The sequence below is a fragment of the Homo sapiens genome, chromosome 17 (genome assembly GCF_000001405.40).
Source record: "Homo sapiens chromosome 17, GRCh38.p14 Primary Assembly".
In the NCBI taxonomy this organism is placed as follows: domain Eukaryota; kingdom Metazoa; phylum Chordata; class Mammalia; order Primates; family Hominidae; genus Homo; species Homo sapiens.
The window spans coordinates 37,765,011-37,908,803 of record NC_000017.11 but is presented as its reverse complement, the minus strand read 5'-3'; the positions used below and the strand labels follow the sequence as shown (position 1 = coordinate 37,908,803).

The following is a 143,793-nucleotide window of genomic DNA, read 5'->3' as shown; positions in this document are numbered from 1 at the left end:
AGGCTGAGACATGAGAATTGCTTGAACCCAGGAGGTGGAGGTTGCAGTGAGCCGAGATTGCACCACTGCACTCCACCCTGGGTGACAGAATGAGATTCTGGTCTAAAAACAAAACAAAACAAAACAACATGTAATTTTCTGGGATTGAGTTTTTTACACTAAGTTTAATTCCTTGGAGATTCCTCCGGGTTGTTGCTTAGTGTTTGTTACGGTTATACTGCACTTTGTTTACTTATTTGCTGAAAGATAATCTCAGTTATTTCCACTTGTAGGTTATTATGAATAAAACTGTTAGAAACATCACACAGGTTTTCATGTGAACGTAAGTCTTCATTTAGTAATGTTGATAGGTGGGTAGTGATATCTCATTGTGTGTATTATTATTATTATTATTATTATTATTTTTGAGACAGGGTCTTGCTCTGTTACCTAGGCTTTGAAGGGCAGTGTCATGATCATGTCTCATTGCCACCTTAACCCTCTGAGTAGCTGGGACTATGGGTGTGTGCTACACTACACCCAGCCAATGTTTTTAGAAATATGTTTTTGAAGAGATAAGGTCTTGCTATGTTGCTCAGGCTGGTTTTGAACTTCTGAGCTCAAGTCATGCTCCAGACTGGTCTCCTAAAGTGCTGGGATTACAGACCACTACACACACCTCATTGTGTTTTTAATACGTATTTACTTAGTGGCTAATGATGTTGACCATCTTTTCGGGTGCTTATTTGGTATCTTTTTTTAAAAATATGGAACACTTTAAGAATTTGCATGTCATCACTGTGCAGGGAGCATGCTAATCTTCTCTGTATTGATTCAATTTTGGTATATGTGCTGCTGAGACAAGCAGTAGTACCTTTATATATCCCCTGTTCATCACTTTTGGCTATTTTCTTTTTTTGAGACGGAGTCTCCCTATCTCTACTCAAAAACAATACAAAAATTAGCCAGGCATGGTGGCACATGCCTGTAGTCCCAGCTACTTGGGAGGCTGAGGCAGGAGAATTGCTTGAACCCAGGAAGCGGAGGTTGCAGCGAGCTGAGATTGCACCACTGTACTCCAGCCTGAGCGACAGAGTGAGACTCTGTCAAAAAAAAAAAAAAAGTATTCCACTCTTGCTGGGTGGAATGTCCTGTAAATGTCCATGGATCCAGTTAGTTCATGGGGTTGAAGTAAATACTCTTGCTGTGATCATATGTATAGTTTTAACAGTTGTTACAGAGAAATACTGAAGTCTCTATAGTGGATTTGTGTATTTCTTCATTCTGTTCCATCAGGTTTTCTTTCACAGATTTCGTAGTCTGGTTTTTTGCTGCATACACATTTAGGAATGTTATGTCCTCTTGGTGGATTGACCCCTCTCTCAATAAATAATTTCCTTCTTAGTCTCTAGTACTTTTTCTTTGCTCTGAAGTATACTGTTTCTGATATTAATATAGTCATCCACTTTTCCTTAGTGAATGGTTGCATCATATACCTTTTGAATTTTTTTTTTTTTTTTGCTTTCAATGTGCTTAGATTGTTATATTCGAAGTAAATGTCTTGTACACAAAACAGTGTTAGGTTATGTTTTCTTTCTTTCTTTCTTTTTTTTTTTTTTCTTGAGATGGAATCTTGCACTGTCACCTGGGCTGGAGTGCAATGGCGTCATCTTGGTTCACTGCAACCACCACCTCCCGGGTTGAACCAATTCTCCTGCCTCAGCCTCCCGAGTAGCTGGGATTACAGGTGCCCGCCACCATGCCTGGTTAATTTTTTATATTTTTAGTAGAAACCGGGTTTCACTATGTTGACCAAGCTGGTCTCGAACACTTGACCTCTTGATCTGCCTTCCTTGGCCTCCCAAAGTGCTGGGATTACAGGTGTGAGTCACTGTGCCTGGCCTTTTTTTTTTTTTTTTTTTTGAGACACGGTCTTGCTCTGTCACCCAGGCTGGACTGCAGTGGCACAATCATGGTTTACTGCAGCCTGGACCTCCTGGGCTCAAACAATTCCCCCACCTCAGCCTCCCAAGTAACTGGGACCACACATGTGCACCATCACACCCGGCTAATTTTTTTATTATTTGTAGGGACGAGGTCTTGTTATGTTGCCCAGCCTGGTCTCGAACTCATGGGCTCAAGAGACCCTTCTGTCATGGCCTCCCAAAGTGCTGGCATTACAGGCGTGAGCCACCATGCTTGGCTGTAGGTTATGTTTTTTAAATCTAGTTTGTCAATCTTTGTCTTTTTCTTTTTTTTTTTTTTTTTGAGACGGAGTTCATCACTCTGTCACCCAGGGTGGAGTGCAGTGGTATGATCTCGGCTCACTGCAACCTCTGCCTAGTGGGTTCAAACAATTCTCCTGCCTCAGCCTCCAGAGTAGCTATTACAGGTGCCCACCACCATGACTGCCTAAATTTTTTTTTTTGTATTTTTAGTAGAGACAGGGTTTCACCATGTTGGCCAGGATGGTCTCGAACACCGAACCTCAAGTGATCTGCTCTCCTCAGCCTCCCAAAGTGCTTGGATTATGGTTGTGAGCCATTGCACCTGGCCAGTTTTTGTCTTTTATTTGCTGTTTTTAGGTATTTGGGCCATTTACATACTTACAGATGTTGTCAGAATCCTTTTTTTTTTTTTTTTTTTTTTTTTTTGAGACAAAGTTTTACTCTTGCCCAGGCTGGAGTGCAGTGGCTCAATCTTGGCCTACTGCAACCTCTGCCTCCCGGGTTCAAGCAGTTCTTGTGCCTCAGTCTCCCAAGTAGCTGGGATTACAGGCATGTGCTACCACGCCCAGCTAATTTTTATATTTTTAGTGGAGTTGGGGTTTCACCATGTTGGCCAGGCTGGTCTTGAACTCCCGGCCTTAGGTGATTCACCCACCTTGGCCTCCCAAAGTGCTAGAATAACAGGTCTGAGCCACCACGCCTCGTTTTAGTTTTAGTTTTTTGATTGTTCTTTTTCCTGCTTTCTTTTGAGTTACTTGAACATTTTTGGAATCCCATTTTTCTTGTCGTATTTTTTTTCTACCCCAATTCACTACGCCAAAACCATTTTTCTTTATTGTATTTTATATCTGCTTATTTTAGTTCATTGATATGGTTTGGATATTTGTTCCGCTGAATTTTTTTTTCTTCTTTTTTGAGACAAACTTTCGTTCTTGTTGCCCAGGCTGAAGTGCAATGGCGTGATCTCAGCTCACTGCAACCTCCGCCTCCCAGGTTCAAGTGATTCTCCTGCCTCAGCCTCCTAAGTAGCTGGGATTACAGGCATGTGCCACCATGCCCGGCTAAGTTTGTATTTTTAGTAGAGACGGAGTTTGTCCATGTTGGTCAGGCTGTTGTTCTCCAACTCCAGACCTGAGGTGATCCACCCACCTCGGCCTCCCAAAGTGATGAGATTACAGGCGTGAGCCACCATGCCCGGCCTAAAAATTGTTTTTGGGAGGCCAAGGTGGGTTAGTCACCTGGGGTCCGGGGTTCAAAACCAGCCTGGCCAACGTGGCGAAAACCCGTCTCTACTAAAAATACAAAAATTAGCCAGGAGCGATGGCGGCACCTGTAATCCCAGCTGCTCAGGAGGCTGAGGCAGGAGAATCACTTGAACTTGGGAGGCAGAGCTTGCCGTGAGCTGAGATCATGCCAGTGCACTCCAGCTTGGGCAACAGAGCGAGACTCCGTCTCAAGAAACAAACAAACAAAAAGCAACAACAAACAAACAAAAAATTTTTTCAGTTAATTCTGATGTATCTGTGAGATATTAGAATTAAGATATCTTGATGTTTGCATTTGTTTATTGCCTTTTTCCATTCAATTTGAAATCTTCTGGATTCTTCATATCTTTTTGGTATCACAAATAACTTTTGATTGAAACCTGGGCATTTTTGTGTTGTCATGAGACTATGCATCTTACTTAAACAACTGTTTTAGTTTTTTTGTTTGTTTTTTTTTTTTTGGAGACCATCTTTATCACCCAGTCTGGAGTGCAGTGGCGCCATCTCTGCTCACTGCAACCTCCGCCTCCCAAGTTCAAGCGATTTTCGTGCCTCAGCTTCCGGAGTAGCTGGGACTATAGGCACCGGCCAACACGCCCAGCTAATTTTTATTTTTAGTAGAGGCGGGGTTTTGCCATGTTGGCCAGGCTGGTCTCCAACTCCTGACTTCTGGTGATCCACCCGCCTCGGCCTTCCAAAGTGCTGCGATTATAGGCGTGAGCCATCGCGCCGGGCCCTGTTGGGGATTCTTTTTTTTTGGTCTGTGTTCATCGGTGTCCTGATGTACTCACTTCTTCCATTCCAGGAGTAGGATACATTAGGCAAAAAGAAGAATACCCAGGGAATTTACTGCTATATTGTGCCTTGTGTCCTGTGATCCTGAGCTAATTTGCCTTCTCTCCACCTTTCAGAGAATATTCGTTTTATTTACAATGTTCACATTTTAAATTTGTACTTAGTGGGAGGAATAGGGAAAAGTATGTCCATTCCATCGTCCCAGAAGTGTAAGTCTAACCTTTGATTTCACTGAGTGTGCCCTATTTTTCTGTTTTCTATTTCATTGACTTCTGCTCGATCTTTCTTTTGCTCTTCTAGTTTCTTAAGGAACAAGGTGAAGTCACTGATTTGTTTCTTTTCTAATATAGTCATGTAATTGTATAAATTTCTCTTTCAATCACTGCTTTAACTGTCTTAAAATACTTGATATATTTGTCCTTTTTTTACCCCTTGGTGTTATGGGTTATGTTATGTTATGTTATGTTATTTATTTTATATTTTGAGACAGATTCTCGCTCTGTCGCCCAGGCTGGAGTGCAGCAGCGTGATCTTGGCTTGCTGCAACTTCCGCCTCCCGGGTTCAAGCAATTCTCTGCCTCAGCCTCCTGAGTAGCTGCGGTTACAGGCGCCGGCTACCATGCCCGGGTAATTTTTGTATTTTTAGAAGAGACGGGGTTTCACCATCTTGGCCAGACCGGTCTTGAACTCCTGACCTTGTGATCCACCTGCCTCGACCTCCCAAAGTGCTGGAATTAGAGGCGTGAGCCACAGCTCCTGGCCCCCATTGGTTATTTTAAAAGTATGTTTTGATTTCAAATATGGGGATTGCCTATTGATTTTTTTTTCTGTCACTGATTTCTAAATATCATAGTGGTAAGAAAAAAATCATGATAAGACTTCAAACCTTTTAAATGTACCAAGAGTTGTTTTTTTTGGCCCGAATATGGTATATCTTGGTGAATGTTCCAAATGCACTTGAACAGAATGTGTATTCTGGTAGGTTGTGTAGAGTGTTCTAAAGTTAGTTAGGTCAGTTTGGTGTTATTCAAGCTTCTGTATCCTTACTGATTTTCTGTCTGCTGGTCTGGAATCTCTCTCTGTCGCCCAGGCTGGAGTGCAGTGGCATGATCTCGGCTCACTGCAACCTCCATCTCCTGGGTTGAAGCGATTCTCCTATCTAAGCTTCCCGAGTAGCTAGGATTACTGTTGTGTGCCACCACGCCCGGCTAATTTTTGAATTTTTAGTAGAGACAGGGTTTCACCATGTTGGCTGGGCTGGACTTGAATTGCTGACCTTAGGTGATCCGCCTGCCTCTGGCTCCCAAAGTGCTGGGATTACAGGTGTGAGCCACCACGCCTGGCCCACCCAGTTAATTTTTAAAACTCTTTTTGTAGAGACAGGGTCTCCCTGTGTTGCTCAGGTTGGTCTTGAACTCCTGTGATCAAGCAATCCTGTCTCGGCCTTCCAAAGTTCAGGGATAACAAGTGTCATTCACCATGCCTGGCCTGGTTCTATTACACAGAGAGGTTTGCTGAAATTTTAAAATATAATTGTGGATTCTTTCATTTCTTCTTACAGTTCTCTCATTTTTGCTTTATTTATTTTGAAGCCCTGTTATTAATAGGTAAATAAATGTTTAGGATTTTTGTGTGTTCTTGATGAATTAAACCCTTAATGTATATAAAATGATGCTCTTTTTTCCTGATAAAATTTTTATTTTTGTCCACTTTACATGATAGTATTATAACGATTTCAACTTTCTTTTGATTTTGTAGTGTGTAATAAGATCTTTTTCTTGGCTGCACTGGAATTTTAATTTCTGATTGTAGTCATTTTGGTCATGGTTTACCCTGTTTTTTGGAGATGGGCTTTTACTCTGTCACCTGGGCTGGAGTGCAGTGGCATAGTCATGGCTCACTATGGCCTTGACCTCCTTCTGCCTTAGCCTTCCTGAGTAGCTGGAAGGACCACAGGTGTGTGCCACTACCCGTGGCTAATTCTTTTTTTTTTTTTTTGAGACGGAGTTTTGCTCTTGTTGCCCAGGCTGGAGTCAATGGCACGATCTTGGCTCACCCCAATCTCCACCTCCCGGGTTCAAGCAATTCTCCTGCCTCAGTCTCCCGAGTAGCTGTGATTACAGGCATGAGTCACCATGCCCAGCTAATTTTGTATTGTTGGTAGAGATGGGGTTTTTCCATGTTGGTCAGGCTGGTCTCGAACTCCCGACCTCAGGTGACCTGCCCACCTCGGCCTCCCAAAGTGCTGGGATTACAGGCGTGAGCCACCATGCCAGGCCATTTTTCATGTGTGTGGTGTGTGTGTGTGTGTGGGGGGGGGGGGGTATGTATGTTTTTAGAGATGGGTTCTGCAGCGTTGCCCACACTGGTCTCGAACTCCTGGCCTGAAGCGATTTTCCCACTTTGGCTGCCCAAAGTGCTGGGATTACAGGCATGAGCCACTGCGCTCAGCCACTTTTCTTCATGTTTCTAGCGAATGATAATTCATTAAAAGAGTGCCTTGTTATATATGCTTATAATTTCCCTCAAATATGTGAAAAGTTGTTGGCCATGATTTCTAAAAATTTTTTTTCAATATTATCTCCTGTTTTGTGGCTCTAGTTACAAATATGTTTGGCCTCTTGAAGTTATTTCAATTATCACGTATTACATTTTTTAGTGTTTTTTTCTGTGTTTCATTTAGGTTAGTAATTTTGATTTCATGTGTTGCAAATTTCAAGGTGTATTTTTCATCTTAGACTTTGTAATTTTCATCTTTAGAAGTTCAAATTTTAAAAATAATTCATATTTTTACTTAATATGTTGTTTCTTCTAGCCTTCTCATCATATGAAATATCATCATAATTGTTTTAAAGGACTTGTCTACCAATTCTATTTTCTGTTTCATTTCAAAATTGGTTTGTTTTTTGTTTCATTATGGGGTATAATTTCCTGCTTCTATGTAAGTCTTATAAATTTGGATTGACTTTTGAGCCAGTGTGAATTTTACCTTGTTTTCTAGTTTCTCTAGTTTTGTTTGCCTTTTAAAAATATTTGTGGACTTTGTTCTGTGGCATTATTAAGTTGCTTGAAAACAGTTTCTTTCTGTTGGGTCTTTTATGTTTTCCTTGATTGGACCAGGGTTGTGTTTAGGGTTAAATTTTTCCTCCTTCTGAAGCCTTTTCTTTCTTAGTATTCCAATGTCACATCTCCAATGTGATATAAATTATATCACGTCATTTCCTTTTGGACTTTTGGGTGTGGGTACTATACACCTCCTTAAGTCAGTCCTGGATGCTATTACGTCTAATTGTTTTGGTGATTTCTCACCTTGCCCTTGGACAGCTCCTTTACATTGCAAGTGCTGATTTGTCATTCAACCAAAAGTTCTAGGGTGAGCCCTTGTAGATCTCTTCATTTCTCTCTCTCTCTCCAGCTCTCTACTCAGTGCTGGTCTCCCTTGTGAGCTCTAGGCACCTTGGCCTCCTTGGACTTCCAGCTCCATTTCCTCAACTTGGGGAGACGACAGGCTCTGCCTGGGTTCCTCCTCCCTGTTCCACGACCTGGAAAACTCTCTCAAGGCAGTAAGCTGGGCACACGTGTGGCCCGTTTGTTTTTTGTCTTCCAGGGATCACTGTCTTTTGTTACTTGTCCAATATCTTCAGTGCTGTTGTTTCATTCATTTTATTAGGTTTTTATTATTTCACGCAAGGAGGCTAAATCTGGTCCCCTTTATTCACTCCATCTTGACCAGAAGTGGTATCACTGTGGTTTGAATTTACATTTTCATGATAACTGGTGATATTGAGCACGTTTTAGCTTGTGTGTTGGCCATTTGTGTGTTCTCTTTTGTGATGAGTTTGTTCATTTTGCCTTTACTGTTCTTTGTTTTCGTTTTTCATCTATTTGAGTTGCAGAAGGTGTTTATATGTCCTAAATACTCATCCTTTGTTAGACAAATGTTTTGTAAATACTTTCCCCAAGTCTATGTGGTTTACCCATTTATTTATTTATTTATTTATTTATTTATTTATTTTTGAGGCGGAGTCTCGCTCTGTCACCCAGGCTGGAGTGCAGTGGCGCGATCTCGGCTCACTGCAAGCTCCACCTCCCGGGTTCACGCCATTCTCCTGCCTCAGCCTCCCGAGTAGCTGGGACTACAGGCGCCCGCCACTACGCCCGGCTAACTTTTTGTGTTTTTAGTAGAGACGGGGTTTCACCGTGGTCTCGACCTCCTGACCTCGTGATCCGTCCGCCTCGGCCTCCCAAAGTGCTGGGATTATAGGCGTGAGCCACCGCGCCCGGCCTATTTATTTTAACTGTACCTTTTGATGAGCAGAAATATTTATATCTGCTAGGTTTAATTTATCAGTGTTTTCTTTTGTAGTTATTGCTTACTGTGAGCTAAGACACTTTTGCCTAACCTCAAAGTCTTGAAGGTAATTTCCTTTGTTTCCTGTAAAAGGGCTTGCTTTTGCTAATTTATATTTAGGTCTGTGATGCGTCTGAAGTTATTTTTGTAGGTCTGAGTTTTTTGCATGTGGCTATCCAGTTGTTTGTCACCATTTGTTGAAAAGAGTCTCCTTTTCTCACCGGGTTGCTTTGGGAACATCGCGTGGCTGCCTAAGTGGGATCTCTTTCAGAAATCTTTATTCTGCTTCAAAAATCTGTTTGTCTAGCCCTGTTAGAGTATTCGGATTATTTGGTAACTTTATATTGTCTTGAAGTCAGAATTGCAAGTCCTAAAACCTTTTTCTTCTTTTTCGAAGTTCTGCATACTCTACGTCCTTCACATTTCCGTATAAATTTTAATCATCTCTTTTCTGTCTTCTCCAAAAAAGGCTGATGGGATCATGATTGTAATTGTCTTGAATCTGTTGATCAGTTTGAGGAGAACTGACATCTTAACAACCACTGAGTCTTAGTCATTAGTATAGTATATCTCTCCATTTATTTAGGTCTTTTTTGTTTTGTCTGAGCAGTCGTTTGTTGCTTTTAGCCTTTGGTCTCGCATGTCTTCTGTTTTTAAAATTACTTATTTTTTTTCCTTTTTGTTGAGACAGAGTCTCACTCTGTCGCCTAGCTGGAGTGCAGTGGCCCAGTCTTGGCTCACTCCATCTCCTGGGTTCAAACAATTCTCCTGCCTCAGCCTCCCAAGCAGCTGGGATTACTGGCATGTACCCTAAGCCCAACTAATTTTTATATTTTTAGTAGAGATGGGGTTTCACCCCGTTGGCCAGGCTGGTCAACTCCTGATCTCAAATGATCTGCCTGCTTCGGCCTCCCAAACTGCTGGGATTACAGGCATGAGCCACCACGCCTGGCCTAAAATTATTTTTATTTTTAAGTATTTTGTCTTTTTTTGATGCTATTTGTATTTTAAAATATTAAATACTTTTTCAGCAATTATGAAGTATTATAAAAATTTCTAATTTTTTGTTGGAAATAGAATTTTTGTATATTGACCCGTTTCTTACAACCTTAAGTCATATTAATTCTACGAGTTTTTTTAGGTACATTTCTTAGATTTTTCTAATAGATGATTGTCATAAAACACAGTTTTATCTCTTTTTTTCCCTAGTTGTAATGCCTTTTATTCTCTTCCCTCACAGAATTGACTTAATCTTGTTTTCATTCTTTGAATACAGCATTCAGTGTTACACCACTAATTATAAGTCAGCTGTAGGGGTTTTATTGATGAACTTTATCAGATTGTTTTCAAATATAGGTTTTATTACTGTTTAGATATGACAAGGACAACAGAACCCAACATAACTGCCATTGAAAAGATAGTTATAGTCACAGACCCTAAGAGGAATAATCATGCCATGCCATGGAGAATACACAGTTGAGTAAGGTCTAGCCCTAGCTTCCTGAGGGTTTATGTCCTGAATGGATATTGAGTTTTCTCAGAAGCTTTTTCTGTATCTATTGAGATAATGCTATATATTTAAATATATTAATGTAAATTTCATTGTTTTATTTTCAAATGTTATACTAAATGCCATTTGGTGTCATGGTGTATTATTATTATTATTATTTTTTTGGAGATGGGTACAGTGGCACAATCTCTGCTCACTATAACCTCCGCCTCCTGGGTTCAAGTGATTCTCCTGCCTCAGCCTCCGGAGTAGCTGGGATTACAGGCATGTGCCACCATGAGCAGCTAATTTTTTTCGTGGAGACAAGGTTTCACCATGTTGGCCAGGCAGGTCTCCTGACCTCAAGTGATCCTCCCGCCTTGGCCTCCAAAAGTGCCAGGATTACTTTCGTAATCTGTGTGAGCCATCGCAACTGGCCTATTCCTCTTAATATATTGTTGGATTTAAATTGCTAATAGTAAATATTTGCGCATCTTTGTATGTGAGGGATTTTGGTGTAACCTTGCTGCTTTTTGTCAGGTGCTGGTATTTTTGGCATATGCATTGGTATTCTTCATGCTCAACTTAGAAAATGATTTGGGAAGCATTGTCTTCTCTGTTTTCTGGAAATGTTTGTGTGAGATTGATGCTATTTTTTCTTTAGTGTTTGAAGGAACTTATCAGTGAAAAAATCTGAGTCTAGAGTTTTCTTTTTGGAAAGGATTTTGATAATTCAACTTAAAATGCTTCTCAGATATTCTGTTTTATCAGTTTTGATAAGTTTTGTTTTCAAAGAATTTCTTCTTTTCATCTCAGCTGTTGAATTAGTTAGCATGAAGTCATTAATAATAATCTTTGGCCCTCAATACCTTTGGGATCGTAGAGCTAATTCCCCTTTTATTCTTGGTAATTTGTATTCTTCCTATTTAAAAATAAATTAATTTCGCTTGCAGACTGTCAACTTTGTAGGTCTTTCCAACGTGTTACCAGAAGGGGTCCCAATCCAGACCCCAAGGAGAGGTTCTTGGATGTCATGCAAGAAAGAATTTGGGGCGGATTCATCAAGTGAAAGCAAGTTTATTAAGAAAGTAAAAGAATAAAAGAATGGCTAGTCCATAGGCAGAGCAGTGCCATGGGCCACTGGTTTCCCATTTTTATGAGTATTTCTTGATTGTATGCTAAACAAGGGGTGGATTCTTCATGAATTTTCTGGGAAAGGGGTGGGCTATTCCCAGAACTAGTGGTTCCTCCCCTTTTTAGACTATATAGGGTAACTTGCTGGCATTGCTATGGCATTTGTAAACTCATGGCGCTTGTGGGAGTGTCTCTTAGCATGTTAATGTATTATAATTAGTGTATAATGAGCAGTGAGGATGACCAGAGGTCAGTTTTATCACCATCTTGGCTTTGGTGGGTTTTGGCTCCCTTCTTTATTACAACCTGTTTTATCAGCAAGGTTTTTCTGTCTTGTATCTTGTGCCAGCCTCCTACCTCATTCTGTGACTTAGAATGCATGACTTACTGGGAATGCAGCCCAGCAGGACTCAGCCTTATTTGACCCAGCACCTGTTCAAGATAGAAGCACTCTGGTTCAGAGGTCTCTGACAAAAGGACCAGCTTTGACTTCAAATTTTCTGTTACTTTTCTGTTTCATTTCTTCTGCTCTTATTTTTACTATTTCTTTTTTTTTTCTACTTACTTTGGGTTTACTTTACCCTTTTATATATAGGTTCTTTAGGTAGAACCCTACATATTTTATTTTATTTTATTTTATTATTTTATTTTATTTTATTTTATTTTATTTCATTTCATTTCATTTCATTTCATTTCATTTCATTATTTCATTTCATTTCATTTCATTTCATTTCATTTTATTTTATGACAGAGTTTTGCGCTGCCACCCAGGCTAAAGTGCAGTAATGCAATCTTGGCTTACTGCAACCTCCGCATCCCAGGTTCAAGCGATTCTCCTGCCTCAGCTCAGCCTCCTGAGTAGCTCGGATTGCAGCCATCCGCTACCACGCCCAGCTAATTTTTGTATTTTTAATAGAGAAGGGGTTTCACCATGTTAGCCAGGCTGGTCTTGAGCTCGCGACCTCAGGTGATCCGCCTGCCTTGGCCTTCCAAAATGCTGGGATTACAGCCGTGAGCCACCGCACCCGGCTGCTAGGTCATTCATTTCATATCTTTTTTTCTAATGTGGTTAGGGAACATAATCTGTATGATTCCCATTATTTTCATTCTATTGTGTCCAGCTTTGTGGCTCAGTATGTGGTCTTTCATGGGGAATGCACCAAGTTTACCTGAAAAGAATGTTTATAGTGGTTTTAACATTGCTAGATGATGATGATGACTATTATTATTTGGTCTGGTTTTGTCAATCACAAAGAGGGATGCTAAAATATCTTACCATGTTTGGGGCACTGAGTATTCTGACTGTTTATGCCTTATGCCAAATTTTCCTTCATGTATTTTGAAGCCTTGTTTTTAGGTGCATACATTTATAATTATTATGACTTCTTCATTGTCTGACTTACTGTGAAATGTCCCTCCCTCTCTTTACTATGTAGCCACTCACCATCTTTTTGTTGTTGTTGTTTGTTTGTTTGTTTGTTTTGAGATGGAGTTTTAATCTATCACCCAGGCTGGAGTGCAGTGGTGTGATCTCGGCTCACTGCAGCATTTGCCTCCCAGGTTCAAGCAGTTCGCCTGTTTCAGCCATCCTAGTAGCTGGGATTATAGGTGTGTGGCACCATGCCTGGCTAATTTTTGCATTTTTAGTAGAGACAGGGCTTTGCCATGTTGGCCAGGCTGATCTCAAACCCCTGGCCTCAAGTGATCAAGTGCCCGCCTCGGCCTCCCAAAGTGCTAGGATTACAGGCATGAGCCACCGCGCACCCAGCCTATCCATTTACTTTGGACCTGTTTGTGTCTTCCCTTAAAGTGTGTTTCTTACAGACACCTTGTGATTGAGTTTTACTTTTCTATGTGTGCTAATACACTATTTTTTTTTGAGAGTCTCTACGTCACTACAATCAATTTTAGAACACTTGGATCCCCTCAAAAAGAAGCCCTTTGGCCCATTAACAGTCACTCTCCATTACCCTACTTGCCCAGCTCCTGGCAATCACTAATCTTCATTCTGTCTCCATCCCTATTTGTCACATTTCATATAAATGGAATCATTTGGTGTATTGTGAGTGGCTTCTTTCTCCTAGCATCATGTACAAGCATTTGTTTTGTAGCATTTATTAGAACTTCATTCCTTTTTGTTGTCAAATAATATTCTATTGCATGGCTATACTACATTTTCTTTACTCATTCATTAATTGATAAACATTTAGGTTGTATATACTTTTGCAATATTATGAATAATGTTATTATTATGAACATTTGTCTGCAAATCCAGACATTTGTTTTCAATTCTCTTGGGCCTAGGATTTTTGTTTCATGCTGCAACTCTGTTTAACCTTTTGAAAAACTGACAAAGAGGCTGTAACATTTTAAATTACCAGCAACAATATATGAAGGTTTTAATTTCTCCATCTCTTTGCCAACATTTTTTATTGTTTGGCTTTTGATTTTAGCTATCCTACAGGGCATGAGGTAGTATCTCATTGTGGTGTTGATTTTTACTTATCTTTTTTCATTATATTCTTTTGTAGACAGAGTCTCACTCTGTTGTTCAGGCTGGAGTGCAGTGGTGTGATATCTTGGCTCACTGCAACCTCTGCCTCCCGGGTTCAAGCGCTTCTCCTGCCTCAGCCTCCTGAGTACCTGGGATTACAGGTGCCCGCCACCACGCCTGGCCAATTTTTGTATTTTTAGCAGAGACGGAGTTTCACCATGATGGCCAGGCTAGTCTCAAACTCCTGACCTCAGGTGATCCCCCTGCCTAGGCCTCCCAAAGTGCTGGGATTACAGGTGTGAGCCACCGTGCCCGGCCCCTTTGTTCAATTTTTAACTGGGCTGTATAGCTTTTTATTTCTGAGTGGAAGAGCTCTGTATTCTGGATACAAACTACTTATCAGACATATGACTTGTAAATATTTCTTCCATCCTTTTACTTTCCTGATGATTTTGTTTGTAGCAAAAAAGTCTGTAGGTTTGGTAAATTCTAGTTATTTTTTCTTTTGTTGCCTCTACTTTTATCTAGTGTTATGTCTAAAAACTGTTGTTCAACCAAGTCCTAAAGACTTACCTCCTATGTTTTTTTCTAAAGTTTTATTGTTTTAGCTCTTACATTTAGGTCTGCGATTCACTTTTGAATTAATTTTTTAATATCAGGAAGGGTTTCAACTTAATTCTTTGGCACATTTCTCTAGCAATTTAAATATATTTCTTTACTCTTTTCAGTCTGTTTTTATAGTATTACCACTTCTGACTAATATTGTACAAGTTGTAAAGTATACAAAGCTTGTAAGTTGTTCTTTTATATCACCTCTGTTTGTTGTCAGTTATGCTATTGTCATGTGTGTTGGAACTATGTACATTATAAGCCCCAGAAAACAACAATGTAATTTTGGCTTTCAATAATCATGTAATGTTAAGAACTTAAGAGCTAAAAGTCATCTAAGTTTACCTAGATATTTACCATTTGTGGTAGTCTTCTTTGTCTTCTGAAGATTTGCATTTTCTAGCATCATTTCTCTTAATCCTGAAGAATTTCTTTAGCCTTTCTTGCAGGGCGTATCTTTTGGTGATAAATTGTGCTTGCTTTCTTTTACCTGAAAGTATCTATTTCACCTCTATTTTTGAAGGGCATTGTGGTTGGATATAGAATTCTGTGTTGACAGTGCCTTATCTTTTAGCAAGGGGTATTTTAGTTTATTTTCTTTTGGCTTCCATATTTTATGATGAGAAATCTGCCGTTTATCCAGTCATGGTTCCCTCTGTGTAATGTGACATTTTCTTTTGGTGCTTCAAGAGTTTTCCCTCTGTGTTTGCTTTTTAGCAAGGCATTTGACTATTCGAGGTTTGCTGAGATTCCTGAATCTGTGGATTTGTCTTTTTTCAAATTGAAGAAAATTTCAGCCATCATTTCTTCAAAAGTTCCTTTCCTGCCTCATATTCTTTCTGTCTTCTTTTTTAGGCCTTTGGTTATGTATGTAAGACCTTTTGGTACTGTGCTGTAGGTCCCTGAAGCCCTGTTTTTTGTTTGTTTGTTTAACCTCTATTTTCTCTTTCAGATTAGATTCTTTTTTTTTTTTTTTTTTTTTTTGAGACAGAGTTTCACTCTTCTTGCCCAGGCTGAAGTGCAATGGTGGGATCTCAGCTCACCCCAACCTCTACCTCCTGGTTCAAGCGATTCTCCTGCCTCAGCCTGCTGAGTAGCTGGGACTACAGGTGTGTGCCACCACACCTGGCTAATTTTGTATTTTTTAGTAGAGATGGGATTTCTCCATGTTGGTCAGGCTGGTCTCAAACTCCTGACCTCAGGTGATCCACCCATCTCGGCCTCCCAAAGTGCTGGGATTACAGGTGTGAGCCACCGCGCCTGGCCTCACATTAGATTCTATCTATCGATGTAGCTTCAAGTTCACTGACTCTTCTGTCATCTCAGATTTGTTGTTGTGAAGCTTGCCGAGTGAAATTTTCACTTCACATGTTGTATTTTTAGTATTTAAAAAATTCTATCTTTTTTTTTTTTTAATTTGAGACCGAGTCTTGCTCTTTTGCCCAGGCTGGAGTGCAGTGGTGCGATTATATTACTGCAGCCTCAAACTCCCAGGCACAAGTGATTCTCCTGCCTCACCCTTCTGAGTATTTGGGACTGCAGATTGGTGCTACCATGCTTGGCTTATGGTTTCTTTTTTTTTTTTTTTTTTTTTTTGTTGTTGTTGTTGCTGAGACACCCTGTTTTATTATAGGTTTATCTTTGGTGGGCAGACTTGATTAGCATTTAGCGACATTTTTCTATAAAATTTCACATTATAGACCAGGCGCGGTGTCTCACGCCTGTAATCCCAGCACTTTGGGAGGCTGAGGCGGGCAGATCACGAGGTCAGGAGTTCGAGACTAGCCTGACTAACACAGTGAAACCCCATCTCTACTAAAACTGCAAAAATCAGTCGGGCGCGGTGGTGTGCACCTGTAACCCCAGCTACTCAGGAGGCTGAGGCAGGAGAGTCGCTTGAACCCGGGAAGTGTATGTTGCAGTGAGCCGAGATTGAGCCACTGCACTCCAGCCTAGGTGACAGAGTGAGACTCCATCTCAAAACAAAACAAAACAAAAAAACACTTCACATTATAAAGGAAATGGTATAGTTTGCAATAGAGGAAAGAAATCACTCATAATCTTACCATCCTTACCACAGTCCTATTAATATATTTTGTGGTTTTTTTTTTTTTTTTTTTTGAGACGGAGTCTTGCAGTGTGGCCTGGGCTGGAATGCAATGGCGCCATCTTGGCTCACTGAAACCTCCGCCTCCTGGCTTCACGCGATTATCCTGCCTCAGCCTCCCCAGTAGCTGGGATTACAGGCGCACACCAAGCCTGGCTTATTTTTTTTTGTATTTTTAGTAGAGATGGGGTTTCACTATGTTGGTGAGGCTGGTCTCGAATTCCCGACCTCATGATCTGCCTGCCTTGGCTTCCCAAAGTGCTAGAATTACAAGCGTGAGCCACTGTGCCCAGCGTATTTTGTGTATTTTCTTTTAATGTTCAGTGAATTTTTATTTTATTATTATTTTTTTTTTGAGACGGAGTCTCCCGCTGTCACCCAGGCTGGAGTGCAGTGGTGCGATCTCGGCTCACTGCAACCTCCGCCTCCCGGGTTCACGCCATCCTCCTGCCTCAGCCTCCCGAGTAGCTGGGACTACAGGCTTGTGCCACCACATCCGGCTACTTTTTTGTATTTTTAGTAGAGATGGGGTTTCACCATGTTGGTCAGGATGGTCTCGATCTCCTGACCTTGTGATCTGCCTGCCTTGGCCTCCCAAAGTGCTGGGATTACAGGCGTGAGCCACTACTCCCGGCCAGATCTTTTTTTTTTTTTTTTTTTTTTGAGATGAGATCTTACTCTGTCACCCAGGCTGGAGTTCTGTGGTGTGACCTCAGCTCACTGTAGCCTCGACCCCCTGGGCTGAAGTGATCCTCCGACCTCAGCCTCCCTAATAGCTGGACTATAGTCTCACGCCACCATGTCCAGCTAATTTTTTGTATTTTTAAGTAGAGATGGGTTTCACCATGTTGCCTAGGCTGGTCTTGAACACCTAACCTCAAGTGATCCACCTGCCTCGGCCTCCCAAAGTGCTGGGATTACAAGTGAGAGCCACTGCAGCCGGCCAGACTTTTATAAAAGTTGTATGGTTATAAATGGTTATATAAAATATCTTTGTGCATACATTTTCATGTCTTGAAGATAAAGTATATAAATGATATAAAAGACAGAAAGGTAATTTATACATGCTATATCTTATATTATTTGCTTTGGCTCTCTAAAAGTGAAGCAATTAAATCAGATTTTTTTTCTTGATTCTTATTGCTTAACTGCTGTCCAAAAGAATAGGATTATGGTGTCATCGAAATTATATAAAAATGAATTTTGAGTTTTTTTTTTTTTTGACAGAGTCTCTCTCTGTCGCCCAGACTGGAGTGCAGTGGCGTGATCTCGGCTCACTGCAACCTCCGCCTCCCGGATTCAAGTGATTCTCGTGGCTCAGCCTCCTGAGTAGCTAGGATTACAGGTGCCTGCCACCACTCCTGGCTAAATTTTTTTTTTTTGAGACGGAGTCTTGCTCTGTCGTCAGGCTAGAGTGCAGTGTTGGGATCTCAGCTCACTGCAACCTCCACCTCCCAAGTTCAAGTGATTCTTCTGCCTCAGCCTCCCGAGTAGCTGGGACTACAGCCATGTGCCACCACACCCAGCTAATTTTTGTATTTTTTTTTAGAGATGGGGTTTCACCATGTTGGCCAGGATGGTCTCGATCTCTTGACCTTGTGATCCATCTGCCTTGGCTTCCCAAAGTGCTGGGATTACAGGTATGAGCCACAGTGCCAGGCCTAATTTTTGTATTTTTAGTAGTGACAGGGTTTCGCCACGTTCGCCAGGCTGGTTTTGAACTTCTGACCTCATGTCATCCGCCTGACTTGGCCTCCCAGAGTGCTGGAATTACAGGCATGAGCCATCACGCCTGGCCTATTTTTTAAAATTAAGACCTTTTTTTTTTTTTTTTTTTTTGAGACGGAGTCTCGCTCTGTCGCCCAGGCCGGACTGCGGACTGCAGTGGCGCAATCTCGGCTCACTGAAAGCTCCGCTTCCCGGGTTCACGCCATTCTCCTGCCTCAGCCTCCCGAGTAGCTGGGACTACAGGCGCCCGCCACTGCGCCCGGCTAATTTTTTGTATTTTTAGTAGAGACGGGGTTTCACCTTGTTAGCCAGGATGGTCTCGATCTCCTGACTTCATGATCCACCCGCCTCGGCCTCCCAAAGTGCTGGGATTACAGGCGTGAGCCACCGCGCCCGGCCAAAATTAAGACCTTTTTAAAATTTCTTTCTTTCTTTCTTTTTTTTTTGGTTATAACAGCAATGGGATGTTTGTGATTTTGTTCCTTTTATTCCTTCATCATGTAGTTTTTGAGTTATTGTGCCTAGATAATGTGCCTGATGTTAGGGGTAGCTACAGCCATGAAATGGAGCTTCTAATCTAGCAGAGGAGTTAACTTAATTACATAAATAGCTAATTGCAATTGTAATATATCCCAAGAAGGAAAGCATAGGTAAATCATCATATGGCACCTAACCTCATCTGGAGATTCAGAGACATTGTCTTTGATGAAGTGGCTTTAAGCAAGGACCTGCCGGATACATAGAAATTACCCAGCTGAAAAAGAGGGTACAGTGAATGACAATATTCCATTTAGAGTCAAACTAACCCGTTAAAAGCCTTTGAAGTGAGAATGAGCTCTGGCAAATTTATAGAATTGAAAGAAGAAAAAGCCAGTGTTGCCCATGAAGTGAAATGTTGGAAGGAGAGAAGGTGGTGGAGATAAGAAAAGGCTATATGATATAGGGAAACTATTGAAGTGTTTTTGTTTTGTTTTGTTTTGTTTTTTTGTTTTTGAGACGGAGTCTCGCTCTGTTGCCACGCTGGAGTGCAGTGGTGCGATCTCGACTCGCTGCAACTTCCACCCCCTGGGTTCAAGCGATTCTCCTGCCTCAGTCTCCCGAGTAGCTGGGACTATGGGTGCGCACCACCACACCCAGATGATTTTTGCATTTTTAGTAGAGATGTGGTTTCACCATGTTGGCCAGGATGGTCTTGATCTCTTGACCTCATGATCCGTCCCCCCTCAGCCTCCCAAAGTGCTGGGACTACAGGCTTGAGCCACTGCACCCGGCCTATTGAAGTGTTTTCAAGTGGGCAGTGGTATATTTGGATTGCATTTCTGAAGTTCGTTGTGTTGTGAAAAGTTCATTCTGCAGATTGGTGATAGTTGGTTGAGAGTGAATATTTGGAGACTACAGCCATTTTCCATTATCTGCGGTTTTTCTTCCCTTGGTTTTAGTTACCCATGGTCAACCCCTCTGAAAATAGGTGAGTACAGTGAGGTAGAATCATGTGTTGTGTAATGCAGGAGGGAGGTATGTTCTTAGAAATACCTCATTAGGTGATTTCGTCATTGCACAATCATCTTAGAATGTTCTTAAACAAAGCTATATTGTATAGCCTACTACATACCTAGGCTACATGGTATAGCCTATTGCTCCTAGGCTGCAAACTTGTACATTTCATTACTGAATCCTGTAAGCAACTTAACATAATGGTAAGTATTTGTATTTTTAAACATAGAAAAGGTACACCTAAAATAATGATATGAAAGATAAAAAAAAATTGCACTTGTATAGGGCTTTACCATGAATGAAGCTTGCAGGACTAGAAGTTGTTCTGGGTGAGTCAGTTAGTAAGTGGTGAGTGAATGTGAAAGCCTGGGACATTATTGTACATTACTGATAGCGTTTGGCTGTGTATCCCCACCCAAATCTCATCTCGAATTATAATCCCTATGTGTTGAAGGAGGGAGGTGACTGGATAATGGGGGCAGTTTCCCCCATCCTGTTCTTGTGATAGTGAGTGAATTCTCTGGAGATCTGATGGTTTTGAAAGTGGTGGTTTTTTTCCTATGTACACATTCTCTTTCTCTTGCTTGCTGCCATGTAAGACGTACTTGCTTCCCTTCTCACTGTGACTGACAGTTTCTTGAGGCCTTCTCAGCCATGTGGAACATGAGTCAATTAAACCTCTTTTCTTTATAAATTGCCCAGTCTCAGGTAGTTTTATAGCAGTGAGAGAATGGACTGCTACAACTACCATAGACTTTATAAACATTGTGCACTTAATGTACACTAAATTTATTTTAAAATTTGCTCTGTCATGTTACTATGGCTATTACATCATTATGTCACTAGGCAATAGGAATTTTTCAGTTCCATTTAATCTCATGGGGCCACCATCGTATATGTGGTTGTTTTTATGCAGACTGTATTTTGAGAGAGACCACATTCACATAACTTTTTTATAGTAGATTGTTATAATTTTTTTTAAATTTTTGAAATTGTTTTTGAGTTGGAGCCTCTCTCTGTCACCCAGGCTGGAGGGCAGTGGCACGATCTTGGCTCACTGCAACCTCCCGGGTTGAGTTGCTTTTTGTGCCTTAGCCTCCTGCTTAGCTGGGACTGCGGGTGTGCGCCACCACATTCGCTAATTTTTTTGTATTTTTAGTAGAGATGGGGTTTCACCATGTTGGCCAGGCTAGTCTCAAACTCCTGACCTCAGGTGATCTGCCCAACTCAGCCTCCTAAAGTCCTGGGATTATAGGCTTGAGCCACTACATCTGGCCTGTTGTATTTTATTATTATTGTTAATCTGTTACTGTGCCTAATTTATAAATTCAACTTTTTTATAGGTATGTATGTATAGCAAAAAACAGAATCAAGTGCTCAGTACCATTTGTCATTTCAGACGTCCACTGGGGTTCTTAGAATGTTTCTCCCATGGATAACTGGGGTCTACTGCATTTAAGAGGTGACTGAAGTGGTCCCGATGAAAGGCGATGCTGGCTTTAAGTAGGGTGATAGTGGAGATGGAGAGAGATAGGCAGCTCTCACTAGTATTTCAGAAGAGGAAGGGCACAATACAGTTATGGATTAAAAGTGAGGTTAGGGAGTAAGGTATGAAGTGGTCAAAGATTATATATACTTGGTGTCTCGCATGAGCAATGTGTCATTGAAAATATCATTACCAATATATGGAAAGAGCAGGAAGAGCAGGTTTTGTCATAAATTGTGGAGCGTTTCAAGTGTCTATGTAGGCTGGGTGGTGCGGTGGCTCACGCCTGTAATCCTAGCACTTTAGGAGGCTGAGGTGGGTAGATCACTTGAGGCCAGGAGTTTGAGACCAACCTGGGCAACATGACGTAACCCCATCTCTACTGAAAATAGAAAAAGTTAGATGGAAGTGGTGGCACACACCTGTAATCCCAGCTCCTTGGGAGGCTGAGGCAGGAGAATTGCTTGAACCCTGGTGTTGGAGGTTGCAGTGAGCTGAGATCAAGCCACTGCACTCCAGCCTGGGCAACAGACTCCATCTCAAAATAAAATAAAATAAAGTGTTTATGTAGCATATAGAGTTTATACCTGACCCTGAGGACAGACACAAATAGATAAAATTTGGGAGTCACTGTTATATTTTTATAATTTAGTTGGTAATGGAAATTTGGACAGTGAATAAGATTACCTAGTGTTTCACGTGAAATAAGATGACATCTTGGTCGGGCGCGGTGACTCATGCCTGTAATCCCAGCACTTTGGGAGCCCGAGGCGGGCGGATCACAAGGTCAGGAAATCGAGACCATCCTGGCTAACACAGTGAAACCCCGTCTCTACTAAAAACACAACAAATTAGCTGGGCATGGTGGTGGGTGCCTGTAGGCCCAGCTACTCAGAGGCTGAGGCAGGAGAATGTCCTGAACCCAGGAGGTGGAGCTTGCAGTGAGCCGAGATCACGCCACTGCACTCAAACCTGGGCGACAGAATAAGACTCTGTCTCAAAAAAAAAAAAAAAGAGAGATGACATCTTAGGCCAGAACCCTGAGGAACTTCACCATTTAAAGGTTTGATAGGGTGATCAGAAAGGTGCCACCAAAGAGGGAAAATCAGGAGAGTGAAATACTGAAAGGCAAGAAATACAGCAGTATTAGTCTGTTTTGTGTTGCTATAAAGGAATACCTGAAACTGGGTAGATTATTAATATAAAGAAAAGAGGTTTATTTGGTTCACAGTTCTGTAGGCAGTACAAGCATACTACCACCATCTTTGGGCTGAGGAAGCTTTTACTTATGGGGGAGTGGGCATAGGGACCAGGAGTGTCACATGGTGAGGGGAGGGAGCTAGATGGCAGGCTCTTTTTACCAATCAGATCTCACGTGAACTAACAACAGCAAGAAACTCACTCATTACCACAAGGAAAACACCAAGACATTCATGAGGGTTCTGCCCCCATTACCCAAACACCTTTTGCTGGGCTCCACCTTCAACATCGGGATTATATTTTTACATGAGATTTGGAGGCACAAATATCCAAACTTTATCAATAGCCTCTGTAATTTTTTTTTTTTTTTTTTGAGACACAGTTTCGCTCTTGTTGCCCAGGCTGGAGTGCAGTGGCGTGATCTCGACTCACTGCAACCTCTGCCTTCCGGTTTCAAGTGATTCTCCTGCCTCAGCCTCCCAAGTAGCTGGGACTACAGGCACGTGCCACCATGCCCAGCTAATTTTTTGTATTTTTAATAGAGATGGGGTTTCACCATGTTGGCCAGGGTGGTCTCGATCTCTTGACCTCGTGATCCGCCCACCTCGGCTTCCCAAAGTGCTGGGATTACAGGCGTGAGCCACCGCACCTGGCAAATAGGCTCTATTTTTTTTTTAAATTATTTTTGTAGAGATGAGGTCTCACTTTGTTGCTTAGGCTGGTCTCGAACTCCTCACCTCAAGTGGTCCTTCCATTTTGGCCTCCCAAAGTGCTGCGATTATATGTGTGAGGCACTGCACCCAGCCTCAGTAGGCTTTTATGGCTTATGCCTTCTGTACTTTTAAAACTATTTCAACTTAATTTTCTACTCTAATTTTTGTTGTAATTTATATATGTATGTAAGTGTATATATATTTATATGTAGGGTGTGTATATATGGTGTGTGTATATATAGTGTGTGTATATATAAAATGTGTGTGTGTATATATACATATATAATCAACACACACACACACATATATGTATACACACACATTTTTTTGTTTGTTTGTTTTTGTTTTTTCGAGGTAGGGTCCACTCTGTCACCCAGGCTGGAATGCAGTGGTGCAATCATGGCTCACTGCAGCCTTGACCTTCTGGGCTCAATTGATCAGCCCGCCTCAGCCTGCCGAGTAGCTGGGACTACAGGTGCACCACCACCACACCCAACTATTTTTTTTTTTTTTTTTTTTTTTGTAGAGGTGGAATTTTGCCATGTTGCCCGGGCTGCCCTGGAACCCCTGGGCTCAAGCGATCTGCCTACCTCAGCCTCCCAAAGTGCTGGGATTACAGGTGTGATCCACTGTGCCCGGCCTATATTACGATACTGTATGCTGGAAAACTTCTTTTGGAAACAAAGTGGGATATAAATAATACTCAAGTGCGACTTTCAGGAACATATTCTTCATAGTAAGACAATGCCATTGAAACTTACTGTGTTTCATAAGAAGTAGTAGTACTGGCTCTACATTTATTTCTGCTTTTAAATTCTGAGGATGGGAGGGAGAGGAATCCACAATAAATTTTGAGTACCACTGTGTTTGAATAATAATAGCTGATTAGCCTAATTCCTTTCAGAAGGGAAATCAGCATGCATGAGATCATTTCTTGCCACTTAAATTCAAATTCTAAATTCTTGAGTTTGGCTCTTTAAGAGAAACCAGACCCACTTGACTGCGGTCATCCTAGCTGACCATAAAACAGGAAGTAAACAGGTAACAGGCAGATGTTAAAAACCTTGCCCCATTCCTGTGTTGAGAGGACTTTTTTGTTTTTTTCTCCCGCTCCCCAGGTAAATAATCCCAGCATCTTTGTGTTTTTATTAATGTAAGATTTAAAAACTTGTGGCAGGATTTGTTTTGTTTTGTTTCTTTTAGATGGAGTTTCACTCTTGTTGTCCAGACTGGAGTGCAACGGCGCGATCTTGGCTCACCGCAACCTCTGCCTCCCGGGTTCAATCAATTCTCCTGCCTCAGCCTCCCCAGTAGCTGGGATTACAGGCATGCGCCGCCACGCCTGGCTAATTTTTTATTTTTAGTAGAGACGGGGTTTCTCCATGTTAGTCAGGCTGGTCTCGAACTCCCGACCTCAGGTAATCTGCCCGCCTCGGCCTCCCAAAGTCCTGGGATTACAGGCATGAGCCACCGTGCCTGGCCCGTGGCAGGAGTTTAAAAGTTAAAATGTACTTTAAAAAAATTACTTGTTCGCTGAAGAAGATCACATGTCGTCAAGAACAACTGTTTGTGAAGAATGTTCCTAAATATTCTTGGGGGGCAACTAGTACAAATGCTGCTCTCACATTTTCAGTAGTTTTGAAGTTGCAGGGAAGATATTACATTTTTGATAATCTGAAATATTTCTTCATTACGTGTTTCTTTTCTTGTTTATAGAGATGTGAACTTTGTCCCCATAAGGATGGAGCTTTAAAAAGAACAGATAATGGGGGTAAGTGCAGAGATTTCTTGAAAAAATTTTTATTGAAAACTGGGGCGGTGGAGTATTTTCAAATATCTGGTAGTTTATTTTATTTCATCAAATTAAACAGTGTTTTCTACTCATTTTTAACAGTAGTGGCTATAATTTATGAATCATTATTATGTATTGACCCACAATTTTTCTACTTTGTGGACAAACTTAAGCATTGGCTACTTTATGCAGAATGATTTATTAAATACATACTTCTAATTAAAATTCTTATTTTTTTGGCTGGGCGAGGTAGCTCACACCTGTAATCCCAGCACTTTGGGAGGCCGAGGGTGGTGGATCACCTGAGGTCAGGAGTTCGAGAGCAGCCTGGCCAACATAGTGAAACCTGGTTTCTACTAAAAATAGAAAAATTAGCTGGGCGTGGTGATGCATGCCTGTAGTCCCAGCTACTTGGGAGGCCGAGGCAGGAGAAAAACTTGAACTTGGGGGGCAGAGGTTCCAGTGAGCTGAGATTGCACCATTGACCATTAGCCTCCATGACAGAAGGAGACTGTCTCAAAAAAAAGAAAGTGTATTTTGTTAAATGGATATAGTTTCTTGTGTTAGGAATTTTTTTTGAAAAATGAGCCACATTTTGTTGTTGTTGTTGTTAGACCTAAAATCTGTTGTTTTAGATTCTTTTTTTCTGTTTTGTATATCTCTAGACAGATGATGTTTCTAGTGAATGTTAATTTCATTTAACTCTGAGGATCTTTGTGGCTGGAATATAAAGAAATGTTGACTTTTAGGCTGGGTGCCTGACACCTGTAATCCCAGCTCTTTGAGAGGCCAAGGTAGGAGGCTCACTGGAGCGTAGGAGCCTGAGACCAGCCTGGGCAACATAGGGAGACCTTGGTCTCTGCAAAAGTAAATATAAAAAATAAAAATAAAAAGACTTAGTTCCACATGGTGGCACGTGCCTGTAGTTCCAGCTACTTGGGAAGCTGAGCAGGAGGATGGCTTGAGCGTGGGAGGTGGAGGCTGCATTGAGCCATGGTCACACCACTGTACTTCAGTCCCTGAGATGGGTGAGAGTGAGACCCTGTCTCAAAAAAAAAAAAAAGAAAAGAAAAAAAGAAATGCTGACTTCTGTATCACATTTTGGTATGCTTTCCTATGGACCCTTGTGCATTACTCATTTTCTTCTCTACTTTTAGTTATCTTTGTTAGAGAACTCGTATTTTTGTACATGTAGCTCAGTACTGTTCTGAAATGTGTAGACGTGAGTTTATTAAGCCATGGCATACATGATGCGGCAGCTAAAAAAAGTAGATACTATACTCTTCTCCATTTTGGGTAGCCACCTCTAAAGTAGTTTTGGCATAGACTAGAGTAATGGTGTGAATAAATGGGAAAAATACAATCATTTTGGCTAGCTATATATATTATACAGTTTAATCTTCAGACTATGTTATACAGTCAGATTGTACAAAATTTAAAAATATATTGAAAACCCTTCCTGTTACTCCTCTTCCCCATCTGCCCAGTTTATCAATAGCTTTCCTGCTACCTTATAATTATTTACTTTCTTGCATATCTTTCTAGGTTTCTTTTGCATATTCAGATGTGAATGGACAAATACTTCTTTACTCCCTCCATCTTTATACAAATGGGTTAATATTATATACTCTTCTGCGTCTTAATTTATTTCACTGAACAATTTATCTTTTTTCTTTTTTTTGAGACTTTTCTTTTCTTTTTTCTTCAATTTTCTTTTTTTTTGAAGCTTCGCTCATTCACCCAGGCTGGAGTGCAGTGGTGCAGTCTCCGCTCACTGTAACCTCCACCTTCCCGGCTCAAGCCATTCTCCTGCTGCAGCCTCCCAAGTTGCTGGGATTACAGGTATGCGCCACCACGCCCAGCTAATTTTTATATTTTTAGTAGAGATGGGGTTTCACAATATTGGTCAGGCTGGTGTTGAACTCTTGACCCCAAATGATCCTACTGCCTCGGCCTTCCAATGTGCTGAGATTACAGGCGTGAGCCACCGCACCCGGCATGAACAATTTATCCTGTTATCAGTATAGAGCCTTTTTTTTCCTTTTTAACCATGTTATCTAATCAATCAGTTGTTGATGCACTTTCTGATCTACTTTGATGACTAACTCTTTTATATATGTCATTTTGCTGGTATACAAGTATATCTATAGGATTATTAATTTCCGTAGGTGGAAACATTGGGTCAAAGGAGTTTTGCAATTAATTTTGATGGATAGTCCCAAGTTATTCTCCCTGTAGTTTTACCAATATATGTTCCCAGTTTTACCAATATATGAATAAAAAAGCTGTTCCTTATACCTTTGCTTACCTAACAGGTGAAAGTTTGTATATCCAAGCAGTCGTTTTGCATTTCTCTTAATATTAGTGAAGTTGACATCTTTTAACAGTTTGAAGAGCAATTTGTTTTTTTCTCTTCTGTGGTCTGCTTTTTGACTTGGTTGTTGATCTTTTTTTTTTTTTTTTTTTTTTTGAGATGGTCTCTGTCTGTCATGTAGGCTGGAGTACAGTGGCTTGATCTTGGCTCACTGCAGCTTCTGCCTCCCCCGTTCAAAGGACTCTCCTGCCTCACTCACCTGAATAGCTGGGATTATAGGCACACGCCACCAGGCCCAGCTGACTTTTTAATTTTTAGTAGAGATGGGATCCACTCACCTCAGCCTCCCAAAGTGGTGGGACTACAGGCGTGAGCCACCATGCCCAGCCACAGTTGTTGATCTTTTTAGTTTGATTTATTGGAGCATCCATAAGGAGCCCCTTATATGTTATTATGCTGTTTTGATATGAGTTGGACTAATTTTTGCCCATCTGGTTAGTCTTTATTTATATTGTGCTTTTTAAAAAATTTGTTTACCATGCATGGGTTTTTGATTTTAATTTTGTACAATTTATTAGTCTTTCATGATGTCAGTATTTTGAGTTATTAGTTAGAAAGGCCTTCACTATTCCAAAGTTTTGTTTTTTTTTTTAAGTGACAGGTTTTCATTCTGTTGTTCAGGCTGGAGTGCAAGTAGCAGGATCCTAGCTCACTGCAGCTTTGTAGTCCCGGGCTCAAGTGATCTTCCTGCCTCAGCTTTGAGAGTGTTGGGATTACAGGAATGAGCCACTGCACCTGGTGTAAGCCTCCCATCTTATTAAATGTTTTGTATTTGTCTTTCCTATTCTGGTTTGTTCCACTCGTTCCATTCTACCCTCTCTATTAGCTTTTTAAAAAGTTAATGTTACTATGTGCTTCTTTCCTCTTTCTGAATCCTCTGAAACTCTTAGGATACTGTAAATTCACTTGTCCATCTCCTGACGTATGTTTTATTTTTGTCATGTACTTTCATTCTCTGTTTCCTTAAGAATTATAATGGTTTTGGGCCGGGCGCGGTGGCTCACGCCTGTAATCCCAGCACTTTGGGAGGCTGAGGCGGGCAGATCACAAGGTCAGGAGATCGAGACCATCCTGGCTAACACGGTGAAACCCCGTCTCTACTAAAAAATACAAAAAATTAGCCAGGTGTGGTGGCAGGCGCCTGTAGTCCCAGCTATTTGGGAGGCTGAGGCAGGAGAATGGCGTGAATCCGGGAGGCGGAGCTTGCAGTGAGCCGAGATCCAGCTACTGCACCAGCCTGGGCGACAGAGCGAGACTCCGTCTCAAAAAAAAAAAAAAAAGAATTATAGTGGTTTTGTCAGGTGTTTGTTGAGGATTATGCTAGTCACTTAAAATGAAACAGTTTGTGTAAATTTCGTGTTATTTTTCTTTGAATTCTATATAGAACTTCGTGAGCAACTGAAACTCTTCTGGGAAAATTTTTGATAAATTCGTTTTTTGGCAAAATTATAGGGACATTCCTTTTTCCCTCCTTTCTCTTTTTCTTTTCTTCTCTTTTCTGTCCTCCCTCCCTGTCTCCCTCCCTCTCTCTCTCTCTTTCTTCCTTTTTTTTTTTTTTTTAACAGTGTATCACTTTGTTGCCCAGGCTAGAGTGCAGTGATGTAGTCATAGCTCACTGCAGCTTCAAACTCCTGAGTTCAAATGATCCTCCTCCCCCAGCCTCCTGAATAGATGGGACCACAGGCACACCATGCCTGGCTAATATTTTTTTCTTTTTGTATTTTTTGTAGAGACAAGCGGTTTCGCTTTGTTGCCGAGGCTGGTCTCGAACATCTGGGCTCAAACTATGCCCCTGCCTCATCCTCCCAAAATGTTGGGATTACAGGCATGAGCCCTTGGGCCCGGCCTATTTGTATAAACTTGTCAATTTTGGTGCGCTCTATTTTTTCAAGAAATTTGACTACTTTGTATAAGTTGCTGAAATTGTTGGACTAACATTGCCAATAGTATTTATTTATTTATTTATTGAGATGGAGTCTTGCTCTGTCACCCAAGCTGGAGTGCAGTGGCATGAGCTCAGCTCACTGCGGACTCCACCTCCCAGGTTCAAGTGATTCTCTGCTTCAGCCTCCCGAGTAGCTGGGATTACAGGCGGGCACCACCACACCCAGCTAATATTTTTTATTTTTAGTAGAGAGAGAATCTTGCCATGTTGGCCAGTCTGGCCTTGAACTCCTGACCTCAGGTGATCCACCCGCCTTGGCCTCCCAGAGTGCTGGGATTACAGGCACAAGCCACCGCACCCGGCTGTCAATAGTATTTTAGTATTATTTTGTTAATTTTGCTAGCATTGGTGGTTATTACCCCATTGTTATTCCTGATGTTGGTAATTTTTTTGTTTTTTTTTTTTGATACTGAGCCTTGCTCTTGTTACCCAGGCTGGGTAACTGTGCAGTGGGTACACCACTGGGTACAGTGCAGTGGTGGGATCTCGGCTCACTGCAACCTCCGCCTCCCTGGTTCAAGCAATTCTCCTGCCTCAGCCTCCTGAGTAACTGGGATTACAGGCGCCCGCCATCACGCCTAGCTAATTTTCTGTATTTTTTTTTGTGAGACGGAGTCCCGCTCTTTAGCCCAGGCCGGATTGCAGTGGCACAATCTCGGCTCACTGCAAGCTCCGCCTCCCAGGTTCACGCCATTCTCCTGCCTCAGCCTCCCGAGTAGCTGGGACTACAGGCGCCCGCCACCGCGCCCGGCTAAGTTTTTGTATTTTTAGTTGAGACCGGGTTTCACCGTGTTAGCCAAGATGGTCTCGATCTCCTGACCTCGTGATCCACCCGCCTCGGCCTCCCAAAGTGCTGGGATTACAGGCGTGAGCCACCGCGCCCAGCCAATTTTCTGTATTTTTAGTAGAGATGGGGTTTCACCATGTTGGCCCGGCTGGTCGTGAACTCTTGACCTCAGGTGATCCACCCACCTCGGCCTCCCAAAGTGCTGGGATTACAGGCGTGAGCCACCACACCCGGCCAGATGTTGGTGATTTGTATTCTGGTTTTTCTTTGTTTTTATTTTTATTTTTTTGACCAGTCCAAATAGAATCATTCAGTTGTGTTGACCTTTTTAAAGAAGTTTTGGGCTTCGTTAATTTTTTATGCCATCTCCCTGTTTTCTATTGTGTTAAACTTCTGCTCTTTATTATTTCCTTCCTACTACTTACTATGTGTTATATTTTCCTCTTCTTTTCTAACTTATAAAGGTGGAACCTTAGGTCTTTTGTTTTAGATATTCTTTTCTAATGAAAATATATATGCTGCAAGTTCCTCTCTATTGCTTTTATTGAATCCCACAAGTTGTGTTTTTTTGTTTTTGTTTTTGCCATTGTTGTTGTTGTTTTGAGACAGGGTCTCAATTTGTCACCCAGGCTGGAGGGCAGGGGTGTGATCTCGGCTCACTGAAGCCTCGACCTCCTGGGTCCAAGCGATCCTCCTACCTCAGCCCCTCAAGCAGCTGGGACTACGGGTGCACGCCACTTTATCTGGCTAATGTTTTTGTATTTGTTGTAGAGACAGGGTTTCACCATGTTGCCCAGGCTGGTCTCAAACTCCTGAGGTCAAGCAATTAACAGGCGTGAGCCACTGTCCCCAGCCTGCGTCTCAAATTGTGATAAATTACATGTTTGTTGCCATTCCGTTCAAGACATTTTCCAGTTTCCCTTGTGACTTTCTCTTGACTGCCTTAGTCTACCTTGGACAGAAGTAGAAGTCTTCTGCTGTTTGCTCTTAACATTGATTTTTCCCACTTATTTCTTATTTCTCTTCTGTTCTTTTTGTGATTATTTTTTAGTGCTGTATTTTAATCAGTTTAACAATGCAACTAGATAGTATTGCATTTAAACTTAATTAATTATATTAAATTGCCTTAAATTGCCTTTTTGGCCATATCTCTTCCTATTTATATAAGTATTTATATTTATCTATATAGTGGTTGCTGTAGGGATTATAATTTTCTTATCAGTAAATTCAGTCTACTGAGTGTACCACTTTTTTTTTTCTTTTTGAGACGGTGTCTTGCTGTGTCGCCCAGGCTGGACTGCAGTGGCACTATCTTGGCTCACTGCAACCTCCACCTCCTGGGTTCAAGCAGTCCTCCTGCCTCAGCCTCCTGAGTGGCTGGGACTACAGGCACACACCACTACACTCAGCTAATTTTTGTATTTTTAGTAGAGACATGGTTTCGCTATATTGGCCAGGCTGGTCTGAAACTCATGACCTCAAGTGATCTGCCCGCCTTGGGTATCCAAAGTATTGGGATTACAGGCGTGAGCCACCGCACCTGGCCTGTGTGTACCACTTAACACGAAATGTAGAATGAAACCATATAGACTTCTTTTACCTGTTCCTTTTCCAGTCTTTGCTGTAGTTTTATAGGAAAGCTACATACATCCACAGACCGTACCAGTGTTTTAATATTTAGTGTAAGTGGTCATTTGTATTGTAAATGAGTGTGAAGGCATTATTGTTTTATATGTGCATTATATATTAAATGTACCTACATGTTTATCGTTCTTTATATTTTTCTTCAGTTCTGAGCTTCCTTCTGGAATCATTTTCCTATTGCCCAAGGAAAATTGTTTGGTGTTCCCTTTCATGGAAATCTTTTACATAATGTTTTCTGGCTTTATTTAGTTATCTAGTTTTTCGTTTGATAACTTGCCTTTTGTTTTTAAGATTTTCATTTCTTTCCCTTAGTTTTCTGTAGTTTTATTAATGTTCCTTCGTGTATTTATTTACTCTGATTTATAGTGGTTCTTCAGTCAGTGGCTTTGGGTCTTCTGTTCTGGAAAATTTTTAGGCATTATCAATTCAGATACTGCTTTCATGCCATTTTCTCTCTCATATTTCTCCGAGACTCTGATTACATGTGTGTTAGACCTGCCTGCCTATTACATTTTTCATGTGTCTTATTCCATTTTTTGTATTTCTTACTTTTGTGTTTTGTGCTAACATTCTGGATTTCTTCTTCTGACCTGTTGTGTTCCTACTAATTCTCTTTTCATCCATGTCTAAACTGCTGTTAATCCCACCCACTGATTTTTTTTTTCTTGAGATAGGGTCTCTATCACCCAGGCTGGATTGCAGTGGCACAATAATCATTCACAACAACCTCCAACTCCTGGGCTCAAGCAATCCTCCCACCTCAACCTCCTGAATAGCTGGGACTATAGGTGCATGCCGCTGCACCTGGCTCATTACTTTTTTTTTTGTAGAGATGGGGTCTCACTTTGTTACCTAGGGTGGTCTTGAACTCCTGGTCTCAAGCGATCTGCCTCAGCCTTCCAAAGTACTGGGCTTACAGGCATGAGCCACTGTGCCTGACTGATTTCTAAATTTCCGCTTTACTTCTGGAATTTTAATTTATTATTATAGTTTTCGGTTCTTTGCATCAATTTAGAATTTTGTCTTGTGTGTACTTGATCATAGTAAGCATACTTATTTTAAAATCTTTATCTGATAACTCCAAAATACTGATCTGTTTTGATGTTCGTGTTCTCCTTATTCTCATTCATATTGTCTTGTCTGTCATGTGTTTGGTACTTATTATTGTGCTGGAAATTATATGTAATTAAGAAATTTTAGGCTGGGTGTGGTGGCTCATGTCTGTATTCCCGCCACTTTGGGAGGCTGAGACTGGTGGATCACTTGAGGTCAGGAGTTCGAGACCAGCCTGGTCAACACAGTGAAACCTCATATCTACTAAAAATACAAAAATTAGCCAGGTGTGGTGGTGGGCACCTGTAATCCCAGCTACTTGGGAGGCTGAGGCAGGAGAATTGCTTGAACTGGAAGGAGGAAGTTGCAGTGAGCCGAGATCACGCCAGTGCAGTTCAGCCTGGGCCATAGACCAAGGCTTTGTCTCAAAAAAAAAAAAAAAAAAAAAGGTAGAAATTATTTGTAGCCAAAATGATACTATTTTCTTTTAGAGAGGATGTATGTTTACATCTGCTTCGTGCCTTGGGAGTTGTAATTTCGGATTACCTTCATCAAATTTCAGAGTTTGAGATGGTCAGAGCCCTGGTGTCGTCTCTTTGAGGGTCTATGTACTTTTAGTGTATTCTCATCCCCAGTTTGCCGTTCAGTGTTGCATCTGAAAGGAGGAGAGGGGTTTACTTGTACTCTTTTTCTCTTGGTTGTTTGTGAATGTACATCCCTGTACTGTTGGGCCTCTGAGTTTGTCAAAAGTACCCTTCAGGCCGGGCGTGGTGGCTCACGCCTGTAATCCCAGCACTTTGCGAGGCTGAGGTGGGCGAATCACCTGAGGTCAGGAGTTCGAGACCAGCCTGACCAACATGGAGAAACCCCACCCCTACTAAAAATACAAAATTAGCCGGGTGTGGTGGTGCATGCCTGTAATCCCAGCTACTGGGGAGGCTGAGGCAGGAGAATTGCTTGAACCCAGAAGGTGGAGTTTGCAGTGAGCCAAGATCGCGCCATTGCACTCCAGCCTGGGCAACAAGAGCGAGACTCTGTCTAAAAAAAAAAAAAAAAAAAAAAGAATTGTACCCTTCATCCTCACCACCGCTTTCTCTGAAATAGGCAAATGTTCCCTGGGCAAAAGTGGCCAAAAACTGTGCCTAGGACTTACATTCTTTTCCAGTTTTAGCCCAGAAATTCCTCACTATCACATCAGCTCCTTAATACCTTCAGTCAGGAGACTGAGGCAGGAGAATTGCTTGAACCCAGGAGGCGGAGGTTGCGGTGAGCCGAGATTGCGCCATTGCACTCCAGCCTGGGCAACAAGAGGGAAACTCCATCTCATAAAATATATATATTTAATACCAAATTTAAAACTTTTCCAATTAAAATAGTGAAATGATTGTTATTACTAATATTAAAAATATTGACACCGAGATAAAAATAATTTCATGTTAACATTTAAAATGATTAAGATTATTAAATTTTATCATAAGTATTAAACTTTTAAAAACTCCTTTTATAGTGGTTCTCATTAGTAGTGTTGATCTGAATATTTAGTCTGCCTGTATAAGAAGTGTTAGTGCCAACATCTGAATTTATAAATGTTTCCCTTTGTTTATGTTCCTGTACATCATAACTGGGGAAATGATTAAGAATGCTTTTTTTAGTAGTGGTTTGAGTATCCTCAAGCAATGGAAGTAAGACAGCAATGAGAATTTGTTAATGTCCTTGTTATGCATTTGTTTCAATAGACATTGTAGGGATCTGTTAAGGAAATTAATGATGTTAATTTGCTTTTGATAAAACTGAAAAGATGACATTTATTTATTTATTTTTAGGTTGGGCCCATGAGGTGTGTGCTCTGTATATTCCGGAGGTACAATTTGCCAATGATTCCACAATGGAACCAATTGTTTTACAGTCTGTTCCACATGATCATTGTAATAAGGTACAGTGGATATTATTTTATTACTGTTTGAATATCACTGCTGGGAAATAGAAAGGAAGTCTTTGTGTTTTTAAAATGATAGTTCTCCCCAACCTGGCTAATACGGTGAAACCCCGTCTCTACTAAAAATACAAAAATTAGCTGGGCGTGGTGGCGGGCGCCTGTAGTCCCAGCTATTCGGGAGGCTGAGGCAGGAGAATGGCGTGAACCTAGGAGGCAGAGCTTGCAGTGAGCCGAGAGCACACCACTGCACTCCAGCCTGGGCAACAGAGCGAGACTCTGTCTCAAAAAAAAAAAAAAAAATTGTAGGTCTCCATCAAGTTCAGGGAGATGTGGGAAAAAAATTACTACACCAAACTACAGTTATTAAAATGTTATTAATATGTTACTAAGGTCACAGGAGTACAAAGCAAGCAAAACTGTGTTACCTTTCATAGTAACCTAGGTATGTAGTATTCTACGATTTACAGGATATTTTAATCCTTACAGATTGGCCCTTTATGAATTACTGACCTCTTTTGCTCTTTCAGGTATCAAGAGTCTGTTAAATTTGAATTAATTATTATTTTGCATAATATTCATTACAATGTATCATATTCTTTTTTGAAAAACAGTCCTACATTAGAATGTTACTTGTCCCCCCCCTCAAGTTATTTGTACCCCAAGATACTGTTTTTATTGTTGGCCTTAAAAAAAAAACTTAATGTTTGCTTTTTTCCTGTATATTTTTCTTCATTTAGTATGTTATTGTTTTATTCTCCTCTGCATTTTAGGTTTCACCATTACCCAATGTGCCTTTAAATACAGTTTTACCACTTAATTGAAGGTTCACATTCCAACCGTGGAAGAAATTGCAGCCAGCTTTAAGATTTTAAATGTTTTTGTGCAAAAAAACTTTTTATTCTGTAATTAATATTTATTTTATTTTATTTTATTTTATTTTACTTTTTATTTATTTATTTTTTTTTGAGACAGAGTCTCACTCTGTCACCCAGGCTGGAATGCAGTGGCACGATCTCGGCTCACAGCAACCTCTGCCTCCCGGGTTCAAGCAATTCTCCTGCCTTAGCCTCCTGAGTAGCTGGGATTACAGGTGCCCACTATCACGCCCGACTAATTTTTCTATTTTTTAGTAGAGACGGGGTTTTTTCTGTGTATTTTTGCTTATAATATATACTTATGAAAAAGTTGAATTGTTTTGCTTATATTTTTTGTTTACTTTTGAAAATTACACAGCATCTTTTGTATGTCAATAAATTGTGTTTCTGCTGTATTTTAATAGATATTTAGTCTGTAATACAGAATATCATGAGATTCAACAAACTGTAAATTTAATTAAGCAACCCTTTGTGGTTGAAGGGCCTAGTTTGGTGTCTGGCATTTAGTATACACTGCTAGCATCTCTGTAAAAGTGTGTGAACATTTTGGAAGCTTCAAGAAATACACTGTGTGAAATTGTCCTCTAGAACTTACACTGTATTAGCTGTATGTGAGATTGCTCATAACCCTCTATTATGTTAGGTACACTGTGTTACTCTTAAAAAAACTTTGCTATTCTTTCTAGTAAAAAAAATATTAAAATGTTTGAATGAGTTTCTTTGAGTACTGGTAAGGTTGGTTATTTTAAAGTTTTTTTTTGAAGATTATTCATGTATGTTAATTGACCTTCCATATCTGTTTATTTTAATATTATAATTTTTTTACAAAGTGTTTTATATTAGAGATCATATTCTTTTGTCTTGTATATTTGCTGTGTGTGTTTTTTCCCATAGTTTAACGTTTGGTGTTTAATTTTATTATGTCTTCATAGTTTTTGTTATTGGGATTCTAGCAGGTTAACTTTTTCTAATGCAGAAGTTTACATTTTTGAGGTAATTTACGCAAATGCTCTTTATTGTTTCTGCCTTTGCTGTGCAAAGAAAATCTTCATATTAATGCACTTTTTTTTAGTGCTTTGGAAGTTCATTTTTAAAAACCTTGTTTTTCTTTTTAATTTTAAAAGCATTAAAACTTACAAACAGGTTGCAGGAATAGTACAAAAGAACTCTTCCTTCCCTAAACCATTTGAGAGTAACTTACCAATATAATATGCTGTCACCCCTGAATACTTCAGAATTTCCCATAAAGAAGGATATTCTCCTGGGCATATACAATATACCATCAAAATAAGGAAATTAACAGCGATGCATTATTCCTGTCTGATCTTTGGAACCCATTCGTGTTTTTGTAGACATATTCTTTATAGCAAAAGGATCACAAACTGCATTTTGACTCTTTGGTCTTTTTATTTCTTTTTCTTTTTATTTTTGTACAGAGTCTCTCTCTGTCACCCAGGCTGGAGTGCATTGGCGCAATCTTGGCTCACTGCAGCCTCCACCTCCTGGGTTCTAGTGATTCTCGTGCCTCAGCCTCCCGAGTAACTGGGATTACAGGTGTGCACCACCACGTCCAGCTGATTTTTTTCTGCTTTTAGTAAAGACAGGCTCTTGCCATGTTGGCCCAGCTGGTCTCGAACTCCTGGCCTCAAGTGATCTGCCTGCCTCAGCCTCCCAAACTGTTGGCATTACAGGTCTGAGCCACCACGCCCAGTCCTCTTTGGTCTTTTTAAATCTCAAATAGTAACTCAGTCTTTCCCTGAGTTTCATAACTTTGATACTTCTGAATATTACAGGTCAGTTATTTTGTAGAATGACCTCCTATTTGTATTTGCCTGATGTTTCATCATGATTAAATGCAGTTATGTTTTTAGCAGGAGTATCACATATGTGATTCTGTGTTTTTTGTTTGCATCCTATCAGGTGGTACATGATTTCAGTTTTTCCTTGACCACTTGGTTAAGGTGTGTCTATCAGGTTTCTCCACTGTGAGGTTAATCTTTTTTCTCTTTATAGTCAGTATGGATTTTGTGGGGGAAGTACTTCTCATATAAACATCTTGTTCCTTGCACCTTTTCCTCACTAATTTTAGTATTCATTGATGTTTCTTGACCTAATTTATGACTAGGATTGATGGCAAGTAGTGATTTTCTAATTTCACCTTTTCTTTCACATTCATCAGTTGATGTTCCACTGTAAGGTGAAGCTTTCTTTACTCCCTGATTATTTGTATTAGTATGGACTTACGCTATTTTATTTTAATGGGTCATATTCCACTAATATCATTTATTTTGATGTACATACTGTCTCAGGTTTGCCTGGTGGGACCTCTTTAAGCCGGCTTCTGTGTATTTTGACCTATCATTTCAGAGAAGCATTTCTCTACTTCTGACACAACAGTATAATCTAGGCTCATCTTGTATTATTCCTGCTGTAGTTCTGAAATCACCATTTCTCTGAAGAGCCTTGATTCCGTTTAGGTGAGAATAATATTTAGAAGCCAAAGCGGGTGCTAGGTGTGGGTTATTGCTACTCTCAGTCAGCATGGCTAGGAAATTTGTGTGTGTGTGTGTGTGTGTGTGTGTGTGTGTGTGTGTGTGTGTGTATTCCTACAGAGATACATATTTCTATAAATTCACATCGTATATTGTTTTTATATCTATGTAGAAAACTGTGGGCCAGGCGCGATGGCTCACACCTGTAATCCTAGCACTTTGGGAGGCCGAGGCCAGTGGGATGACTTGAGGTCCGGAGTTCGAAACCAGCCTGGCTAATGAAACCCCGTCTCTACTAAAAATACAAAAATTAGCCTGGCATGGTGGGGCACGCCTATAATCCCAGCTGCTTGGGAGGCTGAGGCATGACGAGAATCACTTGAGCCCTGGAGGCAGAGAGAGTGCAGTGAGCCAATATCACACCACTTCACTCCAGCCTGAATGACGGAGTGAGATTCTGTCTCAAAAAGAAAAAAAATGGGCTGGGCCCAGTGGCTCACGCCTCTAGTCCCAGAACGTTGGGAGGCTGAGGCAGGTGGATCATGAGGTCAGGAGTTCAAGACCAGCCTGGCCAAGATGGCGAAACCCCGTCTTTACTAAAAAATACAAAAATTAGTCAGGTGTGGTAGCAGGCACCTGTAATCCCAGCTATTCAGGAGGCTGAGGCAGGAGAATTGCTTGAACCCGGGAGGCGGAGGTTGCTGTGAGCCAAGATTGTGCCACTGCACCTCAGCCTGGGCGACAGAGCAAGACTCCATCTCAAAAAAAAAAAAAAATTAGCTAGGCATGGTGGTGGACGCCTGTAATCCCAGCTACTCAGGAAGCTGAGACAGGAGAATTGCTTGAACCTGGGAGTCGGAGGTTGCAGTGAACCGAGATTGTGCCACTGCACTCCAGCCTGGGTGACAGAATGAGACGCTGTCTCAAAAAAAAAGAGAACAAACTGTGAGGTCACAATACTTTTGATTCATTATGTGAATATACATACACACTCACATCTCTATTACTGTATCCATCTCTATATATTGAACTCCATATGCTCATATTAACTTTGCCAAATCCAACCCAACAAAACAGGGTTTCATTTTAATTTTTTCCCACGTATTTATGATGCTCAGACAGAAACCTGACTCTCACTATTTTTAATAGTTTACTTATTTGATCAATTTCTCCTGTTTTGACATACCTTCTGTTGCTGCTCCACCTAAGGCAGATGCTGTTCTAACCCAGTTCAGGGTTGCTGCTACTTTCCTGCATGCCAGTCCTTTTCACCCCTCTTGGGATTTGATATTCAGCCTCAGTTCACTGCTTCCACTTTTGTTGATCTTTTCACCTTGCTCTGAGATTGTCCTCACCCCTATCCCCAACCCCTTAGGGAAGCCAGCCTTACTCAGGCTCTTATACTAGTATTGGACTGCCCCCTCCAATATCCATGACCCCCTCATGGATAATTACTATGCTTGAACTCACCTCATGGCTTTTGGGTCTCATTTTGTCACCCAGGCTGGAGTGCAGTGGTGCAGTTTTGGCTCACTACAGCTTCGACCTCTGGCTCAAGCAGTCCTTCCACTTTAGCCCTCTAAGTAGATGGGACTACAAGGCGCACCCATCCCACCCAGCTAAGTTTTCCGTATTATCTGTAGAGTTGAGATTTCATCATGTTGCCCAGGCTGGTCTTGAACTCCTGAGCTCAAGTGAACTGCCTGCTCTGGCCTCCCAAAATGCTAGGATTACAGGCATGAGCCACCACGCCTATGCTAGGATTACAGGCATGAGCCACCACGCCTATGCTAGGATTACGGGCGTGAGCCACCATGCCTAGCCCCATCTCATGGCTTTAAGACTAAAGTGTTGAAGCAGAAAAGGAGCGAGGGTAGACCAAAGAAGGAATTATTTAGATATAAATATTTTATTAGCCTAGAATTAATTTTAGAATATGGTAAGATACGTGCCCAACTTTCCCCTCCCACCTGGTTAGTCAACTTTTTCAACACTATTGCTGAATAATCTGTTTTCCATTGTGATTTGAAATATTGTTTGAATCATTACTAAATTCTTGAATACTTGAGTATGTTTCTGGACTTTTTATGTGTTCCATTGGTGTGTCTGTTTTTATCCTGGTGCCACACTATTTTAAATTATTATAGCTTTATATACATTTTAGTATATGGTAAGACAAATATTGTCATCTATTTTTCTAGATGAACATTAGGACTAATAAGAGCACAATTTAGACTACATTAGAGTTACAGTGAAGTACTGTTTTAGGGATGAATATATTTTTACAGTATTGAATCCTTCCTTCCAGAAGCATGGTGTATCTGTTTATCAAGTTTATTTTTTTCTTCTTTCTATTTCTTTCCTTTTTATAGCTTTTCTTATATGCGATTGCTTTATGTTTGTTGGATTTTTGTTGTTGATGATTTGTTTTGTTCTACTTAGTGTTAGAATAGGCTCAGTGGCTCATGCCTATAGTCCTAGCACTTTGGGACGCCCAGGCAGGAGTATCGCTTGAGCCCAGAAGTTTGAGTCCAGCCTGGACAACAAGCGAGACCCTGTCTCTACAAAAAAGAATAAATTTAGCCAGGTGTGGGGAGGCACACGTGTCTGTAGTCCCAACTACTCAAGAGGCTGCGGTGGGAGGGTCCCTTGAGCCCAGAGGTTGAGGCTGCAGTGAACCGTGACTGTGCCCTGCACCCCCACCTGGGCAACAGAGCAAGACCCTGTCTCAAAAAAGAACAGCAAGCAAAGAAACACAAAACAAAAAAGAAAGTAAGTTAATGGACCGGGTGTGGTGGCTCACACCTATAATTTCAGTACTTTGGGAGGTTGAAGTGAGAGGATTGCTTGAGCCCAGGAGTACCAGACCAGCCTGGGCAACATTCTGAGACCCCACCTCTGCAAAAAAGAAAAACAATTAGCCGGGCATGGTGGTGCTCGCCTGTAGTCCCTCCCAACTACTCGAGAGGCTGAGGTGGGAGGATCTCTTGAGCCTGGGAGGTCAAGGCTGCAGTGAGCTATGATTGTGTGACTGTACTCCAGCCTAGGTAACAGAGTGAGACCCTGTTTCAAAAAAATAAAAAAAGTTAATAAGGTTTTGTTCATATAAATTCTTTATGCCTAATAATGGGGCATGCAATTCTGAAATGACAGGAATGATTGGAAAATGGGCTTGAAGACATCAGTCCTTAATGGATGGTAGGTAATAAAGGATAAGTTTGGGAACATTTATTTACTGGGCATTTACTATGGACCTACTTTGTATCAAGCATTCTGTTAGATACCAGGAATTCAAGGATAAATAAAATAGGGGGTTTCCTCCTCAAGTAGGAAGACAAGTCAATAAATGTATGAAAATTAAAATATATATTACATAATAATAAGGCTGAATGGAGTATTATGGGTAAATAATGAGAAATTATTCTTGTCTCAGGAATTGAGTAAGGCATACAAAGAGCTTCTAGGGCTTTGCAGAATAATTAGGCATTTGACCTTTGCAGAAAATGATCAACTAAAAATTCCAGACAGAGAAAGTGACGTAACCTAGGATAGCAGGTGCAAAGGGAAGAGGTGGCAGGTAGGCATGTTCAGAGAATAAGAAATACTCCTATGTGGCTAGAACATTGTGGAATTTAGAAAAAAATGAAATTTTGTGAGTACTGGGAAAAAATTTACTAGAATATCTTTATTGTATATCTAAATAGCAGAGAATTCACTGTATTGACCTGTTAAATTTTCTACATGTCGTTAAATATATAATGGCCAGTTTTAAAAATATTTATTTCTTTATTTCAGTAGGCTTTTGGGGAACAGGTGGTGTTTGGTTACATGACTAAGTTCTTTAGTGGTGATTGCTGAGATTTCGGTGTACCCATCACCCAAGCAGCGTACACTGTGCCCAGTGTGTAGTCTTCTATCTCTCACCGCATTCCCATCCTTTCCCCCAAGTCCCCAAAGTTCATTGTGTATCATTCTGATCCCTTTGTGTTCTCATAGCTTAACTTCCTTTTATTTATTTCTTTGTTTGTTTTTTTTTTTTTTTTTTTTTTTTTGAGACAGAGTCTTGCTCTGTCACCCAAGCTGTAGTGCAGTGGTTCACTCTTGGCTCACTGCAACTTCTACCTCCTGGGTTTAAGCAATTCTCATGCCTCGGCCTCCCAAGCCCAAGTAGCTGGGATTACAGGCATGCATCACCACTCCCGAATAGTTTTTTGTATTTTTAGTAGAGACAGGTTTTCGCCACGTTGATCAGGCTGGGCTTGAACTCCTGGCCTCAAGTGATCTGCCCACCTTGGCTGCCTCCCAAAGTTCTGGGATTACAGGTGTGAGCCAGTGCACCTGGTCTATTTATGTTTTATAGAAACAGGATCTCCCTATGTTGCCCAGGGTGGTCTCTAACTCTTGGTCTCAAGGAATCCTCCTATCTCAGCCTCTCAAAGTGCAGTCGTGAGCCAGCATCCCTGGCCAGTGGCCAGTTTTTGTAAAATTTAAATCATTGTATCCTATTTTTATATTTTTGACTGCTAATATTTTCTTCTGTAACATGCGTTAACTCATCATTTCACTGACATGTTTTGTTAAAATTACCTTTTAATAAGTTTTCAGAAATGTGAAGATTGTGGCAGCAAAGGGATTTGTGAACTTTTTTGGGGTAGAAGCTTGTATTCTTCAGAGTCAAGGAAGCATTCATTTTAGAAAGCTACAGTTTGCATAGAGAGTAGTTAGCAGATGATGACTATATCATATGTATATGTGTGTGTGTGTGTGTGTGTGTGTGTATATATATATATGCTTTTTTAATAGTCCTTCTTTATTGGATAGCCCTGAAGTAAAGATTGTTTATAAGCATAGGAAGGATGATCATAGGCCAGAGAAACAAACAAAAACATCAAAAAACATGATGTCATCTAATTGTAAGATTAAACCTAATGGAAGGCTTAGAAATTGCTAACCTGTCTCCCCCTTATTTTTTTCCAAAAGTAATAGTAGTGGATAGCAATTAAGTTTTTATCAGTATATTTAGCGTCTGTGTAAAAGATTTTTTTTTTTTTTTTGAGACGGAGTCTCGCTCTGTGGCCCATGCTGGAGTGCAGTGGCTCAATCTCGGCTCACTGCAATCTCCACCTCCCCAGGTTCAAGCGATTCTCCTGCCTCAACCTCCCAAGTAGCTGGGACTACAGGCCAGGATGGTCTTGATCTCCTGACCTCGTGATCCACCCACATTGGCCTCCCAAAGTGTTTGGATTACAGGCGTGAGCCACCGCGCCTGGCCAGGACTTTTTTTTTTTTTTTGAGATGGAGTCTCGTTCTGTCACCCAGGCTGGAGTGCGGTGCTGAGATCTTGGCTTACTGCAACCTCCGCCTCCCAGGTTCAAGCGATTCTCCTGCCTCAGCCCCCAAGTAGCTGGGATTACAGGCATCCACTACCACACCCAGCTAATTTTTTATTTTTTTAAGGCAGATTCTCACTCCCTCACTCGGGTTGGAGTGCAGTGGTGTGATCTTGGCCCAGTGCACCCTCTCTGCCTCCCAGGTTTAAGTGATTCTTGTCATGCCTCAGCCTCCTGAGTAGCTGGGATTATAGGCGGGACCACCATGCCCGGCTAACTTTTGTATTTTTAGTAGAGATGGGGTTTTGCTATGTTGGCCAGGCTGGGCTCGAACTCCTGACCTCAAGTGATCCAGTGGCCTTAGTCTCCCAAAATGCTGGGTTTACAGGTGTAAGCCACTGCACCTGGCCAAGTAAAAGATATTTTTGAAAGCACTAAATATTCTTTATGGGTTTTAGGACTCCCAAAAATGAGGTTTCAGGTAAATAGGGAAGCTAAACATTTCATCTACCTGCCCATTGATCTCGTCCTCATTTCTGGCATGTCCTCTTATATGTACCAGGTCTGTATGGTGGATAGACGTACATCAATCGGTGATTGTTAAAAAATAATATGTGCAAGGATTTTCGAGGTACAGTGAATGTCCACCTAACCTTTAACAGGACTAAGGAAAGAGGGAGGAGGTATCTTAGAAAAGGTCGCAGTTTTTCCTAAGAGTAAGAAACCTCCAGGTGCTGGCTGTGAAGAGAGGAGAAAGGAAGGAACACATGAGTGGCTGTTAATTTTACAGATTGAAGGAGCAAAAGCTTTGAAGTGGAAAATAACAAGGAGAGTGGTGAGCAGGGGGAGGGATTTGGGATGGTGGCAGGGAGAAGGGTGGTATTGTTAGGACCCTGAATGTGCCAGAATGCTGAGAGGGACTGTCAAGGGTCAGATGTTCAGGCACCTCATGCATCATGTTAAGGAGCCTAAAGTTTATCCCTAAAGTTATTGAAGGGTTTTTATGTTCAGAAAGGATATGCTTAGGTCTGTCATTCTAATGGATCAGGGGAAGGAGGATTGGGAGATGGAAGATAGACGAGACAAGAGACCTAGAATCTATTTAGACTCTGACAGTGTCCCAGACACTGGAATGAGGATCTGAAGTAGTAGGAACAACGGGACAGAGACATTCGGTAATATGTAAGAGCTTCAGCTGGTGTATGTAATATGTAAGAGCCTGGTGATCAGTTTAATGTGACAGAGAAGAGGGAGGAAGAAATATCAGAATGGGATTTCCATTTCAAGAATATAAGTACTAGGCTCATCACCACCACATGAGATAGAAAACATACACACACACACACACACACACACACACACACACACACACACACACACACACACACAGTGAGTTAATTGAAACATTTCTTAGAATGAAGATATAGACACTAAGTCTTAAATTCCTGGCTTACGTTCATGGAACATATTACCCTGCTTGTAAAACAAGTCTTGTGTCTACAAATTGTTCACTGGCATATATTAACAAGATGATAATAAGGCCCCCAGATATTCACATTTGTACGAAAGCATTGAATATATTTGCATTTGTCTATACCTAATAAATGTTTATTTTTGCTTGGCACTTTATACTAGTTACTTAGATGAGTGCTTAAATTAATTTTTCTTTTCTGGAGAATGGAATCATTTTGGAAAGCTAAATCTTGCAGTTCTATCGGTAAAAAAATTATTTTGCTCTTTTTTTATACATCAGCTGATTCTCATTTTGAAATTTCCTATTTGACTTCTCTCTGTTGTCTTTGCGTGCTCTCTCTCTCCAGCCCGCTCTCCCCAACCCTAGTTACACATTCTCTCACATTTGGTATTCTCTTTTTCTCAGGAATAGTAAACTATTATTCATTATATTTGTTTCTTGTGGTCTCTCCTCCCCTTCCCCTCCCCTCTTCTTTTTTTCCAACATGGTCTTACTGTTCCCCAGGCTGGAGTGCAGTGGTGCAATTACAGCTCACTGTAGCTTCGACCTCCCAGCCTCAAGTGATCCTCCCACCTCAGCCTCCTGAGTAGCTGGGACTACAGGCATGCACCATTCATGTCTGGCTACTTTTGTTTTTATTTTTTGTAGAGATGGGATCTCACTATGTTGCCTAGGCTGGTCTTGAACTCCTGGATTCAGACAACCCCCCTGCCCTGACCTCCCAAAGTGTTGGAATTACAAGCTTGAGCCACCATGCCTGGCCTCTTTGTGTCTTTTGTGCTTGTCAACTTTATATATTATTTGCTTTCTTACTCTCAACAATTCCAAGACTCAAAGGCCTATTTATTTGATAAGGACTGTGGAAGAATGGCACTATAATATCCCTCATTGTTATTTCTTTTCTCTTAGCTACCAAAGGCAGCAAACATTCCAATCTAAACTTTTGGAAATGGGAGTGTATAGTAGCTAACTTAAAATTGTTCATGAGATTAAAATCTATAATCTCACTTACCAACATTACCTATCTCAGTGCTTTTCTTTTTGTAATATTTATTTATTTAGAGACAGTCTTATTAGTCCATCACCCCAGGGTGGACTGCAGTGGACGATTATGGTTCACGATAGCCTCAAACTCCTGGCCTCAATCAATCCGTCCTCCCACCTCAGGCTCCCAAGTAGCTAGGAGTACAGGTGCCACCACCACACCCAGTTTTTTTTTTTAAATATTGATAGAATTGGTAGAGAGACAGCGTCTTGCTATATAACCCAGGCTGGTCATGAACTCCTGGCCTCAAGTTATCCTTCCAACTCAGCCTCCCAAAATGCTGGTATTACACTCAGCCACTATGCCTGGCCCTATCTCAGTATTTTTTTTTTAATGTTCATTTGGCTTCTGGAGTACTCTAGATGATAGGTATTTATATAATATAATCTGATAAGAAATTGATTAGGAGATTTTACAAAAACTGATACTTAAGGGGAGGATACATTGCTGGGAAACATGGTATCAAAATAAGACAGGTCAAATTTGAGAAATCTCTGATTCTACAGGTTACCCTACAGGTAACTGACTCAATGTCTCAGTCCTAAATTTCCAGGAGAGCCATTCTGATGTAAGCACCTGGATTTAGAAGCTGTTTTCACCTAGACAAACATGAGTACCTAGGCACCATTCCATTATTAGAAATTGAGCATAGATGCTAATTTCTAGAAAAGAGAGCTGGGTTGTCCAGGTGGGCAAGAAGTTGCAGTTTTGATCAGGCTGCTGCTGCTGGTAATTTTTTTCCAGTTACAAAGTTCCAGGATACACAGTTTGCCTCTTTCTCCCCTACCCCCTGCTGGCCCCCCCATTATAGGTCAAATTTATTTTTTTTTTAAAGTTGATAGCATTGACGTATCCTGGAATTGTGACCATTTAAATTCCCAGATAATACACCATGTGATCATCTTTTTATAGGGTTATGTCAAGAACCTTTTGTATGTACCACCTCTTCCCCACAGTGATGAAGAAACAAAGAATGCATGTTAGTTGCAAAAAGTCTGAGTGAAGTAGACTCCTAGATTAACGTGTCTTATGTGACACTAGGAGCATATAGATCATTTTTAAGGGCATATAAGTAACCGTGATGATTAATGTTTACAAATTGGTTTTAATTTTTTGAAACTGTTGTTGTGCCATGTAATCCATTATGGTTTTCTTCACACAAACATTTAAATGGAGTTTTTTCCTTTATCTAAACTCTTAACCAAAAAATTTTTTTCTTTTGTTTTGAGATGGAGTCTCACTCTGTTGCCCAGGCTGGAGTGCAGTGGTGCAATCTTGGCTCACTACAACCTCCTCCCCGCGAGTTCAAGCCACTCTCCTGTCTCAGCCTCCCGAGTAGCTAGGATTATAGGTGTCTACCACCATACTCAGCTAATTTTTTTTTTGTATTTTTAGTAGAGGCGGGGTTTCACCATGTTGGCCAGGCTGGTCTCGAATTCCTGATATCAGGTGATTTGCCCACCTTGGCCTCTGAAAGTGCTGGGATTACAGGTGCGAGCCGCTGTGCTGGCATTGATCGATTTCTTTTATACCTGATATAAAGAACAGCTTTGGGGCCTATTTCCAACTTTATTCCACTGTTTTCTAATTTGTTTGCTTCTGCTTTTTAAAGCTTTAATACTTACTCTACTTATTATGACATTGTTTTGTTTATTAAGAATTTATTTCTGAGCCAGGCGCAGTGGCTCACGCCTGTAATCCCAGCACTTTGAGAGGCCAAGATGGGCGGATCACAAGGTCAGGAGATCGAGACCATCCTGGCTAACATGGTGAAACTCTGTCTCTACTAAAAATACAAAAAAATTAGCCAGGCATAGTGGTGGGTGCCTATAGTCCCAGCTACTTGGGAGGCTGAGGCAGGAGAATGGTGTGAACCCAGGAGGCGGAGCTTGCAGTGAGCCGAGATCACACCACTGCACTCCAGCCTGAGCCACAAAGCGAGACTCCATCTCAAAAAAAAAAAAAAAGAATTTATTTCTGAAATTGTCAAATATATAAAACAGTAAACAACAATATAACAAACACCCTGCGTACATTCATCAACCGATTCTAAAACATGAACAGCTCATAGCCAATTCTTCATACACCCCCTGTAGTAGTTTCCTAGGGCTGCTGTAACAAAATATCACAAACTGGGTGGCTTAAAGCAGCAGAAATTTCTTCTCACGATTAAGGAGGCTACAAGTCTGAAGTCAAGATATCAGCTGGGTTGCATCCTTCTGAGAACTATTAAGGGAAATCTCTTCCATGCCTCCTAGCTTCTGGTGATGGGTGTCAATGATTGGCACGTTTTTTTTTTTTTTTTAATCACCCTAATCTCTGCTTCTGTCTTCACATTCCATTCTTCCTTTGTCTCTGTCTCCATATGGCCATCTTCTTATTAGGAGATCAGTCATATTGGATTAGGGGCCTGCCCTACTCCATCATGTGACCTCATCCTAATTACATTTGCAATGATCCTTTTTCCAAATGAAGTTACTCTCTAAGATACTGGGGGTTAAGGACTTCACATACATTTCTTGGGGACCACAATTCAACCCATAGCAGTCTGCCTTCTGGTCCCCCCAGAATTTGTGTTCTTTCCACATACAGAATAGATGTGCTGTATCCCAGTATCCCCCAAAAGTGTTAATCTATTTTGATGTAAACTCTATAAGTAAGTCTCACATCTTACCTGAATAGAATAAACTCAGAAAGTCCCAAATCTCAACTTCTGAATCATCTGAATTGGCGATGGGTTAAGACGTTGGTTAATCCTGAAGCAAAATTTCTATCTCTGCTGGGCATGGTGGCTCACGCCTGTAATCTCAGCACTTTAGGAGGCTGAGGCAGGCAGCTTACCTGAGGTCAGGAGTTGAAGACCAGCCTGGCTAACACAGTAAAACCCTGTCTCTACTAAAAATACAAAAAGTAGCCGGGTGTGGTGGCACATGCCTGTAGTCCCAGCTACTCGGGAGGCTGAGGCAGGAGAGCTGCTTGAACCTGGGAGGCAGAGGTTGCAGTGAGCTGAGATTGCGCCATTGCACTCCAGCCTGGGTGGCCAGAGTGAGACTCTGTCTTAAAAAAAAGAGAAAAAAAAATCCTTCTATTTCTAAACCTGTGATACATAGAAAACAAGTTATCTGTTTCTGAGATGCAATGGTGGGACAGGCAGAGAAGCATTCCCATTCCAAAAGAGATAAATTGGAAGGAAAAAGGGCTTAAAGCAGGTTTATAAGTCTGCAGGACTAATTCCATTCAGTTCTGAGACTTGAAAATAGTTCTCTGTGGCTTGATATTCTGTTCTCTAGGCCCACTGGCATGGCCTTACCCCTTGGTCCTGGGTTGGCAGCCTGCCCTTTTTTTTTTTCTTATGACTACTTAGTTCCTGTTTTGTTTTGTTTTGTTTTTCTACCTTTTTAATCTTAAGTACAGATGCTTCTTGAGTTATGAGCAGATTACATTCTGGTAAGGCAAGAGGATTATTTGAGCCCAGGATTTTGAGGCTTTAGTGCGTGATTATTGCACCTGTGAACAGCCACTTCACTGCAGCCTAGGCAATATAGTGAGACCCCATCTCTTTAAAAAAAGAAAAGAAAGAAATATACCTTATTTATCTAACACCTTGGCTTAGCCTAGCCTACATTAAACATGCTCAGAACACTTACATTAGCCTACAATTGGGAAAAAATCATCTGGCTACATGGTTCACTGGTCAAGCAAGCATTGGTTGTTTAGTCTCATGATGGTGTGGCTGACTGGGAGTTGTGTCTTGCTGCCGCTGCCCTTTTATTTTATTTTTGAGATAGGGTCTTGCTCTGTCACCCTGTCTGGAGTGCAGTGGCACTGTCATGGTCACTGCAACATCAACCTCCCAGGTTCAAGTGATCCTCCCTGCTCAGCCTCACAAGCAGCAGGGACTACTGCCACGTTGTCAGGGGAAATTCAGCCCATGATATTTCACATGAGTTCTTTTCTATTTTCCCTAAATGTCAGCCGGTCTGAGAAATAAAGGGAAACAGTACAAAAGAGAGAAATTTTAAAGCTGGGTGTCCGGGGGAGACATCCGATGTCGGCAGGTTCCGTGATGCCCCCTAAGCTGCAAAACCAGCAAGTTGTTATGAGTGACTTTCAAAAGGGGAGGGAGTGTACGAATAAGGTGTGGGTCACAGACATCACATGCTTCACAAGGTAATACAATATCACAAGGCAAATGGAGGCAGGGCGAGATCACAGGACCGGGGTGAAATTAAAATTGCTAATGAAGTTTCGGGCACACATTGTCATTGATAACATCTTATCAGGAGACAGGGTTTGAGAGCAGACAACCAGTCTGACCAAAATTTATAAGGCGGGAATTTCCTTGTCCTAATAAGCCTGGGAGCGCTGCGGAAGACTGGGGCTTATTTCATCCCTTATCAACAACAATAAAAGACAAACGTTCCCAAAACGGCCATTTTAGAGACCCCCCCCTTAGGAATGCATTCTCTTTCTCAGGGATGCTCCTTGCTGAGAAAAAGAATTCAGCAATATTTCTCCTATTTGCTTTTGAAAGAAGAGAAATATGGCTCTCTTCCGCCCGGCCCACAGGCCGCCAGACTTTAAGGTTATCTCCTTTGTTCCCTGAACATCGCTGTTATCCTGTTCTTTTTTCAAGGTGCCCAGATTTCATACAGTTCAAACACACGTGCTCTACCAACAATTTGTGCAGTTAACACAACCATCACAGGGTCCTGAGGCAACATTCATCCTCAGTTTACGAAGATGACAGGATTAAGAGATTAAGTAAAGACAGGCATAGGAAATCACAAGAGTATTGATTGGGGAAGTGATAAATGTCCATTAAATCTTCACAATTTATGTTCAGAGATTGCAGTAAAGACAGGCGTAAGAAATTATAAAAGTATTAATTTGGGGAACTAATAAATGTCCATGAAATCTTCACAATTTATGTTCTTCTGCCATGGCTTCAGCCGGTCCCTCCGTTCGGGGTCCCTGAATTCCCGCAACAACATGCCATCATGCCTAAGTTTTTTCTTGTTTGCAGTGACGGGTTATGTTGCCCAGGCTGGTGTCAAACTCCTGGGCTCAAGCTATCCTCCTGCTTCAGTCTCCCAAAGTGCTGGGAAGTACAGGTGTTTGGCTCACTGGCCTGGCCTTCTTTATGATTTTTAAAACGATTTTTCTTGGGTTATTTTCTTAGTGGTTGTTGTAGGGCTTACTATCTTTATCTTGCTAGACTGTACTTAATTGTAGTAAGATGTATAAGCATATCTTTTTTTTCTTAAGCATATCTCATTTTATTGGGCTCCTATTTATTGTACTTGACAGGAATTGCATGGTTTTTTTTTTTTTTTTACCAAATTGAAGGTTTGTGGCAACCCTGGAGTAAGCAAGTCTATCAGTTTCATTTTTCCAACAGCATGTGCTCACTTAGTGGCTCTTTGTCCCTTTTTAAAATTCTCATAATATTTCACACATTTTCATTATTATATCTGTTATGGTTATGTATGATCAGTGACCTTTGATATTACTATGAGGTGAAGTTAATAAATGTTGTAAGTGTTCTGACTGCTGTACTAGCTGGCTGTTCCCTCATCTCTCTCTACTCTCCTCAGGCCTCCCTATTCCTTAAGACACAGCAATATTGAATGTAGGCCAATTAGTAACCCTTTGACAATGCACATAGTCACCTAGGAGCTCTGATGAAGATGTATAAGAAAATGTTCTTTTCGTGCCTGCTAACACAACATCCATCCTGCAGTCCGTGGATCCAGGAGACAATTTGATATAAAAGTCTTATTATTTAAGAAATACATTTTGAAAGGCTATGGCTGCTATATAGAGGGTGATTCCTCTGATGGATCTGGGCAAAGTACATTGAAAACTTTCTGGAAAGAATTCACCATTCTAGGTACCATTAAGAACATTTGTGTTTTATGGGAGGAGGTCAAAATATCAACATGAACGGGAATTTGAAAAGAAGTTGATTCTGTCCTTCATGGATGACTGAGAGATTCAAGACTTTGATGGAGGCTGCAGATGTGGTGGCCAGTAGCAAGAGAGCTAGAATTAGAAGTGGAGCCTGAAGATGTGACTGAATTGCTGCAATCTCATGGTCAAACTTGAAAGAATGTCTTCTCATAGATGAACAAAGAAAGTGCTTTCCTGAGATGGAATCTATTTCCTGTGAAGATGGTGTAAACATTGTTGAAATGACAACAAAGGATGTAGAATATGCCCTATACTTAGTTGATAAAGTGGCAGCAAGGTTTCAGAGAATTGGCCCCAATTTTGAAGAGAGTTTTACTGTAGGTAAAATGCTGTCAAACAGCAGCACATGCTACAGAGCAGTGTTTTATGAAAGGAAGAGTCAATTGATGTAGCCACTTTTATTGTTATTTTAAAAAAGGGCTGGAAGTTCATTAATCACAACCTTTTCAAAGACAGTAGGATTGCTTGAAGCCAGGAGTTTGAGACCACCCAGGGCAACAAAGCAAGACCTTGTCTCTACTAAAAACAAAACAAAACAAAACAAAAACAGTGAAGTGAAAGTGCCACAACCACCACCTCAGTGAGTCAGAAGCCATCAACACTGAGGCAGGACTTTTTACCTGCAAAAAGATAAAGACTTGCAGAAAGCAGTTTTCTCCTGTAAAGCTCCATTGCCCTCTTCCCCCTTTTGCTGTTATTAGAATAAACATCATATATGAAATCACGCCACTGCACTCTAGCCTGGGCAGCAGAGTGAGACTCCTGTCTCAAAAAAAAAAAAAAAAAAAAAACCCAGGCTGGGTGCAGTGGCTCATGCCTGTAATCTCAGCACTTTGGGAGGCCGAGGTGGGAGGATCACGGGGACAGGAGATCGAGGCCATCTTGGCTAACATGGTGAAACCCTGTCTCTACTAAAAATACAAAAAAAAAAAAAAAAAAAATAGCCGGGCATGGTGGTGGCGCCTGTAGTCCCAGCTACTCGGGAGGCTGAGGCAGGAGAATGGTGTGAACCCGGGAGGCAGAGCTTGCAGTAAGCTGAGATGGTGCCATTGCACTCCAGCCTGAGGGACAAAGCAAAACTCCGTCTCAAAAAAAAAAAAAAAAAAGGAAGCAAGCTGGGTATGTGCGTTTAGAGGTGCTGTACATTTTCAGCATTATAAATGAATAGAGATGAGTGGCAGTAGTTTTTTTGGTCCATAGATTTTTGGTATCTTAACTAGTTTTGGTCTCTTCCACTAAAGGGATTGCCTGTTCAACGTTGTTAGGAATGTAAGTACTGAAGGCAAATTGCCTGGGTTTGAATTTTGTTCTGTCCCTTGCACCCTGCCTGGTTTCAAATCCTAGCTCTGCTTATTAAGTTCTTTTAAGGTGATGATCTTTGAGCAAATGTCTTAGGTTCTGCTTTCCCAGTAAATGGATACAATAGTTGCTACCTTGTGAAAGATTCATGTAATTGACCAGCGTTTACCAAGTAGCATCAGTGTTTAGTTTCAGTCATTGGTGATTCTGCAGTTGGACTGTGAGGGGGTATTGGGGTGGGGGGTGGTGTGTGTGTAGCACTTAATTGCAGGCAGGAAGGAAAAGATACTTTTGATAACCGACAGGCAGCTTTTCTCTGCTTTTGTGTCAAAAGGGAGGAAGGGAGTTTGGAGAGGGAAATGAATTCTCTGTAACACTAAGCTCTCTTCCTCAAAACCAGAGGTAGATAGAATGTGTAATAAATTTACAGAATTTCTAGACTGAAACAGTCTGATTTTTTAAAATTTATCTTTATTTTTTCAGGTTGAGACTGAGCTAAAGTTAATCTGCGGCGATGTTCTGGATGCACTGGACAAACACCTCATTCCAGCAGCTACCACTGGCAAGTCCAAGGTTTTCTATTATGAAATGTAGGTTCTATACTAGAAAGGAAAATGTAAGATTAAAAGTTGGCCTTTTTAGAATCATGACTTTCTTCTATGTAGGTTTCCAACTTTTATTTACAAATAATTGTTTAATGTTAGAAGGATAGTTGATGTTGGAATAAAAAGATGGTCAGGCTATTATAAAAATGCATTAGCTTTTGCTTTACTTATTTATATTGTTTTGCTTTCATGGGACCTATCTCATTCCCCTCCCCTAAATGGCCACATATTGCACAGTGCTGGCTGAATGTTTCATGTAGAAATTTTATTTTATGATTAATACACTTGTGCCATTTCTTGGAACCACTTGCTTGTTTAATTCTAGTCTATCAAGCGATAGTTTTGCTGATATTTAGAGGCTCCTCAGTTAATCTCTGTGGGATTTTTGGTTACATTTAATAAGGAAAATAGTATGAAATGTCTAAGAAAAAAATGAAATGAAGCCAAATATTCCTGAGTGTTTAAAATTATTGAAGTACACTTGTTAATTGTTACGTATATTTTTTGTCACATATTTTATATTATATAGAACAATTTTAGCTCTTTTACTTTAAAAATCATTGTTCCTGGTTTAATTTTTTTTTTTAATTTTGCTGTAGGAAAGGGGTCTACCACAGGTATCTGGCAGAATTTGCCACAGGAAATGACAGGAAGGAGGTGGCAGAGAACAGCTTGGTGGCTTACAAAGCTGCTAGTGATATTGCAGTAAGAGAACTTTCACCAATGCATCCCATTCATTTATGTCTTGCTCTCAATTTTTCCATATTCTCCTGTGAAATTCTGAATTTCCCTGACCCTGCCTTCAGGTAAGATGTGGGGAAGAACACAAGCTGTCAGTGTGAAAGTGAAGAAGGATAGCCATTTGAGTGTTCCGTCTTGTTTCTTGGGACTGCCTTTGTAGGCCTGGCTGCGTAGTAATTCCTAGGCTCTTAGTTGAAGCTGCTTTGTATTAAAACAGACCTATCTCAACCCAGTAGCTTAGCAGTCAGGATAATTATTTTGATGTGGCATATTGTTGTTGTTAGTAGACTGAAAAGAAATCTAACATGTTAATATAACTAGAGGAAGGAAATGAGAGAAAATTATAATAGAATTATCTTAATTTTTGTATATTAGTGTTCAGTCTTTGTGGGCATGTTTTTAATAGTTATTCTCCTAGCAAACATCATTTTATATTTTCTGTTTTAGCATAAACAAGTTTCATTCTTACTGATGTGTGTTAAATTGTTCCCCCTTTTATACTTCAGCTTGTTCCCAGTTTTTGATAATGTAGATACAAATTTAAGGAATATTTATATGTATATAACTTTTTACTTTTAAAAAGTTGTGACAAAATATACATAAAGTTTATCATTATAGCCATTTTGAAATGTACAGTTCAGTGGCACCAAGTACATCAATAGTGTTGTGTAAACACCACCACTATGTGAAAACTTTTTCTTCACTCACACAAAACAAACTATAGCCATTAAACAATAACTCTTCATTTCCCCCTCCCCAGCTGCCAGTAACCTCTATTTTACTTTGTCCCTATGAATTGGCCCATTTTAGATACCTCATAGAAGAGGGATCATATAATATTTGTGCCTTGTGGCTGTCTTTATTTCAGTTAGCATAATGCTTTCAATGTTTTGTTAATATTAAGCGTGGATCAGAGCTTCAGTCCTTTTTATGACTGAATAATAATCCATTTTATGTATTTTTCACACATCGTTTAGCCATTGAACTTTTGATGGACAGTGAGTTTCTTTTCACCTTTTCCTATTGTGTGACTAATGGTGCTATGAACATTGGTGCACTATTTGCTTGAGTTCTTGTTTCAATTCCACCTGGGAGTGGAAGTGGAACAGATAATTACTTTCTTTTAAGACACAGGATCTTATTCTGTCCTTGCAGTGGTGCAATCATAGCTCACTGCAGCCTTAACTTCCTGGACTCAGGTGATTCTCCTGCCTGAGCCTCCCAAGTAGCTGGCACTAGAGGCTCGTGCCACCATGCCTGGCTCATTTTTAATTTTTTTTTGTAGAGGCAGGGTCTCGCTATGTTGTCTAGGCTGGTCTTGAACTCCTGGCCCAAAGTGATCCTCCTGCCTCAGCCTCCCAAAATGCTGGCACTACAGGTATGAGCCACTGCACCTGGCCTTTTTGCCCATTTTTGAATTTGTTTTTTTGTTTGAGTGTTTGGAGTTCTTTATCTATCCCAGATAGTAATCTCTTTGTGAGTATTTTCTCCTGTTTGGTAGGCTGTCATTTTGCTTTGTTGATATTGCTTTTTGTTTTTTTCTTTTTGAGATGGAGTCTCACTCTGTCTCCCAGGCTGGAGTGCAGTGGTGCGATCTCGGCTCACTGCAACCTCTGCCTCCTGGGTTCAAGCGATTCTTCTGCCTCAGCCTCCCAAGTAGCTGGTACTACAGGTGCGTGCCACCTCACCTGGCTGATTTTTTTTTTTTGTATTTTTAGTAGATGGGGTTTCACTGTGTTGGCCAGGCTGGTCTCGAACTCCTGGACTGAAGCTATCAGCTTGACCTCACCTCCCAAAGTGCTGGGATTATAGGCATGAGCCACTGCACCTGGCCAAGAAGAAAAATTATCTCTGTTTGCCCATTGATTTTCTATGTAGAGAACCATAAAGATTCTACAAAAAATTGTTAGAGCAAATAAACCAATTCAGCAAAGCGCAAAAATCAGTTGCATTTATATACGATAGCAATAAACAGTCCAGAGAAAAGAAAATCATTGTAATAGCATCAAAAAGAATAAGGCACTTTACAATAAATTTATCCAAGAAGGTGAAAGACTCACACACTGAAAATGATAAAACCTTGCTGAAAGTAATTAAAGAAGACATAAATAAATGAAAGACATCCTATGTTTATGAAGGAAGACTTAATATTATTATGATGTGTCAAGACTATCCAAAGCAATCTACAGATTCAATGTAATCGTTCTGAATATTCCAATGGCATGTTTGATTTTCTTTCTGAAATAGAAAACTCGTTCTAAACCTCATAGGGAATTTCAAGGCACCCTCCCTGAATAATCAAAACAATTGTGAAAAAGAAGAAGAGTTGGAGAACTTGGCCGGGCGTAGTGGCTCACGCCTGTAATCCCAGCACTTTGGGAGGCCAAGGCAGGTGGATCACAAGGTCAGGAGATCGAGACCATCCTGGCTAACACAGTGAAACCTCGTTTCTACTAAAAATACAAAAAAATTTGCCAGGCGTGGTGGTGGGCACCTGTAGTCCCAGCTAGTCAGGAGGCTGAGGCAGGAGAATGGCGTGAACCCGGGAGGCAGAGCTTTCAGTGAGCTGAGATCATGCCACTGCACTCTACCTGGGCAACAGTGAGACTCCTGTCTCAAAAAAACAAAACAGGCTGGGTGCAGTGGCTCACACCTGTAATCCCAGCACTTTGGGAGGCCCAGGTGGGTGCATCTCTTGAGGTCAGGAGTTCGAGACCAGCCTGGCCAACATGGTGAAACTCCATCTCTATTACAAATACAAAATAGCTGGGCATGGTGGCGTGCACCTGTAATTCCAGCTACTCGGGAGGCTGAGGCAGGAGAGTCACTTGAACCCAGGAGGCAGAGGTTGTAGTGAGCCAAGATCACGCCGCTGCATTCCAGCCTGGGTGACAGAGTGAGACTCTGTTTCAAAAAAAAAAAAAAAGGAAAAGAAAAACCAAAAACTGTGATACTAGCATAAGGACAGATATCTAGATCAATGGGGTGAAATAGAGGGCCCAGAAACAAACCCTCACGTCAGTGGTCAGTTGAGTTTTGAAAAGGGTGCCAAGATGTGCTGGGCACAGTGGCTCACACCAGTAATCCTAATACTTTGGGAGGCTGAGGCAGGAGGATCACTTGTGGTCAGGAGTTTGAGACCACCCTGGCCAATATGGCAAAACCTTGTCTTTACCAAAAATACAAAAATTAGCCAGGCGTGGCGGCGCATGCCTGTAATCCTAGATACTCGAGAAGCTGAGGCACGAGAATCACTTGAAGCTGGAAGGTTCAAGTTGCAGTGAGCCGAGATTATTCCACTGCACTCCAGCCTGGGTGACAGAGTGAGACTCTTGAGAAAGAAAGAGAGAGAGTTGAGGTTGCAGTGAGCCAAGATCACTCCACTGTACTTCAGCCCGGGTGACAAAGTGAGACGAGAGAGAGAGAGAGAGAGATAGAAAGACAGAGAAAGAGAGAAGGAAAGAGAGAAGGAAGGAAGGGAGGGAGGGAGGAAATAGACAGAGAAAAGAAAAGAAAGAAAGGAAAGAGAGATGTGCCAAGACCATTTAATGGGGGGAAAAACAATCTTTTCAATAAACAGTGCTGAGAAAACTGAGTATATGTAAAAGAATGAAGTAGGACTCTTACCATACACCATATATAAATTTAACTCAAAATGGATCAAAAACATAGGAGCTAAAATCATGAAACTCTTAGAAGAAAACATAGGGGAAACCCTTGAAAACATGGGATTCAGCAATGTTTTCTTGGATATAACACCCAAAGCACAGGCAACACAAGAAAATAGATAAATTGATCTTCATCAGTTGAAGAACTTTCATCAAAAAACACTATGAAGAGAGTGACAAGAGGCCAGGTGTGGTGGCTCATGCCTGTAAATCCCAGCATTTTGGAATGCCAAGGTGGGAAGATCAGTTGTTCCCAGGAGTTTTGAGACCAGCCTGGGCAACACAGGGAGACCCCCATCTCTATAAATAAAAAAAAATAAAAAATAAAAAATTAGCTGGGCATGGTGGCATGTGCCTGTAGTCCCAGCTACTTGGGAGGCTGAGGTGGGAGGACCACTTGAGCCCAAGAGGTCGAGGCTGCAGTGAGCCATGATTACACCACCGCACTCCAACATGGGTGACAGAGTGAGACCCTATCTCAAAAGAAAAGACCAAAAAAAGTGTGAAAAGACAACTGACAGAATGAGAGAAGATATTTGCAAATTGTATGTATAATGAGGGATTAATATCTAGAACATATTAAAAAAACTCCTACAACTCAACAATTACAAAAACAAGGAAGCCAATTCAAAACTGGGCAAAAGGCTTAGACATTTCCCCAAAGAAGACAAGCACACATGAAAAGAAGCTCCACATCACTGATCACACCAGGGCGGTGGCTCATGGTGGAGGGAGAATGGTTTGAATCCAGGAATTTGAGACCAGCTTGGGCAACATAGTGAGATCCCATCTTTACAAAAAGTAAAATAAAACTCAGCCAGGCATGGTGGTGCACACTTGTGGTCCCAGCTACTCTGGGTGGGGCGCCGAGGCAGGAGGATCGCCTGAATCCAAGGAATTCAAGCTTGAAATAAGCTATGATTGCATCACTGCACTCCAGCCTGGGCAACAGAGCAAGACCTTGTCTCAAAGAAAAGAAAAAGAACTCAGTCTAAACTCAATTTTCATCCTTCTGTGTTCCCTACACATTTGCAAGATACCACACCATTATTCATCATTAAACAGCAATGGCTGCATAACTTTCTAGCCTTCAGATGGCCATAGTGAAATTTATTCACCCTTTCTTGGTCATGTAGGTCATTTCTCTCTTTTTTTTTTTTTAAGTGTCTTGCTATTGGCTGTTTATTAGTCTTTGCTTTCTGAATCATTTCTGCTTCGGGTCCTGTGGCCCTGCTTGGCTCCTGCCCCTTCTTTCCATTGGCTGCCACCTCTCCCTTCTTCCTTTCCCACTGGGTCAGGGACTTCCTGGGAAAGACACGTCTGGCTTTGTGTGCCTTGCCCATAGCCATGGTTTTACCATGTGATGTCACCACATCACTGACACTTGACTTAAGGAGATGAGTCATAACTTGTGCTGTCATTTCTCTCCTGAGAAGCTAAATTAAGAGATACAGGAAATGCTCCTGAGCAGCCCTGGAGAGCCAAACTGAAAAGCCACTCACACTTGGGGTTGAGGCCACCGATTTTATTTTATTTTATTTTATTATTTTATTTTATTTATTTTATTTTATTTTATTTTATTTTATTTTATTTTAGTATTGTAGTGTAGTGTAGTGTAGTGTAGTGTAGTGTAGTGTATTGTAGTGTAATTTTTGAGACAGGATCTCACTCCGTTGCCCAGGCTGGAGTACAGTGGTGCGCTATCGGCTCACTGCAGCCTCTGTCCCCCAGACTCAAGCGGTCCTCCTACCTCAGCCTCCTGAGTAGCTGGTACCAAAGGTGGATGCCACCATACCCGGCTAGTTTTTTGTATTTTTCGTAGAGACGCGGTTTTGCCGTATTGCCCAGGCTGATCGTGAACTCCTGGGCTCAACTGATCCACCTGCTTCAGTCTCCCAAAGTGCTGGAATCAAAGATGTCAGCTATTGTGACCGGAGGCTACCATTTTGCATCACCCATGTACTGATGGATCAGCCTAGAAAGTGTGTTGTGACAACTCAAGCGTCAGTTACAGATTAATGGGTAAAGAAATGGTGGTAGAGACATACAAGACAATAACATTCAACCCCAAAAAAAGAAGGGAATCTTGCCTTTTGCAGCTACATGGATGGACCTGGAGGACATTATGCCAAGTGCAATAAGCCAGGCACAGAAGGACAAATACTGCATGGTTCCTTTTTTTCTTTTTTTGAGACGGAGTCTCGCTCTGTCGCCCAGGCTGGAGTGCAGTGGCGCGATCTTGGCTCACTGCAAGCTCCGCCTCCCCGGTTCACGCCATTCTCCTGCCTCAGCCTCTTGAGTAGCTGGGACTTCAGGTGCCCGCCACCACGTCCGGCTAATTTTTTGTATTTTTAGTAGAGATGGGGTTTCATCGTGTTAGCCAAGATGGTCTTGATCTCCTGACCTCGTGATCTGCCCACCTCGGCCTCCCAATCACAAAGTGCTAGGATTACAGGCGTGAGCCACCGCGCCCGGCCGCATGGTTCCATTTTTATGAGGTATCTACAACAGTGAAACTCACAGAAGCAGTGTATACAATAGTGGTTAGCAGGGGCTGGAGGGTGGGCAAAACGGGGAGTTTTTCCATGGGTGTAAAGTTTCAGTTATGCTAGAGGAATACGTTCTAGAGATCTGCTGTACAACACAGGGCCTATGAATAACAATGCTGTACATTTCAAAATCTGTTAAGTGGGTAGGTCTCTTGTTGTGTTGTTACCACACACGGGAAAACCCAAAACAAAACCAAAACCAAAGAGACACAAGGAAACTTGGGGAGGTGTTGGCTATGTCTATTCCCTCAGGGTAGTGACAGTATCATGGGTGTTTGCAAATGTCCAGACTTACCAAATTGTACACATTAACCACGTGCAGTTCTGTGCATATCAGTTATTCCTCAATAAGGCTGTTTCTTTTTTCTGTTTTTGAGACGGCGTCTCATTCTATCTCCCAGGCTGGAGTGCAGTGGTGCGATCATAGCTCGTTGCAGCCTTGAATTCCCAGGCTCAAGTGATCCTCCCGCCTCAGCCTTCAGAGTAGCTGGGACCACAGGCATGTGCTACCAGGCTTTGCTAATTTCTATTTTTTTAATTTTTTGTAGAGATGCAACCTCGATATGTTGCCCAGGCTCTTCTTGAACTCCTGGGCTCAAATTATTCTCCTGTCTTGGCCTCTTAAAGTGCTGGGATTATAGGCGTGAGCCACTGCGCCTGGCCTCCTCTCTCCCTTTTTCTGTTCAGGATAAGCCAGTGGTCCCTGGGGTCCTTTCTCATCTGTACCCCAGGAGTCTTCTGGAGCTGAACCGAGGCTCTTGCACACGCACATCTGGGCTTGGACCCAACATCATCAGAACTGACGCTCTAGACACATGGCTTCGACTCCTTTCATAAAACGTCCACATCAGCAGCTTTTACCCATTTGTTCAACAAATACTCATTAGCAGGCTCCTGTTCCCTCAGCCTTGGTGTAGGCCCTGGGGTTACTGGGGGTAATGGTGGGTATGGCCCCTACTCTCATGAAGGTTAGTGGTGAGAGAAAGGAAGAAATAACTACACAAGATGCTTTTGGTGATGAACGCCCTGAAGAACAGAAAGCAGGGAGATGTGGAAGTGCCTGGGGTTGGCAGGGCAGGCCTCACAGGGGCACTTGAGTTGAGACCTGGACGATAGATCACGTCAGAGTACCAAGCGGGGCTGTTTGTCACAAACAACAGTATCCCACTCTGGTTAACATAAGCAGAAAAGGAATGCATGGGAAGGGGTGTCAGGTGGTTCAGAGAATGAGCTGGAGGCCTGGAGAGTTGGGCCAGCACACAGGGGCTTCCTAAGGGAGTCGGCAGCCAGAACCTTCAGCGGAGTCATGCTGCAGAGGGATCTGGTGGGGACCGAGCTGCCGCCACCCTGGATACTGGATGCCATTTGGGCCTTGAAGGCCAGACCCTCTGGCAGGCCCCCAACAGAGGGACCTTCAACCTGGGCCTGCTGACCTGCCCCAGATGACAGGTTTGTCTTCTACTGGGCGTCTTTTAGAACTCAAGACGGCTTCCCATCTCACGCATAGTGAAAGCAACAGTCTTTATAAAGTTCTACATGTAGCTGGTGCAGTGGTTCACGCCTGTAATCCCAGCACTCAGCACTTTAGGAGGCTGTGGTGGGATTGCACGAGCCCAGGAGTTCAAGGCCAGCCTGGGTAACATAGCAAAACCCCATCTCTGCGAAATAAAAATTAAAAGAATAGCCAGGCATGATGACACATGCCTAGTCTCATCTACTCAGGAGGCTAAAGCAGGAGGTCAAGGCCGCAGTGAGCCATGATCACACCACTGCACTCCAGCCTGGGAGATACAATGAGAACCTGTCTCAAAAAAAAAAAAAAGTTTCTACATGACTTGGGTCCGATCCTCTGCCCCCATCCATTGTTCTTCCCTTGCCCCATCCTGCTCTGGCCACATTGGCCACTTTGCTTTTCCTCAGTCATGCCAAGCATGGCTCTGCCTTCAGAACCTTTTCCCCAGGTGTCCCCATTGCTCCCTTCCGCCCCTCCAAGTCTTAGCTCAACACTTACCTTGAGGCCCGCCCGACCTGCCTATTAAGCATAACCTTGCCTGCCCACCCAGTTCCTTTATGCTCATAGTTTTTGCTACTGGTCACCTTCTAACATACCATTATTGTGTCTTCATAGATGATCTCCCTGATGACTGTCTCTCAGGGGCCCAGGCAGGGACTGACGTTAGAGTCAATACTCCACAGCTGTTTGTTGAATGAGTAGGTAACAGCATGGCTGGCTGGTCCTGGTGCAGAAAGTCTTGGGAGGCCTCAGTTTGCGTCGTGCTTCTGTCATCAGCCAGCTGTGTGATTCTGCACAAGTATTTTAACCTCTCTGGGCCTCAGTTTCCCCATCTGTAACTTGGGGGCCTACCTCAAATGGTTCCTGGTGAAGAGTAACAAGACCATACCCTAAGTTCCAGTTGCCTTTTCCTCTGCCTTTCCACCTTCCCCTCCAGCCCCTCCAAGTCTCTTTTGTTAAGACAGGGTCTCACTCTGTCACCCAGGCTGGAATGCAGTGATCTCGGTTCACTGCAGCCTCTATCTCCCAGGCTCAAGTGAAACCCACCACAGCCTCCCAAAGTGCTGAGTGCTGGGATTACAGGTGTGAAACACTGCACCAGCTACATGTAGAACTTGATAAAGACTGGCTTTCACCGTGTATGAGATGGGGAGCCATCTTCAGTTCTAATGCAGCTGGGACTACAGGTGCGTGCCACCACACCCGGCTAATTGGTTTTGTGTTTTTTTTTGTTTGTTTTCTGTTTTTTTTGTACAGACGGGTTTCTCCATGTTGGCCAGGCTGGGCTCGAACTCCTGGTTTCAAGTGAACCTCCCAACTTGGCTTCCCAAAGTGCTGAGATTACAGGCGTGAGCCACCATCCCCGCCCCCTCAAAATCTGTTAGGACGACAGTCTCGCCAAGGCAATGCAGTCGCAATATGCCGTTTCCATTGCAATCACAATATGACATTTCCATTTACTTTGGATTATACGTCATTATGAATATTAACAAGACTTAAAAAGGACACCTTCGGGTATGTCAGATGAAAGTACAAAAATTGCGTTGTGGGGCTGCAGTTTGAGGACAGTGTCTGCAGCCGTCACGTGGTAGCAAAACGGTGTTAAGCATTGCAGGAGAGTCTGCATCTACGACAGCCAGAGTCCATACGTCGGGAGGTTTATTTGGTTTGAGAGGGAACAACAGGCAGGATGGGCACCACCCGGGGCTGGACAGTCAGGCGGGCTAGGGTGCGGTTCCTCGCACTCGCCACTAGAGGTGAGGCGTTTACCGCTTCAGGGCTGGAAGATGGGCCCTCGGGGACTGGCTACTGCTGGCCCGGGGCGGAAACCTGGGCGGGGGTTGGATGCGACGCCTCAGGCGGCCCCCCTGGTTACTGACACCCGACTTTGGCATGACTTTATTTGTTTTTCCCCCCATCAGATTTCCTGTCTTTGTGGGCTGATGGACTAGAGGAAAGATGCCTGTTGACGGTCAAAGGCAGAGCCTCTTCGGCAGCTTCTTAAAGCGCCTTCTTTAACAGAGAAACAATCTGCATGGGGTCTAGAACGGTTCTGAAATCCTGCTGAAGGTTTCGAAACTTCCTGGGGGGGGTCTCCTGCCAGAGCGCCTACGCTGCCTCTGGGCTGGCTGGCCAGTGAGCCCCGTCTCACAGCCTGACAGTCCCCACATCAGCCCGGACCGTCTTTCGGGACCAGCCCCATTTGCACAGCCTGAGCTGTAGAGGGCCCTGGAGTTCGGAGTTCTTGTCCCAACTGTGCCCCTGCAGGCCTGTTCCACCCACTGAGGCTCAGTTTCCCCATGTGCCTAATGAGGAAGTCATGCTAGGTGGGGCTTACAGCCTCTTGCAGCTTTGCCATTGATCACTTCCGTGTCTTCAGAGAGGCTGCCAAGTCTCCTCTGAATGAAGTTCCCCAAAAAGCAAACGTAAGAAAATACACAGAGCTTACCCAGACACCAGGCCCTTTAGAAATAGACCATTTCTTACCTTAGGCCCCCAGAAGGTCCTCATTCTAGCTTTGTGGAGAAAAGAAGAGTCTTTGCCTCAGCCCCCAGAGGTTGGGGTGGGGTGGCTGAATTTTGAGGCTGGGATTGGCAACTCTGGTGAAGCCCAAAGTGACACGGATGGTTTCAAAGCCACCTAGAGGATAAGGTGTCAGGACAGTGACAAGACCCCAGGTCCCTATCACACACCAGAGCTCACTGAGCCTCCACCTGGGGTCTCTGCTGAATCTCTGACAGGCTAGGAGAGAAGGGACTGGGGTTACTGACCCCCAGAAAGTCAGAGAAAGTGGCAGTTGGAGGACCTGGGTTTGAGTCCTGGATCACCCCTTCCCCGCCTTGGCAAACTACTCAGACTCTGGAAACCTGTTTCACCTGTAAGATGGGGATGACAATCAAACCCACCTTGCAGGGCCGTGAAGATGCTTAAGACAAGTGCATGCAAAAACTTTCACACACACAAAGCCTTCCTAAAGATGGGGAGACAAGGCCTCATGAGCAGCAGGTGGCCAGGCACTATGTGGGGGCTGGAGTCCTGTTTTCCCTTCAACCTGGGAAAGGACTGATGGGCACTTAGTAGGTTTTGAATCATGACCCTGGACCTCAGGTGGCGGTATGCTTTGTGTCTGCAGCAGAAGGCCCCAGCCTCGTGCCTGTGAGTCCCACTACCGATGTTGAAGGGGTGGACAGCAGGCGGGTGAGCCCCAGGCTGGCAGCTAGCAAGACCTCTCACGTGTGAGCCCAGCACCCCACTTCCCCTGAAATGTGATGTCCAGTGCTCCAGGCTGGGGGCCGTGGATCCTGATTCCAGCTGTGTGAGGGCTGGAAGGCCCTGGGCAGGTCACCTGACCTCTCTGGGCCTATTTCCATCACACACTTGAGGGGCTGAGCACACTGGACTCTATAGCTGTACAACTCCTTGGCTCTGCTTTTGTTCCTGAGGGCCCCTTAGTAGGCAGGGAAAGTGAGGGCCTCAGGGCTGGGCCCCAAGACTCAGATGCTCTCAACCCCTTCCTGGAGTGCCTAACTCAGGGGAGCAGACAGGCCCAGCAGGCAGGGTGCCTCTCTTGCTCAACTCCTGGAGCTATATGTTTTTTTAGCTTACTATTTTACTTAAGAATAGATCATGAGCATTGACTATTCTAAAACATGACTTTCATGACTATATAAAAGTCCATTGTATCAATATACAATCACTTAACCAATTCTTTATTGAAATGGTGGTGTATACATACAAGAAAATACCATTCAGCCCTAAAAAAGAAGGGAATCTTGCCATTTGCAACCACATGGATGGACCTGGAGGACATTATGCTAAGTGAAATAAGCCAGGCACTTGTTTTCCAATTTCTGGTTGATTGATGTGTAACTCTTTAGACGTTGAATCTTATTTGGACATGGGATGTGAGGCACAGACGGGAACTTTATGCCTTTCCAAGCCCTTAGTCAATCATCCCTGCACCATTGATTTAATAATCAAGACATCCTCTCCTCACGGCTTTGAAATGCCTCGGTGCCCATGTACTTCATTTGTACATTCCTGCGGGTCTGTGTGTGGGCTCCCTTGTCTACTCATCCCACTGCTGTTCTATTCTCGTGCTAGTCCCAAACCTCTTTGACTTTGTGGCAGAAAGTTCAGTGGCCGGATGACCAACCACGCAAGGCTGGTTCTGCTTTGGTTCCTCTACTGGATAGGGCTTGACCCCTGCTTTTGCTTGGGAATGTCAACTGCAGCCAGTTGTTACTGAACATTTAGTATTGACATGGAAAACCAGCACTTTCTATTTAAGAGGGAAAAACTGTTGTGATGATTGTGGAACTAGCTCTTCTAACTACAGTCGTCATCCTTAAGAACGCCCATCACCACCAATGTCCAAGAGACTGGGAAATCTCAAGAACTCTGGTGACACTGACTTCCTGCAGTTCTGTAAAATGATCCCAAACTACTACTCTTCTGCCTCTAACAGCTCTCCTTCTTGTCATATTCTGTCCTGATCACCCATGGGTTGCAAACTCCAATAATTAAGCTTGGTGATGGTATTGGTTGCTGCTGTGTACTGACTGCCTCTTTGTGCCAGGCTCTGCTAGACAGTGTATTTAACCTCGAATCCTTACCACAACTTTGTTATGTAGCTATGATGATCCTTAACATTTTGAGATGAGAGTTTTTTAGCAGTGAATAATAATAGACTGTTTATGAAACAAGGTGGATAGACGTGTATCGGAAACTCGAGGAAGGATCCTCTGGGAAAAGCATCTTAGTAAAGCCCCCAAGCCTCAGTGCATGGGAGGAAGAAGGGGAAATGAAAGTCAGGTTGCAAAGTGTTATCAAGGAATGAGGATGAAGAGGGAGCGGGAGTAGAGAAAGGCAGGGGGCCTCTGGCGGAGCAAGGTTTTGGAGGGGTAGAAAGGGAGTAGATGAAGAGTTGAAGTGGAGGCATTTGTTCAGAGGAAGGGGATATCTGCTCCTCTGAGTTATCATAAAAGGAGGAGAAGCTATATAAAGATGCAGAGAAATGTGGAGGTTAAGCCAAGTGTCTGGTCACAGATGTTTTGTGGGAAAGGAGAGAGAAGTCATTGGATAGAGTTGTTGAGCTCCTTATTGGGATGAAGCTCATAATGGTAGCTGGCTTGAAATTGCACTCTGTATTGACTGCTTTCACTTCCCTACCTGACTTCTCTCTCTGCCAGTGTTTCCGGGGATCACCTCCCAAATAAGCTGCTTGCCTGCCTGACTGCCTGCCTGCCTTCCTTCTTTCCTTCCTTCCTTCCTTCCTTTCTTCCTTCCTTCCTTTTTCTTTCTTTCTTTTTTTGACATAGTCTTGCACTGTTGCCTGGGCTGGAGTGCACTGATGCAATCTTGGCTCACTGCAACCTCCACCTCTCAGGTTCAAGCAATTCTCCTAAAGCAAAACCAAAATTTTGAAAAAAAATTAGGCTGGCGCGGCGGCTCACGCCTGTAATCCCAGCACTTTGGGAAGCCAAGGCAGGCGGATCACAGGGTCAGGAGATCAAGACCATCCTGGCTAACATGGTGAAACCCCGTCTCTACTAAAAATACAGAAAAATTAGCCGGGCATGGTGGTGGGCACCTGTAGTCCCAGCTACTCGGGAGGCTGAGGCAGGAGAATGGCTTGAACCCGGGAGGTGGAGCTTACAGTTAGCCGCGATCATGCCACTGCACTTCAGCCTGGGGGTCAGAGCGAGACTCCATCTCAAAAAAAAAAAAAAAAGTTAGGATCCTGTCTTATTTACCTGTCTCTCTACTTAGTACTGGAGAAGGCACATGGCAAGCTCTCTGTAAGGCATTAAATATCCCCATTTTACAGATCAGCAAACTGAGGCCTACAGAGGGAAAAATGACTCACCCCAATGACACTGCTAGTCCGGGGCGGGGCAGAATGGAATTAAGGATTTGGAGACTCTCTTGTCCGGTGCTGTTCCCTGCACTGCCCTGTTACTGTACAGTTACAGAAGCCGGATTTAGGAGAAATCAAAACACAAAGAGTCATTATTTTCAAGTTTGTTATTTTTTACTATGCTTGACTCTGGTCTTTCCAAACATGATTTTCTTGAAAATTCAGGACCTGAGAGGAAAACCTTCACACAGCTTTGCTCTCAAACGGGTCAGAAAGAGCAACTGGCACTTTGGGAGGCCAGGGCAGGTGGATCACTTGAGGGCAGGAGCTCAAGACCAGCCTGGCCAACTTGAACTCTACTAAAAATACAAAAAATTATCTGGGCATGGTGGTGGGCACCTGTAATACCACTTACTCAGGAGGCTGAGGCAGGAGAATCACTTGGACCCAGGAGGCAAAGGTTGCAGTGAGCCAAGATCGGGCCATTGCACTCCAGCCTGGCGACAGAGAGAGACTCTGTCTAAAAAAAACCAGGAGGCCGGGCGTGGTGGCTCACACCTGTAATCCCAGCACTTTTGGAGGCCGAGGCAGGCGGATCATAAGGTCAGAAGATTGAGACCATCCTGGCTAACACGGTGAAACCCCGTCTGTACTAAAAACACAAAAAATTAGCCGGGCGTGGTGGCGGGCGCCTGTAGTCCCAGCTACTCAGGAGGCTGAGGCAGGAGAATGGTGTGAACCAGAGAGGTGAAGTTTGCAGTGAGCCGAGATTGCACCACTGCACTCCAGCCTGGGCGACAGAGCGAGACTCCGTCTCAAAAACAAAAAACAAAAAACAGGAGCAACTGGGGCGTTAGAGCTGAAAGCAGCCTCTGGGATCATCTAGTCCACCCACCCCACTGCCTCCTCGAGAGGGGAGGTGACTCTTAGACAGTCACATGGGGGGCAGCCGAGCTGGACTCCTTTTACAGTGCTCCATTCATTCACAGGAAGTCAGGTGGCATCGGCATGGGCTGAGCAGCAGAATGGAGCCTGGGTATTTACAGGACAGATGCTCACAGAAGCCTCCGGCACTGGCAGTCAAGCCCTGCAACCTCCAACAGGTCCCCACAGAGACAGCAAAGCCCATGCAGGGAGGGAGGCAAAGCTTAGGGGGCAAGACAGGTGGGCCTTGCCCCACCCGAAGGACCTTTCTTGTCCATGCTCTTTCCCGACTGCTGCTATGCCGTGCTCTTTACAGCTTTGTCAAGAGGAGGGCAGTTACCATCTGAGCCTAGAGATTTATGGCTGAAGAAGGAACCAGGGATGTCCCACCTTATTCAGCCCTTTGAAAGTGGATTTACAGGATTGATCTCTGGGCTGGGGCACTTTGCCTTATCTTCAGGAAGGACTGTCCCACCCAGTTCTGCTTTGCTGCTGACACCTGCTGGGCCCCATGGCTGGAGAAATGAAACACACTGAGCCTGAGACTGGGAAATGCAGGTAGATGTCCCCACGGGAGGGAGACGTGCATGGGTCTCGCTGGTCCAGGTCGGGGGTTGAGCAGGCCCTGCTGAGTGCCCCCAGGGTTATTGCTAGGACTCAGGAGAGCACAGTTGGGCAGCTGGTAGGATTGCACCTGGTCACGGCTCCTACATAGGCCAGGTTCATTCACTCACCTCTTCATTCATCACACCACCCAACATACATATGCCAAAAAAAAGAAAGAACCCATCACCTACCATGAGTCAGGCAGCTACAGGCTGAGGATCCAGAGAAGAGTGATATCCCAGCCCTGGCCTTGAGGCGCTCCTGGACTAGAGGCCAGTGAACACAGTTACAGCCCGCTGAGGGAGAGCAGTCAGGGAAGACTTCCTAGAGGAGGATGAAAGATGGGAACAGGCACTTCAGGAAGAGGGACCAGTCTGTCCCAAGGCGTGGAGGTGTGGATGGGCAGGCACATGGAGCTCAGCGTGGCATGTGCAGCGTGGGTCAGGGAGAGGAAGGAGGCAAGACGGGTGGCAGTGGACACAGGTCACCGAGATGCATGTGCATCCTGGGGAGCTTGGATTTTATTGTGGAGACCGTGGAGAGCCACACAGGGGTTTTAAGAAGAATCCAGATCACACAATCAGATTTGCTGTCATGGAGGCACTTGGGTGGCAGGTGATAAAATGTGGATCAGAAGGAAGCGGGTGCTTGGCTGTGCGTCGTAATCACCCGGGGAGCTCTGGGAAGCACTGATGCCTGGGTCCCACCTCCAGAGGCAACCCTGAATGGGCCGGGGTGTGGCCTCAGCATCAAGAAGGGGAAACTCCTTCCCCTGTGCAGGCGAGGGTGACCAAGTGGAGAGGGATCCCCATTAGCAGGCACTGTAGCCTTCCAGGTATGAACTGAAGAGGTGGTTTCCGTGCAGATGCAAGTGAGCACAGATTCAGGAGGGAGAAACACAGCCCATACTTATGAGTTGGATGTGGATTCATAGAGAAAACGAAAAAAAAAAAAGTGGCAGGTCCTCAAAAGGTTACACACAGAGTAACCAGATGATCCAGCAGCCCCACTCCCAGGTTCATGCCCAGGAGAAATGAAAGCATATGTCCACCCAAGAACATGGACAAGCATGTTCAGAGCAGCGGTTTTTTTTCTTTTCTTTTCTTTTTTTTTTTTTTGAGGCAGGGGGACAGAGTCTGGCTCTGTCACCCAGGCTGGAGTTCAGTGGTCTGATCTCCGCTCACTGCAACCTCAAGTGATTCTTGTGCCTCAGCCTCCTGAGTAGCTGGAATTACAGGCACGCACCACCACACCCAGCTAATTTTTGTATTTCTAGTAAAGACAGGGTTTCACCATGTTAGCCAGGCTGGTCTTGAACTTCTGGCTTCAAGTGATCCGCCCACCTCAGACTCCCAAAGTTCTGGGATTACAGGTGTGAGCCACTGCGCCCAGCCCAAAGCAGCATTTTTATAGTAGCCCCAAACTGGAAGTAACCCAAATGCCCATCAAGTGATACATGGATAAACAGAATGCTGTGCCTGTATGCAATGGAATAGTATTTGGCTATAAAAATAATGCAATACTAATATAGGCAAAAACATGGATGAACCTGGAACACAGTGTGCTAAGTCAAAGAAGCCAGTGAAGAATGTTGTATGAGTCCATTGACATGAAATGTCCAGAACAGGAGAACCCATGGAGTCAGCACATAGATCAGTAGTTGCCAGAGATGAGGAGAAATGGCGGTGGGGGTGGGGGAGCTGGAGGGCGATGTTTAAGGAATATGGGGTTTCTTCGAGGATAATGAAAATATTTGGGCTGGGCACAATGGCTCGTGCCTGTAATCCTAGCACTTTGGGAGGCCGAGGCAGGCAGATCACCTGAGCTCAGGAGTTAGAGACCAGCCTAGCTAACATAGTGAAATCCCATCTCTACTGAAAATACAAAAAATTAGCTGGGTGTAGTTGCATGTGTCTGTAATCCCAGCTACTCAGGAGGCTGAGGCAGGAGAATCGTTTGAGCCTGAGAGGCGGAGGTTGCAGTGAGCCGAGATTGCGCCAGTGCACTGCAGCCTGGGTGACAGAGCAAGAAGCTGTCTCAAAAAAAAAAAAAAAAAAAGAAAGAAAGAAAATATTCAAAGATTGTTGCAGTGTTGTTTGCGTAACTATGATATACCAAAACCCATTGAATTGTACTCTTTAAATGGATAAATTCTATTTTATGTGAATTATATCTCAATAAAGCTGTGAAAGAGAGAAGCTGGGTGCAATGGTGCCTACCTATAGTCCCAGCTACTTGGGAGGCTGAGGTGGGAGGATCGCCCGAGCCCAGGAGTTCAAGTCCAGCCTAGGCAACATAGTGAGAAGTGAGACCCCATCTCAAAAAATAAAAAAGACAGAGAAAGGGAAGACTCAAGTTTGGGTTCTGACACTAGGATGTCAGCTAAGTGGTGGTTACATAGATCAGTTACAAAATAGAGGTAAGATGAGCAAGTTGGGGACAGTATGATACTGATTTATTCACTTATTCAGCAAATATTTTTTGAGCACTAGGCAGTGGGAAATATCAGTGAACAAAACAAAAATATCCCTTTCCTGTAGCTCTTACACTCTAGTGGGAAGAGAAAATTATACAATAAATAAACCCATTTGTAAGGTGATCAGTGCAATGGAAAAACCTATAGCAAGCAAGAAGGATGGCATGCCTGGAAGGGCTGCGGCTTTAAAAGGGGTGGGCAGGCATGGCCTTGCAGGAAAGGTGACATGTGAGCAGAGACTTGAAGGCAGCAAGGGATGAACTTGGGTGACTGAGGGAAGAGCATTCCAAGCAGAGGGAACGTTGGTGCGAGGCTCTGAGGCAGGCGTAGTGGAGGCACGGTGGGAGGCAGGGCAGACAAGCAAGGCAGGAAAGAGGAGAAGGGGTGGAGGAAAGGGAGAGAGGGCGATGATAAGTCGGGGCTCAGCAGGTTGGGAAGTGGAACCCTGCAGGCCGTGTCCTCCACCCGGAGGGTATGCATCTTACTCTGAGTGATGTGGGAGCCATGGGGGATTGTGAGCAGAGCGGTACCATGGCCTGACCTACCAGGTAAAGTCTCCCTCTAGATCAGGATTTCTCAACCCGGCACTAGTGACACCTGGGGCAGGATCATTCCTTGTAATGGAGACTGTCCTATGCATTGTGGGATGTTCAGCAGCACCCCCGACCTCTGTCTACAAGACTCCACGAAGGACCATCTGTCTTAGTTGTGACAAACAAAAATATCCCCAGACCCTGCCAAATGTAACCTGGGGGGCAAAAACACCCACATTTGAGAACCATGGTTCTAGGATATAGGAGTGTGTACACAGGCAGCTCAGGTTTACACAGGCTGGATTTGAGGTGCCTGTGAGACCTGCGCGCTGAGATTCCTTTGAGCAGGCAGACAGGAGGGGCTGGAGCCCAGGAGAAAAGTCTGGGCAGCTTTTGTTGTCTTCAGGCTCAGCGGCTGTTAGAAGGAATTTCGCAGAAAAAAAGAGTGATACCCAAAGAATCTATTTCATTTAATTTAACGTTTTGAGCAAGGATTATGCTAAAGTCACCAGGCAAGAGACCAAGATAAGCCCGCCTCACAAACACAGAAACCTCAGATCCAAGGCAGCTATGTAAGGTACAGAACGTTCCAGACTGTAGAAAAGAGAGGGTTAATCCAACTTGATCAGGAGAGAAATGCCATTATCCACTGAAATATTTCTTGACTATCTCCTATATGCTAGTGAAACTCACTAGCATTATCTCATTTAATCTTTGAAAAACTAAATAAAAGTGTGAAGTAAATATTTTCCCCTCCCTCTTTTTTTAAAGATTAGAAAACGGGCTCAAAAGGACCCACATACTCAGAGTCTACCCTGTCAATGACAGAGTGACTCAACCTGGCACTAGCGACATTTGGGGCAGGATCATTCCTTGTTACAGGCTGTTTAATGCCAAAGCCCAATACTGGCTTCTGGAAGCTTCTAGAAGGTGGGGCTGGAACTTCTCATTGAAGAGGTTGACAGGCAGTATTGCGGGGAAATGGGAGAGCGAAACATACCAGGCAAAGGGAACTGCTTGGGCATGGCTTCGGCAGAGAACAAGGTACAGAGATTTGAGGACAGGGTGATTTCTTGGAACACAGAGCTTGGTTCAGTAGAAAGAGCATGGGAAAGCCAGGATGTGGCCAGTTGAAAGGGAGGGGCTTTGACCATGTGGTGAGCCATTTTGCATTTTACTCTATTGGCATCTAGGAGACAAATAATGAGAACTCTGACTTGGGAAAAATGTTAAGGATCAATTTATCTCAAATATCACACATAGCTCTTAAGTCTGGGGACCCTCTATTCCCCATCTTACCTAAAAGGCACAAACACACCTCTCCAAGTCAGGTATAAGACCCCCAACAATAGTTGCCCAGTCAAAAAATGCATCCTCAGAGTTGACGACTACTATAATAAATCTGGGGACAGTTTCTGAAAACTTGTTTCCCTAAAACGTTTTCATCAAACTATATTCAGTGACATGTAACGATAATCATCAAGACTAAATCACATCCCAGGAGGTATCTGAGTGCAACCGTGAGGTGCTCCTTCATGTCTGAAGGTGCATTTATAACAATCTGGAAAACAGTCTAGAAGATCTTCTTGGAAGTTAGACCTTCAACTTTATCTGAGTTTTGGTGGCAAATTAAGAAGAGCTCTTATTGTGCAGTTTCTGAGGTTCTTCAAAAGAGTGACTTTCTCTGTTTCCCCAGAAAGACTACAATGTGTGGTGTGTGTGTGTGTAGGTGCATGTGCACATATGTGGGTGGGTGTGAATGTGCCTATATGTGTGTGTGGATGGAGTACGTATACATGCTGTGAGTGTGTGTGTGGATGCGGATTGTGAGTGTGGGTGGGAGATTGTATGTGAGTGCATGTGAGTGTGTGTGTGGATGGAGTAGATATACATGCATGTGAGTGTGTGTGTGGATGTGGATGTGTGTGGGTGGGAGTTTGTGTGTGAGTGCATGTGAGTGAGTGTGTGTGGTGAGTGTATGGAATGGGTTAGCTCATGCACAGAGCATTTCTTAGCCTACTTAACAGCTTAGGAGCCACCTCTTCCAGGAAGCCTTCCTTAACCTGTTTTTCGTCCTGCCCCTCGGGACCCAGGTGACACTGGGCATGCAGTTGCTCTATTGCTGCAGGTTTGCCCCCGACTCATCTCATCTCCAAACACAGACACATGCAAGAATGTGACCCTCCCTTCCCAATACAACACTAGGACATTTTATTCTCTTTGTATTCCTGATATCTGGCACACGGTAGGTCATCAATAAATAATAAATTGAATTAAACCTTGCAAAGGCCTCCAAATATCAGAATTGGTAAGCTCTAAAGGCTCTGTTTATTCTTGCAGATTCCTTCTCAGGTTTCAGCAGATTATAGAGAAAATCTCTCCCGCCAGTGCTAGTGTCAGTGGGACAGTAAAGTGAAACAGAAACACCACCATCCAATACCCCCTCCCCTTCAGTCCCTCCAAATTGAGCTGCTGCTGCTAGGGGAACCAGAGCTAAGCTTCTGCAGAGGCCTGTGCCCATGTCACTCACCCCAGCTCCGCAGTCCTACCTGGCATGAGTCTTCCCATAACTATACCTTGGCTTGCTGACTGCTCTGTGGGGACACCGAGCCTCATTGCACCACGGGATGGGGCAGTTAGAGCAGGGCTTCTTACACTTTAACATGTGCATGATCACCTGCTTAGCATGCAGATGCTGATCCAGTAGGTCTGGGATGGGGCTTGAGATTCTGCACATCTAACATGCTCCCAGGTCCTGCCCATGTTGCTGGCCTGTGGCCCATCCTTCCACCGGAAGTGCTTAGAAGGCTTTAGTCTTCTCGCGGCTGTTCAAGAGACCATGCGGTGGAAATCGGGTGCTGAGTCATTTGGTCACTGCCGCTTCTTGTTAAGTGAACTTCTATCATTTCACATGCATAGAAGTTTTGACAAGCCCTTGAGTCTTGTTTCTTTCTGCACCCCAGTAAAAAAGAAAGAACAGGCCGGGCATGGTGGCTCACACCTGCAATTCCAGCACATTGGGAGGCCAAGGTGGGCAGATCACGAGGTCAGGAGATCGAGACCATCCTGGCTAACACAGTGAAACCCCGTCTCTACTAAAAAGACAAAAAATTAGCTGGGTGTGGTGGCAGGCGCCTGTAGTCCCAGCTACTCGGGAGGCTGAGGCGGGAGAATCACTTGAACCTGGGAGGCGGAGCTTGCAGTGAGCCGAGATCGCACCACTGCACTCCAGCCTGGGTGACAGAGCGAGACTCCGTCTCAACAACAACAACAACAACAACAAAAGACAACCAAAAACAAAAAACAAACAAAAAACTGATCCTATACTTACTGCTCCCAGTCTACTAAAGCAGAAAGAAAACTGGACCCATGACCTTCAGCAGGAGGGACCTCATATGACTCATTCAATCATATACAGATCCTCTCTATCTTCTAGTGCTCCTGGTCCAGCCACCTCATTTTATAGAAGTGACTTGGTCCCAGAGAGGAAGCGTGACTTGCTTCAGATCACTCAGCTCGTAGATGGCAGTGTTAGGCTTAGAATGCAAGTAAAACCCAAGACTATTACTCATTAAAAAACAAAATTATTTTTCAATAAAATTCACTTTTCAGTCCAGACACAGTGGCTGACGCCTATAATCCCGGCACATTGGGAGGCCAAGGCAGGCAGATCACTTGAGCCCAGGAGTTGAAGACCAGCCTGGGCAATGTGATGAAAACCCATCTCTACAAAATATACAAAAATGAGCCAGGAGTGGTGGCACACACCTGTGGTCCCAGCTACTCAGGAGGCTGCGGTGGGAGGATCACTCGAGCCCAGGAGGTCAAGGCTGCAGTGAGCCATATTCCCGCTACTGCACTCTAGCCTGGATGACAGAGAGAGATCCTGTCTCAAAAACATAAAATAAAATTCACTTTTCAATCCCATAATTATTCATCTCCATCACTTCCTTGCATATCCTCAACTCTCTCTTCCTTCACTTCACGCTGCTTTGCCGAAACCACAGCCCTGGTTAAATCCAACTCTGCTTATTTGGCACCTGATCCTGTGTAGCTGAACAAAATTTGTGAAGAAAGCACAACCATACCAGCTGCTCTTGCATTCACATTCACATTTAATGATGCCAGGGAGTCATACTACACATTCCCAGTCAATAGATATTGGCACATCCCACTCAATATTTGTTGAATGAATGAGTTGAATGCATGAATTTTCATTAGGGTCTCATTAATGCTATAGTTCTGCTTGGCTTGTCCAACTTTAAACATTTCACAAAATGAATTTTGAAACCAGGTTCAGGCTGAAATGGTAATATTGTCATCTTTGTTTGGAAGCTGTCTTAATGGTGTTTGCCTGGGCTGGTTCAACCTATAGGCGAAGGAGGCTTTTACTTGATTTAAATTGTTGTTGGAGCCAGGGCTTGACCTGAGAGCCTCAGGACTTTTCTTCCTCCAGAAAGAGCCTTTTGAAACAAGTCTAGAGGTTGGTCCAAAGCTCAGGAGCTGCAAGTCAACTTACAATGCCTTTTTATAGTATTACTTGCATAAGCTAAATAGTTGGCTTCCTATTTCAAGAAAAGATGTGTTTGTTCTCAAGGCTGTCTCCTGGCACCCATTGGGGATGCTGGAAAACACACCTCTGCCCTCCTGATGTTGTTTTGAAATAGCTGGCGCAGTTTGGATTCTTCGACCACAAAAATAATTGTACGCTGCAGCTGAAATACAAGCCACACTGCTTCCTCGGCTCCGCTTTGAATCCCATCTGTCCCCTACCTCATCATAAAGCTTACTAAGAACCTGGCCTCCTTTCCACTCACTGTAGGTGCTCATGCTGATGATATGCATTATTTGTTTTTTATTGATGTCAGCAGTGCTAATGATTAAGTGAAACACTCCACTCCATTCAAATGTCTTGCTTTCACCTGCCGATCCCATTGTGAAGAAAGGTGCAGCATGCCTTCCAATATTTCTCCTAGAACAGCTCAAGTGAGGTGAAACAGTGGAAAGTCAGCCCTGCTGATTTGAATCATGCCACCCCACCTTACCAGCGCCCCAAATGTCAGCCTTCTTCCCACTCAGATGTGGTTGTCCTTGGAAAGACCCAGAACAGACGTTTCATCACCAAGTGGTACTAGACAAAAACGGAAGGTATAAGCAAAGCAGACATAAGTACTTATCAAGGTAGGTACTTCAGTCGTGCACTCTTTATGTAACTGACAACCCAATCGAATTTTTTTTTTTTTTTTTGAGATGAAGTCTCGCTTGTCACCCAGGCTGGAGTGCAATGGCACAATCTCGGCTCACTGCAACATCTGCCTCCCGGGTTCAAGCGATTCTCCAGACTCAGCCTCCCAAGTAGCTGGGACTACAGGTACGTGCCACCACACTTGGCTAGTTTTTGTATTTTTAGTAGAGACGGTGTTTCACTATGTTGGCCAGGCTGGTCTCGAACTCCTGACCTCATGATCTACCTGCCTCGGCTGAATTTTTTTTTAATGATGCAGAATTCTAGCTCATGTTCTGACTAAGGTAGGATTTAGGGGTGGGGGCAAGCAAGAATGCTATTACTCTGAGGTCTGGGTTGTCTTTAACAAGAGAACACTAAAACAGTGAAGAAAAATTGCCAATTGTTGTTTCAAAAAAAGAACAATAAAAGGCAAGCCCCCTGCCCCTGCCTGCTACTCTTTCCCCCTTAACACTCTCAGTCTCTCCATGAGATTTAAAAAAGAAAAGCCCAGGAAATTCCAAGCATGAATGCCTCCCCAGATAAGACAGAAATGGAAGAAAACCAAACTTTGAAAAGTAAGCATTTTGATCTTCATGCAAACATGGAGTTAATCTGGGGACAGCTAGGCACAATTACACAGATGAATTCATTGTGTGAAATGGTCGCTGAGCGTAGAGAATGTCAGTGCCAGTTCAGAGTCCAAGCTCTGTAGGGGTCATACCTGAATCTGCTGAGCTGAGCACATGGAAACCTCAGTGTGCATTCAGCCTTGACCATTCTTTTTAATTTATTTCAGAGTGGCTCACTGGGGTGGCTTCAGGAAATACAAATCAAGTATCCGCCGTGGTGTTTGAAAACATGCCGGGTTTTGATATGTGTTTGACTGAAAATAGAAATAAAAATCTATGGGTCTTTATTTACATGTGTTAAAGTTGTTCTTAAGATAATCGTATGTTTTTTAGACTCTTTTACCCTTCAAGTCAGCTTGTATTCATCTGGAGAGGAAGCCCTCTCGAGTGACAGCCTTAGGCTGATGGCAGCCAGGTGCTGACTGTGGTTGTGTCAAATTCCCCAGGGGTCCTAGGGGACATCATTCCTTGACTCTGGGTCTCCACATCTGTCAACTGAGGAGTCCCAGAACTGGTGGCTACAGTGCAAGTGAGGTGAAACAGTGGAAAGTCAGCCCTGTTGATCTGAATCATGCCACCCCACCCTTCCAGCACCCTGAATGTCGGCCTTCTCCCCACTCGGATGTGGTTGTCCTTGGAAAGACCCAGAACAGATATTTCACTACCAAGGGGTACTAGACAAAAACGGAAGGTATTAGCAAAGCAGAAGTATGTGCTGGACTAACTCCATTATCCAGTTCTCTAGTTCTGAGGCTCCAACTCAGTGGAGTTTGGAAATACCACTCCATCTTGAGGATTTGATTTTAAACAAATGGCTAGTATTTTGACAAGGTAAACTACTTGTGACTCTGCAGCCTAATTGACTTACCAAACCCACAGACTCAGGGCCCCAGCTGGAAAGGACTCAAGTCTTTTGTTTTAAACACCCATCCCTGTTCCAATCAAGAAAAAATTCTAAACTCATCAGGTATCATAGGCCATGATGCATGTGTGACATTTAGCATGACAAAGGAACTACATTATTGACAGGATCTTCTCAGTGTTTATAATTATAAAATATTTGCACTGAAAGAGTCCTTAACAAGCACGTAAACCCAGAATGATTAAGCAACTTGCCCAAGAGCACACAGGCAGCAGGGAGGGAGTCAGGACCAAAATGCAGGTCTCCTGGCTCCCAGCCGGGTTCAGGCTCCTGCATGTGCCCTTCAGAGATAGGAAAGTTCACCTTTTGAATTTGCCTTTTCATATTCACCTGCACCCTTAACAAATAGGGAATGGAAATGTTGAATTTTGAATGTTGGAGTTAGAGCATGTTGCAATTCATTAGAGAAATCAGGATTGATGAAAAATTCACAGTTGCCTAGTCTGTAGGACAGATGATGTTCTTCATTTGACGCTGCCCCTGTTTCGTCACCAGAAGCAGAGCAACCAGGAGACAACGGAAGGAAAGAGGCCCTGGTCTCCTCGGGAACTGTGTTACTGACAGAACAAGGAACAGCTTTGGCTGGAGATGTTTATGCTGACTTTGGAGTATGGATCAGAAGAGGGTCCTGGCTTGCTGATGGAGCTCAGGCCTATGGAAAACAGGATGATCTTAGAGTTAAAAACAAACAACCCTGGGTGTGGTCTCAGGGCCTGGGAGGAAAGGATGAGTCAGCTGAAACTGATGGAAATTAACGGTAAGTCTAAGAGAAGCTAGCATGGCACTGCAAGGTGAAGTGGGGGGAATGGCCCAGAATCAGAAGAGCTGAGCTTCCCTACATTTGGGCTGTGTGACCTTGGGCAGGAAATTTGCCCTGTTTCCTTTTCAGTGAGATAAGGAGAACCATACCTCCTGAAAGTATTAAAGGAGAAGATTTATATCTAGTTCCCTTCCTCCTCCACTTTCCTTAACAGAATCTCTCAAGAGATGCTGCCATTTCCTGAGCACCTGTGAGCTCATCTTATCCTCACAACTGAAAGTGCTTTTTCCGACGTCAGACATGGAAAAATATGGCACCTAAAAGAGGATGTCACTTTGACAACCAATACTCCCCCAGCCCAAAACCAATTATTATAATCACTGATGAAACTGTGATATGGCCTGTGATTCACTTACATACTCTTCTGTGTCCATAAGATCAGCTTCTGTCTTCCGCTTCCACCACTCCCAGTTCTCATTCTATTCCTAGTGTTACCTCTTGAAGATGATGCCTGTCCCTTAAGTAGCAGAAGCAGCTTTCTGTATCTGGAAGAGGAGGGGCCACACTGGGCTTGAGGAGACACCATGATTTATGGTCCTAGATGATGTCCCCTTCTCACCATTCCCACACACAGCCACCCTTTGAGCTTGCACCATCCTCATAGGGGACCCTGTTGGCACTACTATGTGGGGGAACAGCGACCCTCAAGGTTCAGGTGCAGAAGCAAGCACCCGTCAGGTGTGATCCTGGCTCTGCCACTCACTGTGGGACCTAAGCCAATCCACTTCCTCTCTCTGAGCCTCAGTTTTCCAAAGGGTAAAAAGAAGGATCTAGATGAGATACCTCTCAAGGGCCACTCCAGCTCAGATCCTCTGACTTGCTTAGTGTGTGATGAGAGTTATCTTCTCCCAGAAAAGGCTTCTTTTTCTAAAGCCAAGTGTAGTAAGGACTCCTCTACTCTTTCTAGGCATTTCAGACTTTCTTTAAAAAGATCTTATTTTGGCCCAGCGCGATGGCTAAAGCCTGTAATCCCAGCACTTTGGGAGGCCGAGGCGGGTGGATCACGAGGTCAGGAGTTCGAGACCAGCCTAACAAACATGGTGAAATCCCGTCTCTACTAAAGATACAAAAAAAAAAAAAAAAGAAAGAAAAAATTAGCCAAGCATGGTGGTGTGCACCTGTAATCCCAGCTACTCAGGAGGCTGAGGCAGGAGAATCACTTGAACCTGGGAGTCAGAGGTTGCAGTGAGCCGAGACTGCACTATTGTGCTCCAGCCTGGATGACAGGGCAAGACTGTCTCAAAAAAGAAAAAAAAAAAAAAAGAAAGAAAAAAAAGATCTTACTTTACCAGGCTTTTTGGGGCCCACTGCCACTCAGAGGCCAAAATTCTCCCAATGTCAGTGGCTAGAAGAAAATCAGATCAAAAAGTATCCCTGTGCCTCATCTGAACCCAGTTTCTGCTTTGAACCTTTTGCCAAGTCTAGGGCTTATCAGCCAGAGTGTGTGTGAATTACCACATGAAAGGACTCTCTTGGATCATATTTAAAAGAATCATCATTTCAATTTAGATCAGAAAAACACCCAGTCCTTCAGAAAATACATATAAATTCTTCTCTAAATGTCCAAACAGATTTATGCCATAGAAGATGTAATTATCTCCTTCTGGGATAAAGGAATCTTCTAGCTGTGAGGGTGAGCCAAGAAGCCAGAACTTTCTGCCTAAGAGGAGACTGCAGCAGGGCCACTACAGAAGGTTGTCCAAGTTGTTCACTGCACAAGGGCACTGGGCCAAAAGTGGGTAGGGGAGGCAGGAGTAGCTGCTTAAATCCAGCCTGAGCTCCACCGGCCAAGTCATGTGTTCAGTGCAAGGTTAGGTCAGTTCAAATGGAGGTGCACCTTTTGGTAATTCAGTAGAGGCACTGTATATGCTAGCAGGCAGCCACTCAGCATGGAAAAATGGGTCTTTCCTTTGTTAACAAACACAACAGCTCCCAAAGGCTCACAGCAAGAGCAGATGGCAGGAAAGCAGAAGTGAAGGCTGGGTGGCGGGGCAGGCGTGGGGAGAAGATGGGGAAACGATCTTGGGTGTCTGTAGAGGAGCTTACACCCTAATGCCTCCCAGCTGGCCTAAATGAACACAGTTCTGAGAAGACCCCAGTAAGAGACTGTTTCCAGCCCCTCCCCTCCTTTACTGCCCCTCCTTTCGGGCTCTCCTCAGCCTTCCCTGACCTCCCAGCCTACATCAGAGTCCCCATTGCAGGTTCTCTGAGCACCTTTGTTTTTCCTTTACAACACTCAAGCTGCACTTTGTAATTATGTGGGTGTAGGGAATTTGAGTCACCTCTATTCTCCCCCCGTTAGACTGGAAGCCGTGTGAAGGCAAACTATGTTGGGTTTTGCTCTTGTATCCCCAGGACCCAGCATAGTGTCTGGGGCATGAAGCAGGAACTATGAATGAATTAAAATGGTGTGAATTAAAGGGTGTGGGCCTTGCACTCTGCATCCCTTTTTGCCAGGCCTAGGAGGCTGTCTGGGCACAGTGACATGTGGTCACCATGATGTAAGTTCTGTGCCCACCCCCAGGAGACACAGTCCAGAAAAGACATATCCAACCCTGGCTAGGCATTCAAAACACATATGAAGACCAATGAAAGCAGCTTCCCAAAACCCACCCCAAGAGATTGTGATTCAGGGCTAGGATTTGTGTATTTAACAAGGTCCCCCAGGTGACACGAATCTGCCTATCAGAACCAACAGATACTGTTGCAATAGATACAAAGAAGCACGGGGACCAAAGAGAAGGAGGTCCCACATAAAGATCTGTGGAAGGCTTTCCAGCACAAATGATGTCCCAGCCAGGTCTTGATGGCTGGGAAGGGCATTCTGGGTCAAGGGAATGACATAAACAAAGACAGAGACAGAGACATTGGTGCACATGGGGTGAACAAATGGGGACAGGGCAGCAGGGTTGAATCCAAATGACAAGAATCCATTCCTGGGGGACGATCAAGCGTAAGTCACCCACCACTCAGCTGGGCTCCCAGAGCCCTTTTAGGTAAGAAGCCCATATTTTGGCAGTCCCCAGAGGAGTTCCTCTGCACCCCCATTTTTCATGCAGCTTCCATCCTATTTTCAGTCCCATTTCCTGTCTCCCTCTTTCTCATGTTCTTTCTCTAGTTAGACTGTGGGCTCCTGAGGTCCCATGGCCATCAGGGAAGTATTGCCATGGACTTCTTTGATAAATAGGCCTGATTTAAGAACTCTAAACTATCCTGGCTGGATATAGGAGACTGCTGAAGCTGGCAGAAATAGTAGTCCCTAAAGCCAATATCTACAGCCACGCATCTCCAGTGTGGCAGAGAAGGGTCACCTTACTTAATATAAAAGCAGTATCTGGAGCATGAAGGTCAGGCCCCAGAGAGGCCTGCACATCATGCTGCACTTCCATCTTTTTTCTTTTTTGAGCCCAGAATGAGGAGGTTAACGTTAGAAACAACAGAGAGGATGCCTGTGGGATGGGAGGGCAGATCCTCAAAGACCTGCCTGAGCCCTGCCTGAGCTGGAGGGGAGAATCCACACGCTGGGTGACTCAGGCTGTAGGAATGAGCTCTCACCCCAGGCTCCCATCTATCCTTCCACATCTTTCCATGACTTCCTCTCTCCCCACCCCTCTCCCTCTTCCTCCAATGGGCCTGGGCTGGGTTGGCATGCCGGTGCTCTCTCTTAACTGGACTTTTCTAACGGGCCTGCCTGTTGCCTGGACATGTTTTCTACAAGTAAATGTGCTGGAGAGAGGAAACAGAAGTCCTCAGCACGTGTTTCCTCTCTTTGGACCAAGTGGCCTCTGGGGAACCGGTGAGGATCTGAAGTTCCCAGCCTCTGCACCAAGCTGCAGACCCAGGTGTCTTTTGAGCAATGCCCTGCGCCACAGTTCAGTGCCACCTCGCCAAAGCCCGAACTATCTTGTCTGCTGTCCGGTTATAAATTAATCTCTTGTCATCAGTGATTAACTTATTCAAGACACAGGAGCTGCTGAACCAAAACAGCCCCTTGGGGTGAAAGAGCCTCCAGCATGGTGTGGCGTGTAGGTCTGCCTGTGACCCTGGCCATGCTGGCTCTTGTGCTGTGTCAGCAGGGCTGCAGGGATGGCCAGGGCAGGGGTCCGGCTCTGGGCACTGCTGCCCTGGAATGTTCACTGAGTGCCTCGAAGTGGAGATCCATGCTGCAAATATCTAGGGCTTGTTTTTGTGTGTGTGTTTGTCTGCAAGGAAGGCTTTGAAAAGGGGGTTGGGGTGGGCCACGTCCCTAGGGGCACATGTCACCTGAATACAAACAGCCTGGACTGATAGAGGAGCAGAGGGGAGCCCAACTTTGGAATTCACAGATGTTGAGGGGAGTTATGGGCCACCTATTATAGCATAAGCCATTACAGTGGAAAGAGGCCTCCAAGGTCATTAGCTCCAACTTCCTAATTCTATAGAGGCCAAGGAAGAAGGCTTGACTCACCCAAGGCCACACTCTAGAGCCAATGGGGAGGAAAAGAACAAATGTCAAATCTTGTCTATATGTCAGATAAAGGCTCATTTAGTCACCACCATGATGATAGGCAACAAACAACTTCCTTAGGAAAAAATTTCCAAGGAATCCTTCTATACCCCACCACTACCATTTAAAGACCTCAAAAGTAAGATTTCTCTGATTTTTTTCTGAATAGCCCTGGTAGATTTGGTCTCACTTCTTAGTTCAGGGCACCTCACAGCAATTTAAAAATGGTGCCTTTATTCACCTCTAGGGTGGTCCTCCCCCAGAAAACCGTAACCCCAGCCTAACCAGGAGAAAAACATCAGAACAACCCAAAGCAATGGATGTTCTACAAAGAACTTCACCCCTACTACTCAAAACTGTCACGGTCACCAAAGCCAAGGAAAGCCTGAGAAACTGTCACAGACTGGGGGGCTAAGGAGACACGATGATTGAGTGCAATGTGGCACCCTGGATGGGATCCAGGAATAGGAAAAAGTCATTAGGAAAAATTAGTGGAATATGAATAAAGTGTAGAGTTTAGTTAACAGTAGTGTAACAATGCTGGCTCCTTAGTTGCAACAAATGGACTACAGTAATGTAAGTCTATGGCCACACCACCCTGAACTTGTCTAGAGTAATGTAAAATGTTAACAATAGGGGAAACTTGGGATGAGATACACAAACTCTGTACTCCTGTTGCATCTTTTCTGTAAATCTTTTTTTTTTTTTTTGAGATGGAGTCTTGCTCTGTCGCCCCGGCTGGAGTGCAGTGGCGCGATCTCAGCTCACTGCAAGCTCCGCCTCCAGGGTTCAAGCAATTCTCCTGCCTCAGCCTCCCAAGTAGCTGGGACTACAGGCGCCCACCACCACGCCTGGCTAATTTTTTGTATTTTTAGTAGAGACAGGGTTTCACCGTGTTAGCCAGGATGGTCTTGATCTCCTGACCTCATGATCCAGCCGCCTCGGCCTCCCAAAGTGCTGGGATTATAGGCGTGAGCCACTGCTCCCGGCCGAGAGTTTCTTAAAAAAGAGAGTTACTTTAAAAAGACAGAGTTTCGTTCTTGTCACCCAGGCTGAAGTGCAATGGCACAATCTCAGCTCACTGCAACCTCTGCTTCCCAGGTTCAAGCGATTCTCTTGCCTCAGTCTCCCAAGTAGCTGGGATTACAGGTGCCCGCCACCACGCCTGGCTAATTTTTGTATTTTTAGTAAGGATGGGGTTTCACTATGTTGGCCAGGCTGGTCTCGAACTCCTGACCTCAGTTGATCCACCCACCTCGGCCTCCCAAAGTGTGGGGATTACAGGCGTCAGCCACCGCACCCGGCCCTTTTCTGTAAATCTAAAACTATTTTAAAACAAAGCATTTATTTAAAACTTTTTTAAAATGGTGCTTTTTCGTTTTCTTTAGTCTGGAACCTTTACCAGAAGGTTCATTACAGTGTCCATAACATGGTAGGTGTGGAATAACAAGTATTTGAAAGAGGAAAGAAAGAATGAGAGAGGGAAGGAAGGAGGACTAGAGAAGAGAGGAAGGAAAGAAGGAAGGGCAAGAGGGAGGGAGAAAGATATTAAGGGACAAAATACGAAAGTAAATAGAACCAGTCAGGTGTGGTGGCTCACACCTGTAATCCCTTCACTGAGAGGCCTAGGCAGGTGGATTGCTTGAGCCCAGGAATTGGAGACCAGCCTAAGCAACATGATGCGACCCCATCTCTACTAAAAATACAAAAAATTAGCTGGGCATGGTGTCGTGTGCTTGTAGTCCCCACTACTTGGAAGGCTGACGTGGGAGGATCACCTGAGCCCAGGAAGTAGAGGCCGCAGTGAGCTGTGATTGGAGCACTGCACTCCAACCTTGGTGACAGAATGAGACCCTGCCTCAAAAAGAAAAAAGTAAGTAGAACCATTCATCAACTGATAAATGGATAACTGTAGTATCTCTATGCAATGGATTCAATGGGATATTGGGCCATAAAAAGAAATTAAGTAGTAATACATTCTATAACATGGAAGAGCTTGGAGACATTATGCTAAGTTAAAGTAAGTCCACCAAAGAGACCACATATTGCATGGTTCCATTTATATGAAATGTCCATATGCAGATATGAAATGTCCAAAGGCAAATCCATAGAATAGCAAATAGATGAGTGATTACCATCTTATCTGTTGGGGACTGGGGAGGAGAAACAGGAGCAGCTGCTCACGGTCATAGGGTTTCTTTTTGGGGCAATGAAAATGTCCCAGAATTAGACAGAAGTGATGGTTGCACAACCTTGTGAATATATTAAAAGCACTGAATTGTACACTTTAAAATGGTGAATTTTATGGCATGTAAATTACATAATAAAGTTTAAAATAAAATAAATGAAAATTTGCAAAACTCAATACAACCCGATCTGTACCTTCAAGGAGCTCACAGTGTACTGGGGGCACCATTTCGGTCCAGGTGACTATAAGCCTCTCCCCTTGTCTGTAAACTCTATGGGGGTAGGAGCCATAAGTGTCTTGTTCATTCTTGTGCCCAGCACCTGGTAGGATCTCAGTAAGCACTCACTGAATGAAGGAGTCAGTATGTGAAGTCTTGAGACAAGTATATGTACAGGAGCTCTGGGGCCACAGAGGAGAGGCTAACTGTATTTATTTATTTATTTATTTACTTATTTATTTATTTAGTTTTGAGACAGAATCTTGCCCTGATGCCCAACCTGGAGTGCAGTGGTGCCTTCATAGCTTACTGCAGCCTCAAACTCAAGCATCCGCAGCAGTGGGGACTACAGACATGCACCACCGCGCCCAGTCTTTTTTATTTTTGTAGAGATGAGATCTCTCTATGCTGCCCAGGCTGGTCTCGAACTCTCAGCCTCAAGCAATCCTCCCACCTTGGCCTCCCAAAGTGCTTGGATTACAGGTGTGAGCCACTGCACTTGGCCAGAGAGGCTAACTTTCTAAGGCATTCAGAAAAACCACAGGCTCTGATGTGGACAAGATTTAACAAATCATGACACCATAAAGATTTTGAAAACTCTCCCTAGTGACTAATCCAGGCAGTTCCAAGTCCCCAGGCAAAGCCCTGAAAAGGTGGCTGCTTCTAGCCCACTGCCCATTCCCTGTGCTCGGCAACCACTTTCTCTTGAATACCCACAAACTCCTTGGGGAAATGTGGTCTACCCTATCCCAAGAACTCATAGTCTAGAGAAAGGGATGAATCTGCACACCCCCTAACACCCTACCTCTGCTGCTGCAGTATGCTGAGAAGGAGAGCAAAGGGATGTGCCCCAGGGCCATGACTAGCAGGTCACAGCCCTGGAGCAGCTTTGGTGACATCATATCAGTATGAGGGGCCTTGAAGCACAAAGGAATGAATTTATTCTGAAATACAGTTTCTGGGTTGGTCCATCTCCACTATTCCTCCTACAAATGGTTGTGTGTTTTCTTCTTCCTCCTTTCAAGCGGGAGTGCTTCATAGGTCCTTAGATCTAGCCTTTAAGGTCATCAAGTCCCCAGTAAGACCCCCAGGTGACCTGACTACTCAAAGCTAAGTGCTACTAAACAAAAAAAAAAATGAAAACTGCTTTTTGACTTCCTGAGCCACCCAGAAGGAAGTGAATATTTTTTTAATCTAGTTTCAAGTACCTAAAAATACTGGGCAGCTCTGGCTGGAAACTGTCACAGATACAGAAAGGACTCAGCAGAGAGCTCTTGATCACAAAAGTGAGCTTAGCGGGGGAAAGAAATCTACCCAACTAAGCACTGCAGTCTTGGCAGATCAGAAGTGGAAACGCAAAGGACTTGTAGGCGCACAAGGCTGGATGTAGTAACAGCCCAGCTATGTCAGCTTAGGAAGGTAAACTCTGAGCCTCATGTGTAACAAGAGGATATAGTGCCCACCTCACTGTGTCATTTTTAGATTACAAAGATTATGGGTGTCAAAGCATCCTGATTAAGGTCTGGCAAATAAGAGACAGTAAACTGCAGGACTTGTTTTTCATTGTTGCTGTTACTATTATAATTATACCTTGTAAATTTGGAAAGTATTTGGAAATAAATTTTTCATCAAAAAACTGTCTCTAATCCTCCAGTGTATTCTAAAACCTATTCAAAGAACAAATTGAGCCCTGGATCTTTATCCTGGACTAAATTGCAAATAGCGTTTCTATGCCGTTTTGTAATGAGTACGTTGTGATAAAATCACAGAACATCAGACACCGGATTTTAGACATCCACTCCCCTGCCTTTCAGCCTTGTCTGTAAAACAAAACAAAATACAACAAAGCACCAATGAGCCGCAGTGGATAGGCTGAGAAGGAGATTTTGGCCCTAAAATGTCTCAAACTTCACGTGAAATCTGATTTCAATCTTTATTTCTTATTAAAATGTCAGCTTTGCAGGAATGCACTACTTTAACACCTGATAGAAGTAGAAACTCACATGGTTTCAACAGAAGAAGGAGGAAGAGGGGGAAGGAGGGAGAGGGAGAATAAGTGGTAGCAATAGCAACTGCTCTGCACCAAATAGCTCTGATCTTGGCTAGCTACTAACTTTTGAATTTCTCTGGAAAATCAAGGGCGATGCATTACACATAGGAGTTCTAGGAACCAGGTTTACCAAGTTTGATTTACCTAACTCATCAATTAGCACATGCTTCCCCACAACCCCGCTCCCCCAACCCCACCACCACCAGTGACCAAACACTATTTGGAGGTTGTCTTCTCCTTGTCTGCCTTCTAAATCCTGCCCACCCTTTAGGGTCCAATCCCCATTCCCATGAAGTCTCCAGAAATGATTCACCATTCTTTTGCTTTGATGAACTCAGACTGACAGAAACTTAAGGTTGAAGTGGACAGTGGAGTTTCTTACCCACCCTCAAATACTGCAAAATTCCCGAGCCATCACCACCTGTGCTGAAATATCTCTGGTAACAGAGAATGCATCGCTGAACGTGGCATTCGTAGGTTCTGTTGCTGACTGCTAGAAACAGCAGAACCAAACTCAGTTTCCCTGCTACTTCCATTCATAGAGCCCCAGTCAGCCTCAGGGCCACAGAGGGTAGATGTCATTCCTCTTCCTCAGCAGGCTGGCTTCAGGACCCTGGACTCAGAAGGGCACTATGTGACAGGCTCTGCTTTAGCCACAGGGCATTCAATTCAGGGGTGTTTAAGTCATGGTCCCTGGCCCCACCCCCTGCATTTGGAGTGGGTGGCAGACAAGGAAGCAGATTATAAACAAGAGGTTCTCAAAGTGTGATCCCTGGACCAACACCAGCAGCAGCACCTGGGAACGTGTCAGAGATGCCGAATCTCAGAGCCCCACCCCAGACCTGCTGAGTCAACAGTGTTGGAGGTAGGCCCAGAAATCTGTTTGAAGGAGCTCACCAGGTGGCTCTGATGCACACTCAAGCTTGAGAACCACTGACATAACACAATATTATGCAGCCGCTGAAAATTGTGTTTCAAAAGATACTTAATGACATTGGAAGATGATCCTGATACAATGATAAACTAGTGGGGAGAATCAGTTTACAAAATTAAGTATAAAATATGACAATTTGGGGAAGCAGAAACTACAGAGAGAAAAGTGCTGGAAATAAATACTATCAAATATTCATAGTGGCTCTCTCTGGAGCTAAGTTAGTTTATATTTTCTTTTTTTTTCTGTGAGACAGTCTCACTCTGTCGCCAGGATGGAGTTCAGTGGCGCGATCTCGGCTCACTGCAACCCCTACCTCCCGAGTTCAAGTGATTCTCCTGCCTCAGCCTCCTGAGTAGCTGGGATTACAGGCGTGCGCCACCATGCCAAGCTAATTTTTTGTAGTTTTTAGTAGAGACAGAGTTTCACCATGTTGGCCAGGATGGTCTTCATCCTTGACTTCATGATCCAACCAACTTGGCTTCCCAAAGTGCTGGGGTTACAGGCATGAGCCACTGCGCCTGGCCTATATTTTCTTTTTTATGTTGCTCCATGCTGTCTATATTTTCCACTTTTATAGGCAGAACCTTACTATTACAATAGATGATTGTAATTCACTAAGGCCCTGCCTTCCTTGTCAAGACCGTGAAGCCCCATTCACACCTAGGCCTGGGTAGTTAGCAGAACTTAACATACCCCTTCTCTCTGCTATAACATTTGGCCCCTATGACCAGATTGTAGCTCATCCCAGATCTGGATTCTCTCCTCCAGAGTGGTAGGAATCTACCCCCTTAGCCTCCTGTCTAGAAGAAGAACAGCATTTACTCAGTGCTAGTTATAGGCTAAATGCCTTGCATGTGTTACATTTACTCTCTCTAAGGTTCCTAGCAGGTTGGTTAAATTCTCCCTGTTTACCAATGAGAAAACTGAGACTCAGAGGAATTAAGGCACTTGTTCAAAGATCACACCTTTTTTCAGTCTGGGCCATTTCTGCTAATAGGCATTTTAACCCTGGCTTCATTTAAAAGTTTTCTGGGCTGGGTGTGGTGGCTCACTTCTGTAATCCCAGCACTTTGGGAGGCCAAGGCGGGCGGATCACCTGAGGTTAGGAACTCGAGACCAGCCTGGCCAACATGGTGAAACCCCATCTCTACCAAAAATACAAAAATTAGCAGGGCATGGTGGTGGGCACCTGTAATCCCAGCTACTTGGGAGGCTGAGGCAAGAGAATCGCTTGAACCCAGGAGGTGGAGGTTGCAGTGAGTCGGGATAGCGCCATTGCACTCCAGACTGGGCAACAAGAGCGAGACTCCGTCTCAAATTTAAAAAAAAAAAAAAAAGTTTTCTGGAAAACTTAAAAGAAAAACAAACAAAAAAAAAAACCAAGCCTGATTCCCACTACAAACCAATGACATCCACATCTCTGGGGGTAAGGTCCAGGTATTGGTATGTCTTACAAACACCCCAGGTAGTTCCAGTGTGCAGCCAGAGGGAGATCCATTAGGGGGTGCCAATTCCTTGAGCTCTTAACCATCCTCCCAACCCCAGTAAAATAGTAAACAGGAAATACTTGCTTCTTGTGTCTTCCTCCAGGCCCAGTTGGGTTTAACAGAATTGCACCAACCCGACATTTATTGTACTTGATAGATACTGCTGGACACCACGTGCTTATTGTAAAATAATCACTTGGAGCACTAGGAACCACAATAGATCAAGGCCAACACTGTGCATTAGCATTTAATAGAGGAGCCCAAGGCCTCAGCCAGGTGGGTGTGGCTGTTTAAACACTTGATGACTTAAGGGATTTCAAATATTCACTGGACAATCTAAACTACTGGTCTCATCACAAACACCACATCCAAAGAAGAAAATTAGAATTTTTTTTTTTTTTTTTTTTTTGAGACAGAGTCTTGCTCTGTCGCCCAGGCTGCAGTGCAGTGGCACAATCTCGGCTCACTGCAAGCTCCGCCTCTCAGGTTCACGCCATTCTCCTGCCTCAGCCTCCCGAGTAGCTGGGACTACAGGTGCCCACCACCACGCCCGGCTAACTTTTTTTTTTGTATTTTTAGTAGAGACAGGGTTTCACCGTGTTAGCCAGGATGGTCTCCATCTCCTGACCTCGTGATCCGCCCGCCTCGGCCTCCCAAAGTGCTGGGATTACAGGCGGGAGCCACCGCGCCTGGCCGAAAAAAGTTTTTAAATAATTTTTAAAATTATAGTTCTTTCTTTTCAGCTTTATCCCATCACGGTTTCAGGTTGTTTCTGAAGTTTCCTTCTGTTCATGTCACCACTAGATGGTGCACATTACAAAACATTAGCCCAGGAGCGGAGCTGCATTTGTCACTTTGCAATAACTAGAAGGGAATCAGAGGTAGGGCTGCCAGATTGACCAAATCAAAATACAAGACTTCCAGGGGCCAGGTGCAGTGGCTCACACCTGTAATCCCAGCACTTTGGGAGGCCCAGGTGGGTGGATCACGAGGTCAGGAGTTCGTGACCAGCATGGCCAATATGGTAAATCCCCGTCTCTACTAAAAATACAAAAATTAGCTGGGCGTGGTGGTGGGCGCCTGTAGTCCCAGCTGCTGGGGAGGCTGAGGCAGAAGAATCGTTTGAACCCAGGAGGTGGAGGTTGCAGTGAGCTGAGATCACACCACTGCACTCCAGCCTGGGCGACAGAGCAAGATTCTGTCTCAAAAAAAAAAAAAAAAAAAGGGCTTAAAGTTAAATTTGAATTTTAGCTAAAATATCGCATGGGACATACTTATGCTAAAAAAAATAAAAATAAAAATAAAACCTACTCGTTGTTTATCTGAAATTCTAATTTAACTGGATGTCCTAAATTCTACCTGGCAACTCTACTGCGGGGGGGACTTCAGGAAATAAGTAGATAATACAATAGCTCTTAGCTTTTTCAAACACTAGAATTTTTGCTGGCATGCTTGGAGGGATCAAAAGACTCAAAGCCACAGGAAACAAGCCAGCAATTATGACAACACCATCACAACTACAGCACGACAATGTCTTCAGGGTCCAAAAGCCTTAGCAACGAACCCACTACTTCCTGGTTTGCCCCCCAAGTCATTGCGTTCCTGCCCTGAACACATCTCTTATGTAATCAAGGCAAAGTTCTTGAATGCTTCAGCAAACTCCCTTGCTTTCCTTGGCAATGGCTTGATGGAACCTTGCCCTGTGCCATCTAGATCTTAAAGTAAGTTGGACCTAAACTATTTTGAGGCATAGAACCTCAGTGTTCAGTTTGACAGGGAAGAGTGTAATCATTTGTAAGAAAACTAATTTTTATATGTTGATCAAAACTTAGCAGCATATATGTAAACGTGGGTATTGCACCTCCTGCCCATAGCTGGCAGCCCTTGGCCAGCCTCAAGTTTAATAACTCGTGGAGAAGAAAAGCTACTTAACCTGCATTCGGAGCTCTTTCTTGACATGCATTGGCTTGACCTGCTTGACCATAAGCCCTCTACAAGAAGGGACCATCTTTACAGCATCTTGAATAGAGAAAAGCTGAAACGCAACCTTGAATTCAGGGTATTGCACTCTGAATCAATGTTGCACTCAATATACTTTCTAGAAAATGGATTGTCCCCACTTTGTGATCCAAGCTGTCGTCCACAGATCTACCTGTGTGACAAAGGGGTCCCTGAGTATAGGATAGGGAGATGAAAAAAGAAAAAGAGAATTGGAGAAGCTCAGATTGGAAGCATTAACCATCAAAGCTTCAGAGTTGGAGCCCACTCTGATATCTGATTACTCTCTCTGTTGAGAGGGTGAGGAAGGCCTGATGGTCAGCTAGCTCAGTCTGAACTCCACTATTTCTTTCTCCTGGAAAATGATTGCTTGCAGGAATAGGTAACATGGGAGGAAACATAGATGGTACGATTCATTCTTGACTATGCTCTGAAACTTGTGAACACATTGAGAAGAATCAACTTTCTTACTTCTAGAAACCCATTCCAAGTAGAGCAGCCCCACAGGAATGCTGCCTCCCCCATAAGACTAAAAAGAGAATATTCGGCTGGGCGTGGTGGCTCACGCCTGTAATCCCAGCACTTTGGGAGGCTGAGGTGGACAGATCATCTGAGGTTAGGAGTTCAAAACCAGCCTGGCCAACATGGTGAAACCCCATCTCTAATAAAAATACAAAAAAGTAGCCAGGCATGGTGGCGTGGCGCCTGTAGTCCCAGCTACTTGGGAAGGCTGAGGCAGGAGAATCACTTGAACCCGGAGGCAGAGGTTGCAGTGAGCCGAGATCACATGAACCCGGAGGCAGAGGTTGCAGTGAGCCGAGATCACACCACTGCACTCCAGCCTGGGCGACAGAGCAAGACTCCATCTCAAAAAAAAAAAAAAAAAAAAAAGAGAGAATATTCATTTTGCTGGTGAAGAGGGGACATTTGGGAGCCGGGGACCTCCTCTTGGTAGATTCCTGACAAGTTGTGTAAGTCGTTAGGCCCAGGGGAGTTTAGAGAAGATCATGAGGTTTTTCACCTGCAGAATGGGTACATGATCCCTTCGCTTCCTCTCGGTAATCCTTAACTAACATACTCACACCTAGGAAAATTTAGGTCCTAAAGTTAACATCCTGTTTAGACAGCCACATAAGAATTGTCAGGCAGTGACATGATTTAGACATTTTTGCTCTGTGAGATATCCTGAATTCCTTAGGTTAACACATGGATAAACATGCAAAGGAAAAGACCCCACATTTTTCAGATTTTGCTCACAATCCTCAAAGCATAACGGTTCTGGAGGAAGCTGAGCATTCCTACTTGGGAAGGGAGGGTAAGAATCAAGATTGATTGAAGTGAGTCATCCTAACTCCCCTGCTGAGAGGTTCCCATCCCCAGGAACTCTGCCTGTCTGCACGGATTCATTCCTCACACACTGTCGAGCATCTTGTGTGCCAGGTGCTGCAGATGAAAATATCGCATAGTTTTGCAAGTGAGAAAACCAAGACTCAGAGGGTTCCCAAGATAACATAGCAAGTGATGCAGCTGAGATTTTAACCCAGGCAGTCTGGCTGCAGAGAAGCTGGAGTACTTAGCCATTATAGAAACTTCAACAACAATCAAAACGCAGTTCCTGGGCCGGGCGTGGTGGCTCATGCCTGTAATCCCAGCACTTTGGGAGGCCGAGACAGGTGGATCATGAGGTCAGGAGATCGAGACCATCCTGGCCAAGATGGAGAAACCCCATCTCTACTAAAATACAAAAAATTAACTGGGCGTGGTGGCACGCACGTGTAGTCCCAGCTATTCGGGAGGCTGAGGCAGGAGAATCGCTTGAATCTGGGAGGCGGAGGTTGTAGTGAGCTGAGATCACACCACTGCACTCCAGCCTGATGACAGAGCGAGACTCCATCAAAAAAAAAAAAGTGGTCCCTATTCTCGAGGAGATTATCATTAAGTGAGGAGAGCAGATAAATAAATCAATAATTAAGTAGAGACAGAGTGGTATTAGAGGTGAATCATATAGGAAAGCCACAGAGGTACCAACCAAGGGAACTTAAACCAGTGGTGGGTGGAAGTGAGCACAAGGCGAGCACAAGATTTCCTGAAATAATGAGTTTTGAAAAACAAGGAAGGATCTTCCAGGGAAAAGAGGGGAAGAATTGTTACTCTGTAGAAAGAAAATAGCAGATGCAACGTTTCTGATGCAGTAAGTAGCTTTAAGAAATCTAAAAATATCAGTGATTGGAGCAGAGGGCAGAAGTGGCCAAGAAGAGTAGTAAGAAGTGAGACAGAAGAGGCAGGCAGGGGTCAATAACAAATGGCCTTTTATACTACTTGAAAGTTGGATTTTATTCTGAAACTAATGGGATCCATTGAAGGATTTTCAACAGAGAGGGCAAGGTAATCTAAAACTTTACCAAGTTTGCTTGAGCAATATGATGGATAATGGATTGGAGGGACACAAGAAGCAGCTAAAAATACTCAAAAATATCTTCCATACGTGCTCCAGTCTGAGCCAATTGTTCTCTAGAGAAGATACACGGCTTTCTTTGTCGCCCTTCACTCTATTGTCTTCCTACATTGGCTTTATCTTCCTCTTCCTGTCCACACCTTGTTGGAGTAGATTCTCATGTAAAAATACTAAGGAAATCTGCTTTATAGGAAAAATTTCTGAGTTCTTGTACATCTGAACTGCCTTTATTCTGCCCTCATTCTTGATAGATAATTTGACTGGGTATAGAATTCTAGGTTGAAGCTGCAAAAAAAAAAAAAAAAAAAAAAAGAAAAAAAAAAGAAAAAGAAAAGAAGAAAAAAAGAAAAGAAAAGAAAAACAAAAAGAAATATATCTAACCAAAGAAGTGAAAGAGTTCTACGAGGAAAACTACAAAACACTGCTGAAAGAAATCATTGATGACACAAACAAATAAAAACACATCCCATACTCATGGATAGGTAGAATCAATGTCGTGAAAATGACCATACTGCCAAAAGCAATCTACAGATTTGTTCAGTTCCCCTCAAAATACCATATTGTTCTTCAGAGAACTAGAAAAAACAATCCTAAAATTCATCTGAAACCAAAAAAGAGCCCACATAGCCAAAGAAATACTAAGCAAGAAGAACAAATCTGGAGGCATCACATTACCTGACTTCAAATTATATTTACAAGGTTATAGTCATCAAAACAGCATGGCATTAAAATATGCATGTAGACCAATGGACAGAACCCATAAATCAAATCAAATACTTACAGCCAATTGATCTTCAACAAAGCATACAAAATATAAATTGGGAAAAAGAAACCCTATTCAATAAATGGTGCTGGGAAAACTGGAAAACTGGCAAGCCACATGTAGAAGAATGAAATTGGATCCTCATGTATTACTTTATGCAAAAATCAACTCAAGATGGATCAAAGACTTAAATCTAAGACCTGAAGCCACAAAAAATTATAAAAGATAACATCAGAAAAACTCTTCTAGACACTGGCTTAGGCAAAGAATTCATAACTAAGACCCCAAAAGCAAATGCAACAAAAACAAAAATAAATAAATGGGACCTAATTAAATTGTATACCCATTCAAAAATAAATAAATGGGGCCTAATTAAACTAAAAGTCTTTTGCACAGCAAAAGAGATAATCAGCAGAGTAAACAGACAACCCACAGAGTGGGAGAAATATTCATAAACTATGTATCCGACAAAGGACTAATATCCAAAATCTACAAGGAACTCAAACAAATCAGCAAGAAAAAGATAAATAATCCCATCAGAAAGTGGGCAAAGGACATGAATAGACAATTCTCAAAAGAAGACAAACATGAAAAAGCACTCAACATTGCTAAGTATCAGGGAAATGCAAACTTAAACCACAATGAGATACCACCTTACTCCTGCAAGAATAGTTATAATTAAAAAGTCAAAAAATAATAGATGTTGGCGTGGATGTGGTGAAAAGGGAACACTTCCACACTGCTCATGGGAATGTAAACTAGTAAAACCACTATGGAAAACAGTACAGAGATTCCTTAAAGAACTAAAAGTAGAACTACCATTCGACACAGAAATCCTACTACTGGGTGTCCACTCAAAGGTAAAGAAGTCATTATATAAAAAAGATACATGCACGTGCATGTTTATAGTGGCAGAATTCACAATTGCAAAGATATGAAACCATCCTAAGTGCCCATCGACTAACAAGTGGATAAAGAAAATATGGTTTATATATGCTATATTGGAATACTACCCAGCCATAAAAAGGAATGAAATAATGTCTTTTGCAGCAACTCGGATGGAGCTGGAGGCCATATTCTAAGTGAAGTAACTCAAGAATGGAAAACCAGATATCACATGTTCTCATTTATAAGTAGGAGCTAAGCTATGAGGATGCAAAGGCGTAAGAATGACATAACGAACACTGGGGACTCAAGGGGAAAAGGGTGTGAGGAGGGTGAGGGATAAAAGACTATATATAGGGTACAGCATATACTGCTTGAGTGATGGGTGTACTAAAATTTCAGAAATTACCACTAAAGAACTTATCTATGTAACCAAAAACACCTGTAACTGAGAAACTATTGAAATTTTTTAAAAAAGAATTCTAGGTTGAAAAAAACATTTTCCCTCGGGACTTTGAAAGCATTGCTCCATTATCTTCTAGTGATCCCCGTCTGGTTCTCTTTCCTTTGCTCTCCCATTCATAAGAATTGTCTTGTATTTCACATCATCTTGGGCATTACACTTCAGCGGTGCTGGCCTTCCTCTTGTTCCTTGAACATATCAAACTTTACTTACCTACCTCTTGCCTCTTCCTGAAATGTTCTTCCCCCAATCCCCTTGTGGCTGGCTTCATTTCATCAATCAGGTCTGAGCTCAAATGTTGGCTCTGAGAGGACTTTCTTTACCAACCTAGCTAAACTGGCAAACACTAGATGTGTAAAAATACTGAATTAATTTAAAATAATTAATTCATTCATCAAATCTAATTAGGCCAGGCACAGTAGCATGTAATCCCAGATCCTCAGGAGGCTGAGGTGGGAGGATTGCTTGAGCCCAGGAGTTTGAAACCAGCCTGGGCAACATATTAAGACCCACATCTCAAAAAAAAAAAAAAAAAAAAAAAATTGAGGTTCTGCAGAATATTTCAAAAAGGAGTTAGTATTATTTGAACTGTGCCAAATTCACAATTTTATTCATTTTCATGACTATGCATGTGGGAAACAAATGAATCCCAAATGCCTACCTCACACCATACATAAAAAATAATTTAGGTGCCTTATAGATCTAAATGTAGAAGAAAAACTAATAAATATTCTAGAATAAGACATAAAATATCTTCATGATCTTTGTAGGATGGCAGATTCTTAAGCAGGACGTAAAAAGCCTTAACCAAAACTTAATAAATTGGACTAGATTAAAATTTAAAGCTTCTGTTCATCAAAAGACATCATGAAGTGAGTAAAAAGACAAATGAGAATAGATATTTGCAATACACAATGCACAAAGAACCCATTTTTAGAATATATAAAGAACATTGATCATTAATAAGCAGAAGGCAGACAATGAAGATGTACCAACAGAAAAATGAGCAAAATATTTGAACAAATACTATTCAAAAGAAGATATCCGGCCGGGCGCGGTGGCTCACGCCTGTAATCCCAGCACTTTGGGAGGCCGAGGCGGGCGGATCACGAGGTCAGGAGATCGAGACCATCCCGGCTAAAACGGTGAAACCCCGTCTCTACTAAAAATACAAAAAATTAGCCGGGCGTAGTGGCGGGCGCCTGTAGTCCCAGCTACTTGGGAGGCTGAGGCAGGAGAATGGCGTGAACCCGGGAGGCGGAGCTTGCAGTGAGCCGAGATCGCGCCCCTGCACTCCAGCCTGGGTGACAGAGCAAGACTCCGTCTCAAAAAAAAAAAAAAAGAAGATATCCAAGTGGCTGATAAAGATATGAACATAGTGCTCAACTTCACTACTCCTCAAAGAAATGCAGTTTAAAAGCATAACATAATATCACTGTACATTCACCAGAGTAGCTAAAATGAAAAAGACAAATGATATCAAATGCCAGCCAGTGTTTGGAGCTTCTAGGACTCATATTCAGTGCTGGATGTGTATACTTATCAATTTCCTTTGGAAATCATCTTTAAAGCTAAACATATCCATGCACTGTGACTTGGCAATTCCACTCCTGGAAAAATTCCCGATAGAATTGCTCACGTATTTTCATCAAAAGGTATTTACCAAAAGAATGCTCACAGCAGAACCATTAGTAATAGCTCAAAACAGGAGGCCAGGCGCGGTGGCTCACGCCTATAATCCCAGCACTTTGGGAGGCCAAGGCGGGTGGATCACCTGAGGTCAGGAGTTTGAGACCAGCCTGACCAACATGGAGAAACCTTGTCTCTACTGCAAATACAAAATTAGCTGGGCGTGGTGGCACATGCCTGTAATCCCAGCTACTCGGGAGGCTGAGGCAGGAGAATCACTTGAACCCAGGAGGCAGAGGTTTCAGTGAGCCAAGATCATGCCATTGCACTCCAGCCTGGGCAACAAGAGCAAAACTCTGTCTCAAAAAAAAAAAAAAAAAAAAAAAAAAAAAAAAAACCAGGAAACTACCCAAATATCTCTCAAAAGTAGAATGGATAAATTGTGCTGTAGTCATAAAATGGAATACTATTTAGTATGAGAATAATTGAACTATTACATGCAACAACATGAATACACCTCATAAACATACATAGTAAGAGAAGCAATATACCAAAGATTTTATATTCTGTTCCATTTATATAAAATTCAAAAATAGGCAAAAACAATCTATGGGTTTAAAGTTATTATCTTTGCTTTCTCTTGGAGTAGGTGGGTAGTGGGGGCTGAACAGAACTGAGAGAGGGCACCAGTGAGATTTCTGGGGCACTGGTAATGTTTTTAGCTTTTGATCTGGGTGCTGATTACATGGATATATTCACTTTGTGAAAATTCATCAATCTATACATTTCTGATTTGTGCACTTCTCTGTATGTATGTTATAGTTCAATAGAAAGGTTGCCAAGAAATGATGTTGTGGGAATTAAATAAGATAAAAAATTAAGTGCATAGCAGATGACAAGTACCCATTAAATGTTTATTGTTAAATTTCATAGTATAGTAATCATAGTGAGCCAAAGTGAGACTTTTTTTTTTTACCACGGCAAAAAGTGATTTTGAAAAACAGAATCTTACCCATTAGGATGGCCATTATTTGGGAAAAAAAAAAAACAGACAAAGAGAAGTGTTGGCAAAGATGTGGAGACATTGGAAACCTGTACATTGCTGACAGGAATGTAAGACGGTGCAGCCACTGTGGAAAATAGTATGGTGGTTCCTCAAACAATTAAACATGGAATTACCACATGATCCAGCAATTCCACTTCTAGATGTATACCCAAAAGAATGGAAAGCAGGGACTTGAAGAGATATTTGTACACCAAAGTTCATAGCAGCAATATCCACAATAGCTATAAGGTAAAAACAACCCAATGTCCATCAACACGAATGTATAAGCAAAATGTGGTATATCCATACAATTGAATAGTATTCAGCCTTAAACGCTGGGCAGGGTGACTCACGCCTGTAATCCCAGCACTTTGGGAGGCCAAGGCGGATGGATCACAAGGTCAGGAGATCAAGACCATCCTGGTTAACATGGTGAAACCCCGTCTCTACTAAAAATACAAAAAATTAGCTGGGTGTGGTGGCGGATGCCTGTAGTCCCAGCTACTCGGCAGGCTGAGGCAGGAGAATGGCATGAACCCGGGAGGCGGAGCTTGCAGTGAGCCAAGATTGTGCCCCTGAACTCCAGCCTGGGTGACAGAGTGAGTTTCCATCTCAAAAATAATAATAATAAAAAAAAAGGAATGAAATTCTGACACATGCTACAACTTGGATAAACCTTGAAGACAGTATGCTAAGTGAAATAAGCCATACATAAAAGGACATTGTCTAAAAAAATCTTTTCCAACTGCTCTGAAATATTATCTTTATCATAAATCAAGTGGCCTATACGTGTCAGTTCACTTCTAGACCCTCTATTCTATTCATGCGTTTGTCTATTTTGGGTCCATAATACCATACTATCTTAGTTACTGTAACTTCCAATAAGGCATGATATGCAGTAGTATAATCCTTCCAGCTCTGTTTTGCTTCAGGATTATCATGGCTATTTGCATTTCTATGCATATTTTAGACTCCCACTGCTTATCGATTTTCATTAAAGCACATGCTGGGATTTTGAATGAAATTGCATTGAATTTATGAATCAATTTGATAAGAATAACGATGCTTTGAATTAGTAACTATCCCCATTAGGGAGATGAGAAAACAGATTTGAAGAGATTATGTAACTTGCTCAAAGTCACACAGCCAGAATTTGAACCCAACACTGCACTCTTCTATGTCTGACTTCAGAGCCTTCACATTGAACCATGCCTTCTAAGTAGACTAAAATATCTCTACTACTACTGTCACTCATTGCCACCTGAGGACAGAAATTATGTCATCTATGTTTGTATCTACTTAGCTGCTAGACATTGCCCAGGACTAAGAAACTGTTCAATAAGTTCTGATTCAGTGATCAATTAAATGGGTGGGTGAGTAAGGGAGTGAATAACTAGCTTCTGAGAACATAATGCCTTGCTGGCTGCTAGATGCATTTGCATTTGCCCCTCAGAGACAAATACCTAAATAAACAAACCAAACAGACTGGGTGTGGTGGCTGTCATCCTAGCACTTTGGGAGGCCGAGATGGGAGGATCGCTTGAGCCCAGGAGTTCAAGACCAGCCCGGGCAACATATGGAGACCCTGTCTCTACAAAAAGAAAAAGAAAAAAAAATAAAAATGCTTAAAAGATTTTTTTTTTTTTTTGAGACGGAGTCTAGCTCTGTCGCCCAGGCTGGAGTGCAGTGGCACAATCTTGGCTTACTGCAAGTTCTGCCTTCTGGGTTCACATCATTCTCCTGCCTCAGCCTCTGGAGTAGCTGGGACTACAGGCACCCGCCACCACACCCTGCTGATTTTTTGTATTTTTAGTAGAGACTGGGTTTCACCATGATAGCCAGGATGATCTCGATCTCCTGACCTTGTGATTCACCCACCTCGGCCTCCCAAAGTGCTGGGATTTTTAAAAACCGAAACTGACATTAATTAAATAAAAATTTTGTTCTGTTACTTTTTTCTTTTTCTTTTTTTTTTTTTTTTTGAGACGGAGTCTCACCCAGGCTGGAGTGCAGTGGCGTGATCTCGGCTCACTGCAACCTCCACCTCCCAGGTTCAAATGATTCTCCTGCCTCAGCCTCCCGAGTAGCTGGGATTACTAGATGTGTGCCACCACACCCAGCTAATTTTTGTATTTTTAGTAGAGATGGGGTTTCACCATGTTGGCCAGGCTGGTCTTAAACTCCTGACCTCGTGATCTGCCCGCCTCAGCCTCCCAAAGTGCTGGGATTACAGAAGTGAGCCACTGTGCCCGTCCTGTTCTGTTACATTTTAACCCCTAACAGCTTAAGTCTTACCACCTAACTACTATTTGACTTCCTATAGAACTCTCCAACTCATTCTCATTTTGATCCAACTGCCATGACTGAATGGAATAACGTCTACAGTACCATGTAACCAACATCACTAGGTGTAAGGGAAGTCTGTTGGATTAGAACTGCCCCACATTTACTCCCCATCCCTAACAGCATCCTAGTTTCCTTTATTGGAATCACCTCTTCTGCACCAGGCATAGGTTGGTGGTTCTACTTACTCCTAGCTGAGAGGTGGGCGGGTGGCCTAAGCTTGATCAGTCTGATGTTCTTTCCCAGGCATTGGAATCTTGAGCAAAGAGAAAATAAGCAGGGATTGGCCACAGCACCATGCCACCCTGCCCCGCACTGACCAGGCAGTTCCTCGAGAGGATGGCTGCTGAGGTTTTCCAGCCATGCTCTCCAGTCTCCTGATGATTCTTTGAGCCTCTGGGAGCCTTCCAACATCTTTATTTTTTGCTTAAAATTTTTTACTACCAAAAGTTTCCTCACTGATACAGAATCTAATACCAGAAGTGGGATGTTGCAAGGCTAAGTGGAAGCATTTGAGTGAAAAGAAATAATTGATATCTGAGAATTTAGTAATTCTTTGTTAAGTTATAGTAAATGGCTGGTTAAACCATTGGCTAGTAAGTCCTGAGATTTAGACTATATGCTTCCTGAGGCTTTAACACTAAAGGATGTTGTAAAAAAAAAAAAAAGTTTTGGATTTTGGAGTGTGCTGACAACTTCTTCAGTAAGGTCTTCCAAGCAAGAGGTAAGATTAGACTGAAACTGTCAGGGGCGTTTGAGCCAGAGCAACTCCATCTTGAATAGGAGCTGGGTAAAATAAGGCTGAGACCTACGGGGCTGCATTCCCTGGAGGTTATGACATTCTTAGTCACAGAATGAGATACGAGGTCAGCACAAGATACAAGTCACAAAGACCTTGCTGATAAAACATCATGTGGTAAAGAAGCCTGCCAAATCCCACCAAAACCAAGACGGTGACAAAAGTGACCTATGGTCGTCCTCACTGCTCATTATACGCTAATTATAATGCATTGGCATGCTAAAAGACACTCCCACCAGCACCTTAACAGTTTACAAATGCCATGGCAACGTCAAGAAGTTACCATATACTGTCTAAAAAGGGGAGAAAACCTCGGTTCTGGAAAGCACCCACCCCTTTCCTGAAAAACTCATTAATAATTCATCCCTTGTTTAGCATATAATCAAGAAATAACCATAAAAATGGCCAACCAGCAGCTCATGCTACTGCTCTGCCTATGGAGTAGCCATTTTTTATTCCTTTGCTTTCTTAATAAACTTGCTTTCACTGTATGCATTCACCCTGAATTCTCTTTCACAAGATCCAAAAACCCTCTCCTGGGGTCTGGATTGGGACTCACTTCCAATAACAAAACTGGCCCATCTAAAAGCAAGAGACAAGAGAAAATAGCAGGCTTGCTAAGAGTTGCCTTTTTTGCCACTGGCCTGCTGTTCCATTTGTCCGGGAGTATAGGAAAAGCTCCTTTCTTCACCCTCAAAGTTGGCAAAAGAGCTGGCCATGGTGGCTTCTGCCTATAATCCCAGTAGTTTACTAAGGCAGGTAGATAGTTGGAAGCCAGGAGTTCAAGACCAGCCTGGGCAACATAGTGAGAGTCTACCTCTACAAAAAAAAAAAATTTTTTTTTAATTGGCTGGGCATGGTGACGTGTCTTCCCCCCCTACTAGGGAGGCTGAGGCAGGAGGATCACTTGAGTGCAGAAGTTCAAGGCTGCAGGAGCTATGATCACACCACTGCACTCCAGCCTGAGTGACAGAGGGAGACCCCATATAAAATACAATACAATATAATAGGAAACATAAAGTGAGCAAAAGAAAAGCAGGAACATGGGAACCAAACAGGAAATAAGATTGAGGCCTGAGAGGCAGCCCTCCCAAGCACCTCCTATTATGCCTTGAACAAAGAAGTCAACACTGCCCTTGGGAAGATGCAGCAGGATGCAGCCCGATAGCAGCACACAACAGGGATTATTGCTCCACGAGGACTGCGGGCCCAGGCCCCCTGGGGTTGAATCCCCACTCTGCCTCTTACTAGCAGGTTACTTTATTGCTCCATGAATAGTTTTCCCAAATTGTGCATGGTAACAGTTCCTGTCTCACAGGGCTGCTTATGAAGATTAAGTGAGTTAATAATACATATAAAGACTTTAGAACAGTGCCTGCCCCGTAGTAAGCAATCAATACACGTTACTCCTAATATTTTTGTTGTTATTATGAGGAATGAGTAGTTTGAGTCCTCCCCACCCACCCTATTATTTTGGCTTTTCTCCAGTTGAGGCCAAGACAGAAGCATCAAATTGAAGGGATCAGGGGATGGCCAGAGCACTGGGCCCCATGCTAGGAGGTTGATATTCCCAGGGAGTGTTTTGTTTCAAAAAGTATGACATGATAAGATCTCTGACTCTGGGTACTCTCCATGGCATTAGCCAGGAGCAAATAGACCAGGACCTTGTTAACTTTTTAAGGGTGTCATTTTGCCAAATAATCCTCAAGCCTGGCCTATAATGGCCTAGGATAGTGAATTCCAGGCTTCCAAACTCACATCAACAGAGAGAGAGCTGCTGAAACAGAGCAGCTCCCAGAAAGGGGTACCCCTCCTCAATGTGCATGTCACAGGGTCCCATGAAGGACAATCCACAGGACAGATTTTCCCAGACAGACAAGCAGGGGCCCCAGAAGCCAACAGGCAAAGGGAAGCCTTGCAGAGGGCAGAGCTGGGGGAAGTCACTTATTTGCTCCCAGGAGACCAAGTCCATGTGATTTCTGGCAGAGTCAGATATGGGCTATGGGCCAGTGACCACTAGGAGTTGTTTCCTATTCTTTCGTTTTCCAAAGGAGAGTTATTACTGCAATTTCCCTGTTCTCTCTCTACCACTGTCTACTGAGTGCTGATTAAATTTACCACTTAACCTTAGTGGACCACAGGAGACCAATAAGAGATCCATGTATGAGGACCACACATCACCCAGAGAACCAGAACTGGATAAAATCATGGCTTGTCTCTTTGAGGGAAAGAGGTTGATTGGGTTTGGTGTGGAGGGTGGATATTTTTGAAGGCATGTTTATGGAGATAGAGGTAAGTGTGGCTTTTGGGCAGCTAGAGGGGGTAGACTGTACTAGACATATGTTGTTTTTGCAACCCAGCCTCCACTCAGTCTTCTGATAAAATAGCCTCTTCCAAATGTGGTTGGGTTGGCATCCCAGTCCTATGCAAAAATCGAGGGATGGGCCTTGATTCTCTTAAGGCAATTGACATGCCCCCACCTATATAAAGAAAGCCAGTGAAATTTGATACATGTACTAAGTCTGGAAAAAGAAGAGTTTCTCATTCCTCTCTCCATCTGTCTTCAGCAGAAGTTACTGGAAAGAGACCTCTCTTCCCCTGGATGGCATCGTGTGAAGACATGTGACTTGCAGTCACTGTGGACATTTGTGACCACAAAGACCCATGAAACTGGATGATGAAGCCAAATCTAATACCACAGAAGGCAGAGCAAGGAGAGGGGGAGAGGCTGGCCTTGGTGACATTGTTTGAATCTAGTCTTCTCTGAATCAGTCCCACCTTAGCCCTTCTCAATCATGTAAGTCAGAATATCCCCTCGTTTAAGCCACAGCTTCTGTCATAGCATAAGGAGTTCTCATAGGTTCACTAGCAGAATTGGTGCTTTTTATCTTTTAATAATAAAACATGTTATTTATCAAGAGCTTTATAGTTTACAAAACATTTGCATAGACAGACCTCTTTTGATGTTGTTACCTCCCAAATATGGCAGGCAGACCTTGCGTTATTATCCTTCTTTTAATAGATGAGGAAACTGGGCTTAGAGAGTCTACTGCCAAGGGACACTCAGCCAGTAATTAGAAGGGCTAGAGCTTGAACTCAGGTCTTCTGACTTTCAGAAAAATTCTCATGTTGCAGTAGGTGTTGCACAGACCCATAGCAGAACATAGCTTCTGTTCTAAATTCTGCAGTAGAACAGGATAGTCCTGCACCCAACCCAACTGATGTTCTCTCTCCATCAAATTCTCAACAGTCTTGCCTGGATTTCAAATCCTGAGCCCCGGAACAATCGCTTCTGCAGGAGGGGAAAGGACTCTGAGATATCTCTGGGGCAGTCATGCAGGAGATCATTTTCCCTTGTGGTTTCATTGATTTTATGATCAGGGAGTCTGTGATCTTAGTTGGAAATATTTATGCTCTAAGGGGAGAGACTCAGGAGTCTCAATCGTGTCTGTAGGCCACCCACCCCCAGGGACCTTCTTAATTTAGTGATTCCTCCCCTCCGGCCCCCCTTCTCCTGTCAGCCTGCCTTTACTCAGGGCGAGCCAGAGTGGGTGATGTATTTATGAGAGTGGAGTTCCAGAGCCCACGTGGAGGAGTAAATTACAAGTGAATGCACCTCCAGGATGGGGTGGCCTCCCTTGTCCTGGCGGCACTTCAAAGCTGCCTGAAAATTCCCCAAGGAGAACAGCCAGTCTCAGATGGCTTCAACCCTCTGATGGCTTTGTCAGACACCTGTCCAAGCATCCTACAAGATCTACCAGCTTTAACTCACTTGTTTCCTCCAAGATCTGCCAGCTTTAACTCACTTGTTTCCACACCTGCTCACACAGAGAGCGCACCGCCCCTTTGCAGAAGGAGACACGGAGGTGCAGGGAGGCCCAGATTATAAAGTTAGAAGGCTCAGGGGCTAAATCCACCCTCCAGATGCCCTTCTGGAGTTCCATCTACCAGCACTACCTTCCCTGAAGGGCCAGAACTGTGTCTCATCTGTCTTTAAATCCCCATCTCTAGCACAAACTATGGCCAACAGATGGGGCTCAGTACATTTTTGTGGAAATCATTGGCAATTTTGCCATCCTTTTGATTAAAGTCCAACTTGAATTTCCCATTGCTTTAGGCCACAGACAACAAAGACCTTAAGATGCTCATAGGCATTGGATAGTAACCCATCTGATTCCTCAGTAACTCTTCCAGGTACCAAAATAAAAATCATTTACATTAGTAAAATTGCTTTAGAATTTACAAAGCCCCTTTACTTATATCCTGCCTTTCATCTCTACAACCATGAGGCTGGCACAGGTTCACCCATCTCAGAGATGAGGAAACGAAGACACAGAGAGTTTGGGTAATTTGCCAAAAGTCACACAGCTGATAAGTGACAAAGACAGGACTCACACCCAGGTTTTTTAATTCTGAGTCCAGGGTTCTTTCCACTGCATCATAACAAGCAGTGTTTCTTGTTTTTTTTTTGTTGTTGCTGCTGTTGTTTTGAGATGGAGTCTCGCACTGTTGCCTGAGCTGGATGGAGTGCAATGGCGTGATCTTGGCTCACTGCAACCTCCACCTCCCAGGTTCACGCGATTCTCCTGCCTCAGCCTCCCGAGTAGCTGAGATTACAGGCGCCCACCACCACACCTGGGTAATTTTTTGTATTTTTAGTAGAGACGGGGTTTCACCATGTTGTCCAGGCTGGTCTCAAACTCCTGACCCCATGGAACGCCCTCCTCGGCCTCCCAAAGTGCTGGGATTACAGGCGTGAGCCACCGCACCCTGCTATGGTGTATTTTTATCACCACCTTCTCACAGGCCCTGATGGGCTACTGGAGAAAGAGGAAGCTGAGTCCAGGGTGGGAAATCCCCTACTCCACCTGAGGCAATGGAGCAGGAAGATGAAGGTTGTCTCCAGGCTTCCTCCACTTCCTGTGCACCTACTGCAGGCCAGGTCCCTACACACACTGACCTGCTTCCAGGAGAGGATTTACAGAGAAGCTGAAGCGTCAAGCCCCTCCTGTGGCCCCGGTTAATGAGTGCCACCAATTGACTACACAAGAACACCTGAAATACCCTGAGCTCATAAATAAAAGAAACCTCAGAGAGGTTTTCCCAAATTTGACAACAATCCTAAAAATGTGCATGACATTACAAATAATGATTAGTGGCGCTGAATAATAAGCTCCCAGTAATCAAAACCAACTTTTGATGAACCGTGCTATTAAAAGACTGAATTATACTTCTCTTCTGGCTATGGACAATATTACAAAATCTTTGTCATTGTAGGGAGTGATCAAACAGCATTTAGTCAAAACGTAGGAAAGAAAGTATTTCAATTTTATTTTATTATTTATTTATTTATTTATTTATTTATTTATTTTTGAGACGGAGTCTCGCTCTGTCCCCCAGACTGGAGTACAGTGGCACAATCTTGGGTCACTGCAAGCTCCGCCTCCCGGGTTCACACCATTCTCCCGCCTCAGCCTCTCTAGTAGCTGGGACTACAGGCGCCCGCCACCACGCCCGGCTAATTTTTTGTATTTTTAGTAGAGACGGGGTTTTCACCATGTTAGCCAGGATGGTCTCGATCTCCTGATCTCGTGATCCACCCGCCTCGGCCTCCCAAAGTGCTGGGATTATAGGCGTGAGCCACCGTGCCCGGACAAGTATTTCAATTTTAGATTTGGGGGTATGTGTGCAGGTTTGTTACAAAGATATATTGTGTAATGCTGGCGTTTGGGCTTCTCTTGAACCCCACCCAAATAGTGAACGTAGTGCCCAATAGATAGTTTTTCTACCCACCCTCCCGTCCTTCCTCCCCCATTTTGGAGTCCCCAGTGTCTATTGTTTCCATCATTACGTTCATGCACACCCATTGTTTAACTCCCACTTATAAGTAAGAACACGCAGGATTTGGTTTTCTGTTTCTGCATTAATTTGTTTAGGATTATGGCATCCAGCTGCATCCATGTCACTGCAAAGGATATGATTTCATCGGAAAGAAAGTATTTGAAAGAGCTTTGTTCAGGTAGTTAATTTTTTCTTGGATTTGTGATATTTATGCTATTTGTTGGCTTTTAAAATATATAATTCTTGTCAATTCTAATTGTAAATAAATGCTCATTTTGTACCTAACTTATTATAATTTTCCATCCTGTTTCCTTAAAGAAAGCCCCATCAAACTGTAAAAGCCTCAGGTTGGATCCAACCCTGCAGGGCCATCTCATTTAGATATTATTAGCATAATAACTCTATGAAAGAATTACTATTATTATCTTCATTTTACAGATGAAGAAACTAAGGTTCGGAGATGATCATTTTGTCCAGATCCCACAGACTAGTCAGGAGCAAGTCTTGGTTTCAAACTCAGATGTGACCCACAGTCCAAGCTTTTCCTACTGTGTGATTACTAGAACCAACCTTTGTGGAAATTCATTTATGGTCCAGCCACTTAATGTTTCGGGAAACTGTGGTTTTAAAATACGTCCACAAATTATTTGGTACTCTTTCCTCCAAGAGGTCATCCCTAACTCCGCTCCCATTGTGGGCAGGCTGGACTTAATGACTTGCTTTGAGCAAATAGAATATTGAGGATGATGGCAAGAGATTGGATCTTGAAAGATGCTGGGGCTTCCTTCTAGTTCTCTCTTTCTTGGACTACTCTTTCCAGGTCATGCTAACTATCATGTCATGAGGACACTCACGCAGCCTATGGAGAGGTCCACATGGTGAGGAACTGAGACCTCTGGCCAACAGCTTTGTAAGTCCATCATCTCAAATCTCCAACCCCAATCTAGCCTTCAGATGACTGTAGCCCAACCAACATCGTGACTGCAATCTCATGAGAGACCACTCATTGCAAACCTGATCCTGGATTCCTGACCCTCAGATACTATGAGATAATAAATGTTTTTAGCTGCTAAGTTTGGGGGTAATTTGTTATGCAGCAATAGATAATTAATATGGGAACTGCTTAATGTTGTTGTAATGGAGATGCTGGCTAGGTGTTTCTAAAATGTTTACATGGGAGATGGATTGGGAGGGTGCAATTGGCTCCCTGCAAATCCATCACTACTGGAAAACAATTTATACACGTTTTTACCAAGGGTGGATCAATATTGTATTTTAATGTGCATTTGCAAATATCCTCTCAATTAATCAGATTAGCTGTGGTGGTGCAGATTTTCCAGCTGCCCTCCCATCACCAAAATGATCTCTTTACATTGAGGACCCAAGCGAAGGTTAAGAAGGAAAATATCTCATTTTTTGTTATCTCTCTCACTTGACAAAGGATTTGAAACTTTTTATAATATTACATCCTTTTAGCATATAAATAAGACAATGAAAAACAAAAGTCAAAAGCAGAATGTTGAACAATCTGAAGATCAAGACTAGAGCCAAGTTGGAATGTGCTATGCAAGCTCCAGGTCCTCCACAGTTATTCAAAACAAGCCATTCATTTTGGCTCTGAGCTTCCCAGAGGAAGCACAGGAAGCAAATTCCCACTGTCAGGGCCAGCTTCATGTGTCAGCAGCCAGTGAAGTTGCACAAGGCCCTGTACTCCAAAGGGCCCCATACTTGGGAGTAGTGCCCTGAGGTTGCCATTTTGAAATTCTTCAGTATTTTATCCTTGAATTTGTGTTTTGTAAGTGAAATCTGACATCCCAATGGAGCATATAATGGGGATTTGGAGCCTCTGCTCACAGTCTGTTCCTGCTGCCTGCTGCCTGTCACCTTCCTGTCCCCTGGTGGGCTACGCTGGCCCCGCCTCCCCTTCCCTTGCCTGCTCTACAACAGCCACCACCCTCCACCCAGGGAGGTATCAGCAGAGGGAGGCCACCACCCTGCCATCACTCTCTGCCCTGCCACAGGGACCTGGGCATAGATGTGGGTAGGATAAGAGGTGTGTGCCCCATTGTGTGTTGGTGCAGGACAAGGTGGTGGTCGTCCCCACCTCTGGTTGGAAGTGCCCCACGTGTCTAAAAGGAATCCTCCCTACAGCTCTCAGGAAAGGAGAGACTGAGGGATATTCTTTGCTGCTGTGGCCAGGCAGAGGCACTGGCACCGGGGTGAAGAGTGTGGCTGAGAGGCTCCATCCCAGCCATGCAGAGTGGCAGGTCACCTTTGGCTGCAAACTTGGCAGAGGTCTCGTGTCCACCCCGGATCCTGGTACCAATCATGCCCCAGCACAGAGCTTGCAGTCCCTGGGGGTCACCTGTCCACCGTGGGTGGGGCAGCAAGTGCATGGAAAGGGGACATTGACTTCCCAGGGCCCCACATTTTCATTTTGCACTGAGCCCACAAATTATTTGGCCAGCCTTGTCTATCGTGCCCTTGGGAAAGAAGAAATCCATTTCTGAGAGTTAAGGAAGTTTTTCCGTCCCACGTGTCTAAAAGGAATCCTCCCTATAGCTCTCAAGAAAGGAGAGGCTGAGGGATATTCTTTGCTGCTGTGGCCAGGCAGAGGCACTGGCACCGGGGTGAGGAGTGTGGTGGCTGAGAGGCTCCATCCCAGCCATGCAGAGAGGCCAGCTGCCCAGGGACCCACCCATGCAAGGAGCTCTGCAGCCTCCGAATCCAACCCTGAAGCACCAAGTGTCTGCAGCCCGGCTGAGCTCTCGCAGCAGCCCACGAGGTGCAGAACAGGCTGTGCTGCATTCTCTGTGACTGGAAATTCACTAGGCATTCAGTGAGCCTACTCCATGTGGTTTGAAAATGCCACTAAAATGTCGTACAGGCTTGGCAGCCGGTCCGTGTGTCCTGGGGGGAGTCTCTATGCCAGGGGCTGCTCCTTTGCCTGGGAGCAAATCACAGTGTCCCACACAGGTAGGTTGACTTGGTAAAGGAGGGGACACAGGCCCACCCTGTGCAGGCAGCAGGGGTTTGTCATGGGGGTCTAGAGTCTGACCAAAATCAAGGGACTCTATGGGAAAGATGTGAAGACAGAGTTTACAGACTTGCCACATGGACCTATTTACAGCAGTCTCCTCCTCTCTGCCCTCCCATTGCCTCCTTGTCAAATGAGGCATTTCCAGGTATCTCCCTCTGCAGGGTCTTTGGGGCCAGGCTTGCCAATCCTGAGCAGAGTACAGAATGCACTGGGAGGAATTCATGTCATATTTCGTTCCTAGATGGTGAGCTCTTCTGATTCCAAAGGAGTACATTTCCTTTTCCATCCAAAACAAAAATCTCCAAACACTCCCTTGGGCCAACAAGTCTACCTGAGATGTCACCGGCATTTAGGGTTTGTCAAGGACATTTAGATCGTCGTCTTTGTTTGTCCAGGGCTGAGGGGTTTCAGTGCTAAAATGAGGCCACTCTCAGGCAAATAGGAAGGTTGGTCATCCAATTGCCATTTAGATAACTGAGAAGCCAGGTAAATCCAGATTATTTTTTTCAATAAAAAATTAATGATCACATTTATCACTCACCTTCAGGAGGACATATCTTAATATGAAATAAAACTGTGTGTGCTGAATTTCCTCAGGAAAGCCCAGGGGTCTTTCATGAGGATACAGTAAGGGAAAGGAAGGACAGAGACCTGTTTCCTAGACTTGGCCTCTTTGCCTTAAAGTTGAGTTTTATCTAGCAGCACCTGCAAAAGATAACTCCTCGGATAACTGTGCTTTTCTAGAAAGGCGAGTAAGGTGAGAGGTCAGTTGTTCTCTGTGTACACACGCCTATGTGGGAGAAAACTGTTCAACTTAAAATGCTAGAAAGGGCCTCCTAGGGATGCCTACTTTTCAAAGGTTTGAGCTATTCTTGAATATGAAAATGAGCCTGCAACATCAGCTGTGCAAGAAGTTTAACTTTTTTTAAAGCTCTTAGCTTAAGTTCTGCCAGGAGTCTCCATTGTATTGTGGTGGCGGAAGCTTGATCTTAGCCTATTCTGGAGTCCCCATCTTTTCTTCAGGGTTAATATCGAAGTTAGGAGGGGTCAGGAGAGGGAGTACTTAGTGTAATGCCAAGGTGTAAGGCAAGAAGGCGGGGGCAGTGGCATCTCATGAGACCAGGAGCAAATACTTAGTGAGCACTTCCGCTGTGCCAGACACTAAAAGCTTCATCTGTGTTCCATCTTTTGATATCTTGGATCAGTAGTGATCCGTATGATTTTTACCCACATTTTATAGATGAGGCACAGAGAAGGTAAGGGGCTTACAAAAGGATTACTTGGCTAGGAAGAGGCAGAGCTGAGATTTAAAACCAAAGGCCTGATTCCAGAGGTAGCACACCTAAGGTCATTCATTTAACAAATATTGACGGATCACCTATTATCTGACCTAGGCCCACAGTATGGAGCCTAAACAGAAAGGAATCCCTGCCTCAAGGAACTTCCATTCTGGCCTCTTCACTCCACTGTTTCTTGCAGCAGCCGTGAGGCATCCACTCCCTGTCCTGGTCCTGAGGCATTATTTCCTCCAGGCTGCTTTTTTCCTTGCTCTCATTCTAGGGGACCCTTCGGGCCCTGTGACTGTTTACTTCCACTCTTCTCCTAGGAAGGTGGACATGCATTCTGCTGTCTGCACCGTGCTGGCTCGGACCCCTTCTACTTCCACCTGCTCACAAACTCAAAGCACTTCTAAACCCCAGGCACATCCGCTCACTCATCATGCCCAGGGCCATTTCAGGCTGGCACATCAACCATGCACACGGGCCATTTCTGCTCTGGGGCCTGATCCCCAGAACTCTGAACATCTAGCTCAAATGGGGAACAGGGTGTCATAACTGCCTTTCTCAGGAAGATCTACGCATGCCTCATTTCTCTTCTTACTCTCCTCTTTCCCTGGTGGTGGGAAAACTGGTTCTAACTCACCCACTTTTTTCTAGGTCCTGGGTCATCTCACAGCCATGGATTTTAAGTTTCCAAACCCTAAAGCATTCTCTGCTCGCTACAGAAAATCCCTTCCCTCCCACTGGGTGTGTGTGGCTGATCCTAAGTAGCAGAAGGGTCAAGCAGGGAATAGAGAAAAGACAGGGGAACGAACCCACCAGTTAACACTGCACAAGATCCTTTCACTTCAAACACCTGCCTGTTATGATTTCTACATTTCGGGCCCCATAGGTAAACACTTTTCATGCACTACTAATGCTCACCATGCCCTTTTGACAAATCCCCCTTTGTGCCTCAATTTACTCACTTGTAAAGTAGGAATAATGATAGTGCCCACCTCGTACAATGGTTGGGAAGATTAAAATCAGTTACAGAGTATGAAGTGCTCAGAACAGTTTCTGGCAAAGAGGGAGTGCCATGTACATTGTTAGCTGTTATTATTATGATTATTATCATTTATTGTTGTTGTCATATTTGTCTTTCTCATTACACATGTTTCAGGGTGAAGATAACGTTTTAAAAATTTATCTCCGCATCTGATTCAGCACATACCAGGGCCCAGTACACAGTAGATATTCAGTACATGTTGATTTATTGTTTTTATTTATTTTAGAGACAGGGCCTCGCTCTGTCAGCCAGACTGGAGTGCAGTGACACAACCATAGCTCACTGCAGCCTTGAAGTCCTTGACTCAAGCGATCCTCCCACCTCAGCCTCCTGAGTAGCTAGGAAAACAGGCACACACCGCCACACCTGGCTAATTTTTAAAAATTTTCTCTAGAGATGGGATCTCACTATGTTGCCCAGGCTTTGAATTTTAACTGAAGAAACAAACTGTTGTGTTTTGTTCTGTCTTAATACAAATTCAGATTCAGATCTTTGATGTAAAGAAGTCACCTGACTCCTCCCCATTCACCACCCACCCCTACTGCTTACAAAAGATTACATTCCTTAGACTGTCAGAGCTGGAAGAGACCTGGGGGATCATCTGGTCTAACCTTAGTTCACAGAGAAGAATTACAAAGCCCAGGAAGAGGAAAATGAACGGCTCATGGTCACTTAGTGGGTAAAAGAAGAATTTATAAGCCAGCTGGTGGGAGTCTAATCATTTCCTTTGCAGGACTGCTCTCTGAGAAACAAAGCTCATCCCTTCCTTGTGCTCATGACTCATTGACAACATTTAATGAACACTCACCCTATGCCATGCTTAGGAGTGGGAAGACTGCAGGCCATGAGGCTAGAACAGGGTTCAAATCCCAGTTCCACCCCTCGACAGCTCACACCCTTGAATAAACCGAGCCTCATTATCCTCATTTATAAAATGGACAAATAATAAAGAGATGGCAGGAGTTTTGAGGGGAGTCAATGAACTAAAGCGTTCATGTTTCTAGCATATAGTAGCAATGTTTGTTCCCCTCCTCTCCACTCTGGTAGCAAGCCAAAGAAGCAGAAGATGGGCCCTTGTCCTCAAGGAGATTATGATCCTGTCTCTTTGCAAGATGAAGAAGCTTGAGCAGAGATGATGAGCTGAGTGGAAAGTCAAAGGACAGGGAGAGTTAACTGGGAATGTTTAACGGGAGAGGCAATTCTAGTTTTAAAAGAGAGAAAGAAGATCGCTTGGCAGGGAGCATTAGAAAGATTTCCTAACGTGCTCTTCAGAGAGGCTTCCCCTGACCACCTGTGCAAAGTAGCCCCCCATCACTCTCTGCCCGCTTGCCCAGCATTGTATATCACCGCATTTACAGCTCTGACACCCTTGCTTGTCTTTCTGTTTGTCATCTGTACCCCCAACTAGCATGTATGCTCCAAAGAACAGGGAATTCTTCATTTGCCATCTGCTCGGTGCTGTCACTCCTGTTCTAAACAATGTCTGGCATATCATAATTGCTTGAAAAATGTTTGTCATGTGAATATAGAGTGACAAATTGCAAACGTAGCTGAGTGATCTCGGGAAGAAAGGAATGATTTGCCTGGGAAGAGCATCTATGTTTAAAATATCAAGGAATTAGTGAATGGTGCTACAGTACTAACGGCTGGGATTTGACCATTTCCGATGGCAGAAAGGAGGCCTTTTCTGTTGAGCTGGTGGAGTAGCTTCTCTCCCTGGAAGGCCCACATTCCCGACCTTTGGCCAGCTCTTTTCACTCCCCTACCAACATGAGCCGAGATAGATAACCCCACCTCCTCAAGACTCGGGGTGCCTTTAGGTTAGCGCTTTACATGGGATCATCTGAAGTCACAAGTAATTCTCGAGTACGTCTGACTTTGTCAGCTAAGTGTTAGAGAGATGGATGCTCACAGCCCACAAATAGCATGGTTGAATCACCAAGCATCTTGTTTGTGTTAGAGAGTGAGATAAACTCTAGGAGCCTTCACCCATAAAACTGTCTGCAGTATTGAAAACATGCTTCATAAAAACTCCCTGATGACCAGGAATGTATCCTTCTAACGTGGGATTGGCTGAAAACACTTTCGAAAACAAATTACTATTGGGTTGTCCAGTTTTGCTCATATGCAGTAGGGGGCGCTGTTGATACAAATTCCATCAGTACTACATGGACTCCATTGCACTAACCACGGATGCGCCCTGTTCACAGCTTTACCCGGACATTTAGCCCTGGTTCTTAACACTGAAGAGTTAACAGGTGTGCCAGGAGAAGAACGTGGCTTAGTCAAACCGTTTGAAGGATATCATTTTCTTGGTTGGCATCCTATCAACTCTTAACTAGTTCTCTTCCTACAGAAACTTTTTCACCTTTTTCAGTTCTTCCCATATAACATTGACTTTTCTCCTAAAGAGATTATTTGTTGTTCATCCTAAGGATTAATGTTTGGTGTCCTGAGAATCACCATATTGGAGAAATGTCAAGATGTCTGAAATGAGGAAACCCAAGTCCTACCCACCAACTAGAAGAAAATTTAGACAAAGTCAAGTTGAACCCAACTCTCCCAAGAGATGAACTTACTAGGGCTGCAAAGGTACTTGTCTGGAACAGCACTCTTGGGTTTCCCCATAAGCAATATAGTCATTTAGGGAAGAAAGCTGCCCCTATAGAAGTCCCAAAGTGGGGTGCATGAGAGTTTCCAAATGCCAAATATTGTAGGGATATTCACCCACTTAGAAATTGGGCCATAGATTTGCATTTCTGGAAGCTCCGAGCTTATAGAATAAGGGATGGATACAGGGTACCCTGGACCATGAATAAAAGATGCCCTCCAATCCTTCACCCTCTCTTAAGCAACAACCTTCCAAGGCTGACTGGGCTTCACCAGATCCTGCTTTGGCCATCTTGGGATGACCAAATTACCACGTGGGTGAAGAAAGTACCGAGAATTGCGGGGGCCATGAAGATACTTTGACCTTTTCTGGAGTCTAGGACCTTCACTGTCCTCGACGGTGCTTCTATTCTAGTTCTTCTAGCAGAGGAGGGCAGTGTTCCTGTGAAGTTCCCGTGCTCCCTGTGGCTCAAAGCCTTTGAAACTGGGGATCCTGGCTGAAGGCTGACTCAGTGTCTCAGGACCCAGCAAGCCCCTCAGCCCCTCAGCTCCTTCAGCCTCCCTCCACACAATGCAGTGGATGGAGGTGCCAGAGAGAGGCTGCGAAACAAAGGTGGCTTTCACCCAGAGCCAGCTGAGAGGTGCCGACTGTGGTGGCGGGGTCTGCAGCCCTGAAGCTGGGTGCCGTCCTGTGACTCTGAGCTCAAAAATGTGTGAAATTTCTTTTTGCTGGGTATTCTACATCAAGCGGAACCTGTTCTCAGAGAAACATTCCATTTCACAGACCCTAATGGCTTTCCTCTGTGCTGATGCATTAATGAGGCTCCGGCTCGTTCTAATCAGAAGGAAGCCATGCAGATAATTGCCTGAATTTTTAATTCAGGGTTATGATAGGGGAATCAAAGTCACACTGCAGTTGCTGAGGCTGCCTCTAGTTCCAGGCCATTGACTTTTGCAATTTTCTTTGATTTCCCCCTCCCTGTCTCTTTCTCCCCACTCCCTCTTTCTCTCTCTCTCTCTCTCTCTCTCTCTCAGGCTTGGTGGAGACCGACAGTAAGTTTCAGGTTGGGGTGGAGTAGAGAAATAGGGGCAGCCCTTGGGGTCTCCCACAGTCTTTCTTCCTCCTCCTCTTTTGCAACCCTTCCCCTCCCCCATGAAAGCGTGGATCCTGCCTGCACCTGTCACCCCAGGGCTGGTTCTGGGAGAGTGCCCTGCAACTGGCCTTCCCACTCAGGGTCTCTGTGCCCATAAGCAAGGACAGGAAATTTGCCCCAGGAGAGGATCTCCCTTGGCAATTTACTTCTCATTTCATCTCAGGTTTTAGGGCAAAGGAGAGAAATGATAAAGGGAAGGGAAAAAGAGATCAGGTGGCCAGAGCAGCTCAGCATCTTCCAATTCCTTGCAAAGGCAATTTGTTCTCCATTGTTGCTGAGACCAAGGGCAGGTGGGAAGTTGGAGGAACCTAAGCCTGAGGTCCTTCCTGAATTTTTTCCCCTGACATAATCATCACTGAGTGCTAGAACTTTAAAGAACTTACAGAACCCTGACAACTACAGGTGGTAGACAGAGGTAAATGCAAACTGGCTGTATGATAGGTCACTTACCCACAAATTAAAAAAAGGACCCAGAGGCTGGTACAGAAAGAGCTCCCTGACATTGGCCAGTTTGCCCAGAATGTCCAGGACCTTGGGCTGACACAGAATTTGCTAGGGTGAGAGTCGGCAGCCTTTATGGCTCAATTCCAACCAATAGTCACTTTCCAGGAGAGTGACTATTCTTGCAAGGGAAGTTTCTTCTCCCAGTATGCTCTAGTGCTGGCTATAGCAACACTATCGGCACACATTTACACTTTAAGCCAGCATTCAGCAGAGTGATTCTTTCCCTTCCAGATTGGTCTCCGAATCACTGGGCACCACACACATGGCATCTAAGAGCAAAATGTATCTCCACATCTCTGGCTGTGTATATCGGTTCAGGATTTTTACTTTTAAGAGACAGAAGATAATTTTCACTGGGACTGACATCTCCTGGGTGCCAAGGACGTTATATACTGTCATTCCATTTAACCATTACCAGTACGTTGTGAAGAAGAGATGACTGTCTCTACTTTCGAGATCAGGAAACTTGGGTTCACCAAAAAAGAACAGAAATTTTACTGCCACCTGCACCTCACCTTCCAGGGGAAGTTTTGTTATGTGGAATCCAGAAATCCCTTTAAAGGTGCATTTTCAGGGCTTAGCAATGCTACTGATAATGCAGTCTTTCCAATTGCAGGTTACAGCTTTCAGAAATCAAAAGAGGCAGTTACCTTTATTATGCTGGTGGAATTTGACCTCCACTGGGCTTTTGTTTCCTCAATAAAACATGGCCTCATATCTGAATAGCCCCCCTCTCCCAAGAATGCCAAAGCAACCTCACAAACTCTGCAGTCATCCACACACTGACTCCTTAAGAACATCCCCAGCAGAACTATCACTTGACCCAGCAATCCCATGACTGGGTATCTACCCAGAGGAAAATAAATCGTTCTACCAAAAATACCATAATAGCAAAGACACGGAGTCACCTAGATGCCCATCCACGGTGGATTGGATGAAGCAAATGTGGTACATATACACCATAGAATACTATGCAGCAATAAAAAAGAATGAAATCACATCCTTTGCGGCAACATGGATGTAGCTGGAGGCCATTATCTCAAAGGAATTAATGCAGGAACAGAAAACCAAATACTACATGTTCTCACTTATAAGTGGGAGCTGACCACTGGGTACATACAGACACAAAGATGAGAACAGCAGACACTGGGGACTCCAAAAGGGGAGAGGGAGGGAGGAGGGCAAGGGCCGAAAAACTACCTATTGGGTACTATGCTCACTACTTGGGTGATAGGATCATTGATACCCCAAACCTCGTTGTCGTACAATATACCCAGACAACAAACCTGCACATGTACCCCTGAATCTAAAATAAAAGTTGAAATTATTAAAAAAAAAAAGCAGTCCATCTCTTCTACAACAGTGGACCTCATCATGGTGCTAGACTATTTTATGATAGCACAGAATATCTCTGGGGATTTTTGCGAATCTCTGTTGAACTTTTAAAGCAAAATCAGTTATCATTTCTTTTTTTTTTTTCATTTTTATTTTCATAAGAGACGGAGTCTTACTTTGTTATCCAGGTTGGTCTTGAACCCTGGGCTCAAGTGATTCTTTTGTCTCAGCTTCCAAAAGTGCTGGGATTACAGGCATGAGCCACTACTCCCAGCCAGGTTTCTATGTCTTTTAATTTTTTTTTTTTAAAAAGCATGTGCTTTGGGATGCCTTTAGGCAGAGTTAGGGCCTCATTTATTCAATCAATCAGCCTATATTTAATGAGCACCAACTATGCACCAGATTGTTCCAAGCACTGAGTCCTGCCCTCCGAGGGGAACATCACAGTTTAGTGGGGTAGATGAATGCAGGCTGAGGGATGTGGCAGAGGGAAACACAATCTGCTATGAACGTTGAAAGGAAATCCTGAAATCAAGCTAACAACATGTGTAAACTCCAACAAAATTGAGAGTAACAGCGAGTGCCCTTGTTCCTGAGCCCAGAACATAGATCCATTCAGGGATGAAAAACCCCATTCTAAACTTTGGTCCCCTCCCATCTCAAAAGCCAACTTTCTCTTAGCTCCCTGGAGACCCGGTCTGCTCCCCAGGTCCTGTGCATTCCAGCTTCAGCCCTGTGAACTTGGAGTTAATGATTAAACCACGTGGTAGTGCCATGGCTGGAGGCCGAGGCTTCCTTGGGGTGAGCTGGATGGCTCAGCCCTGGAAACTGCCAAGTTCCTGGCTCAGCTCCAGCCAGGGATGGGCCGGAGACAGATCCAGCCCCCACACCCACATGCAGCTCATTTTCAAAGTTGGCTGCAGTCTCAACAACCTCTAGTCACAGAATCCCCTGCTACAAACCTAAGGCACTGTGGTATAGTGGAAAATCCAATGTAAAAGGAAACGCAAGTCTTGGTGCAAATTCTGATCCTACTACTAATTCACTGGGTGACCTTGGGGTAGTCTCCTCACCTTTTCTGGGCTTCAAGTTTCTCATCCATAATGGAACAATGTCGGACCAGAACGTGCCATGTTCTCTTACAATTCTGTGCATTTGCACGTGCTGTTACATTTGCCTGGTACACCCTTCCTACCCCTTTTGTCTTCTCACTCATCCTCCAAAGTGCAGCTGAGGGGTCACCATCTTCAGAAAGCTTTCCCTGACCCTCTCCCAACAGGCTAAGCTAGATGCCCCTTCTTTTAGTCCCATAGCACTCTGTATTTCCTTTATCATAACACTTAGCCTACTGTTTTTACAGGCATATTTTGGAGATATCGTGGGTTCAGTTCCAGACCACTGCAATAAAGCAAATATGGCAACACAGTGGGTCACACAAATGTTTTGGTTTCCCAGTGCATCGAAGAGTTGTGGTCACACTATACTGTAGTCTATTAAGTGTACCATAGCATCACATCTTTTAAAAAGTACATACCTTAATTTTAAAATACTTTGTTGCTAAAAAAAAAAATGGTAGCAATCATCTGAGCCCTCAGTGAGTAGTAATCTTTTCGCAAGTAGAGGGTCTTGCTTCACTGTTGATGGATGCTGACTGATCAGGGTGGTGGTTGCTGAAGATTGAGGTTGCCGTGGCAATTAAAAAAAAATAAGACAATGAAGTTTGTGACATAGATGGACTTTTCTTTTTACAAAAGATTTCTCTGTAGCATGCAGTGCTTTTTGGTAGCATTTTGTCCACAATAGAAGTTCTTTCAAAATTGGAGTCAGTTCTCTCAAATCCTGCCACCACTTTATCAACTACGTTTATGTGATATTCTCAATCCTTTGTTGTCATTTCAACAACGTTCACGGCATCTTCACCAGGAGTGGATTCCATCTCAAAAAACTACTTTCTTTGCTCATCTGTAAGAACCAACTCCTCATCTGTCAAAGTTATATCATGAGAATCCAGGAATATGACACAAAGGTGGAATAGACATTAATTTTGTGCATTCTTTGGGACCCATGCACACGTATGTTTATTGCGGCACTATTCACAATAGCAAAGACTTGGAACCAACCCAAATGTCCAACAATGATAGACTGGATTAAGAAAATGTGGCACATATACACCATGGAATACTATGCAGCCATAAAAAATGATGAGTTCATGTCCTTTGTAGGGACATGGATGAAGCTGGAAAACATCATTCTCAGCAAACTATCTCACGGACAAAAAACCAAACACCGCATGTTCTCACTCATAGGTGGGAATTGAACAATGAGAACACTTGGACACAGGAAGGGGAACATCACACACCGGGGCCTGTCATGGGGTTGGGGGATGGGGGAGGGATAGCATTAGGAGATATACGTAATGTTAAATGACGAGTTAATTGGTGCAGCACACCAACATGGCACATGTATACATATGTAACAAACCTGCACATTGTGCACATGCACCCTAAAACTTAAAGTATAATTTAAAAAAAAAAGAAAGGAAAAAAAACCCCTCCCCTCCAAAAACTTGTGCTTTCTTTGGTAATTTTTTTTTGTTTTTTGTAACTACAAAGCTTTGCTACAATTTTATGCATTTCATTCAAGTCAGTGATGTGTGTTTGTATAATTTCCACAACATAATTGTTGATCATAAAAATGTAACATCATAATTACATTTCTAACTAGAATTAGTATGTCTAGTTTTGTATCTTTATGCTATATTTTTTATTTTATTTTATTTTAAGTTCCGTAATACATGTGCAGGATGTGCAGGTTTGTTGCATACATAAATGTGTGCCATGGTGGTTTGCTACACCTATCAAACCATCACCTAAGTATTAAGCCCTGCATGCATTAGCTATTTTTCCTGATTCTCTCCCTCCCCCACCCCCGAACAGGCCCCAGTGTGTGTTGTTCCCCTTCCTATGTCCATGTGTTCTCACTGTTCACCTCCAACTTATAAGTGGAAATATGCAGTGTTTGGTTTTTCGTTCCTGTGTTAGTTTGCTGAGGATAATGGCTTCCGGCTCCATCCATGCCACTGCAAAGGACATGATCTCATTCCTTCTTATGGCTGCATGATATTCCATGGTGTATATGTACCACATTTTCTTTATCCGGTCTACCACTGGGTTGGTTACACATCTTTGCTATTGTGAATAGTGCTGCAATGGACATATGTGTGCATGTATCTTTGTAATCGAATGATTTATATTCGTTTGGGTACATACCAAGTAATGGGATTGCTGGGTCAAACGGCATTTCTGGTTCTAGGTCTTTGAGGAATTGCCATACTGTCTTCCACAATGGTTGAACTAATTTACATTTCCACCAACAGTGTAAAAGTGTTCCTATTTCTCCACAGCCTCACCAGCATCTACTGTTTCTTGACTTTTTAATAATCGCCATTCTGGCTGGCGTGAGATGGTATCTCACTGTGGTTTTGATTTGCATTTCTCTAATGATCAGTAATGTTGACCCTTTATTTTTATGTTTGTTGGCCATATAAATGCCTTCTTTTGGGAAGTGTCTGTTCATGTCCTTTGCTCACTTGTTAATGGGGTTGTTTTTTTCTTGTAAACTTAAGTTTCTTGTAGATTCGGAATATTAGACCTTTGTCAAATGGATAGATTGCAAAAATTTTCTCCCATTCTATAGGTTGTCTGTTCACTCTGATGATAGTTTCTTTTGCTATGCAGAAGCCCTTTAGTTTAATTAGATCCCATTTGTCAATTTTTGCTTAGACTCCCACACAATAATAGTGGGAGACCTTAACACCTCACTGCCAATATTAGACAGATCATCAAGACAGAAAATTAACAAAATATTCAGGACTTGAACTCAGCTCTGATCAAGTGGACCTGACAGATATCTACAGAACTCTTCACCCAAAAGCAACAGAATATACATTCTTGGCACCACATGGCACTTACTATAAAATCGATCACATAGTTGGAAGTAAAACACTCCTCAGCAAATGCAAGAGAGCTGAAATCATAACAAACAGTCTCTCAGACCACAGCACAATCAAATTAGAACTGAAGATTAAGAAGCTCACTCAAAACCACACAACTACATGGAAATTGAACAGCCTGCTCCTGAATGATACCCGGGTAAATAATGAAATTAAGGCAGAAATCAAGAAGTTCTTTGAAACCAACGAGAACAAAGAGATAACATGCCAGAATCTCTGGGATGCAGCTAAAGCAGTGTTAACAGAGAAATTTATAGCACTAAATGCTATAACACAAAAAGGTAGAAAGATCTCAAATTGACAATCTAACATCACAGCTAAAAGAACTAGAGAGCCAAGAGCAAACAAACCCCAAAGCTGGCAGAAGACAAGAAATAACCAAGATCAGAGCAGAACTGAAGGAGATAGAGATATAAAAAAACCCTTCAAAAAATCTACAAATCTAGGAGCTGATTTTTTGAGGGGAAAAAAAAAAAACCTGCTAGCTAGACTAATAAAGAAGAAAAGAGAGAAGAATCAAATAGACACAAAAAAAAATGATAGAGGGGATATCACCACTGACCCCACAGAAATACAACCATCAGATAATATTAAGAACACCACTATGCAAATAAACTAGAAAATCTACAAGAAATGGATAAGTTCCTGGACACATACACTCTCCCAAGACTGAACCAGGAAGAAGTTGAATCCCTGAATAGACCAATAACAAGTTCTGAAATTGAGGCAATAATTAATAGACTACCAACCAAAAAAAGCCCAGGACCAGACGGATTTACAGCTGAATTCTACCAGAGGTACAAAGAGGAGCTGGTACCATTTCTTCTGAAACTATTCCAAACAATTGAAAAGGAGGGACTCCTCTCAAACTTATTTTATGAGGCCAGTGCCATTCTGATACCAAAACCTGGCAGAGATACAACAAAAAAAGAAAACTTCAGGCCAATATCCCTCATAAACATTGATGCAAAAATCCTCAATAAAATACTGGCAAGCCGAATCCAGCAGCACATCAAAAAGTTTATCCACCACGATCAAGTCAGCTTCATCCCTAGGATGCAAGGCTGGTTCAACATATGCAAATCAATAAACATAATTCATCACATAAACAGAACTAAAGACAAAAACCACATGATTATCTCAATAGATACAGAAAAGGCCTTCCATAAAATTCAACATCCCTTAGTGTTAAAAACTCTCAATAAGCTACGTATTGATGGGACATACATCAAGACAATAAGAACCATTTATGACAAACCCACAGCCAATATCATACTGAATGGGCAAAAGTTGGAAGCATTCTCCTTGAAAACCAGCACAAGACAAGGATGCCCTCTCTCACCCTCCTATTCAACATAGTATTGGGAGTTCTAGCCAGGGCAATCAGGCAAAAGAAAGAAAGAAAGCGTATTTGAATAGGAAAAGAGGAAGTCAAACTGTCTCTGTTCACAGATGACATGATCCTATATCTAGAAAACCCCATCTTCTTAGCCCAAAAGCTCTCAAGCTGATAAGCAACTTCAGTGAAATCTTAGGATAAAAAATCAATGTGCAAAAATCACAAGCATGCCTATACACCAAGAATAAACAAGCAGAGAGCCAAATCATGAAAGAACTCTCATTCACAATTGCTACAAAGAGAATAAAATACTTAAGAATGCAATTAACAAGGGAAGTGAAGGACCTCTTCAAGGAGAACTACAAACCACTGCTCAAGGAAATCACAGAGGACACAAAGAAATGGAAAAACATTCTATGCTCATGGATAGGCAGAATCAATATCGTGAAAATGGCCATACTGCCCAAAGTAATTTATAGATTCAATGCTATTCCCATTAAATGACCATTGACATTCTTCACAGAATTAGAAAAAAAAAAACTACCTTTTATGCTGCATTTTAACACTTTGTATTACTTAGGTTATTTTGTTTTGGTTAAAAAGGCTCAAGTAGAAAAAGCAATCCAATCCGTATTAAGACAATGTAAAAACTGTAAATAAAATGTGTACAGAGAATTGTCTTTTAGGCAACTAGATTTGTCCTTTTATTTCTCCATCTCTATAGAAACAATTCGTACCTCTTATTGCAAGGTACAATTGCAAGGCAGTCTCTATTGTGTCTTCTTTTGCGGTGTCTTCCATGTGAACAGCATAAGCTTGGAGCACCAGTTTGATTATTATGTTTATTACAATTTGTAATAAATTGAGAAGATAGTATCATATATATTGAGAAGATAGTATCATATATATCATGAGATTGCAGCAATTCAGTCGCATCTTCAGGCTCCACTGTTTTTTTAGAAGCAGGGAGGAGGGAACAGGCTCCATTTCTAATTCTGGTTCTCTTGCTATTTTCACCACATCTGCAGTGACTTCCCCCACTGAAGTCATGCATAAGGGTTGGAATCAACTTCTTCCAAATTCTTGTTAATGTTGATATCTTGACCCTGACCTATGAATCATAAATGTTCTTAATGACATCTAGAACGATGAATCCTTTCCAGAAGGTTTTCAATTTACTTTGCCCAGATCCATCAGAGAAACCACTATCTATGGCTGTATAGCCTTATGAATGTATTTCTTAAATAATAAGATTTGAGAGTCAAAATTACTCCTTGATCCACAGACTACAGAATGGATGTTGTATTAGCAGGCATGAAAACAACATTCATCTCCTCGTACATCTCCATTAGCGTTATTGGGTAACCAGGTGCGTTGTCAATGAGCAGTAATATTTTGAAAGGGATCTTTTTTTCTGAGCAGTAGTTTTCAACAGTGGGCTTAAAATATTCAGTAAACCATGCTGTAAACAGATGTCCTGTCATCAGGCTTTGTTATTCCATTTCTAGAGCACAAGCAGAGTAGGGTTAGCATATTTCTTAAAAGTCCTAGGACTTTTGAAACAGTCAGTGAGCTCGAATGCTCATGCCTGTAATCCCAGCACTTTGGGAGGCCAAGGTGGGTGGATCATGAGGTCTGGAGTTCAAGACCAGCCTGGCCAAGGTGGTGAAACCCCGTCTCTACTAAGAACTACAAAAAATTACCCGGGCGTGGTGGCAGGGGCCTGTAATCCCAGCTACTCAGGAGCCTGAGGCAGGAGAATTGCTTGAACCTGGGTGGCAGAGGTTGCAGTGAGCCGAGATTGCACCGCTACACTCCAGCCTGGGCAACAGAGTGAGACTCTGTCACAAAAAAAAAAAAAAGAAAGAAAGAAAAAAAAAGAGTCAATGAGCATTGGCTTCAACTTAAAGTCACCAACTCCATTAGCCTCTAACAAGAGAGTCAGCCTGTCCTTTGAAGCTTTGAGGCCAGGTATTGACTTCTTTCTAGCTATGAAAGTCCCAGGTAGCATCTTCTTCTAATAGAAGGCTGCTTGGTCTACACCGAAAATCTGTTGCTTAGTGTAGCCGCCTTCCTCAGCGATCTTAGCTAAATATCCTGGATAACTTGCTTCAGCTTCTACATCAGCACTTACTGCTTCTCTTGCACTTTTATGTTATAGAGATGATTTCTTTCCTTAAATCTCATCAACCAACCTCTGCTAGCTTAAAAGAAAATATTTTGCAGCCTCCTCACCTCTCTCTGCCTTCATAAATTTGAAGAGAATAAGGGCCTTTCTCTGGCCCTGGCTAAGTCTTTGGCTTAAGGGAATATAGTGGCTGGTTTGATTCTCTATTGCCATCACCCAAGCTTTCTGCATATCAGCAATAAAGCTGTTTCCCTTTCTAATCATGCATGTGTCCACTGGAGTAGCACTTTCCATTTCCTTCAAGAACTTTTCTTTGCCTTCACAACTCAGCTATCTGTTTGGTGCAAGAGGCCTAGCTTTCAGTCTAGCTCGGCTTTCACATGCCTTCCTCACTAAGCTTAAGCGTTTCTAGCTTTTGATTTAAAAAGAGAGATGTGCAACTCTTCCTTTCACTTGAACACTTTGAGGCCACTGCAGGGATTATTAGTTGGCCTGATTTCAATATATTGTGTCCCAGGGAATAGGGTGGCCCGAGGAGTGGGAGAGAGATGGGGGGACACCTGGTCGGTGGAGGAATCAGAACACACATATTTATCGATTAAGTTTGCTATCCTATATGGTGAGGTTTGTGGTGCCCCAAAACAATGACAATAGTTAACATCAAAGATCACCGATCACAGATCAACATAATATATATAATAATATGAAAAAGTTAGAAATATTGCAAGCATTACCAAAATGTGACCCTGAGACAAAAAATGAGCATATGCTGTTGGAAAATTGGCACCAATAGCATTGCTCAATGCAGGGTTGCCAAAAACCGTGCATTTGTTTAAAAAAAAAATGACTCAGTATACAAGAAGCACAATAGAATGAGGTATTGCTTTGCTTAGCCTCATTCTCAGCCCTGCCCCACCCACTACTGGACTATAAGCTTTTGAAGACAGAAGCTTTTGTTTATCTATTTTTGTATTGGGCACAGCATAGTACCTGGCATCAAGCGCGTGTTCAGAAATTTTAAGTTTCCTCCAATTAGAATCATTATGGTTAATGATATTTGTGAATTTACTTCTACCATTTTATTTTGTGTTTTCTTTTTATCTTTACTTCTTTTCTCCTCTTTTTATTTTTATTTTTTGCATTCTACCAATTGATCACATTATTCTTCTTCGTTGGTTTGAAAATTTTACGTTCCATTTCTACTCTTTTAGTGGGAACCCTTAAATTTTTCATATAAATACTTGTCCTAATTAGTCTAAAGTTAATCAATATCTCTAATGACTTTTCCCAAAATATAAAACCTTAGGACACTTTAATTTGCCCTTGTCAAATGTCTACTGTGTCCTAGTAATTTAGTTTCATCTTATTTTTAAACCCACCAAAATTACTCTTTTAACAAATTTTTATAGTCCAGGTATAGTGGTGCATGCCTATAATCCCAGCACTTAGAGAGGCCGAGGTGGGAGGATTGCTTGAGCCCAGGATTTTGAGACCAGCCTGGGCAACATAGGGAGACCCCATCTCTACAAAAGATAAAAAAATAAGCCAGGCTTGGTGGCCCATGCCGCTTGTCCCAGCTACTCAAGAGGCTGAAGTACGAGCACATCCCTACATATACATCTTGGGTGCCTGGGGTTCTGGGTTTTTTTTTTTTTTTTTTTTTTTTGAGACAGAGTCTCTCTCTGTTGCCCAGTCTGGAGTGCAGTGGCACGATCTCGGCTCACTGCAACCTCTGCCTCCTGGATTCAAGTGATTCTCTTGCCTCAGCCTCCTGAGTAGCTGGGATTACAGGCATCCGCCACCACACCCAGCTAACTTTTATATTTTTAGTAGAGATGAGGTTTCGCCATGTTGGCCAGCCTGGTCTCGAACTCCTGACCTCAGGTGATCAGCCTGCTTCAGCCTTTCAAACTGCTGGGATTACAGGCGTGAGCCACTGTGCCCAGCATGTGCCCGTTCTGCATTTCTAACAAGCTCCCAGATAATGCCAGTGCTGCTGGTCCATGGACCACGTTTGACCAGCAAGGGTCCAATACAACCAGACACTGTGTTATGAACATTGGCAATGTGGGGGTTGGAGATGGTGAGTTTAAAAAGAACAACAAAGTTTTAGAAAGGAACACCCAGACTCTCAAAGCTCAGCTTTAGTGACTACAGGAAAATACACTACAGTTATGGTGGAGGGTTGCCTGTTCATACATATTATTCTAGGTGCACAGGAAAAGGAAGAACAAATTATTTCCCTGTGTGAACCACAGAAAAGGACCCCCCTGATATATTTCTTTGCATTCCAGCCACTTCCCTCCTTAGTGACTAATGCCAACATTTTTTTTCCTGAGTTCTGAAGCAAAACTACGCCAAGGCCACCTCCTTAAGTCACACCTCCTTATGGGCAGGGGGAACCCCATCTTCTTATGTACCCACAAATGCCACTGCAGCATAACTACATCAGGTCATTTCATCAGATTACATTGCACAGATGTCAGCCTATCTGGTCCCTCTGAGCCCACCTGCTTGGAGAAACCATCCCAGAAACGTTGAGAATTCCTGAATTGTTGGTATGGCGTTGAAAGACGGAGAAATTGCAATGATAGGGGCTGGCCATCTGCCTATAAATTTTCATACCTGTAGCTTGTGTTGTTCTAGAGAGCGCCTTCACTACACTTCTCTGATGCCACCAACCTGCTGTTTTTATTTTTAAAGAGAAAAAAAAAACCCTATTCCAGTAATAATCTCATCTACATTTAATTATATTGCCCTGGGCACTTTTCTTTCACTGGCAATGAATGTGGCCCGTAAAGTGTCTAGGGCCCTCAGGCCATAGTCACTTCCTGCAAGAGAAACTGAGATGGGATCCCCCGAGCCTGCTTAGAGCTGAGTGGTGCCCAGGGTCTGCACTGCTCCCCAGTGTCATGGGCACACCAAAACTGACCCCGAACTCCCCAAAGAGTTCTTTGAAATAGGCTAGGAAAGAGAGCAAAAATGAAGAAGGACATTCTCTGAAGGGGCCACTCAAATTCTGTTGCTCTCCAATTCTGTATATTCAATTTTTTTTTTTTTTTTTTTTTTTTTTGAGACAGAGTCTCCCTCTGTCGCCCAGGCTGCAGTGCAGTGGCACGATCTCGGCTCACTGCAAGCTCCGCCTCCCGGGTTCATGCCATTCTCCCTCCTCAGCCTCCCGAGTAGCTGCGACTACAGGCACCCGCCACCACACCCGGCTAATTTTGTTTTTGTATTTTTAGTAGAGACGGGGTTTCACCGCATTAGCCAGGATGGTCTTGATCTCCTGACCTCCTGATCCACCCACCTCGGCCTCCCAAAGTGTTGGGATTACAGGCGTGAGCCACCGCGCCGGGCCCAATCCTTACTTTCTTGAAGATTGACAAGGAGAAAGCAGCTAAACTTAGTGGAGTTCTACAAAATCCACAGGCCCTAAATGCACAGTGGAAGCAGAGCAGTGGCCGGCACAGCAGAGCTACAGTAACCCTCAACCTTAGCATGGGGTGGGGGTACTTTCAGAGAAGGAGGGACCTCAACAGTTGCCTAAATCAACCCTTTGGTTTCCAGGGAAACCAAGGTCCAGCAAGGAGAAGAGAGGACTGGCCTGCAAATATCCATAGGGTATTTTTAATGCATTTAAAATACAACAATGGGCAGGGCACGGTGGCTCACACCTGTAATCCCAGCACTTTGGGAGGCCAAGGTGGGCAGATCACCTGAGGTCAGGAGCTCGAGACCAGCCTGACCAACATGGCGAAACCCTGTCTCTACTAAAAAATACAAAAATTAGCCGGGCATGGTGGCAGGTACCAGTAATCCCAGCCACTCGGGAGGGTGAGGCAGGAGAATCGCTTGAACCAGGGAGGCAGAGGTTGCAGTGAGCCAAGATTGTGCCACTGCACCCCAGCCTGAGCAATAGAGCAAGACTCCTTATCAAAAAATAATAATTAATTTAATTAAATACAGAAATTTTTTATTAAGTCCCCTTGGCGTATTGTCACAGAGAACTTCAGGACTGGTTTTTGAAAGCTCAAAAGCTGTAAACCATCAGGCACCAGGAACATGGCCGCCACAGCAGTGAGTCTCACTGTGGAAGGCATAGGAATTTGGGGAATAAGCAGCGATTTTCCCCCAAATTACACTGTGAGGTAATGAGAGAATCAGTCCCCGAATCCAGATCAAACAATTCTCAACACAGTGCTCTCTCCACCCCACTCAAGAGATGTGTTAGAAAACATAAAATATAAATGAAAAGATCATAGCACTGATATGGTTTTAAACCAGAAATAAATTTAGGAAGAATCCTGTTTTAATATCAAATACTTGAGCCCTGAAGGAATATATGCGTTAACAAACTCACAGATGGTAAATATCTGCCTTTTGCTGGTCTGCAACTATGCCCAGCCTAATTTCTATTACTTCCTACTGTCTTCAAATTTCTGGCTTCCAACATCAAAATTCCACAAACTGCAGCCTCTTGGTTCCTAAAGAACCTACTTATTACTGACCTGAGTTACTAACGTCACTAGTTGCACACCTACTTTTGCTACTAGCTTTGGATCAAATACTAATTACATTGCCAATGATTATGTGAATTCGTATCAGCTTTCTAGAAGGCAAATTGGCAATACATGTCAAAAGCCACAAAAATGTCTATACTCTTGGGCTAAAAATCCCACTCCTGGAACTTTTCCTCAGAAGAGAAGTCAAAAAAAGAACAGACATTATAAAAGATACCCATCATGGCGTCATCGAGAACTGTCCAACAATAAGGTCAACAACAGCACATCTCTAAGAACAGCTACCATTGGCTGAAGAAATTCTCTGCCAGGCCTTTACATGCTTTACTTCTAAACCTCACAGTAACCCTGCCACGTCTGTGTGACCTCCCACTTCACAGATGAGAAAATAGGCTCAAAGCACAAAGCAGTAACTGAGCCAAGGTCATTTGAGTAGTAAGTGTCAGAAGCAAGGCTTGAACCCAAGGCTTTGTGACTCTGATACCTCTGCCTGTTCCATTCACCCCTGGGATTGCTTGCAACCAAGATGCTGGAGCACTGAGTCCCAGGAACAAGCCATGATGCAGTAGCTTCCGTGATAAGCAGGAAGAAGAAGCAGCAGTGTCGAAAAAGCCTTCCTGGGCCGGGCATGGTGGCTCAGGCCTGTAATCCCAGCACTATGGGAGGCTAAGGCAGGCGGATCACCTGAGGCCAGGAGTTTGAGACCAGCCTGGCCAACATGACGAAACTCTGTCTCTACTAAAAATACAAAACTTAGCTGAGCATGGTGGCACACACCTGTAATCCCAGCTACTTGGGAGGCTGAGGCAGGAGAATCGCTTGAACCAGGGAGGCAGAGGTTGCAGTGAGCCAAGATGGTACCACTGCACTCCAGCCTGGGCAATGGAGCAAGACTCCATCTCAAAAAAAAAAAAAAAAAACAAAAAAAAAACCCTTCCTGAAATAACATTCAGGGAAAGAGAAGGAGATTAAATTAAATTAAACCTATAGTATAATTATAATTTTTATTAAAATATGTATAGCATTTAAAAGTGATCACTTTTAAATGGAAATAATTGGGCTAGCATTTGGTCGTGGGGAATGGGTGGTGCTTTATTCTATTTATAGTTCCTTAAATGGTGTTATGCTAATGTCTTAACAGCAAGTCTTAAAAAAATTAATAATAAAGACTGACTTGACCACTGTCTGAAGCTTAATAAAAGCATGTGAGTGTTTTTCTCTCTCTCCTACCTTTGGGTGAGTTCTCCACCCTGCCAGTTCTCTCTCGGTTTCATGATGCTTGCACCTTGCTGAAACCACAACTTCCCTCCAGAGTGTTGCTGAGTACCCAGGAGAGAGTCACTGGTAGGCCTTTTTCAGTAGAGGTGAGAGGACGTTGGAATAATGACATCACTATTCAAATGGCGAAGGAGAAAGGGAGAGCACCAAACAAACTCACACACCAAGGAGAAAACCAGTGGGCTTTTATGGCTCTGTTTATGGGAAGTGCCTCACCAACTGAAAGGTCAGGAGCTGACGTGTCCAACGGCACTGGAGCATTACATGAAATTGCAAAAGTAGAACCTTATAAAAATTCATAAGTTCATGAAACACCCTCTTGACTATATCAGTTAGGGGTACAGTGCCCAGGATTCTGTCAGGCTCCAGAAAAAGTGAAACATTAGCAGCCACATCCTGAGCACCCCAGCATTGTCTTAGAACAATGTCCTCAGCATTGTTCTAGGTCCTTCTCCTAGTGAAAAATATGCATTGGGTGCTTACTGTATGCCTGTGCTTTGTGGAGCTCCTCCTGTGTTAACTGTTTTCATCCCCATGTACAATCCTATAATAGACATTATCAGCTTGCAGGTGAGAAAATCAAGGCTTAAACCTACAGTACGATTATAATTTTCATTAAAATGTGTATAGCAGCTAAAACATGATTACAGAGGGAAATAGTTGGACTGGCATTTTTGAATGGGGTTAAAACAAAAAAACTTGCCCAGCTGAGATTCAAGTCCAGGTCTGCCTGACACCAGTTGCTGCACTCTGCAGCCTCTCACAACACCACACCACCCAAAGTCTGTTTCAGCCTCTCAACACCCTGTGTGGCTCTAGGCACTGTCCCCTTTATATGGAGAACATGGCCCTCTGCCTGCATGATCAGAACTGAGTGAGAGTTCACCAGGCTTCCTGCCTTCTCAGTAAAAGAAAAGTGTTCCATGATGGAAAGAATGTGGCCTTTGGCACTAGATGAATCCAGGTTTGCATCCTGACTTCTGCATTCAGTAACTTTAGTAAGTCACCGAACGTCTCTGAGTCTTCATTTTCTCATCTGCAGCATGGAAGCCCGCCTCTCAGTGATGAGGACTGGAGTCCAGCACAGAGCCTGGTTAGAGTAGGAGTGTTTCCATGTGGTTATCCATTGATTGTGGAGGAGCCGCTAAGGTCCAGCTCTCCCCACGCCAGTGAAGCTGCTGTGAGACAATCATTGGTTATTAGAAGTGCTCTCTAAATAGTGAAGGATGAGCAAGAGGTTCAGTGGCCCCTCAGTGAAAAAAACTAATTACCCAGGATGTTTCTCCAGCTGCTACCTTTGCCATTTCCTTCCGCTCCTTCCAACTGATGCCACCAGAATTTGCCCAATTCTTCCACCAGTGGGATGTCTCTATCTTTTGATAAGACTATCCATTCCCCAATCTCCTAAGATGTTTATCTTCATCTTCATTGTGCCTAGTCATTGATTTTCTTGTTTTATCCCCCTTTCCAAGCTCACCAGATGCTCTGTGCCTCAACTGTTCCACACTGCTCTTTGCATGTCCTGTAGTTGGCACACAGAAAATTCTAGTAGGGTGTATGACACAAGGGCAGTGACCACATCCCCAGGTCCAAGCACCATGCCTACCATATAGGAGGTGTTCAATAAATGTGTGATATGTGGGTGAATGAAGGAAGGAATGAATCATTAACAAGTTGTATGTATGGCCTGAGTGGAGAGTGAGTTATCCAACAGTAGGTTCTTGCAGAGGACCTATTGTTGGCTGTGAGCAGAGACTCACAAGACAGGTCAGCCAGGCTCCCTGGGAGGCAGGGCGGATTACGTGCAGCCTTTCTGCTACATGTTTCATATGTATCAAGCCTGTCCAACCCATGGCCCATGGGCCACATGTGGCCTGGGACAGCTTTGAATGCAGACCAGCACAAATTTGTAAATTTTCTTAAAACATTATTTTTTTTAGCTCATCAGCTATCGTTAGTGTTAGTGTATTTTATATGTGGCCCAAAACAATTTTTATTCCAATGTGGCCCAGGCAAGTCAAAAGATTGGACATCCCGATATATATCATCTCATTTAATTCTCAAAAGAACCCTAGCCTTGCAAGGGGAAACCCCATCTTACAAAGAAGACTCACTCGCCTGGTTACCCAGCAAGGTGAGGAGTCTAACCTGGGTCTCTCTGACTCCAAAGCCAGTGTCGCTTCCTCACGCTGGGGGTTAAGTGCATGGGCTCTGATGCCAGACAATTTGGGTTCATATCCTGATTTGCCTCTTACTAGCAGAGGGAGCTATGACAATTCAAAGGACTCCCAAGTCATGATTATCTTTTTTTTTTTGAGACGGTGTCTCGCTCTGTCACCCAGGCTGGAGTGGCACGATCTCGGCTCACTACAAACTCCGCCTCCCAGGCTCACTCCATTCTCCTGCCTCAGCCTCCTGAGTTAGCTGGGACTACAGGCACCCACCACCACGCCCAGCTAATTTTTTTGTATTTTTAGTAGAGACGGAGTTTCACTGCACTAGCCAGGATGGTCTCGATCTCCTGACCTCGTGATCCGCCCGCCTCGGCCTCCCAAAGTGCTGGGATTACAGGTGTGAGCCACCATGCCCAGCCCCCAAGTCCTGATTATCTTATCTGTAAAATGAGGATAATTATATTTCCTACTTCAAGAGTTGCTGTAAGAATTACATGAGATAATATAAGAAAAAGATCATGAGCCAAGCGCACAGTAAGTCTTCAGTAGCAGCAGTAACAGCAGCAACAATAGCAATAGTAGTAGTGGTGGTGGTAGTGGTACTAGGAATGGTATGAACAGTGGTAGGAGTGGCAGTGGTAGGGGTGGGATTCATAATGGCAGGAGTGTAATTAATAGTAATCATAGTGGCCAAGTGCTGTGGTTCACACCTGTAATCCCAGCACTTTGGAAGGCCAAGGCAGGAGGATTGCTTGAGGGCAGGAGTTCAAGACCCCATTTCTGGAAAAAATTTTTAAAAATTGGTCAAGTGTGCTGGCATGCACCTGTAGTCCCAGCTATTTGGGGGCTGAGACAGGAGGATTACTTGAGCCCAGGAGTTCAAGGCTGCAGTGAGCTATTATTGCACCACTGCATTCCAGCCCGGGCAACACAGCGAGACACCAACTCTTAAAAAAAAAAAAATAGTGGTATATTGGTGGTGGTGGTATTAATAGTGGTAGTGGTAGTAGTAGTAGCAGTATTAATAGTGGTAATCATGGTAATAGTAGTGGCATTAGTGGTGGTTGTAGTGATAGTAACACTAGTGGTGGTGGTGGTAGTGGCAATAGTAGTGGTATTAATGGTGGTAGGCGTGACCATAGCACTAGTCATGTAGTGGTAGTAATGGTAGTATTAATAGAGGTTGTAATGGTTGTTGTAGTAGTGATATTAACCGTGATAGAAGTGGTGGTAGCAGTAGTAATGGTAGTGGTTGCAGAGTAGGGTATTAGTCGTGGTGGCAGGAATTGAGTGGTGGTAGTAAGTAGTGGCAGTACCGGGGTGATTTTAATGTTGACGTGTCCTGAAGGCATGGTGGAATTTGAGGATGTCAAGTGGGCTTGTTAACTTAAGGTACTTCCACTCTGGGAGACGGGGTGAGTATAGCAGTGGGAGAGGGATGCAACGTAAACCTGTATTCTGGGCACCCAGTTGTCCTTACGAGCAGGAGAGCTGTAATTCCCAGGCACAGCCACAAGGCGGGGGCAATGATTTGGCATTCATGACATCGGAACACGCCTAGGGAAAAATAACTGGCTCAGGAGCTGGGAGCACCCTGAGGACCCTAGGAGACTCCCGGGAGATGAAGGAGAGTTGGTTGGCTGAGCTTCAGAAACAGTTTGATCCTTGGGGTTTAAGACAGACATCAGCAGAGCAGGGTCAGCCACAGGAAAGCAGGAAGGGAAAGTGCAAAATGGGACGAGAGCAACAGGGGTGACCCCAAAACTGTGGTTCTCAACTTGTTTCCACCTGAGTGACAACATTGGGACAGGGTGTGTGTGTGGCCCTCACTTCCAGGGGTGGGTGGACGCAAATGGGACACAGATGACGAGCAGTTCCCCTTTCTTTCTCACTCATCAGGACCCTCTATTATGTGGTGGGTGTCCGAGAGTTTGAGGACCACTGATCTGGACCAGAACATGGTGGCCAGAGGACGCAGAGAGAAAGTTTAAAAGGTACAGTCATCTTTCAAGGAGCTACCTACACACAGAGGACTAGAGTGGCTGAGGGTGGGCTGTGGGTGTCAATGCTAAAAACATGGCTTTAGGGTTAGGGTTTATAAAAGGGGCCCAGATTCCAATTCTGGCTCTACACTTTTAGCTACATGACCTTTGACAAGGAGATAATATTAGTACTGGTAGGTTTGTTGTCCAGAGTAAATGAGATGATATCTTTAAAGAGCTTAGCATGTGCCTGGTAGTAACTACAGTTAACTGCTCAAAAAAGGGCAGCTATGATTATTACTATCATTATTGTTACATGGGCGTGATGATGGAGAGAGATTGCTTTTAAATCCTCTCTCTACAATCCCATCAATGTTACACGGTCTTATACAGGAGCTGTCCTGTATTTTGCTCAAGGTGTGTTATGTGTAATAGAACTGGCTTCCCAATGAGATTTCAAGGCCCCCCAGGGTAAAGCTATATGTCTCTTGACTTTTGGACAATTCCAATTATAACTCTGGACATAGAGTAGTTGGGTGATCAATATACTTGTCCATTGGTCTGTTGTAAAATTGGTAGCCTGTAAATTTTCCGGCATGGCACCTAACAAAGCAATGCAATCATTATTTGCTAAAGCACCCGCTGTATGCTGAGAACAGTGGGATAGTCTAATTTGGGGAGATTATCCTATGCATCCCTGTCTTCTCATTGCTAAGCTATGACTCTGGGGGAGTCCACTGAATCTCTCCTCTTCCCTCCACTCTGACCAAACTGACCCCATTTTTCTGGGCAGAAACACTGGCATGGAACAGAAGAGACAGTGCTAGAAACTAACTTGGTTCCGTGAATTTAGGCCTTTGTTTTTCAAGTTCACAAGACCATTTCCTGAGGGACTAGACAAAATCGATATAAAGTTGCTGTGACACTGAAGGAAAGGAAGAGAGAAAGAACCGAAAGTCCTGCTTAAATAAACTCAAGGGAAGCCAATGGGGTAAAGGTCCACATTAAATATCTTCTCTGGTCTCCTTGGCCTCGTTGCTCTTCTGCCTTATGGGTCTGTTTCCTCCTGTGGAACATAAGGGTACAAAAGCAGTGGGTTGCCAAGGTCATTTAAGGACCCTGGACATAGCTCTATGTGGAGACTCACGGTGACAGAATTCTGGCTGCTTTTTAGTCACTAACCCCCTGTGTGGCCAGGGCCCCGGAGTCACTCATCCTCTCTGCACCTCAGCTTCCCCAAGTGCAGGTGACCTCCAAGTTTGCCCTGGCTGACCTTTAAAGGCCATCCCAGCCGGGACACCAATGCTAACGTTCTGCCCAGTTCTGCCTGCCCTGCTCTCACCCCTGACCCAACACTGTTTGGGGTTTGAGTGGTGGGTGAGTTTCACTTCTTTTTCTTTGTCTCGATGGCAGGTAACTTTCGTGATGACATACTCCTGCAAAGATGGCGTGGGACATAATTCTCATGGATGGAGGTGAACATGACTGTCCCTTGATACAAGGGGTAGAATTGATTGGGTTGCTGTTGTCCTTTGAGAATCACCACCCGACTCTATGTGGCTGTTTCTTCAATTGCAAAATGAGAGAGCATGTTTCCTTTTTAATCAGCAATATTACCCTTAAGGAAACCTTGAAGGGCAGTTCTATTATTAAATATCTCAAGCACAAACTTTGATAAATGGCTTCTTTTTTTGCAAATTACAAATTGAATAGCCTTCTCTCCTCCTGTGCTCCTGCACTCTCTTCAACCCCGAACTACAGGGGCTCTTTCAAGGGCAGTTACCCCTTTGAGATGGGGAAAGAGGTGCCATTAATATGAACTTTCTCCCTCATCCTGGTTCACCCTCCATTTCATTGCTGGCTGAAGGCCTCCTGTACAACCAGACACATTTGAATAATTAATACTCAGTAAGTTGAATGGTTGACCTTCAACAGCTCTATGGCTCCTGAAACCGAGAATGTTGTCTGTGAAGGCAGGGTCTTATGAAAAGGTCCAGGATGGTGCCTGAGGGAGGCTCCCTCATTAAACTCAAAGAATGTGGGATGAGAGCAGAAGCTGGCATGACTGCAGCCTCACCCAAGCCTCTGTGGAGAGCATCTTAGGTAGGAACTGGGCTTAAGTGAGAGTCAGTGATAAATGAGTGGCCATACCACATCTCAGAAGACTGAACATGTGACTGAGATAAAAATGATCCGGTCTGCAGATCAGGAAGAGATGAGGCCCTAAGACCTGTCAGGGGACAGGGAATGAATGTCCTTCATTCATCCACTCAAAAAACAGGTATTGGGTCCGGGCACGGTGGCTCATGCCTGTAATCCCAGCACTTTGGGAGGCCGAGGTGGGCGAATCACCTGAGGTCAGGAGTTCAAGACCAGCCTGGCCAACATGGCAAAACTCTCTCTACTAAAATACCAAAAAATTAGCCAGGCATGGTGGCGCATGCCTGTAGCTACCTGGGAGGCTGAGGCAGGAGAATCACTTGAACCTAGAAGGCAGGGGTTCCAGTGAGGTGAGATGGTGCCACTGCACTTCAGCCTGGGTAACAGAGCGAGACTCTGTCTCAAAACAAACAAACAAAAAAACCATGTATTGAGAGCTACAAAGTGCCAGGCATTGTTGTAGACACTAGGGTTATATTAGTGAACAAACCAGAACCTCCCCTCCCAAAAGAGAAACCCTGCCTTTGTGGGGCTTACATTCTAGTTGGGGAGTTACATGACAAATAAAACGAACTTGTTCAATGCATCGTTTGCCAGACGGTGATAAGTGCTTAGAAGGAGAAAGGAGGCAGAGCGTGGGGCTGGAGAACATTGGGTAGGAGATGAGCTGCAGTTTTAATAAAGGTGGGCAAGGGAAGCCTCCCCAAGGAGATGGCAAATTAGCACACATTTGTGGGAGCTGAGGAGTGGGCTCTGCAGCCATCTGGGGAAGAGGGTCCCAGGGCAGGAAAACTGCAAGTGCAAAGGCCCTGGGGCAGAAATGTGTCCTGATGTGTTCCAGAAAGAGCCAGGAGGCCCCATGGGGGGAGTCAAGTCCGTCTCATAGGGCTTTTGCTCCCAGTGAGACCGGAAGCCATTCGAGCGTTTATCAACAGAGAAAGACATGATGTGGCTTCTGACTTAACAGGATTCCTCCGGCTACTGTGTGGAGAAGAGATTGTAGGGAGCAAGGGAAGATGCAGAGGGACCAAATAAGATGACAGGAAAGATGCCTGGTGTGACTGAAAGGAGAATGGTGGAGGAGCCAAGAAGTGGTCAGATCCTGGGTTTATGTTGAAGGAAGTTTGGCAGATTTGCTGAAGGAGTAGATACAGGTGTAAGAGAAAAGGACAAGTCATTGGTTCTTGTTTTGGGGCCTGAGCAGCTAGAAAGATGAAATTCCCATGTATAGAACTGAGAGAGATTGCAAGAGAGTTGAGCAAGAAAATAGGAAGCAGCATATGAACAATGCAGGGAGGGGACGTGTGGCATGCCTGCCCCACCTAGGAGAGTTCAAGGAATCTTACAAAACCGTGTCAGCTGGGGCACGCTGCACAAGCGGTGCTGCAGGGTAAGAGAACATTTTCTTGAGTCAGAGCACCTGGCTTCATTCAGGTCCCTCGTCTGCCAGTCTCTAGTGAAGGGATTTGGGACACATCATTTAAGCAACCTGTGCTTCAGTCTACTTATCTTCAAAATCCCGGAGTGTGTGTGTGTGTGTGTGTGTGTGTGTGTGTGTGTGTGTGTGTGTGAGAGAGAGAGAGAGAGAGAGAGAGAGAATATATATATAGCTTCTTAAAATGCAAAACATGGCCGAGTACAGTGGCTCATGCCTGTAATCCCAGCACTTTAGGAGGCCGAGGTGGGCAGATCATGAGGTCAGGAGATCGAGACCATCCTGGCTAACATGGTGAAACCCCGTCTCTACTAAAAATACAAAAAACTAGCCATGCGTGGTGGCAGGCGCCTGTAGTCCCAGCTACTCAGGAGGCTGAGGCAGGAGAATGGCTTGAACCAGGGAGGCGGAGCTTGCAGTGAGCCAAGATTGCGCCACCTCACTCCAGCCTGGGGGACAGAGTGAGAATCCATCTCAAAGCAAAAAACAAACCAAAAAAATGCAAAACATTAAACCCAGAGGCAGAGGTACAGTGAAAGGAGATTAGACTTTGGAATCGAAAGAGCTGCAGCCCCTTCTTAGCTACATGATGTTAGACAAGTTTCTTTTTTTTGGAGACGGAGTCTCACTCTGTCACCCAGGCTAGAGTGCAGTGGCGTGATCTCAGCGCACTGCAACCTCTGCCTCCTGGGTTCACGCGATTCTCCTGCCTCAGCCTCCTGAGTAGCTGGGATTACAGGCGTATGCCACTGTGCCCATCTAATTTTTGTTGTTGTTGGTTCTTTTTTTTAGTAGAGACGGGGTTTTGCCATGTTGCCCAGGCTGGTCTCAAACTTCTGACCTCGGGTGATCCTCCTGCTTCAGCCTCCCAAAGTGCTGGGATTACAAGCATGAACCACCATGCCCGGCCAATGTTGGGCAGGTTTTTTAATCTCTCAAAGTCTTGGTTTCCTCATGTGTAAAACGGAGATAGCACTGCCTACCTTACAAGATTGTCATGAGGGTTTCAGAGATAAGGCTTTTAACATCTAGCAGAGAGCTAGGTACATAGTAGGAGCCCGATATAGCTGTTATTACACATAAAATAACAGTTATTATAGGTGTATCTATTTGTGTGTTGGCCACCTGGGTGGCCCCAAAGCCCGGCAACATAGATGATATTATTTTATCTCGTGATGTAACATCGATAAATGATTTATTATGTATTTGCCTGTGGCCACATATACTCTGTGAGATTATGAGCTTCCAAGAAACTCCTAGGAGCTGAGAAATAATAAAAGAGGCTTAAATATCCAATCAAACTTTCTTGAGACAAGGGATCTCATTTTATATTTTTTTCTTTGTATCTTTTACTGCAGACCTGGTTCAATGACTACACTTAAAAGTTATTTAATAGGTAGATAGGATCAAAGAAAGGGAGCTTAGACATTCTTTTACTTAACCACTTTCATTTAAACCTGAGAAAACCAGAGCCCCGAGAGGGCCAGTGACTTGGCAGAGTGATCCAGCAAGTGAGTAGCTGATGTAGGGCTGGTATGAAGCTCGCCTGCCTCTTAGATCGATGGCTTTCCACTCTACTTCTCATCGCTGTGGAATGAACGAAACCAGGCGTGGTGAAATCAAGATCCTTTATTGACTTGGACCCTCTTTGATGGGCTCATCCAGTCTGACAAAGATTCAGAAGATTTCCTTGTAATTCCTTGTAATGACAATAGGATAAAGCACGGGTTCTTGAATGGTTCCTTGAGCTTCTTGGATTTCTCTGGGGCCTGCAGTGTTTGCACTGGTCTAGACATTTTCCACCAAACCTCCCAGCAAATATTTGAAGGCCTTGATACAATGCCATACAAATAAACATATCTAAAGCTCTCCCGCGTAAACAGCCTGAAGTCCTCAGTCAGTCAGCCGTGATCGCAGAAAAAAAAAAACAAAACAAAACCAAAACTTGGCTCCTAGAAACAGTTCCTAAAAGGAAAACCTCAAAGACGACCTAAGAAGTAACACATTTTTGTTGTGGTTAAAGTCACAATTGTTATTTATACCATTC

General features: G+C 43.5%; 1 long non-coding RNA gene and 2 pseudogenes across 3 annotated transcripts, besides 8 other annotated features; 2 read left to right on the top strand and 1 right to left on the bottom strand.

The window, feature by feature from the left end:
• RNU6-489P (RNA, U6 small nuclear 489, pseudogene) lies at positions 741-847 on the bottom strand (annotated as a pseudogene).
• On the top strand, positions 24,061-65,855 carry YWHAEP7 (tyrosine 3-monooxygenase/tryptophan 5-monooxygenase activation protein epsilon pseudogene 7; annotated as a pseudogene). Its single transcript, NR_024178.2, has 7 exons — positions 24,061-24,113; positions 24,789-24,843; positions 34,491-34,600; positions 53,575-53,681; positions 54,296-54,401; positions 63,425-63,682; positions 64,090-65,855. The product of NR_024178.2 is annotated as a tyrosine 3-monooxygenase/tryptophan 5-monooxygenase activation protein epsilon pseudogene 7 (transcript).
• Positions 64,112-64,612: an enhancer, noted in NCBI's record as "H3K4me1 hESC enhancer chr17:36203816-36204316 (GRCh37/hg19 assembly coordinates)". NCBI's record gives its function as "activates a minimal SCP1, AML or CMV promoter by ChIP-STARR-seq in primed H9 embryonic stem cells {active_cell/tissue: H9 hESC(primed)}" and the evidence as "EXISTENCE:reporter gene assay evidence [ECO:0000049][PMID:30033119]".
• Positions 64,948-65,447: an enhancer, noted in NCBI's record as "H3K4me1 hESC enhancer chr17:36202981-36203480 (GRCh37/hg19 assembly coordinates)". NCBI's record gives its function as "activates a minimal SCP1, AML or CMV promoter by ChIP-STARR-seq in primed H9 embryonic stem cells {active_cell/tissue: H9 hESC(primed)}" and the evidence as "EXISTENCE:reporter gene assay evidence [ECO:0000049][PMID:30033119]".
• Positions 81,719-82,466: an enhancer, noted in NCBI's record as "H3K27ac hESC enhancer chr17:36185958-36186705 (GRCh37/hg19 assembly coordinates)". NCBI's record gives its function as "activates a minimal SCP1, AML or CMV promoter by ChIP-STARR-seq in primed H9 embryonic stem cells {active_cell/tissue: H9 hESC(primed)}" and the evidence as "EXISTENCE:reporter gene assay evidence [ECO:0000049][PMID:30033119]".
• Positions 83,216-83,963: an enhancer, noted in NCBI's record as "H3K27ac-H3K4me1 hESC enhancer chr17:36184461-36185208 (GRCh37/hg19 assembly coordinates)". NCBI's record gives its function as "activates a minimal SCP1, AML or CMV promoter by ChIP-STARR-seq in primed H9 embryonic stem cells {active_cell/tissue: H9 hESC(primed)}" and the evidence as "EXISTENCE:reporter gene assay evidence [ECO:0000049][PMID:30033119]".
• Positions 83,216-84,015: a biological region, named in NCBI's record as "Sharpr-MPRA regulatory region 14078".
• Positions 83,721-84,015: an enhancer, noted in NCBI's record as "tiled region #14078; HepG2 Activating non-DNase unmatched - State 8:EnhW". NCBI's record gives its function as "activates a minimal TATA promoter and a strong SV40 promoter by Sharpr-MPRA in HepG2 cells {active_cell/tissue: HepG2}" and the evidence as "EXISTENCE:reporter gene assay evidence [ECO:0000049][PMID:27701403]".
• Positions 93,087-110,817, top strand: LOC105371757 (uncharacterized). Of its 2 annotated transcripts, none has more exons than XR_934720.3 (4): positions 93,087-93,247; positions 106,474-106,703; positions 109,843-109,925; positions 110,568-110,798. It is a non-coding gene; the product is annotated as an uncharacterized LOC105371757 (long non-coding RNA). The 2 variants fall into 2 exon arrangements; XR_934721.3 differs by having other exon boundaries at positions 93,093-93,247; positions 106,477-106,703; positions 110,568-110,817.
• Positions 111,397-112,169: an enhancer, noted in NCBI's record as "H3K27ac-H3K4me1 hESC enhancer chr17:36156607-36157382 (GRCh37/hg19 assembly coordinates)". NCBI's record gives its function as "activates a minimal SCP1, AML or CMV promoter by ChIP-STARR-seq in primed H9 embryonic stem cells {active_cell/tissue: H9 hESC(primed)}" and the evidence as "EXISTENCE:reporter gene assay evidence [ECO:0000049][PMID:30033119]".
• Positions 112,170-112,947: an enhancer, noted in NCBI's record as "H3K27ac-H3K4me1 hESC enhancer chr17:36155829-36156606 (GRCh37/hg19 assembly coordinates)". NCBI's record gives its function as "activates a minimal SCP1, AML or CMV promoter by ChIP-STARR-seq in primed H9 embryonic stem cells {active_cell/tissue: H9 hESC(primed)}" and the evidence as "EXISTENCE:reporter gene assay evidence [ECO:0000049][PMID:30033119]".